Below are 144,179 nucleotides of genomic sequence, written 5' to 3'. Positions count from 1 at the left end.
TACAATCTACTAACTTATACCTTACTTCACAAAAGCAATAATGAGACCTTAACAAAATCATACCAAAGAAACCAAAACCCCCCAAATCCTTTGTTTGGAGCATCTGAGCCCTAAGAGCAGGGAAAGAAGAAAAAAGTTACATTTGAGATCTGTACAGACCATCATGAACCTATAAGTTTTGTTTATACAAAAGTGAAAAAGGGACAACACATGCCATAGTATAGAGTCTGAAGAAGACTAAAGAGTATCATCTTTTCCTCAGGGGCTCCATGCAAAAGCACACTCGAACAGAGTCACTAGCATTCTCTAAAGCCTTTCTGCTGTATCCAGGAAGGATGCAGGCATTTAAAGCAGGACTGAAGTTGGAACCAAGGCCCTGAGACCAAAACTGGGATCCAAATAAGACTCATCAGCTGTTGCCTAATCTTGAAGTTGCTTAAATTCACTCAGTATATATATCTGTTTGATTCAGTGCTTTCTCTGCCATTGCCAGCCTAGATATGATCAGGATCCAGAAAAAACATGTTCCACTTGCTTAAAACCTCTGAGTAACTGAATGCAACAGACATTCAGAGAGACATTTAACACATATTCATGGAACCGGACTTTCTAGAGGCAGCAGTTGTAAGCCATCAAGTTTATTTTTTTAAATACCCAGAGGTGGGAGCACCCCTTTTTATGGAAGATCTTACAGCATTTACCCAGGAATTGAGAAATGCAAATTCAACAGCTTAAGGACATATTTTGAGCAGACTCAAATTCTACCTTTGGAGCTGTTGGCTAATATGGAGGCTATCATGCAGAAAAGATCAGTTGTGATACAGCAATTCACAGCAGAGGGTGTGTTTCTAAATGGTAGCAATACAGACCACTTGTCAACCAGATGGGGTATTCTGGGTTCTGGTGTTTGCTCCTGAGGCTGGAATAGGGAGAAAAATCAAGAATCATCACTGTGAGGTATGTGTCCTAAACAGGAGGTACAGAAACAGGTTTTTTCTTGGCCTTTCTGGATCAATGAATTTTGAATGCTTTTCTGGATGGTGTCACAACTTCCATAGTATGGGCAGGGTGTAATTTAAAGGCATCTTTTGGGAAGTAAGAAATAAGCATTTCCTGCCCTTGGTTATATGGGACTCCTGAATCTCAGTAAGTGCCCCTGCCACATCCCATCACATCTCAATGTGGAACAACATGCAGGTCTGCACCATCACCATCATGGCACCCTGGGAGAATGAAACTGAAGTACACTGCCTGAAGTTGAAGCCTCAGTGTGTTATGGCCAAGTCCCTGATGTGATCTTCAAGAGACTAAGACTGCAATATTCACTTCAGGGTCCACTTGCCTGCATCCAGATTTGCCCCTCAAGCCAATGACAGTGACCCCAGCTCTTCCAAGTCCTCAGATTGTTGGTCCTCAAGCTGCCAGTCTATTAAGAGAAGCAGATGGCTGTTGCACTATCAGCAAATGTGTAATCAAAGTAATACACTGAACTTTGAGAGTCTCCCATGAAAAGGATTCTAGACCAGGCATCCAAAGTTTGAAGGACACACCTTTTGACGCTGTAAGTCAGATTCGTTCCTTCAGCAGAGAATCAAGATTCCTAACATGTCCTTCTGGCCCTCTGTAGAAAGTCCCCTGTACAGGCCTCTTGCAGATGTTTTTTTGTTCATCCTCTCTCCCCATGCTCAGCACAGCTAACACCAGCACTTAGCACAGGATGTGGGATCCAGTCTAGGGGCATGGTGCCTAATTTTTAAACAGCCTTTAGTAGGGCTAGTCCTTAGGCTCTGAACTGGACAAATTGCTCAACTCTTATGAAAGTACAAGTGTGTTCAAAGACATTCTTTAAATAACAGTCTGTGAATAAATTCTATGCTCTTCTTTTTTAGGCTTAACTTGGTAGTGTCTACAGTACTCTGAGGCTTCTCGTATAAAAAGCACTGCAAATCTTGCTATTTCAGGTCAGTTAGTCAGGAACCTATCTAATACTTAAACTAAGGGAACCATGTTCTCACAGGATGTTTAACTGAAATCTATTTAAAAATTTAAGTTAAACCAATGCAACTTTCTTCTGCAGGCAAAGCTCAGGGCGTGCTGCCCTGCATTTATTCTGCATATGCAGACTCCTCCAAAGAGAGCACAGGGCACAAGTTCCCAGGTTTGAGAACAGTCCATTCCATATAATCCTGAATTAACTTGCAAAAAGGCCAGCCTGTATTGGTTAATGCCATTCTGGCTATGGGTTTAGTACACACTGTTCCCTCTAATACTCTCATTGCTCTACATTCTTAGTCCACTCGAGCACTCTGCATACTCACTTTTGGTGCAACATTCATATTTCACCTATCATGCAGAATTCCTCATGCCATCACTAGCAGAGCTACCAGGAGATCTAGAGACATTACAGCCCTTATACATAGATCTAAAGAAAGGGAGCTTGGTTTATTGCTCTGTCCCTAGCAAAATCTTTCCGCTCAAAGCCAGTACATGCCAGAGAGCACGAGCAAAGTTGACTATCTTTATTTCTTATAGCTGCTTAAAACCAAAGAGTAGGGTTGCTATATGAGGAGGGAAGTGAACTAAGGTAGATACAGCAAAGGTGGCCTGTCTCTTCTATGTGTCACCAGTTATCTATGCTTCCATGAGCTGAAACCCAAATTTTAAGAAAGATGAATATTTAGAAATGAAAAATCTGGTCAGTTTTTAACTGAAACCTAACTTGTGTTTCATGTGTGGAATTAGGAGACTTTCATAAAACCTCTTGTCTGGCCTTGGATGATTCTGAGGTATTTTTGTTGGGCCCCTAACTCTATAAACTAGCCACTACTAGCAACTTCCTTCTGTGAGAGGCTCTGTTCAAACTACAGCAAAACTCAAAGGTTAAGTCCAAAATAAACAGTTCTTGTAAAAGTAAATTGATAAATAGCTCCCCTGTAATCATATAATTAGTGGTACAATGCGTTAACCGCTTTTGTGAAAGCAATTTAAATGCTCACCATTCACATTGTCAAAAATATCATTGACCCAGTTGCTTAAAAACAATTGATGAAATGAATGTTGGTCTTTACTGTGGTTATTAATGCTGGGGCAGATCTTGCTGTGTGCAGACAGCAGCAGATCCTTCATTGGTACGTATCCACACTGTGTTTTTTTATTCTTTCTTAAGAAAATTTGGAGGTTGGGGCAGGGTGGCAATGATCCACTTCTGGCCTACTCACTTATCCCCGGTCATTGGATCCACTAGCCAAACTTCCTACATAGAGAGCATCAGTAGCTGTTAGGAAAAATTGTACCTCAACAAATTCAAAACCTTTGATGTCTAAAGCTTTAGCAATACAATCATACTTCATAGAACATGAAATGCCCACAGTCGAGTGATTGACTCCCTAAAGGCTTTCACATCAGAGAACACCTGAAAAAATTATAGGGATAGACTCTTACGTTTGAAAACCAAGTAAAACCCAGGGGAACGAAAGGGATTTTAAGGAAATTTTCCACCCCTCATTGGGAAATAGAGATCAAGATGATTAGAGCTAAGTATGATTAGGTCTAAATGAATGTTGGAATTCAGTCAACAGAAGCAAATACCCTCATTGTAACTTTATCCAAGATCATCACCAAGACTGCAAATTTTCTGCAGTCTGCAAAATGTTTTATCCTTATAAAAGGTCTAGTCCTTATGTGTGAAAAGAGTTTTCCACTTGCCTGCTGTTAAGCTGGTAATTATAGAATAACATTTCTCAATACGTACAACATTCCTTAGGATATGGACTGACTTCGGTGGGCAACTCTCCGAAGAGAGGCTGAGCTGCTATTATTAAAAATTAAAGCTCTAACTCTTGCGCTTGCGAAAGGTGCCTGCAAAAAATTGAGCAATGGATTCAGAAGGGTCTGCCTGCAACTTAGACTCTTAGGCATGCACTAAATCCACCAATTACAAGAGGTGCTAATGTCAGTACTGCTCCCTATTTCACTACTGACGCATGTACAAAGGAAAAAGTACGCTAGTAGGAATCCTTACCCCAGTGTTTCTGAGAGTAAGCAGAAAAAAATGGCATGTAATAAGGATAAACTAGAGTATACATATGCTAAGGTGTTTGACTTTAAAAGCTCATGGAAAGCAATGGGTTTGATTGATTTAATTTTGAAAGTGAGCTCAGCTTTTAAAAGACTGAATAGCACTGTTACAGAAAGATGTAATGATTTTACAATAACAGCAGATACCCAAATAGCAACAAACCACTGCACACAAAATGCCTGACTTGTTAGTAAACAGCTGTGCAGCCCATGCCTATTATTCTAAATTTTCAATTTTCAATTCCTTGCCGCCTGGGCTTGAAAGAAGATTCTTTACTAATAAACTAACAAACCTACCTAAATATATTATCTTCCATTCAAATGTCATTTAACAGTAGTTTGACCCAGATGAGCTGCTCCCAAGCTTTTATATCAGCACACCTAGTTTCAGGACCATAACCCCACTTCTGGCTGATGACCTCCCATGAATGCTACAGCTCCCCTGTCTGGGAAACACTAACCTTGATTGTAGGACTCACAGGAGAATGAGCAGAAATGTCACCACCTTCAGAAACAAATGTATAGAACACTATGAGTTCTCAGTATAAATACAGACACAATCAATCACATACACAGGTACACAAATGTCCATTCAGGCAAGCTATAAACTAATGAAGATATTTTTCCTACACCCTGGACAAAGAAAAAGGAAAAAAGAGAAGCTTATATTGCTACAGATATTTCTATTTTTAAATACTCAGGAAGAACTTTGATACTTCAGTAACGGGCCAGTTCCTAGATGGACAAATAATTGTGCAAAGAATCATATCCAGGGCAACAGCATCAGGGTTTGACGTCTACATAAAACAGTATTCTGGCACACGCAGCTCCTATGATAGACTTGGAAGCAGACAAACCATTTTCAAGGAAATAGCAAGCCAAAGCTACTAAATAATAGACATGGTGCTGAAGCCAGTCATTCAGTCCCCACTAGTTCAAATGTTCTTCCATACTGACAGGGCTTGGAACCCAAGTCGTACCGAAGAACACCATTTAGCATCAGTGACGAAAATAATGAAAATTAAGACTGGAGCTGTAAAAGCAAATGGAAAAATGTGATATAGGATCAGGGTTGCCATGTGCTGTTTGTTGTGGAAAATACCTAGAAAATGACTTTGTCTATAAAATGGACAACTTTTACCAGAAAGATGTAATAGAATAAAATAGCCCTAGATCAACAGGAACCACTGAGAAGGCCGGAATTTGGATTCTAGGAATTCAACCCTCCGATGAGTTCCATTCTACAATTATTCTTGTTCAGAACAACTCCTTTTCTACAAGTCCATACTATTAAAAAGAACAATCACTTCAAAAGACCGTCACCTGATTGCTGGTTGTTAGCTCCCCTCATGGATGGTATAGTGCAAACACAGTAATTTCTGCCCAGCCTAGAGAAATGCAGCTTAGCACAGATCTAGGAACAGATGCTAAAGGCAAAACCAACATACTGTTACATCAAGCAGGTAATATTTCTGCTTGTTTACTTTCCACTCCTTTTCTCACTTTGAGTGCGTACTTCCTTTTAGAAAAGTGGAATCCAGATCTACTCAATGTTCGTGTTTTTGTACTTTTAACAGAAAACAAAAGTTAAATCCTTCCATGACACAGCTGCGTAGAACAGAGTAGAAGAAAACTTCAGCGTGTTGGGGGAGGCATGGGGGGAAGGGGAGGCAATAGACTTTCATTGCACTGTTCCGGACATGCAGGAAGAAAGACAAGATGCAAGGGATGTGGTTTATTTTGGCTGCAGCTTTATTAACTCAACTCCTCTGGGAACTACCATCAATAACTTGTACAGTACAGGTCGTCATTCTTTCCGTAATCATTCCCACCTGCTGGAGAGCTGCAGTTGGCCTCCTTTCTCCCGTCACTCCTCCCCTCCCCCCCCACCTCCACAGCTGGTCACCAGCTCGCTACTGACCACCGTATCCCCTAAAAAAGGGTAAAGGGGCTGGAAGAGGCAATTGTCTCCTCGCTGTTACAGACTTTAGCAATTCCTACTCCCCCTCAGCTTCTTACCTTTCTCTAAGTCCTCCTCCAGTTCCAGTTTATCAGACGTTCAGATCTTCATGGAACAAATACCTGTATTGCACATCTCCCTTATGGAGGAGACAGCAAGTAGCTTGGCTGAGCTTCTCCACCCCTCGGCCCTGTTTCCCAGAGAGTTAACAGTTCACGTTTATCAAAGTCTGTGTATACAGACTCAGTAAAGTGCCTCAAATAGAAATAAATGCCATTCATCCAGAATGCTGATTATCATGACGTTTAAGATTACTGTAACAAAGTTTGCTTAGATCAATACTTGAAAATACTATTTTAAATAGCAAAGGAAGTGTTTTTTTTACACTGGCCAGAGAAAGTGAGAAGCAGAGAGCAATCTAATTTCCATGGGTTTTATATATGCATCAGATGATCTGTTGACCTCACATTCTCAACTTTGTTCTTTAGCTCTAAGAATGGGCATGATACCAGCAAAGAGAGAGAACCGAGGGCTTAGAATGAGAGGGACAATGTGTTTCACAAGAGCCAGGACTGTATGGTCGTGGGGATGTGCCTGTTGACTATCTGCACACACAATCAATCCCTTGTGTTGCTCACACATGAAGTTTATATGAAATGTGTGTCTGCATGTACACCTGCTCCCCACCTTCGCTGGCAGGAAGATCGGCCCTATGTGTGCAAATCATGTGTGGAGGAACGAAGGATAAACAAATGCAGCAAGAATTACACTCCCATCAAAAGTCTGTCCTTTAAGAAAATAGCAAATACACAATCAAAAGCACGCACAGAAAAGGTTTTCTGATACAATGCCAGCCATTTATCAGGTAAAAGGCACAAAAGGGTCTCTGGAAAATTCCATCTGGTATTCCAATGGTATGACCACGGCATCTTAAAAAGCAATCAGTTTATTTTTATACTTCTGTTCCTTTAAGATTTTTTAATTTGTTTTGGCAATGTATCTACATTTTCTATGAATTATCAGTGAATGTAGGAAAGGCTTTCTAGGATCTTCAGTGCAACAAACGTGTTTGGAAATACTTATACTTCTTAAGCCATTAAAATGCAGTTGTATGCAGTAGCTATGCTATCACTGCCATGTCATTTTAGATCATTATCTCCCTTCTACAAACAACAGCTAATGCAGACCCACTGACCCTTCCCCCTTCTGAACTAATTCTCTTTTCTCCTCTCTTATTGCTTCAGTAACCAAATTAAAATAATTAAAAGCTACACCAGTTGTAGATGCAATGTAAGACCAGAAATGGGTCTGTTCCCATTGACTTCAGAGAAAATGGGTCATCAGTATGCATGATGCTGGCTCCAGGAATACAAAATTAGGAGGACTTTGTATTTCTGTTTTCGTATTTATTTTTTCACACCCAATTAATAAGTAAAGTCAACTGCATAAAGGAAAAATGTGTACATCAAAATGGAACACATTTTCATCTGGCTTTTATATTTTCTAAATTAATTCCCTTGAAAATGAAGTATATAATTGAAACAGAAATTATATATTTATTGCTCATAAAAATCTATCATGCACAAGATGTTGAATGTTGAACTACTTAAATTTGTTCCTTTGCATTTTTCACAAGAAGTTCCATTATGGGAACTGATGGATCTTTTCTGGAATCAGGGACATTTGTCTCCGTTCCCGAATGCAGAATAATGGAAATATGGTATTCTATCATTTTGCTGCGCTTGGTCCAGGTCCATTCAATTTTTTTCCTAATGTTTTGGAAACATACAGACATGAAAACCAATGTCTGCCTGGCCCAGCAGGAGATAGTAAAATACTTCACAAACACCAGATGGGATTTTAACAATGTTTGTAAAATATAAAATGCTCGAAGCATTCTCTGCAAACCTAAACCTGAACATTACAAGCCTTTTTTTCACCTAGTGAATTCCTTTACATTTTCTGTTAGAAGACTGACACTAACAGACTTCTGATGTTTAAAAGGAAACCCAAAAATCAACCTCTTTGGAAACTAATATTGATACATATGATAAAATACTTGTGCAATGTCATCAATGTAATTCCTATGTAATCATTATAATGTGACTACATGGTCTCAATGCTGGGAAAAAACGTAATGATATTTTTTGTTTCATTCTTCTATTAAATAACTAAGTCATTTGTGGGTTTTAAGATATTGTATTATGTTTAAGTTTCTAACCATCAGATAACATTTTAAAAGTAAAAAAGCAGCCTGCCTATCCATCATCATATTGAAAGAAATAATAATGAGTCCCTACTCCTCCAGGATTAGGAATGCTGCTGAATGGAAAATCTTAAGAAATCTACTTTTGCCACAAGATACAAAATGATTTAAGCTGAAACTGGGGGAGATGAGCCAGCTGCACTGAATTTCTTATTGAAAAAGGGAAATATTTCAAGAGTATTGAGAAGAGTTATTTAGATGATTTTCTAACTAATTTTCTGTTTGATCAGTTTTCCTTTCAAAGCTTTAATCTCAAAATGTAAGGCAGTAATAGCTGAAATAATACACCTTAAAAATGGAATTATATATTTAGAAACAATCAAAAGAACAATTCATGTCAAAGCAATAGTTAAGTTCACAACCATTCTGAAATTTCAACACATTGCCCTGACAAGGGATAGACGGAATCATCAAAAACTTGAAAGTTTTCCCAGGAAGGAAAATAATTTTAAACTGTATGAAACAATGAAGTTAACTTACATGCAATATAATATAAATCTCTAGAAGGAAACCCTGCCTACATACAACCAGCCTTGTAGCCTACTTGTTCTCTTAAATCCAAACAGTATTTGAATTAACTGAATATTTTAAAGTATATTGTACAGAAGTATTCTTATTTCCCTTACTAAACATTTCTGCTTATAGGGTACCTGCACTTTCCCAAACAAAGGATACACAACTCTCATATAATTTGACAATTTTCTGCCTCCATCAGCCAAAGCAGTTATTCCAAGGCTAGATCTGTAGCTAGCATTAATAGGCATAGGTGTGTGCTTTCCTGATCCAGGAGCCCTGGTCTCCCTAACTCGGTAAGCTGCAAAAAGTCAAACTTCAGGGTTTCCTTTTGACAGCAGTCTCTCGCGTTCCCAGCAGCACAGTGATCTGGGTTTAACAAAAGGACTCTCTTCTCGGCATGCACTGCAGTTGGAGCCGCCGCACTCCCAGGGGAAGTGACAGCCAGTGACTCCGGAGAGCCCGGAGTTCCTCCTTCTCGCTTCCTGGCTGAATGCTGTGATGCGAATGGGACAGTAGCACAGGCATTGCTCTAGAAGGCAAGGTCAGGTGGTGCAAAAGTTAGGGCCACTGAGGTCAAATACGAGGTTGACTTTGGATGGGGGAGGCATTCCAAACTCCTGCAACCCAGCAGAACTCAAGTGGGAGAAGAGGGCCCTCTTACCCACGCTGGGGGCACTTCTGCATGGGCCTGGGGGCAACTTCAAGGGCAATCAGGGTCACACCGAAGGAATTTTAGGCAGCACCAGATGTAGGTAATGGTGAAAAATAGCTTTTTTGGCTGCTTCTTCAGGAATTAGGTACCTTATTTCAATGCAGTTTCAGCAATCTTCAACTTCAGCTTAGGGAGCTAAGTGGTAGTGCTTAGTTTAGAAAGATTTAATTCCAGAAATGCCTACTGCCATCTGAAGGTACTTAGTAGAGTGCGGCAGTCTAGATATTTTTGCATCAGGTTTACCAGATTCCCTCAGTTGCGATTTATACTTATCATTTAATTTTAAAGAGGTGTCAAAGGAATTGTGGCCCCCTAGAATATGCCCCTTTTAGTTGTGACTTTTGGATGACTTTATGCACAAAAGTGCAGGGTGTTGACTGAAGTAAAGCCACAAATTAGTTATGCATGGTCATCTTTAAATCAGAAGAGTATTAAATGCCTTTAAGTTTCCCTATCCCTTTGCATTGTAGGCCAGATTTTCATAAGGTGAAGCCTGATAGCCATATATTTTATGAGCCTAACTTTTGCACCAGCAAGCGCCGCAATTGCATCCTCAAATATAGTTTTATTTCGAGAAAACAGACGGATATTTGGGTGACTGAGGGACCAGTGAGGTCTTACCGAATTCAGTGTGAACCTTTCCACCAACTTCAGTGGGATTCATGTTAACAGTAGAATCATATTTTTATTAAGAAATGAAAGATTTCTGTAGATAGTTACATAAAACAGCAAAAGGATGGAGTCAGATATGTCACGAGCTCCGGCTTGCTTTGTGAAAATCCCACACTGAAGGTCATCCAAGAAAGAATTATTTCAGGAGAGCCAGTGCTGGTATAATCTTTTTGTTATGCTTTTTGTAAAGTTGCTTGTTCTATTAATTTAGTAGCAGATATTACTACAGCTACTGAAATGCTATGAATAATTAATTGATTATTTTTATTCTCTTCTCCTGTGGTGTATTATTGCATTTCCGGAGGGTTTTATGTGAAGTGCAGTTTGTGCTTTTTGGTTAAATATTTTTAAAACAGTAACACTGTCAGGATAAAGAAAAGCCAAAATAAATTCTACTCATGAAAATTTTATTTTGGTTAAGTAATGTATATGCATCGCCTACACATTTGGCTGCATCCATTTACAGACAAAATCTGCCTTCATAGAAATTTATGTGCAGAAACAAGGGACAAACTTTAAAAGCTGGAACACTTCAGTAGAGATCTTTTTACAAGGGTCCTATAATTTGAGTTACTCAGTTCCACATGTGGCACCCCCTTGAAACCTACAGCAATTGTGAGTGTACAGTCACAGAAGAATTGGGTCCTATATATTCCTTAGTGAGAAAGATATAAACAGTCAGTGTCCTGGGGGAAATCACAGAATAAAACCTATCTCACTATGCAGTTGTATACTTAAATACTCCTCTGTAAAACTGTGGTCTTTCAGTATTTTTATTTCCCAGTGATCTCATAGATTTTGTACCAATTTTATTCAGTTTACAAGTTAAAATATGCTTGTTCTTCCTTTTGTAAATGCCAACCCTCCAAACTAGGCCTGAAGTGTAAGTCAAGATAGGTTTTCTCAAGTTTATACTCATCAACATCACCAGTAAAAGATGCTCCACAGCTGGCGCTCCATTAGAAATGCTATTGTGCAAGACTGACGGTAAACCAAATCACTCTTACTAAATTTCTTGGCTCTCCAGAAAGAGAAAAGCAGCTAAAACATACCAGCAAGGGCTATGCCACCTTTGGAAGAGCTATAAGCACCCTGTGCTCCAGCTCCTGTCTGCCTGCTGCTCACATGTGACTGTTGAAAGACAGGCTGCAGGCTGCTTACTAAGGCCTGCCTGGTGGTGCATGAGTTTGTATTTGGGCCTCCACTGGCTTGCTTTCTGTTTGTTTTTATGCCTCAGGGTTCCTTACCCTGTGCTTGAGTGCCTTCATGAACCCTGAAGGAGCCCATAACTATAGACCATGAGTCCTGTGGCCCTGTGGGTTACATGAGAACTACCGTCTAGGGACTACACTCATCCCTAGATTCAGCAGAGTAAGCTGGCAAAGCTCAGCACACAGTGGAAGCAAACAATAGGAGGAAAAATGTATCATTTTTAGTGGGCACCTTCACTTTATTCACAGTAATTGTCCTTAGAGTTGCCTACAAGGTGAGGAGTAGTCTCTGAATTTCAGTGGGAAATGAGAAGCTGTATCTCCCTTCGCCCCCTTTGAAAATGGCTATCTGTATGCTAGTTTTGATGCTGCAAGAAAAAAAAAGTCAAATTGAGAGAAATTTTTTTTCCAATTTCTTTTTGGCCATAGAACAAAACTGTCAATTACTTGTGCTTGTGTGTCTTTGCGTCCAGATGCTGCTTTTCAAGTAACACATCCTACCCAAGCTCCACATTATGTCTCCATCCACGTCTAGTGCCTTCAACTGCACTATGTTCTCATTCCTGTCTTCCCTTTCTCATCCAAGAGAGAGTCTATGAGGCTGCATGGGTCCTGAATTATATTGCTTTTAATGGACCCAAATGCTAACTGCCCTTTCTGCGTTTCAAAATTTACATCTGGAAACAATAATAAAGCCACTTTGCCTATAAGTAACTTTATCCATGCTACTTACAACTTAAAGAACATTTTCTTTGTATTTCTATTTAAATAATTCGACAGAGATCTCTCAGACACTGGCTGATTCTCCTTGTCTTGGCTAAAGGGTGCAGTGCACCCTTTCAACCTCCAAATGTGATCTTTCTGTCTCTTCTGAAAAAAAAAGTTTCCCTTTGAAGTTACTGAGGCAAGCCAGTGGTGTTGGTTCCCCCGCGTGCTTCCATAAAACCTATTATTCGTAAATTGGAACACCTACTTGGTGACTGTGAAGGCACAAGCTACAGGCTGGGATTCAGTACATTTCAGCAAACATTCTCCCATGTTATTATTACAGCAGACAAACATAATGTGCAGAAGAAATTATTTTAAAAGAATTTATGCTTGTAAAGCAGATACACCTAATATAAAATGAAGTTAGAAAAAAAAAACAGATTTCATAGAGTATACACTGTATTTTAATGAACAGTGCATGCTTCTCCCAGGATTTTTTAGGCAACATATGGAAGATTTTTTTCTCTTGCATTTTGTGATAGGATCAAATAGGCTAAAACTCAGATAGAACTGAGAGTAGGGTAATCGTATTCATATTTTTACATCACTTCTTGAAAATCCAGGCGTTTATACCAGCAGCATAATCTGTTCTCCAGTATATTGAAAATGTGCTAGAAAATAAAAAGCCTAATAAATCTAATGGCTAAAACCGTGCCCCTTTTTTGGTTTCAGAAAGCAATTTCTGTTTAGCAATGGCCTTGATTCTTCAAGTGCATCTGTGCTGTGCAGTACTATCTAATGCAGCCACTTGACTATTCACACTATTTGAGCTAGCTCAGCTTTGCATTTGTCCTGAAAGATGTATCCGCTCTCTCAAACCCAGCTCGGGTATATCAATATAGATATACAGAGGCATGTAAACACCCCTGTTCCGTGTCATGATATAGCCCTTGTGAGTCAAAATTTCCACTGACTTAAATTAAAATTAGCAAAATAGAGTATGAACTGAAAGATTGGCCCCTACAGCTATAGAGTTAAGATAACTGTGGAAGGGAATGAGTCCCTGAATTTACATTTGGCTCTATGTGAACTGACCCCTCTACCGTTCATAACTACATTCTAGCTCAATTAATAGATTTTTTTTGTGACAGAAAAACCGCGTCTTGAAACCTCACCCCTCAAATCCCAATATTGTCCATCATGTGTCTCAAAGCCAGGTATAAAGGATAGAGAAGTTCCTAATGTGAGGATGCTTTCAAAGCAGGTTTTTTCTCCATTCATTTGCCTGCATAGAGTTGAGAGTGGTAAATGGTGTCTACCAACAGTGCCTTAATGGGTTGAATGCAAGTGAATTGTGCACAGCTATCTAATAAATGCTATTTATATGGGGTGCTTCTAAAGTAATCACATAAAAGCAGCGAGTTCTAAAAATCTCCAGTTTATTAAACCTATATATGTATCATACAAATTCTAACTATATTTGCATTCTGTTGTCCTGGCAACATCTGGGTGACTGCTGAAACACTGAAGACGCAGATGGTTCACAAACCTGAGGGAATATTGTCCTTTTTCTGTGTACTACTACTATCAATCCCATTTAAGTATCAAAAGGATAAAAAAATTACAGATGTGCTATTATAACTACAATTATTTTAAGTAAATGTACATCATGCTACAAAGCAAATCTAAGCACGATTGTGACAAGTGTTACAACAGCATCTGGAAAGAATGGCAATATCAGCTACACACCTTCCTTCACTCTTTTGATAGGCTCAATTAGGGGCACATTCCAGCACTACCATTCACCCCTTGGACTACATTGTAGGTTCAGCATTTTCAGCAAGTATCACTGAACAAAACAACCTGTAAAACATACACTGACTTCGAAGCCAGTTTTGCCAATGACATTTTCAATGCCAGTTCCTCCTGGTAAAATAGAGGGGCAACTTGTAAAAAGAATCACATGAATCTTCTCCAGGTTATCTCTGTAGCTTCTGATTATGATTTTTTTTCTATTTCCTGAAAAACTGTCTAGTACGTCAAGGGTATTTTGACCAGGGAGGACTAACTGGGGATACCGTGTCCTCATCAGGACTATCATCGTAGAACTACCAAGGTGTTTTTTAACCTTCCTCCTATCTACTTACATTGTACCTGGGTTCATCACTGCTAACATGTGACTGATTTGGTCACCCTGTTTCTTAAGAATTTCAGACTGTTCCTTCAGAATTGCCCTTTGTATATTGGGCTTTAGTAATTCCAAAAAAAGCCCATCTTGAAATATGTCTCATATTAATTCTGGTATCATGTTTGTAAAGGCAGTTTTCCAGAAGATTAGTAGAAAAAGCATAGGTCTTTTTTTGACAGTTACCCTTAACTGAAATGACAACACAGGCCCAAACAAACCTTTCATCTGGCATGTTCATGGCAGGATGATGGGAATCTGTTGCAGCAAGTTGATCTCACCACTTTTTCACATATAATTCAAACTCATCAGATATAAAAAACAAACTCCATATCCATCCATGGGCTAAAGAACTGAGAAAATCACACTGGACACTGGAGTGAGGGAAGGGAAGGAAGTATTCACAAAGGCTAAATTTAACCTTCAAAGACCAGACTTGCTAGGCTACTTTCATTGTTGATAGAAAGAGATAAGCTGTACTGGGGGGGGAAATCAAGAATGCCTATATTATGGCTTCTACTCTGAACCATCTTCTAAAGAAGCCTCTCCCTTGTGAATATTGTACATTTCCCTGCTTTCCTCTGGCACTGTAAATTTGTCTTTCATATAACCTATGTACTGCTGTTCAGTACTTTGGGGAAGGATGGAGAGTTCCCATTCATCCACTCTCTCCCCCATGCAGTGAATGGTTGTGTCAAGCAGCTTTGTGGTAACCGTTGGTCACAACACTGAGAGGGTGTTAAAAACATTCCCTTACTTTCATATAGCCTTTGCAGCCTTCCCTCATTGTACAGGCATGTCAGAGACTATCACCCAAGGCCTCAGTCTAAGAGATGGTGTCCAGGATTCCTTCTGAAATGAGCTGTATGTCGTTTTCCACAGCTTTATTAATAGCTATTAGTTGGTACAAGGGACATGCAGCCATTTTCCTTAATGCCTGAGGAGGTCCCTAATCTGCAGCCTTGTACTCTGCACCTGTATTACACCTCTCCTCTTGCAAAGGCTTGCTGGTATGCAAAGGGTGAAAGGGCAGAAAGTGGATCCAGGCCCCTCTCTTTACACAGGTAGAATGCCATTTTCTACCCTGGAATATAAAAAGCCTTTCAAGATGAACATGAGGTTAAAGGCTATATTATACAAACTCTTTTTCATAAGTTTAACCTTTCTCTCACATTTAGGACAGAAACATAGAACAATGTATGCTGGAAGGACTTACAGAGGTTATCTGGTTCAACCTCCAGCCCAAGGACCAACTTCAGATCAGGTTGATCAAGGTCTCATCCAGTTGAGATCTGAAAAGAAATCAAAGGATCTTGAAATAAATCATGCCCCAGAGTCTGGGGACGGCTAAAAAGAAGTGAGATGGAATATTAGTTTTCTGTTGAGTTTTACACAGGAGCTAGGATTGATTAGACTGCATCCTCCTTTCTCCATTCCCCCCATCTCTTTTAATACCTGAAATCACAGAAAGCAAAAACTTGTTTCTGCCTATTATTTTCTTTTCCAGTCTGTCTGATGCTCTTTCACCACAAAACTATTATTACTTCAGAGTGTCTGGGCACTTCAGACGCAAGTTTTATAATGCTGTTGTATTTTAAAGGTTAGATTGAATCTACTTTAATAGCCACTTGATTATATTTTTGCCTCAAAGTGTAATTGTTTAAAATAAGCTGCAACTCGTGTCTTCTCAATTCTATTATCTGGAGCGGCTGCTGACTGTCCCGGAGAAGGGCTCAGAGCAACACCAGCAGCCAGCAGAGGGAGCCCACGCTTTTAGCTTGGTCTTGTCTCCCTGAAATCGGTGAGCAATGCAAAAAGGCAACATCAAGCGTACAGCTTCCGTACAGATAACCTCAAGTGTTGATAAGAGATGGCAGCCAAGTTACTTTTTAATTCAAGCCGAAGTATCTATCTCTTGGGTGTGCGTGCTTTTGGCAAAACAATAAATAAAATCCCCACCTTCCAGTAATGAGCAGTAAAAAACCTATTTGGTGTGAATACACAAATGAATGGGAATCGATTCAACCTCTTCACAGATGAACTTGTAGATACGGTTGGAATCTTTTAATTAACCCTTGGCCTCATATGCCTTTTTGTCTGTCGCTACTTTTTTGAAAGTCTTCATCTACTGCTTCATCTTCTTCAGTTCAACCACGGCTTTAGACTCCAGCCTTGCAAACAAATATATGCACTTTGTCCATATGAAGAGTCCCAAAGAAGTTGTGCAATGTACAAGAAATACATTTATAATATATACCTGTGACTTTTCCAAAGAGTAGTTTGTCCTTTCAACATCTTGCTGAAATCTAATTGTTTGGGTTTTTTGTTTGTTTTTTTTTTTTCAAATAGCTCTGTTATAACTCATGTTAATTACTCTTTGTGTAAAAGCATTAATAAAAGGTACCATATTTTTCATGTGTTATGGGTATGTTTTTACAGACATTTCTCTGAACAGTTGCAATTCACCTGAACACAATTCCAGACTTGTCAGGTTTTACTCTGGCGAGGTACTGAGATAGAAATAGGAAGAACAGCCTTGAATGCTAAATGCAATGGAACTACCACAAAAGCCTCTATTATTTGGACAGACCACAGTAAATAATAAGCCATATTTGAGAAACATCTATGTACCTGATAATATATCTTCTTTGTATCTATCAACCCACAGCAATAGTAAGAGATGAAATAACTCAGTCTCACCAGATGACTCCGAACTTCTACACCTCAAAATCATTTAATGATAAAATTAACTTAATGTTGAATTTAATGCTGTCTCTCAGATACATATTCTCAAAACATACAAAGTAAGAGTTCTTACTGTATGGAAAAAGGTTCTCTTAAAAAATGCAGTGGGAAAAACTTTGCTGATATACTGCTGGACAACTGTAACACTGGAGGAAATTCTAAACATTAAAGCTCCAAAGTAAAATATCCCATAAATAATCTTCTTTGATCACCACAGTAAATCTGAATTTAGGATTTCAGAACAGCTTACTTAGTCTGACTTTTCAAACTGTTTTTAAGATGTTCTCCATTTGTAATTAAGTTGTGCAAAATTAGGACAGCAAAAACTACTAGTGTCTCAAAATTAGCAGTTACATTTTGAAAATGTAAATAAATAGCAATACTGCATTCTGAAGATTTCTGGGCACAAATGAGCATTACTGAAAAGAGTATCTGGCTTCACTCAAATTCACCTGTGAATAATATGCTCCTGCCCTAAAATGTTAAAAACAATGCTAATCTATACGCACATACATATACAAAACATAATGCATAATCTGACAACTTATCCTAAAACTCTGACACTGTATGGAAGGGGCAGATTTTGCTCTCTGTTACGAATGGGTCAAGCTGCAAGTTGTGGAGAGGACAGAAGTCTGAAGCAAAATAAGAGGACAGCTGAATTCTGCATAGCCAACCACGAGCAACATGGCACCCTTATGAAGTCTTCTTCTCTCCCCAAATCATTTCAGTTGTGTTAAGTTCCCATGTTCACAGAAATACCCCCTAAAATCATCAGCCAACAGACCTGACACTTGTGATTTCTTTCCATAATAACATTTTCTAAAATTCTGCATTAATCATTATTATTCTTAATATTAATTGCATTAAGTGCGTATTTGTTCTACAGATTAAGATGTGTTCCCTGAAAAGGAAAACCTATAATGGAAATGAAAGTGAAAAAGTACAAATACATTGCTTTTGACTTTGTGCTTTTGAAATCCATTCCAAGTGGTCGAACTTAAAAGGAATTATTTTTCAATACAATGCATTGCTTTCGCCTTTTGTCATTTTCTTTCTCTTTGTATATTTTAAATTCCATCTGTTTTTACCATAGTTCACAGAAATATTTCTGAGAAAAATTAAACTTGACCAAATGCTGCTTTCTATACCACTGCCGCTTCTGACAGATTCCAAGTGGCATTAGACCAAAATGATTAGTACTGATTTACTTTCAACCTTCTGTTTCACCTATCTAAGGGGCTCATATACTGAGCCAAATGCAGACCAAAAAATGCACATAAACAGAATGTACTAAGCCTGGGCTTTTCATATTAGTCTTTGTTTGCCAAAGTTTCCTCTTTCCTGCATATAACTTCTCAGGGCTCTGCTCTACTGTAGCAGCAATTCTAATCATAATCAATGCAAGGATACCTTTGCATAGCAACCTTGATTTAACTATCCACAGATACATAAAATAATTAATATAGGTGCTTTGAACCACCTTCTGGAGGAGTCTATTAATCAGCTTCAGAGAGATGCCTGGGAGATTAAATTTGGGTGGTATGAACACTCTCTCCTCATCTCCTACTGTCTCCATTAATTACTAAAGAAAGGTAGCCAAACCCTCAGAGGCCTGAGTTATTAACAGAAATAAATATATTGGCTTCTGTGGTCCAGGTCTATAAATTTGAACTTCTTTCAGACACTCTTTTAAAAAGACAGTCCTGCAGCAACCATGTGTTTGGAAATTTCAGTGCTAATGACAGCAATTGGAGGGATATTCAAACCATCCAGCATGGGCAACTGTATTAGCCTTGTAAGAGGCTCTAAGGTTCCCTGTGTGAACTCAATGGACAGAGATAAAAAGTTCTCTCAGCTTGAAGCCAGGGGCCAGCAAGTGCCTTCTGCAGGTACCTCTTTGTCTTCAGTGATGACAGATGAAGCTAAACGATGCAACACCCTGCTCCCCACTTTTGTAAAGATGTTACGTGTCATGGGTCTATGCTGGCACTCTGTTAAGGTGGGATTTATAAATATAAAACTCTTTCAAATAAGTTGCTTGCCTCAAAGGCAAACACATCCCAAAATAAACGTGTCTGCCCTAAAGTCAGCTAACCAGCCTTGCCAAGGAAGAGAAGAGCAACCCAATGCATGTTATAAACATGTTAATGTTATATAAGGCCCTGATTCTGACATTCAGTCCAGAAATATATCTCTATATCTTTCAAAAACATTTAACGCAAATACATAGCAATTCACAGAGTATTAACACTATCAGGGGCAATGTCTGTAGAAGAGCGAGCATACAAACTTTGTGTATTTCAACTGGCTGAGTTAATTGCAGGTACCAAGACTTCTTGCCTTTCTCTTGCAAGTTTTTTGTGGGCCACCTTCCCTCCTCTTCTCTGTAAAGACCTCCCTGTCATTCCCCTGCTCTAAACCTCCTATTAGTTCTGAGTGTCCTCATTCTCTTTTTTCAAACACAAGGGCTCCTCCAGCTCACCCACTCTCATCTTCCTATAAACATCTGTGCTGCAATCATTCTTCCTCCCTTTGCTCCATGCTGCCCTGCATAAGGCTCCTTCTACCTTCAGTTCCTTGGCAGCTGTAGGCACACAATCCCACTTTTCCTTCGTGCTGGTTGCTCTGTCCGAATTCTTGACCAGTTCCCTTCCTCCACCTACAGCAGGGGCCCTGCATGATTGCCAGCCATGCAGAAGAAATAGCCTTTCTTGTACATCCATGTAAGCATTCTACATGACCTGTGTCACTGGCAGGCTCTGGTGGAGGCTTTGTGCATATGTTGAAGGTCACAGATCTGTATTTTGCTCCTTCCCTCCCTTTGTGTCATTTTGTATTACTGCAAATGGGACTGCATCAACAGAGGTGGGTAACGTATCCTGCCAGTTTATCACCATGGCACAAAGTGAGGATGAAGCATGTGAGCCACAGAAACATGGACACTTCAACAGCTGTTCTGATTAAGTACGTATTAAACAGCTTTGTTGATTAATTTTGCACTGGGCAATATGCAAAAAGCTTTAAAAAACATCTTGAAAAATGAAGTTCTATAAGATCTGTTTCCTGTTTGATTTTTCCAAAGACCTAGTCAAGAATAGGAAAAGCACTGCTATCAAGATGATAGAGATGTTTGAAATCTTTTGGTCTTACTCACTAATGAAAAATTCTTGACTTCCCTCTCTGCAAAGAAATCTGCTTTTTCTGTGCTTACACCTCAGAAGTCAAATACACAGAGACAGAAATAAAAACGCAGACCCCTCCCCCCTTCTAGAGAGGAATTTACAGGAAAACAAGGTATTACACCACATCTAAAGCCTTCCGACAATTTGTCACGATTAGGTGTTTCTTTCTTAGATACATTTCTTCCTTTTGCATGGCAGCTGATCCTAAAATGACTAAAACTATTACAACCACCACAAAAAAAAATAAAAAGAAGAAAAAAAAACATTATTGTGACCTCCTTCAAACAACTACAAAACAATGTAATTGCTCATTATACAGTATCATGCAAACACACTTCAAAAACCACAGGAACCCCAGAGTGTTTGCCACACAGACACAGTGAGAGAAGGAAGGATGAAAGAATTGGACAGAATTTCTGTATGAGCTGCTAAATTAAGAAATGACTCTATGCATGCACGTGGTATGTATCAACTCTTGTCTTTTACCCAGAGAAGAATGCAGATCACCACAGCACGTAGAGGACACAGCAATACATCATGCATCTCCACACGCACACATATTCAAAGGTTTTATGTTTTACAAGTGTTAAGGAAAAAAAAAACCTGCAATCCTCTATGAACTGGAGTTAACTTCCTCACAGATGTGGAGGTATTGACTTCCCATGGGAGGGCTGAACTTTTGTTGCAATAAGTGAACAATATTTTGGAGACCTTCCTCAAAGTCCCACTGACAAGCACCACAGAATGCAGCACTCTGGACTTACTACTGTGCTATAATGCAAAGTAATGCATTTTTATATGTTTGGCTCTGACACCTGCTATTATATGGAACAGGTAGCTATTTGTTACTTTTGTGGGGTGAGAAAGCAGAGTCCCAAGACTGTGCAATTCAGGAAACAGTCAAAGGGATTCATCCATCACAACACATCCTTCCAAAATTCACATCCTTCTTTCAGTCCTTTCTGAGAAACATTTGAGCCCACTTGCCATTTGGGTTCAAACCTACTATGTGTTTTTCTGTGCATGTAAAAACAGGACGAATCAGTTCAGAGACCTGTTCCAATGATTTACTGACTATCAGAAGGCACAGTGAAGACCACAATATAAACACCTGATTAGAGGAAGGCTACGGTCGATTTGACCTGCCTTGCTGCCACACTCCCATGTGGCTCAGTTCTTCAGAAACTGTATCGTAGCTGTTGATAGGATTCTCTAGGGCTAAAAGTGAGACAAGCTTTGAATGGGCAGTTAGATATAGCTTGAGAAAAAAGACTGATTAGCCAAAAAGAGAGCTCTTGTCTGTTTTCAAATATTAGTTGTTCTCATAAAAGGTATTACTCCTCATCTAATGCCTTACCATTCTTCATGTACCTTTAGACATAGCTTACATGTTCTCGTCTTTCTTCTTTTGGCTTTACGTGAGACATACAAGACAAGGTAACAGACCAGTAAATGTTAGAGTTGAAAAGCATCATTTAAAGCATTGTTTAAAGCACATAGTTCCTATGTTGGTGAAATATCCACTTAATGCTTTTGCAGCCTGGCTGTAATTCCCTAAACGATGTCACACCCACCTCAACTCAAAATAATAGAAGGTTCTCTTCATATAGCTTATTTCCACATCTTCACTCCAACACATGGATTTTATTTCCTAAGCAGAGAATTACTGTAATGATCAGCTTTCATTCTCTCCAAACAAACATTCAGTAAATCTGCATCCTATTTATTTACATTTTTCCCTTGTTTCTTTTCCCAAATGCCTAGCTATTAAAATGTGCCTGGGTAATTCTGACTTTTCCACTAATGTTGCAAGCTTTACTATCAGATATTTTCAGACTAAAAATAATGTTCATGTCAGCATTTGCTTCAAAATTATATGGATAAGTCAACTGTCACTGTATGAATTGTAACAGTAATAATAATACTGTTTTTCTATTTTTGTCCCTTCTTCCCATCAGCAACTTGACTATTGAAGAATATTTCAGGTGAATCCAAGTAAATCTTACCTGTCAAATGTTTCATCTTGGTCCTACCATCACACTAACTATGGAACTGTTGAGGGAAGAGTGCAGCTAGGTGGCAGTGTGCCAAACAAAAGAATCAATATAAAAAGACGCTTTCTAAAGATGCATGACATGACATGCCTTAAATAGCATGAAAACCTGAACAAAAACAACTTGATGTCACATAATCCATAATATTATTGTGATTGACAAGCTGTAGCCATGTGGTAAATTGAGCCAGGGTAATTAAAACTCCTGTATTTCTTTCTGGTTCTAGGAGTGACTCTGCCCTAACCATCCGAATTTCAGGTACCAGCATTTATCACTATGTAAAACAGAAATGGTGCTATCTGCCTTGGTCTGAAGAACATTGCATGGCTTAATGAAGTGATGTAAATACGTGTGTTAGCTTAAGATCCTCAGTGAAACATGACAGATACATGATGCAAATGAATGTGAATGTATACCGATAGGTAAATAAGGAATCAAAGGAACATGAACACAGTATATAAATAGCCTTCTGCTGTATGTATAAAAACCCTATATAGTGATAAATCTTAAAAGACATGCACCATTCTCCAGGGCTAGCTAGAATAAAAGGACAAATCAGGTGTCCTGCAAAGAGGAAAGGATCCTTCTGCACAGATCACTGGCCAGTTGCAGTACTGCTCTACAGTAGCACAGCCTGAGGGCTAGCGGAGCTTCATACCTGCCTAATGAACCCTTTCAACGTAATGGCTTCAACACATCCAACGAAGAATTTCTTCTCCCAATGGGCAGAAAAAGAAATCCCACCCTGCACAAGAGCTTTATTTTCTCCGCAGCCTAACCACACGGTTGTACTGCCTTCTAGGAACTCCCCCTTCATCCATAGACAGGAAAGGGAAAAACAAGCTACATTCAACTGTAAACCACCTTGTCCTTTGCTGCTGTGCTTCTTACTTTGGCTCTGTATTGGACTTGCCTTAATATTGAAGCACTAGCTGCTACCTTTGCTAGTGCAGGATCTGTTAACATTTCTGCTTTAAACTCCATTTTGGCTGGACAACTGATCATTTCAGGATTAAGCCTAAATTTCCACTGTTAAACTTTAGCCACTTTAGCCACACTCTTTTTTAACATCAATTCATCCAGTTTAAGCTTACAAAACAGAAATAGCAGTGAATATTTTGGATACCCTATTTTCTTTTCACAGTCCTATATTTTAAAATCAGATTTCACATAAAGTCTAAAATCTGTCATGCTGTAAGTAACGATCTAAAAGATGTATGTTAAATATGTTATGTGCTGTGCATTCTTGATATATGAATTAGTATGCTTTTTGTGTGCTAACAATATATAACACAACATATCATTTTGCTTATTCGTACGTAACATTCCATAAAGATATCTTTTATACTGATAAACCTTAGGCTGAAGGGTCATCACATTATATATCATGTTCAGAAGACAGGGTTTTTTGCCAGGAAGAGATTCAAGAGAGCACTCTGCTGAGATCCCTAAGGGGTTTGTTTACTACGTTGATGAAAGCCGAAGACCACTGATGGCTATACCATGGATGTCACTCCAAGTGACCAGGACATTATGCTGAGATGACAGAACCTGCAGGAAATCTTACAGTCCCAATGGCCTTTTGGAACAGTAACAGCACCTCCCAGAGACGTTCCCAAACTGACAGATGTTTTTCCTTTTCTCTTTATGGAGAACCAGAGACCCATGAGAAACATGAAAAGGAAATAACTGTACAGCCTAATTTAAACATACAAAGGTAGGAATTATCCACATCCATTCCTATCAAATCCTTCTTTTAATCTTCAAGCTACTCTTCTTTCAAAAAATCTTTAAGTGAAATTGAATAGAAGTACATTAAATATTTCAAAGAAAGTCACTAGCTGAACAAAGGTATTAAGGCAAAATAAACAACATTCAAAGGAGGATTTTTACAGTTAAATCCTCACTACTAATTAATCTATGTCTGTCTAACTTCAGATATCTTGCGCAAGCTGATAAATCCTCAACAGAAAATGAACAAACAGTATACACTTTGCTTTCTAGAACAAACAAAACATGTGTGCAATAGCCTCAGGTTATACAAATACTATTTCATTACAGTTATGAAAAATATTTACTTATTTGTTAACTACAACTATTCTAATGTCTTTTGGCAGTGCACATTAAGGACTCAAATATCATACAGTACAGATGCCTAATAGAAACTATTTCAGCCTAGAAGAAAGTATTCATAATTTATCAAACCATTAGCATGTACCTATTCAGCACAGCACGAAACTTCTTAAAAACCATGAAATTCAGTGACGAAAGTATTGCTGCTTTGCAGTGATATTAGACTTGGCTAAGAAACAGTCAGAGGTTTCGGGAGAACAGGTCTCCTGGACAGATATCATGGTACATAATGAAAACTCTGCTTCCTGCAGAATTTTTGTCCTCAGGCATTTCTTCCGGACAATCTATGCTTTCAGCCTTTGTTTTTATTAGCTTAGGATAAGGTGATGCTTGGGGAAAAGCTTCCCAGCAGCCCCATAGGCCTAGATTTACAAAACATTCTGGCCTAACCAGCCAGACAGCAGATTCCTTTTTTATTATTTTAAATAAAGCACTTGAGCTCCAGTACAAGATCCTTCTGCAGCTCGGATTACATCGAATGATGGTCCAGAGGTGGGAACAGGGATTATAAACTGGGTAGAATATAACAGCATGTATTTTGCCGGCCTTTTCATTAGGGCTCTCATTTCAGACTTAATTGTAGATTCAAAGACAGTGTAGCAGAAAACTTTTAAATAATGCTCTCCAATGCATACCGAGTAGCCTGACCAACAATTTAGTCACCAGTCTAAACAGGAATTGGGCTGGGACTGGGTTATTAACCTGGTAGCTAGTCTCAAGTCTGGAGCTTGTGGTCAACTTTGTTTGCACTGAAAACTGATTTGGAGGAAAGAAAAGGTTTAAAAAAATTGCCATCCTCACCTTTCCGCCACCAATGGCTGTGGCACACTCACTCACAGAAGAGTAGCGCGAAGGCCACTTTCCGCGCAACCTGAGGAGTGGAAACCTCTGCAAGAAGCTGGGTGAGGGACAGCTCAAGCGCCTTCAACGGCAGCCTCGCTGCAAAGTCAGTTTCCCTTGGCAGCCGGTCTCCTTTAGAAAACTGCTGCCTGTCGGCAAGCCTGCGACTTAACCGAGTGGGAGCCGAGGGAAGCGAGTGGATCCCCATCTCTGAACAGGACCATCGCTCAGGCTGCAGCTGGGACCGCTCACCGACGAGCGGGTTTCCCCACCGTAATTAAGACCTGGGTTAGACCTCCCTTCCAGCCCAGAGGCGCACCCAAGCCTTTGTCCCACCACCCCAGAGACCCCCCCCCCGCTAGCCCCACTGCCTCAGGACCATACCCCCGCCTCCCCAACCGTAAGCCCCCCCCCCCCCCCCCCCACTCCGCGCCAACCGACGCTTTGATTTCAAATGTAATTGGGGGGGCTAGGAGCGGGGGGGGGGGGGGCGGGGGAGAAGGTTCTGCCGCGCGACACCGCCGCACGCGCTGCCCAACCGCCCCTCCCGCCGCCTTCCAGAAACGTCCGCCGCGCGCCCCCCTGCCCTGAGGGGAGATCACCGCCCCGGGAGGCGATCAGCGCCCTGAGGCGAGCCCCGAGGCGCGGCGGCCGCGGGCGCGGCGGGCGGGCGGGCGGGGAGGCGGGGGGGGGGGGGGGGGTATTCACCCCCGCCTCCCCGCCGCCCGCCGGGCCCGCGGCCGCCCCCGCCCGCCCGCTCGTACGGCGGCGCGGGCAGGGCCCGCCGCGCTACGGCGGGCAAGGCTGGGGCGGCGTCAGCGGGCGCGCGGTGCCGGCTCCAGGGCTTTAAAGCAGCGTGTAAGCTGAGATGCTACCACAGACAGCGGCGCGGCGGCGGCGGCCGCAGCAGCAGCTCCCCGAGCCCAGACGGGCGCCCGCCTTTCGCCCCCGCCGCGCCGCGGGGCATGAGAGCGGCCGCCCCGCAGCTCTAGGTACCCGCCGGGCCCCATGGCGACGTCCCGCGCTGCCCGCGCCCTCCTCCTGCTCCTCCTCTTCTGCCTGCCGGGGCTGCGGCGTGGGGCGCGGGGCGGCGGGCAGCGCCCGCGGGGCTGCCCGGCGCCGTGCCGCTGCGAGCAGGAGGGCATGCTCCTCCGCGCCGACTGCTCCGACCTGGGGCTCACGGCCGTGCCCGCCAACCTCAGCGTCTTCACCTCCTACCTGTAAGTGTGGGCAGCCCGCGCGGGCGGGCCGGGGAGGGGGCACAGGCGGCCGCCCCCGCGCCGGCAGCGGCGGGGCGGCCCCGCGGGAGGGCCCGGGCCGGCCCCCGGCGGTGACAGGAGGCGCGCGGGGTCGGTGCGTTGCCGCGCCGCTGCCTGTAGAAAACACCCGACATCAAATAAGTTTCTAATCGCTTTTTAATCAGCGGGCGGGTTGCAAAGCGTTTATAGGTATCTCGCTATCTCGGTGCCCGGTCCGGCGCCTGGAGGATCGCTGTGTGATGTGCCGTTCAGAGGGTAATTAAAAGCGATTGCAACAGCAGAAACTCGATTCGATCTGCAGGGACGTTATCTTCACCTTTGCTTCCCGGGACAGGGCTTTGAACTGCGGTTGCTGCTGATTTAATCTTTAACAGATCTCCCCTCGGGTTGAGGAAAGGCAATAAATAAAGCGAGCTCCCAGGAGGCGGGCAGCGCTCGGAGACCGGTACGGTGCCCGGGCGGCCCCGCGCTGCCGCCGCGGCGGGCAGGTGCCTGTGCCCGGAGCCGGGCCCGGGCCGGCGCACCCGACCCCGCCGGAGCCCTCCCTCTGCCTCGAAGTACCCGCCTTACCGGGCATCCCCGCCGGGCCGGGCTCCGGTGCTTGGAAACTCCTCTGCATCTCGGGCGAGCTGAATTACAGCGTGTAGGGACAGGGACGGCGAGAACGGAGAAACTTTGTATTAACAAAAAAAACACCCAAAACTGTGGGGAAACTTTTTCTTTGTTTCTTCGTTTCCTTCTTTTTGGCAGAAGGGTCATCGTTTAGCTTCTCTTGGTTTTGTGTGTTGAAAGTGTTGGTGCACTAAAAGTGTTATTTTAGTGCCCTCCTTACTGATTTCATACAGTTCTTTGTGGTTGCGTGTCCACTAGCTTGTTAATTTAATGCTTGTCCTCCATATCCAGCATACAGTATGTCTGTTTCTGAATGTGTTTGTCCATCTGTATATTTTGACATGCTGTTGACATGCTTGCTACTATGGTTACTGTAAAGATGCTTTCACAGTGTTGTGTGTCTGGGGTATTAAAGTAATAATTCTGAACTCACTTTTCTGTTAATACCATACTTCAAAGGACATAAAACATGTTACAGCTGAGAAAGTAGATGACACTAAACTAGAAATGGCCTTTCTAAGAGAAGTACAAACATGACAACATAGGCAAGGTGGAAATGAAGTGCAACCAATAAAATCTAAGTACTAAGTATACATTAGGAGAAAGCTTAGTTTAGTGAAAATAGCATTAGTTTAGAAAGAGGATGTGCAGCTGAAAGACTTTTCTAAATATTATGCATGTAAATACTGTTCTGAAATTTATCTTAATAAGATCAGTTTTAGCTTATTTTATCATAAACATTTCAAAGTCAAAGCTGTTAGTAATGTTAAGAGGCAGGAGTCAGCGTTACTAAATGACCACTTACAGTAGAGCAAAACTTTGGCTATATGTAATAAAGATACAATCTTTAAGACACATACAAAGTCTGCCACTGGTTTCAAAAGTAGCGAGTCAGGATTTTGGGTATACACAAGACACAATGTTGTCTGGTGCTTTGGAAAGTCATAAGCAGAAGGATAGGTAATGAAGGTATAAAGGCATACTTAAGCTGTACATATCCTGTGTCAATAAGTAGATGCCCTAAATTCTTGGTTGCTTGGAGGAGTGCTAAAACTGGAAAAACTTTAGAGAACCCACTGTTTGACTGTTTTATGAAGAAAAAGAGAACATAAATATGCATGATGATGTCAAAATACCACTGCTGTGGTCTTCTGCTGTTGAAAAGATATATACCTCCAGTAACCTGCTTCTCGGTAGGATTGTGATCTGGTCCGCACTTTTGTTTTTAAGTCCCCCTTCAGCAGGGGAATGTCGTTCTCCGGTCAAGAATTCTCTGCTGTTCAGTAGTGTACACTCTGAAGTAAAAAACCACCACTGTGGGACAGGCAGACTTTTAAATGGCCAAGGCTGCATACAGGCAGTATAACAGTATAAAAGACATGCAGTATAACAGTATAAAAGACTGGTTCATACACATAGGCAGCTACATTTACCCTTTTCCAACTTTACCAGGCTGTTATCCTTGGATTGATTAATTGTTGCCTAATTATGCAGAGTTGTAGCTCCTGCCTGCCTTCCGTAAAGAACTGTCAAGTCTCATTGTCTGTAGATGGTTAAGCAATGGCAAATTTTAAAACATGCCTGCTTGTTACAGAGGTGTTTTCCTCCCTGAGCTTGGTAGTGGCCAACCAGATGCTCCTTGATTTTTTTTTTTCTATTTTTTTCCCCAGAAAAACAGAAATGCTTTTTGCGCTGTGACAGTTTTTACTTCAGATCAAAGCAGGAGGTGTAAAACTATGTACTCACATTAACTCTCTTTCCGGCAAAAAAAACATCTTCTCTGGTCAATTCTGTTCTTGCACAGTAGACATATCTGACCAAAAACTATCTATGGTACTACCTTGTGTTAAGTTTGGGCTTTTAAAGTTTTTTTTTCTAAATTTCTGTCATTTTTATCTTATCTGGACACTCGCATAGAGAAAAAAAAGGTAAACGTTTTCTTCGTGTGCACTGGAAATTGTGTGAAAAGTTGAAATGCTGAGGTCATTGAGGTTTGTTTTATGTTGGGACAAATGTGTACAGAGCATGATATATTATGGTGACTGAATTATGCATGTTTTTTATGATGGTGCTCTTGCAGCAGAGCTAAATGTAGTCTACAGATGGACCTGCTACACATTTCTCCATTCTCGCTTATGTTCCCAGGCAGCAGTTCTTGCCTCCCATCAAAAATCTTTTTATTTATGATTATGTGTCTGCTGCCATGAACTGTTAGACTTTTTAAGAGCAGACAAGGAGAATCCAGGAGTTTTTTTCCATTCCTTTTTCTTCATTTACTTTTAGGCTAAATAATGTACTCAATGTATTTAATGCAATTCCTGTTGACATAAATGAGAATTCCATGTGCTGATGAAGGGCAGCACTGAGTCTCTGTTTCAAATTAGGAACATGTCACTTTCCTATCAGTACACCATGAAAAGAAGAAGCCAGGATCTACAGGTCTTTTGCACATGCTACCCTCATTAATTCTCGAACCAAGCCTGCGAGTTAGTGAAATATTGTTACCCTTTACTGAGATGTGGAAAACTGAGGCAAAGAAGGGCTTGCTCAAAGTTAGAGGTAAAGTTTATGACAAAGCCAGTAATTAAAGACAGAATGCCTTATCCTAACTCTATTCTTTAACCACAGGCTCGCTCTACTTCTCCTAAATAATTACTCATTAAAAATAGTGTAAAATCTGGCAACTCCGGTTCAAGAATATTTAGTATGATGAGTATAAAAAAAAATCTGGTTTCATATCTCATGTGATGACCATATAGAAGATAGCTCTTAAAGATTTTGAGGGTCTCTGTTATGTGCCTGGATAGCACAGAAAAGTAAATTTATTATAAATGCCAGGGCTGTCTAACAGTTCAGATGCTGTGTTCTTTGTGATCAAAAACTCTCAGTGATAAACTTAGTGGAATATTTTAAGTGGAATATTAAGCAGAATGTTTTCATAATGTTACCGTCTTAGATTGACATAGACATGCATACATACATGTATAAATATTGCAGCATACGGCATGTTGCCTTTTACATTATAGTTTACTTAATGAGTTATTTTAGATACATGTTATTTACATTTAAAAAGTTTCATTTTGAGTACATTGTAAATATGCATAGTAACATTGGGAAATTCGGATTCATATAATTTTTAATTCTTCATAGAAATAAGAAAAAAATATTTTTCAAAACTATGGTAACATTGATTGTATTACAGTGAAACCTATGAAGAAGAAATCAGTGCATATTATAAGGTTCCTAACATATTAGTCTTCAAATAAATTTTGGCCTTCTGCTTCATTCATTGCCATAATATTGTATTTGTTGATAAGTACTCCTGTAGAGCACAGTCAGAACTCTATAGGGTATCTGAAAGTGTTTAAGACTACTAAACAGAAAAAAAATTGACAAAGAATTTGGGAGAAAAAAATTATTTACTTTTTGAAGGTTAAAAAGTATATTCCCAGAAATTAACTACACTTCTGAAATAAGCAAGATAGTTGTTTCTGCGTCAGGAATACCCCAAAACATTAAGACCAACCTTTTGGGGTAAGTTTGCACTACTTTAGTTATTCTGATCTCACAGTGCAAACTCAAGTCTTGTCTGCGTCTTCATCTAAGGTATCTTGGGAATGACCATAGTTTATCAAAGAGATCAAACAGCAAGGTATCTTCTTATGAAGAAGTAAGCTTTATAAAGTGTCTTACAACTTCCAGATCCCTTGACAAGATTTAGGTGTTAGGTAGTTAGTGAAATGTCTGCCTTTTCTTAGAAAGTACTTCTTTACATAGCTACAAACTTTATAAACCATTTTTGTGCCTTTCTAGTTGAAATAAATTAAATGATTGCCATGTGGTTTCAGTTAATAATCTGAGTCTTGTCCCAGTTGAGGATGAAGGTGAATCCAGGTTCTGGATTTAGAATTTAGTGTTAAATCTCCCTTTTGAAAAGAAAACAGAGCATTTCCTCTCTACTCATGGCAACAGTAGGTATGCAAAGGTAAAATGTACGCATAGATAAATTAGATGTAGGTAAAAACTGAAGAAGTAACAAACTATGTAAAGTTTGTGTTTGCCAGTTTTCAAGGGATTTGCTTTAAATTTCAAAACATAATGTGTCAACTCAAAGTTAGTTTCTTTGTGAAAAATTTGGATTAAAAATGTATTTAAGAAGAGAATGTCACTCTTCCCACTTGAGAATACAGTGCTAAAAATAACTCTTTACACTGCTTCCTAAAGAGCCTTGTGCTGCTCAGGAGGGAGGAAAAAGGCACTCACACACTACCTCTCTCCTCTGTAACATTTGCTCTGTGGAAATGCTCTGTAAAGTGACAGGGAAAAGGAAGCTGTCTTTAAGCTGGTAGAATAGAAGGAGCTGGCAGGGTGAAGGCACCTTGAATTTGGTTTGGTATCTGAAGTGCATAGGACAATTGGCCGGGCAGAGGGAGCCTGACTCCAGCTGAGAACGCGTGCACTGGGCTGACCTTCCCAGTCAGCATGCCAGCGGAGATTAGACTTTCCTCAAGTGCTCCCTTGTTTACCCAGTCTTTTCTCTGATGTCATATGTCTTTCAAATGCTTAAAATTGCTACCAAGTTTGCAGCAGTCCAGATTGCTTTCTTTTATTCCGTTTGTTGGCCAAGATAATATTTCATCTGCATGCACCACTTTCTTAATTCTCTGTTGGTTATTTAAATGGTCTTGATTAATACAATTTATGGTATTTTCCCTGACTTCCTTCCTTGAACTGTCCAGCAGGTCTGATTCTTTTCCCAGTAAAAATCATGGTAAATAAGGTGTGGTTCCTTTGGCTCCAAGTAAACTGACTGAGGGCAGAACATGATGTGATGTTTTTGACATACCAAAACAGCTTTAGACTTCAGTTAGAAGAAAATACTCTAACATCTTTAAAAAGAATGAGATGTGATCAAAGCATGCTTACGCCTCAGAGATTTAGCAATTCGTGTGGCAAATCCTTATGCTACATCCTCTGTACTGTTTGCTGAGAAGACCTGAGAAACTTCTGTACAATTTTACTGATCAGATGTGAGAAATCTAATGCCTGAAGAATTATAAAAGAAATAAATGTAGTTGGGGAGTGGTAGGGCCTGAAATGATGTTACTGTTACTTGTTGAAGGAGTGCTACCCTCTTCTCTCTTTTGGAATCAAGGTTTAAATGAAAAATGCACAAAATTAAGACAATGAACAGCTTTGACTATATATGACAGTAACTCATGGTACCCCTGTTTTTGGTCCCAAGAAGCATGCTTTTTTCCTAAAAGCCTATGGACAACAGCTTGGAATTTTTGAATTAGCGACCTTGGAATGAGTATTAAAGCAGCAGCACCCACAGAGAAATACCATCCTGGAGTGTCTTTGCCATTTAGGTGAAAAAGACCCACGTAAGCTGCTGCTCAGAAAGGTGCGATCACTCAAGCTGAGAGAGCACAAGCCAGCTAGTACTACACTAGGCACTAGCAATACCTGGAACTCCAAGGAGGAATGAAATGGGATAGCAGTGCAGATCCCCAGGAGCTGGTACAGTATGTCCCCAGCTTGATAAGGCCAGTGCATTCTGTATCACCTTCCAGTTTTATTATTTTGCTATATGTTTTACTAAGTTTTAGTGATGAGCTTTGGGTTTTGGGGGCAGTGGCCACAGCGCTAAGGTCCATTGCAGAAAGGACAAGTTGTATTTTCATGGCTAGACACTGCTGCAAAAAATAATTATTCTGAAGCGCAGTGTTATCCAACAGTGATAATTATAATAATCAGCCACTCCCAAATTAAGATTTTATTGGTAACAAATGGGCTCTTAGTTTGGGCCCAATTTTATGATTTCGCTCCAGTCCTGCAAATACTTATCCAGATACTTAACTTTAGTCTCAGGAATGGTTCCACTGAAATCATATGTGCAAATGTTTGTTGGACCAAGGCCTTGAAGAATTCTAAAACAATTATCCCCTTCCCCAAATATCAACTCATTTGTGTGGAATAGTTTCACTAAGGTCTTCTGCTACACTGTGTCATTACACAGCCTAAAGCATTACGTATATCATAAATTGTTTAAAAGCCTTTCTTTCAAGATTTTTCAAAATCATACGTAAAATGAATATTTAGTTTAGTTTAATCCAGAACACACTGTCTTTCAACAGTATTAACTTATGTAATGCAATTAAGTAATTTAAGGACATGCTTTTGATAAAAAATTGCTAAAACTTTTTACATTATGGTACAAAAGTGTAGTCTTTTTGTGCAGGAGAAATGATATTGTGCATGTGGAGTTGTGTGTGTATAGATAGGCTTTGGGCAAATTAAAAAAAGTATCAGCCTAAAGCAGTACAAACAACTATAGCTCCCACCACACAAAATCTCTCCCCTCTTTTGCAGACACTTGAATAAATGCTTTCTTTTTTATTGAGAGTAACCATGCTTAATAATGTTACCAAACATAAGCATTAAGTACTTAAGTAATGCAGAAGTATTTGCTGGATTGGGACTTAAGTTCTATAATGATTGTGTATAAAAGTAACCCTTTAAGTCTTATGACTTTTTTTGTGCTTGTGTCATACAACTTTTCCCATGAAAAGTCTACAATAATTTGATGCTGGTATTTATGAAGGGGAGGCAGGAGGTAGAAAAGTAAAGCTGGTGATTAGTACTACTACTTCTCTATTTTCTTCAGGTTTTTGGTTGTTAGTTCCTTTACCAAACACTTCAGTCTGCTTTGCTTGAGGATGGAATTGTTACAGCACTGGTATTACACAGAAATAAAACTTTCCTAGCCCTTGTTTCTGCAGAAGTAGGCATCTTACAATGCCAGTTATACCATGTCTTCTGGATCCTGTGATAATATAAATGCTAGTCTAAGTGAATGAGAGAACAGATGTGAGATGATGTCAGCATTAAGGGAAGTGTAACTGCACTGATTTGGCATTCACTGAGTTTGTAAATGAGTCTCTGTGTACCCTGACAGGAGAAGTAGGTCATAGCTGGCAAAGGAAGCAAGTAAGATAAGACAAAGCGCTCTCTCACCCATTACTGAAAGTTACCTGTTCTGAACCACCTTGATGAGTAATTTGCCTTTGGGTCTTTTATCCTTGATCAGTTTGGCATGGAGGCTGCCTCAGAAATTAGATCTTTCTCCTGTTGGTCTCGCACATGATGAGGTTGCAGTTATGTTTGTGGTGGGGGGCAGACCAAGTTGTCCAGTGTCCAGAAATGAGATTCATCCTTATGAAAGCATAGAAATCAATGTTTCTTAAACACCCTGATTCACAGAGATTGCCATTTTGGAAGCATGAGGAAGGGGCAGGAACTGCTTCTGGGAATAGGGAGTATGATCAGATAGCTATAGCTGGGATCTAGGTAGCGAGGCCTTTGAGTTCCACTCTTGGATGCAGTAGTTTACAAATTTAAGCAAATCATGCAACTTTTCTGTAGTCTTACTCTATATATATGGTGGCTGGGACAACTACCTACATCTGAGTTTGACTAATTTGGTAGTGGCTGATAAATGATGGAGATCTGTAGATTAAAAACACTTAATGAGGTGCTAATTATGAGTATGACATGGTAAAATAAGGTGAAATCCCGAAGGATTTTCTTCTCTTCTTAAGGATGTATGTCTGCCTTTCGGTTTTGCTCATGGCTGTCTATGTGGGCTGAACTCTGTGACATAGAAGAGTCTTATTGGAACAAGTAAAGTCTATGCAGGCGTCTGAAAGCAATATTTGACCTGCTGACAAGAAAATAGAGGTTCCATATGCTTAGTGCAATATGGAAGTATTGCCTGCGCTCATGCTGAAGTTGTGCAAAGACAAGGATTTGGAAGAGGGCCAAAAGAAGTGCAGATTCAACCTTGCGACCTGACAAGGGTCTCAGGGAGTAAATTCCAGTCCTACAGTGTCCCTGCAGAAAGCCTCACTATATTGACTTTAACCTGCAACAGGCACACACAATTATAGGAAGATTAACAGAGAAGCAAAAAGTGCATTGTGAAGAAAGAGACGGCAGGTAGCTTGGGAATCCATCTGTATTGGTGCTATAGAGTAGTGAAATGTGGCTCTCATCAGGCAGCTCAACCAATTTTAAACCCTTGGGAGAAGTGGCAGTAATGCAAATCACAGTTTACATTTGTGCCATGTGTCTGCAATAAGACTTTGTAGGGTACAGTTACTTTGGCATAGTTATTATCAGAAACGTTTGTGACTGACTGGCTCTAGTGGAGATAACACCTAAGTATATAGTTGTGATGGGGTGAAGAGTAAGGGTTTGCAGTACTGCTGCTGGGTGTTTTTAAAAATTAAGTGTGGGGCACTGTGGAAGAGTAATTGGGAGCAGAATAAGGGGTTCACGTGGTGTTATTTAGGCCTAGCACTGAAAAGGGACAATATGAAAGCTCATGATCTGAGAATAGCATCTGGGAAGGCTGTAAGTTCCTCAGCATATGGAGGCTTCACATTGCCTCTTACCTGTTGCCTCTACATATGTGGAGTAGTGTGAACTGCCAAGTGCCAGAACTTTACTTCTTTCTGGCCAAGACAGAAGATGTGAAAAGAAAGGGCAGGACAAGCATCTTGGAACATCCTATCTGTCTGAAGGCCAGAAACACTACAGGACATAGCTGAACACATTCTTGAAATCTTGAAGTACATGTTTTTAGAATAAAACAAATGCTTACTGAATACTGATGAGGCAAAAAACTTTCCTCTGGAATAGAAAAAAACCGTTGTGTAGAAACAGATATACGTGGAAGAATATTGTAGCAGAAGTATTTCTTAGGTTATTTGGATGGAATATTTAAAATAAATCATGATAGGGAATGGAGAAAAAAGACCCAGTGCCAGATTCATCTCTGCATGTCATTCCATGTGTGTAATTTAATAGACTTATGCCAAGAAAGACTTCAGGTAGTTTTTGCTCTGCTTATACTAATGAAACTAACTTAATTGCGTGGAATTGGTACTGCTAAAATAAATTCAATTTGAAAAGTTTGAAGATTTTGGAAAAGCATTAATTGATATAATTAAAATGAAGCATTCACTGCAGTTTTAATGTGCCAACTCTTGACAGAAAAGCTTCTGATATGTCATTACTGTGCACGGTGTCTGTCTTTCTGAAATAAATAAAAGTCAAATTTTTTTTTAGAAAAAAAGATTTTAAGCATACAGCCAAGTGATCATTATTGCCTTGTTTGTGTCAGGTTGTAGACTCTGGCAGGAGAGTTGTGTTCTGTTGTGTCAGGGAGTTTTGGTCAACTGTACAGACTTTCCAGCAGTTTGAGGAAGGAGGGATTTTCTTTCATTTTTCAGTCTTTTTGTTGTCATTGTTGATAGCGTTCAGTGAAAAGAGCAACAAATTTTTTTTGAGGATGCTTACACAGTGCTGTGACACATTCATTCCATTTATCATAGACATAAAGAACCATCACACCAAATAGAGTTATCAAAATCACATTTCTGTACATATTGGTGCCTCAGCTGTTCTGCCTTCAATGGCTGTCTCCGGTCAATCTGTGAAGAATCCCATAAACCTGAAGCCAGATGTGGTCTGTTTTCTACATTTATCATCAATCATGGATACAGCATCTTGCAGTCATGTAGCTCTATGTTCCTGCCTGTCTGACCATAGAGCAGTGCTGTAAGAGCATCAGATTTCACAAGGAATTTGTAATATCCAGATTCACTGGATGGTATTATTTACAGTGTTGTATCTCTGTGTGGGAAGTATATAGGGAAATGCGGCATGCTGTCAACATGCAGCTAGTTTAATCTCTTCTGATAAGGGTTTGTGAAAACTATTATGAGCCAATTTGGTTCCCAATGAAGCTAGAACTGAAACTCCTTTTAATGATAGGGATTGAGCTGCTGGTATGTCACAGTTAGTTTTATTGTAGAGGGTTCTGTTGGGTCACGGTGAGTCTAATCTAAGGGAAATTACTCACTCTTTATCCAAATATCACCATATGTTGAGTACACAAACAGATTTGTTTTTCATATGTGGTGAATGAATAATTACCTAAGTACACAATGATAGTAATTAATTGTAAATGACATTCATTAGTGGTTTTGATTATCTCAGCATGGAGAGCTTCCATTAAAGTGTTCACAGCTTTTATAAGGCAGTATTAAGGGGGTTGTTCAATAAATATGTACTGATCAAGATTAGACCAAATGAAAATAACCACCCTGTGTATCATCATGTAACAATATGAATTTGGTAAATGGATGGATGTCCTAGCCACAGGAGAATAATAACAGAAAGACATAAAGGAAAAAAAAATACACCTTAGCAGCAAAGCATTATGTCTATATTTTTTCAGTCAGTAATATCACTACTAGCATTAAAGATAAATGAAATACATGTCTACCTGTAACAGAGTGAAACAAAATCAGACGTGAAATAAGCCTTCTGTTGTTCTTTATCTGTAAAATGGTGGTGTTTATCAGAAACAATTCCAGCAATTAAAACATTTGGTAACCTAACATTTGTTAGCAGGTTTAGACATTAATCTGAGTGTTCCTCTGTGCTATCAGTCAAGTCTGTTCACAATGAAATGCCTTGGACCAGTACTAGCCAATGTGACTCTTTAGAAGATGGGTCTAAAAAGTGGACAAAGCAACTAGTATATTTGTATGCTGTTTAACTCATGGAGCAACTCCTGGCTTATTAGGCAAACTGAGGTCTTCAGTGTGACGGGCAAACGCCTGAGTCAGTCCACTTGGGTGCAATTAGAGCAGGCCTGTTGCTACTGCAGTGACCTTGGGTGCACTTTGGGAACACATAGTTCAAGACCAGGTAAGCTGACCTGAAAGAAGCAGCCCAGGGGTGCACCAGGTGGGAAGGATGACACAGAACAAAGGGAGCTCGAAATTTTTCTTTATGCATTATGGCGCCATTATTGATGAAGATGAAATATGAGGTGGAATTTCTCAGTAGTTACAGTATGAGAAGGAGGCTTTGAAGTTGCATACTAAGATGATTGTACAGTGCTGCCTCAGAGCATATAATTCTTGAGTAAGTGTTTTAATGATGTAATATGTGTATGTTTGTCACTTCTAGTTAAAAAAGACAGTTTCTGAATATTTTGTCATGTGTCAGGGCAAGTATAAAGAAATAACTGTGCACAGAGATTGATCTCAGTGCACAGGGTTTTAAATGTGGAGAAAGAAACCCCAACAACATTCAGATATCTGTCTTTCCTTTTATGTCATCATCCATCAGAACAGATAATGCAGCTTGTGTAAAATCAGGAGTTTTATTTCCTATGAATATTTTTTTATTTCTTTCATATTCGTAATAATCTTGTTGACAGGGTTGTCTCTGACTGCCAGATTTAGTAAAAATACATAATTAAATGTTCTGATAGGCAAGAAGATGGTTATGTTTACTGCTGGCATGAGATCATAAAGTAATTTAAAAATTGTTGTAAAGCACTCAGAACAGATTGCATTAACATAATATATAGAGTATTAACATATTAACATAAGACACAATATTGATGGATAAAAATTCAAACTAGACAAATGAAAGTACACGTTAGACCATGGAATAATGTCTTCAAACATATGACATGAAATAGACCTGCAATTTTCTCTGAATAAATAAATAAATAAATAACACTTAAGCTTCCCACTGTAGAGAAACAAGTTTGAGATGTCACCCTGTAAGTATATACCTAAGGCTGAGTGATATTAAAATGAATAAAAGGTTGATTTTAATACCAGTTCTGTACCTCATGCTACTATTTCAGTATTTCACAAAGCGCGTGATGCAGTTGACTTTGAAAGATACTAATTAAGAAGAATGCGGTAAGGGATAGTTTATGCTGCTTCTAAAATCCAGGCCTGGCAGAGGTGGCTAGAGGTACCTTTTGCCATTTTAAAATATTTTCCTTTGTAGGTTACTTAGGACAGCAACACAGCTCACAAAGAAAGTAGAAAAGGCCTAAGGCTGCTTCTTAGAAAAGCAGTCAGCTCATAGATATCCTGGGAACTGTTCCACTAGTCAGAACTGTCAAGCAGAGAATGTAAAATGTCTTTCTCTGGCTTCTGAAGAGGTTTGCCGTATACCGTTGCCTCGTCCTGAGAGGGCTACTTAGAGGCAAGTGAGCCCCATTCAGACTGATCCACAGCTGGGTCAGTGAAGCACTGTTACCCAGTTCTGTTAAAAATTATGAAGATTTGTCAGAGCTATCAATTTAGTTCAGTAGTTGAAATCATTGGCTTTTCTTGGATCTTAAAAAACTGATAGCTGTGTTCTTAAACTTTCACATGTAGAAGACCTGATGATTTAACTACAAGCTTTGCTAGTTCTAGGTAAAGGTCTCTGGTAAAATGATTGGATTTATTATACGTGTTATGTTTTCTGGAGACATAAACAAATGCAGGCTAATGCCAATATGTACATCTTCAGGCTAAAGATTTCAGCTGCAGTGCTTCTGTATAGTGCAGAACCTCTGTACACTCATTAAGTCTTACCCTTAAAGAGTAAAATATATTAAGATATAGAAATCAGTGTATTTTTTCTCAGTATCTAAATCTTTCATTCTGTCAAAGTGGAAATACTTTTGACGTTCTGTTATACATTAAATATTTCCTTGGATACCAAGGTATCCTATATTCATGGGAGTTTGGCGGTTATATACTTTTGGATACAGCTGCAGACCTAGCTGGTTTGTGTTTGGAAGGAAAGACAGATCATGGTGTGACATCAGGCAATATCAGCTGTGGGGACTATTACCTCCATATCATCTACTCAGTGCCTGCTCCCTTCCTAGTAAGTCTGTGTTTGCTATCTGCATCTCTAAGTGCCTATACAGCTTTTAAGACCTCTATCGTTACCATCTTTAAGCTATTAAAGTAGGAAAGAGATGCCTTACACCGGAAAACAAAGCTTTTTCAAGCTTCTCAGCTTACTATTCCAGATCTAGGAAGAGGTTTTTCAGAAGATTTTTCTAGCTATTGAGTCTGAATTATGTCTCTCACTTTTTAAGACATTAACTGATAAGATAAAGAAGATTATTTCCTTTCTAAGTCGCAGTTGGTAACATACATACAGATATTGTGTGTGCCTGTATACAGGCTGGGAAAGAGGTTCTGGCAAATATTTGGGCCTTAGAATATTTATTTTTACATTAATTTTTATATGCTATATCATTTAAATCTACCTGGAAGTCACTTTGGAAGTCTGCAAACCTATACAACTACAATGATTAACAGCAAGAGTATGACGGCAAGTGTACAGGCAGCAGAGAATAGGACAGCTGTCTAAATTTGATCGTCAGATCACTGACTAGATTTGTCATGTTCCTAGGTCCGTCCTCTTCATGGAAGTAGTTACTGTCAAATAAATCTGAAAATTGCGTGGTCTTGTTATCACAGTGAACTGTGTAAGCTCTGATAAAATAGAATCAAATTATTGAAGAGTCTACAAATTATAAAGCAGTTAAAAAGGGGAAAATCAGAGTTGAATTATTAGGCAACTTGTATTCTGAAGGGCAAAATAAGAGATTGCAAAATGGATCAGACCAAGGTGATTAAATCTGTATCTCATTCTAACAGCAACCATGCCTAGCTGCTTTGGAAGATATTTAACTGCTACCTTATAAGTGGAAACAAATCCCTGTGTTCCATGGTATTTTAATATACTTGTGAATACTCTTATTCCTGAGAGCACACTGACCCTTTCTAAGTGCTGTCAAAATACTGATTTCAGCTGCCTCAAGACAACAGTTTTCACAGATACAAATAGAGTGCTTTTTAAAGCATTAAATATTGATAGCTTTATTATTACAGGAATCTCTTTATTATGAAGAGATACATGTATAGTCTAACCCTTGTATTCATCTTCTCTCTAAACAAAACAGTTGTCCTGGTTTCGGCTGGGATAGAGTTAATTTTCTTCTTAGGAGCTGGTACAGTGCTGTGTTTTGGGCTTAGTGTGAGAATAATGTTGATAACACTCTGATGTTTTAGTTGTTGCTAAGTAGCGCTTATCCTAAGTTAAGGATTTTTCAGTTTCCCATGCTCTGCCAGCAAGCAGGTGTACAAGAAGCTGGGAGGGAGCATAGCCAGGACAGCTGACCCAAACTAGCCAAAGGGATATTCCATACCATAGAATGTCATGCTCAGTATATAAACGGGGGGAGTTGGCCGGGAGGGGTGGATTGCTGCTCGGGCATCGGTCAGTGGGTGGCGAGCAATTGCATTGTGCATCACTTGTCTTTTCTTGGGTTTTATTTAATTTTTTTCTTTTTTTTTTAATATTCCTTTTCATTACTATTATTATTATATTATTATTGTTATTATTATATTTTATTTTACTTTAGTTATTAAACCGTTCTTATCTCAACCCACGAGTTTTACTTTTTTTTCCGATTCTCCTCCCCATCCCACTGGGAGGAGGGAGCAATGAGCGAGCGGCTGCGTGGTGCTTAGCTTCTGGCTGGGATTAAACCATGACAACAGTCTTAGTCTTTTTTTTTGTATGCTCTTATGATAAGTTTTTTTAAATTCCTTTAAATTAGAGTTCTCGAGTTCAGTGAATACAAAATTTCTTTTTTTTTCCCAATTCTTTGCCTACCAAAATAAAAAAATACAGAGTAATCAAAAATCAGTGCCATTGCAGAAGCCAACTTTGAGAGCCAATTTTGTTCTTTGCTATAATTACTGTGCCTGGAAGGACAACAGAATGAGGATGTAGCGGGCATGTTGGGTTCGGTCCAAAGATTGTACTTGAGGGTAAGTCATGAAATCTTGTAACATTGGTGGTTTAGTGAAAAAGATAAGAGGGCAGGAAAAGCTTGATTTATGTGCTTTATTTTCTGATATGTCTTATCTATACACTTTCTGTTCTGGACCTGTCAGCACAGAATCTCCTCATACAAAAGTATAAGAAACCAAAATAGACTTTTTCTCCAAGCTGTGAAAGGTAACAGATTTAGGACTTGCTAGATCTATGAGAAAAAACAATTTCAGAGAGGTAGACCACCAAAAGTGAACTTCCAAGGTGCTGGCATGTGTGCTGACTCCTGACACTCCCAGCTCAAGCACAATTGCTGATTTCACTTAGCAGGGCAGGGTACTGGGAAAAGAACTTGCTTTCTGCAGCTGAATTCCCTGAGTAGGAGCTGCTTGTCTTTGCTAGTTAAGTTTCTGAATTCACAGAATTGGAAGAAGATAGTGCTCAGAATTTTCTGGAAGATTGGAGTTGGAATAGGAAATTCAGGAAAAATGTGCTTCCATATTAAGAGTCTCTCTGCAACAGAGACGGTTTAAGATGTTCATGTTGGCTTTCCCCCCCTAGAAGCCAGTTGTTCCCACCCTCCTGCTCTAGGCTTCGTCTCTTTCGGCTGTGCTGACTTCAGCTGTTTGTTGGGCCGTGCTCCTAAGCAAATCTGTGAAATAATCCAGTTTAAAAAGAAACGCATTTCTGGTCTTTGAAAAATATATATCTCATTTCACTGATCTGTTTTAGAATGTATCTACAGAAACAGCCGAACAAGCGCAGCTGAAGGGACAGGGACAACTGATTGGGAGTTCAGCGAGCAGCTGAAGGGGAGTGGAAAACTTTTCAAGTACCCTTGTACCATTGCAGTTTCCAACGCAAAAATGAACATACAGAAAACCACAGAGATGGGATTTTCTTATCTTTGATTTAGTTGTAGTCATGTGCTCATTAGCAAAAGACTTTTGCCTTGATTAATTGGATATAGTTGATAAACATAGCATTTTGTAAAAATTCCATTGGAGGTGCTTGTAATAGGCACAATATAAATTCTTCAGACTATTTCAGATGAGTCTAGAATTCAGCAAAACTGAGCAGGTAAACATTCTCAGAGAACGTGAGTTCATTTACAGTGGTTCAATTTAGTAGTCAACTGAGAGAAAATTTTTCACCCAGACATAGCTCTATAAAAACAATCACACAGAGCAGTTCTTGAATTTGTGAGTCAAATAACTATGAAATTTATACACCAAATAATTTCAAAATAATGACTGCATAAAAAACTTTTCCAAAATTGGAAAAAAATATGCCCTCCGCTCCATATCGAAGTACCTACAGGTAAAACGTTTTGTCTGCTTAGTGGCAAATTTCACCCAAGATATATGTATCCTATAGACCACACGAGACCATGTTTAAGAGAGGGAAAGAAGACTCATCAGATATGAGCTTACAGTTGAAAATGCCACCTTACTCTGAAATACCTATGAAATACATCATCCGGAGCAGAACTTCAACAAATTATTAGCAACAAGAGTCTAATAATTATTATTAACACTATGGAGAGCACTATGGCTTGTGTGTATATACTTGATGTCTTTCTACAATAATAATTTCATTCCTTTAGACACTGTGACACTATTACAATGCAGTAACAGAAAAAAAAGCATTGTAAGAAGTGATTGCAGCAGCCAATTTCAAATATATTTGCTGGTTTTACCTTATTCCATATGCGGAAAGGGAATATTCTCTTCTGCCTCCCAGCTGCCATTGCTTGCTTGGAAAATCAAGCCAAATTCTGCGTCCCCAACCAATACTCAAGAAGCAAAACAGATAAAAATATGGTAGTCACATTTAATAGGTTATCATCTCATATATCACTTTACAAAAAAACTCCCGAAAGGTAGACGACATGTTTGTGTTTCTAAAAAACTTAAACCATTCTCCAATTTTATGTTTCACTTTTCTAAAATTCAGGAAGGTAAGAAATGGTACACTTGGGGCACTAAAGAAAATGTACCTTTATAACTATGAATCATCTTATTGTGTGTCTGTTACAGTAGCCAGAGACTGCACTTTACATGAGACATACAACATGACAATGTTGATCAGAACTCTTTTTTGTTACAAAGATTTGTATTTTAACATTTTCAAGCCAGTTCTGTATTTCTTGATTACCAAGTAGCAAATCCCCAAATAAGTTTTATAATCACATTCTATATATATACTATATATACATAACATTATAAGGAATTATATTAAATGTATAACAAGATAAGTAGAATTGTGTTTTAAAACCTTGCTTCTCCTACATAGTGTTTAAGGCAAAGGAAACTGTTATATATACTTCTGTAAAAAGTGTTTCTTAAAATTGACTTTATTTGTTTTACAGTTTAGAAAACTCTGCAGGTAGCCTTAAGAGCCTGTTCAATTCATTATCATTAAATCAACAACCAGAGCTTCTTTCTGCCATTCCCTGGCAGGATTAATGGATTTTGGCATGATTTGTGCATTTAACAGTGAAAGCTCTTGCTGGGTAAGCTAGGAAGCTTGACTAATTCTCAGTTGTGCTAACTTCATAAACCTATTTTAAGGTTTTAACTTTGGCTAAAGATTAAAGGTAATGACTTCATGCTGCTACCTTTTAATATATGATACTCTAATACGATTATGGTTAATAAGTGTAAATAAAATATCAACTATATATTGTATGATACACATGTGAAAATAGGTATGTAATGGATATTTTACGACATCCTGTAAACTGTCATTTTTGTGGTTTAAAATGAGATTCCACGAAACAATTGATGTATTAATATTCAAACACCTGCATATTTTAAAATGCTTGAAATATTAAATGATACACAGAATTAGTGAACTCCATAACAGGAACAGATCATTTGTATTTCAAAACAACTTACACTTGAATCAGAAAAGTGAACAATTATGATTTGATTTGATTTAAAGCTGGCTTGCTCAGCAAAGCCATTTTAACCGGTAAAGCATTCCAGTTACTATCGGGTTTTTCACCTTTCCAGACAACCCTAGAATCAGTATTCAGAAAAGCCTAAAGAAAGGAGAAAAGAGAGGAAAAAATATTTTCAGCCTGTCTGACAAGACTACATAAAAAGCTCGTGATCAAAGGGTCTTAAATACACGTTACTGGTGTGACAAACAACATTTTTGTCCCTTTATTAGATTTATTTTTCTTCTGAAAACTGCAGTGGCCAGTGTATAGTTTGTGAAAGAAAGCTGGCAGGGTTGTATTCTTTGATTCCTAATTAACACCTTCAGTCTCAAAAGAGAACTAACAGAAATACCATAAAATGTTGCAGCTGCATTGTTATTCCGCTTGGTTGGTTTGTTAAAAGTCGGCTGGGCATTGGCAGCTGCAATAAAGGAAAAGCTCAATGGATGTTTTGTATTGTGCCCACTGAAGTGAAAGAAGGCAACCATTTTATTTTCAAATGGGCAGCTGCATAGTGATGTTTAAATGGAGCTAAATGTGAGATTTACTGTTAATTTATAGTAATTGGTTATAAATAAAGTAGCAGTATAGCTTGGCTTTTATCTGTTAAAGCCATAGAACACAAATTGAAGGGAAATGAGTTATGAAGGGTAAAAAGTGAATAGTAAAATACTAGAGTGATAGAAAATGCTGCTTGAAGCAGTTACTTAGAAGGAGTAATGGTATTCAGTATTCAGTTTTGCAATGTAATGCAGCAGCCACCTTGGAAGCAACTAGCCAAGCCATTCTTTAGATCCTGCTTTGAGAAGTAAAGGTAGACATTGCTTTGTCCCACTATAATGAAAACCAAAATTTTAATGCTGGGATCAGAACCAAATGCAATTCTGCCTGGAGAGCATAGGTTTGTATTTTGGGTAGTAGAATAAAGGAGGCATTTAACTCTGGTCAGATAAATCTCACTCACATTCAAAAAATGCAATTAGGGAAATATGTAAATCTAGATGTTTCATCAAATGCTAGCTAAGGGGTTACCAGTTCTTTCCTTGCACAATGACTGAACTAAAGAACTTCAGTGTCTGTGTAAGAACCATTGTCCCAGCCCCAGAGCCCGTTGGAAACAGAGTCCAGACTGGCCGTGGGAAATACCTACATATTTGACACAGGCCCCATTTCTGAGAGAAAAGGGGGTGGAATAGAAAGTATGGAGATTTTACTGTTGCATTCTAATCAGCCATGATCTGCCTAATTTGCTTTGATCAGGAAGATAAACTAATTTTCCTATAGGCTGGATAAAAGTAATTAGCAATCCAATGCTTTCATGTTTTTGAAAAGGGTAAAGAAAAGAAGAGCAGAAATTGTAATGGTGGGAGCAAAGTACCCCTTTTCGGCTCATCTGAAAGCATTGTTAGTTGAAAATAGGATGGTGCCATAGGAGAGAGGCCCTGATTAAGGTGGTTTTATGGGCTGGGATGTCATTGTACACCATGATCTATAATGCTACGCAGCTAAACGTTTCTGAAGATTGATTTCACATGAGTTTTAGTATATTTAGGTTCTGTTCTCTTTTATGGAAAAAACATATCCCATGTAAACAGTATGTCTGCCATTCTCTGAGGATGCTGTTTGATTTCCCAAGGCATTTTGGTATCTTTCTCCACAATTGCGTTAGAATAATTCAATGTTTAATTGAAGTCTGGATCTGCTGCTACCATAAGGCTTCAAGATGAGGGTTTCTAAGGCCACATAGTGAAATCAAAAACACCATAGCCATAGCCAAAGCCAAATTACTGGATATCCCCATCTCCTGATTCTGTTAGGTAACAACTGTGCGGTTCTGTGGGCCCAAACTGTGACCGTTAGCCTGACACATGTGCTATGGTGTAGTATGCCTCAGTTAAGTTTTCTGGGAGCTGTTACTCCTCCTTGGCTTTGGCCATTCCATTTAAGTATAAATCAAGATGCCTTGAAAGATACTAAGTTTCACAATAAAACCCTTAATATGCAGACATAATGAAATATCAGGACACAGAACTGCCATCTTTACCCAGGCAAACAGTACTCATTTGGATAATCTTACTGAAGTCCATAGGCTGCAGAATCCCCCATTTTTAATCCCTGTCCTTAAAATGAGGATCATTTTGGAAATATTTATTAGCTATCTTAACTAGTATTAAACTAAGAAGCTTTCAAAGAATATGTCTTCCTGTAATTTTTTATGTTTGACTGCTGCTGATCAGCAGTCTGGTGCTCTGTCAGTAACACGCCTGTTATCATAAACAAACAGATCTCTAAATTGTCCATCACACATGACGCAGAAGAAATTACTGGACTGCATTGTTCAGCTTTTAGCTATCTCACTTTCACAAACTTGATTTACAAGGGTATAGAAGGTATTTCGGGGGGGCATGAGGGGCCTAAAACACCCATTCCTTGTGGAGGCCAGACAGACCTTCCATAAGCATTAGGGCCTCACATTTATACATACTTCTGTGCTATGCAATAATAATGCAAGGAAGAATCATGTAACCTTAGGCTGTACTAAGTGAAAGTTAAGGATTACGTCTTCCCCCAGGTTTCCCCATCTTTTGTATGAATTGAGTAGTTCAGGAGGCAGTTACAGCCAGCCTGCTTAATAATTCTGTCCACCTACCTCTTTGGATTTTGAAAGCTGTATTTAAAAAATCAGATAAGCATAAGGACTCTATTTATCATTTGTGTTACATTTGTATTGCAGTCCACAGCCATAATTGGGATTGTGGATCCACTGTGTTAGGAACAGTTAAAATACAGAGGCAGGCTCTATAAAAGCTTTTGTAGGAAAAAAAGCAGCTATTTGTGATGAATGGGAAAAACATTTTATGGTGTGGATAGAGAAACAGGGCATATGTTCTATCTCAAAGACGCTCCTATTAAAAAAATAATATCCTTTAAAGACTGAGTTTGGAAAATTAATTTCCCCTGCCAGCAAGATGCATTGAATAGTATTTGGGGGAAAAAAACTATGTTCCCGTATGATAGCACTCTTAAACTGAAGTAGGTAACAGATTTTTCAGTTGTCTTTCTGTGTCCTAAAGTATGTTGGCATTGTGAACATCTGCAGTATTTGTATTCCAACCCACGTGATGTCAGCTGCAAAAGCTATGTTAGTTCGAATGTGAGAACATGGTCACAAGAATAAAAATTGATGGAAGAGGTATAAAGAAAAGTAGAAGCATTCATTGAAATACCACTGAGAGTTGTGGTTAGCCTGGGAATATTTATTGGTTTTGCTTAAGGAGGCAGCACCACCTCATAGATAAGGCATTGATCTGAGATTCAGACCTATATTTTCTTCCATTTCCTTATTGCATTGCTTAGTGCCACAGCAAAATTAGTTCGTCTCCCACTCTACAGTCTCCTCAACTCCTAAATAGTAGTTAACTCTTTCTTTATGTTACTCTTTGAAAAGTATTGCATAATTGAATATCGCTGTACAAAAAAAAAGCCAGCAAGCACATAATTACTTCAGCCCAGAAAATTCTCTCCCCACCCTCTGCCAATACACATCCTTCTTGGGTATGGGTGGGCAGAAGTTGCTCCCCTGGCACTCCCAAGTGAAGACATAGCAATTCTGTCTCAGACCTTTGAATTACATCACATTTTCTGTAGGATGTGAGCTAGAGTGCAGATTCCTGCAGCTGTTATTCACAAACCTGAGGAAGGATAGGGGATTGCCTTTGTCACTCTTTGCGAGTTGCACAGAAATTAGTATTGTAAATCCTTAGAGTTTTTCAAAATGAAAACCATGAGGAAATCAGAGGATCTGTGACTCTTACAGGAGGAAGATGCTGACCCTAATTATGAAAGTTGTCCTTCTTCCGTAGTGTTCTGTTCATTACAAAGCTGAGGGTTTTTAAAAAAACATTCTCATGGTAATATGGAAATACACAACTCTCAAAATGGTGCAGAAAAATAGTTTTACAAGGAATACTTCACACTTTTGTGATATCACTCGTTTCTAGTCCCAAAGGATTCAACACACATATGACATCACAACTACGTAGAATTTTTAAGAAGATATGTGTGAGCTCTGCCCATGTTCTGAGCCATCTGGAAACCATCAGCAAAGCACTAAGCCTGACCTTACCTGAGCACTAACCTTACCAAAAAGGATGGTTTTTATCTAGAGACACCTAAGAATCTGCATGAGAGAGAAACCTGCTCCATCTCATTGACCTAGAGGAGTCTGATTGTAAGATAGAAACTCACATGAAGCTGGGCTCCCTAAGCTCTACTTTCATGTAACACATCCTGAGTTACAGAGAAGAAAGATTTCAAAAGTCTTTAAGTGTTGTTACAGCCTAACCTGCATTCACTTTTGATAGGGTTTTACTGATTTTTATTAAATCGTCCTTACTAAGTATTCTGTATTTCTAGGAGGACCTACCTATTTATATTTTTATAAAAGAAAGCCCAACAATCAAGTCACAAGTCTTAACATATACTGATGAAAGTAAAGACAACTTCTCACTTTCCCACATAAAGAAAACTAGTTTCTTTCATTAAAAGAAAAGCTTGAGTAAGCAATCAGGCATTACAGTACACTCAAGTTGTATTGGTGCAGAGACGGAATAAAGGAAGCAGATGTCTTCATCTAACTTCCTTGCACCACCACTAGTATAAATATTGTGCATACATTTTATCTTGTAATTTAGTTGCTCCTGAAGTCAACTGAACTGGTATTCAGCTCCAGATTCACATGCTGATCTAAAATGCAGCTGTCTAGAGTAAGCAGTGTCTCACTCTTCTAACAGACAGTGTAATCCTAGTTGTTGGAGAGCATTGACCAAAAAAAAGTCGCTTATCTGGAGATGAGATAAATCTTTCTAGATTTAACTGACTACACTAGGAGCCCAGAAGCCTGTTTCACATGCAGACAGCTAACTTAGGACTGTTAGGAGCTGAATCCCAGTCTCAGAGGTCAATGCAATTGCCTAAGCATAGGTATCTAGTGCCCTCAATTTGCCTTAGAGTATCTTAGCTGGCCTTCAGTTGTCCCTTCAAAAGGCAATGGGTTGTGTCATAGGTCATAATGTTATATTTGCCAGGCCCCTGTGGATGTCTCAGGTAACAGAGGATGTTTTGAATTACTCTAGATGCCTACGTTTAGTAAACTAAATTGAGTCTCTATTCTTTAATGCAGCTGGAGCTTCATTTAGATGCTCACACATACCTGCCTTATGCCATTTAAGGTACTCCGGGTTATCTGAGGTGTCTCCATGGGGTACATAACATATGGCCTCTACAGGAAGTGCATCGCCTAATGTGTGGACAGTGTTGGTTGGAAGCCAGGCAGGATACCCGAAGTCATCTCAAGAAGAGACCCACAAATACAAAAATCTGGCCTAGTTTGCTTTTAATCAACCAAAAGCCATGGCATAGTTCTCCTAGAAGTCTTCAAGACACATGGAGAATTGCAGTATTATTAACACAGTAACTTGGGGTGGGGAGAGGAGGCAGGTTTAGAGTAGAAAAACCCTTCTGTTTAAACTTGTGTGATAAGCTTCATTAGTTTTACAGTGAGTTGGTCTGAGCGTGGATGATCTGTTATGCCATATCCAAGCTGCAGAGAGTTTTCACATTTAAGTTATGAGATCTCTTCCATTGGTAGCAAAAAATGGGTGGGACATGGCCACATAGGTGGGCAATAAGGCAAACTAAAGAAGCAGATGCAAGGTGTGGCCTTCAGCCATAGTTCATGTGATTTCACATCTATAAATCCTTGACTAAGCTTCTCCCTTTCAATAGTACCAGAGGGAAGGATAATCTCTGTGTATCCTTATGAGGGATGTCGAGTGAACTTCACTGATCCCCGTGCTGGGTGTTCTTGGCGTTCACAGTAAATTGTCCAGTATGGTGAAAACAATGTCCATATATGGAAAAATTGTCCATATATGTTCAAACAATGAGATCTATCTGGATTGGGGGAAATTTGACAGGGATCTGATTTTTTTTTTTTTTTAATATGAGAAAATTTGCCTAGCATTGCATCACTGGCACCTCAAAATTTGCCTGGAGTCTCCAGTGTGTGGTCTTGTTCTGTTTTTCTTCTTTTCTATGATGCATAAACATTTTGACCTGATTATTTCAATAATAATAACAATGAAATGGCTTGTGCCCTTCAAAATAGCTCATACCTTGGCTTTGGTATAACTTACTGGATGCAAAATGCAAAAAAAAAATTAGAAAGGAGAGAACACAAACATTATTAGGATGTAAGAACAGCGTAAAAAAAGAGTTTGTGTGTAAGGGGCAAAGGTTCTGAGGGTTTAAAGTCTGTCCATTTGCTTTATTTGGAGAAAGGTAAATTAATACAGTATTGCCCTAAAATACAAACACAAGGCAGTATGTAACATTATAAATTATTAAGCCTTGTAAATGTATAAAGTTTTTATAAAATATCATAAAGTAAAAATGTTGAATAATGATTTTTATAAAGTTCTTGCCTTTACTTTCAATATAAAACAAACAAGTCTTCTGACATCTGATTAAGGGAAATTTTAGACTGTTTCATTAGATAAAGCAATCAGGTTGTGCTTTAATCAGTTTTGTTGTTGAATTAGAAGAAACATACCTTCCACTCTTAAAATAGTAATGTAATTGTAAAGTTGTCAGTCTAGGGCTCCTATTTGAACTGATTACACTTGATAAAAATAACAAGCCATGACAAATAGCGGGGCTAGGTTTCAGTAATTCACTGAAGAATGTCTCTACCAAGTCTTTGTGGCAAAATGTCTTGTTTGCAGGACAAATGCAGAGTTGAAATAACAACCCATGAATACCACTGGTGAAATGGCTATGTACACAAGGTGAATGCTAAAGTTTTCCCTTCTGAATGGACCTTTTAATCCAGGCATTATCTAGGCTCTGAAAAAGTCTTCAGTGGCCTTAGGTACAGATTAATGGGAAAAGCTGAGACTCAGAGTTGGGCTATTTGCAGAAACAGTTTTCAAGATTTACTGATGGTTGACAAATGCCATTTAAGCTTTCAAAGCCATCAATATGCTATTGAAAGGGATTTAGAGGGAAATCCTCCCACTATAGAAGATGAGGACTTTGAAGGATCTCGGTGGAAGCCCTTGGTCTCCCCACCCCTTCAAACCTTTCACTGGCATCCTTCAGCATATAGAGCCCTGAAACGCGTGGCTATGGGAAAGGGGGGGGAGGTCCTTTTCAAAGGCATTTGTATATAACTGAATGTGCCAATCTGCTTTTGTTCAGGCATGAGAACTGAATAGAAGTGTTTCCAGAAAAAGTCTCTTGTGCTCATGGTCAGCTTTTCAATAGGCTTTCTGCTAATAGATTTTTAATATGGGAGCTGGAAATGGCGAAATACAAGTTTGAAAATTTTATTGAATTGAAAAATTGCCCAGAAGAGGCTCTCTGCCCTATAGCATTTGTTAATGATGCTACCATTTCCTTCTTTAACACTGGCTTTTAAAGAAAAGTAACCTCATACATTATACATGTGACAAGACAAATCACCTGAGCTTTGAGTTTAATTATTTAAAATAATGCCCTGTCTTTTTTCCACAGACATTTTAAAACCTGTTTCTATGTTCTTGCTTTTCTCTGGTTATTTAAAAGCTCATTTTCAAACCACATGCCTTTATTAAAAAATGTCCATTTTGGGATTAGGTTAGAAAAAAAGACACCTTAGATGATCATGTTTTTGTTAAAGGGGTTTTAATTTAAGATCAGGATGGCTTGAAGTCCTCGTTTTTTCCTGTGCTGTGCTGAATCTGCAGGATTCAAGACAAAAATTCTGAAGAGCTTAATTAAACTTCACAAATGAAAAAGTGGCAGAACCCGCTGGACAGTTCTGGAGAAAGGATCTCTCTGAATTCTCTGGTGGATCATGCAAGGATAAACTGGGGCTTTATTCAGGTTTGTGTTTTTCAGTTAGAACAAATGCCCACAAAACCCCCTTTGCAGTCCTTTTAATAGCAACAATATTAACGCATGTAGAGCTGTGCAGTGCTGTCTTCTTCAGTCTGCCATAAGTACGTGAAAGCTGAGATCCAAATGCCAAGACCATGACTGAGAGGGGCATCCTTCACCTCTCTAATCTTCACACCGCTCCCACGTGGGACGGGACAACGAAGCCAGCATGTGGGCTGAGGTGGTCTCTTTATACCCTGTGTGTGGTGTGAAGAACACCAGTCTGCATCCCACCAACTCCAAACCCCTCAGGAAGGGAAGGCAAGGCTGACTGGATTCTGCAGAGTGTGGAAAATAGGATAACACCTCTCAGCAGAAGACCTGCTTCTGCTTAGTGAGTGCCTCGACTTTATTTCTGTCCTATATTTCATTTCTACCTGCTCCAGTTTCAAGCTGGCATCTGTTTTGTCACCATTTGGGGGAGGAGTGCAGCAATAGCAGTATGTGGCAGGTACTGTCTTGTGCACTCTTGTGCAAGGGGAGACTAGCGGTCATCAGCAGTTGCTGTCATGTAGGAGGTGGGTATTGCTGTGTTCATTTGTGCTACTTGTTCATTGCAAGGCAAATTAAGCCTTTAAGAGACCTCCCAAAGTGTTACAGAGTCTAAGCCTTCTAGTTCCAAAATGTTGATTCATCTTTGGCCAGAGAGAACCATCACAATGCAGATTATTCTGAGTAATCCTGGTTTCCTGATGGAGCTGACTGGAAAGCTGAACTTCATGTGAAAGAAAAATTGAGCAAAGGCTATGGAAAAGAGAGGGTGAGGAAGGAAAAATGAGCAGAATCAGCACATCACTTTGGAAGCAGAACACGCGGAATTAAAAGTTAAGTACTCAAATAACTGGAGCAGACATGACAACCAAACAGAAAAGAAAGAAAAGCTTTAACGGTGAACAATACGGAAATAAAAGAAACTGAAATAAACCACTTCCTTAGATTTTGAACCTCCTCACTTGGAAAAAAGGTATAAGGATGATTTCGTCAGCAGAAAATGTCACACTTTTCTCTCCTTAGTGACCCAAACCAACAGCATCCTGCCTTTAACTCAACAGATTTTAGAAATGATAAAAGGGCTGGAAAACATATGTAGAAATCTTCCCAGTGAACCCAGCGGTACAACATTCACTACTCCAGGCAAAGCGATGTGCTGTTGCATGATTTCCACAACTGTGAAATACTGCCTATTGGTTAGAACCTGGCATTAGGCACTCATAGGCCTGGGATGACGTCCTCCTCCCATGGGAGTCAATGGGAGTTTTGCTACCAGCATCAGTGGAGCCAGGTGTTTACCCCCAGGCACTATTCCAGTGCTGACATTGACTTGCTGTGTTATAAGTTTTAAGACATGTAAATAATAGGATGACTGATTCTTTCCAGCATTTTTATAGCATTTGGAATAGCTAAGGAAAAGAGATCTTGGAAAGTTCATTTCATGTGCAAAAAAAGCAGAGCAGACAGGTGCAGTATAGGGGACACAGTTCACATGCACACAGGTGCAATAGAGTTGGCAGCAACAGTTTACATTTGTTAAAGGTTTGTTTTGGCTACTGATGTTTTATAATATTGCTCAATATTGTCTCCAGGAAGACCCAAACCTGGTATTTGAAACCTGAAACTGAGACACAGCAGTGGATTTGACTGAACAGCACCAGTTAATTGCTTGCCCTGAAGAGATTTTCTGTTGATCGTTGTAACAATCACAAGAAGTGGTGGGTCACTGGCCTCAAAATGAGGTTGCCAAACAGTGGACTATGTAAACACTGTGAATAAAAGAAGGAAACAGGGATCATTTATTCTGGATCAGAGTCTGCTGCCTCTACTCATACTAAATATTAGCTTATCCTCTGAACAGCCCAGCTGATCTCAGTAGAAATAGTCCTGAAGTATTTTGCCTCCACGTATTAATTGTACAGCTCTGATCCCAGTAATTTAAGTTATTGGAAAGCGAAATAATTTTTCGAAAGAGAAGACACTTATACTAGAAGGAGCACAGCCCTTTTCCCTGAAAATTGTGCTGCTATAACCACATGAAAAATACATGCCAGTCCAATCCAACACGTGAGATCTCTACCGGAGATTTCTCCTTGGTAGGGTAAGTTAGCGCATCTCGACCCTGCTCCTTGACCTGAATTGTTTAAAGCTAGCTCAGGTATTTCAGTACTCTGCCTATCTGAAGGGCAGCTGTTCAGTTACAAGCAAACAAAATGTGTGGAGACCAGGTATACGTGATGTCAGTATAAGATTAAGGACCTGGTGTTTATGTGTATTCAGACTATTTTATACCAGCCCATATGAAAGTATCTCATGATGAAAGTGAATTTTGAACACTTAAGCAAAAAAAAATTTACCTGATGGAGAAATATAGTGTTTTTAAGTGCATTATCTTTGTAAGAATCAAGCTATACATATTTCCTGGCACTCACTATTGCAGAAGTTTGGGTGTTCAATCTGCCAGTGAAAAATTTGACAGCTCTGTCATTCCTCTGAGCTCCGTAGGAGGTGTTGGAAGAGGCTGTAAGTCAGCCAGGAGCTGGCAGATCTGGAGGCCCATTGTATTTCAGCGAACAATCTCTGTCAGACATAAAGGGAAGAAGTGCGTATAAAAAAAAAATCCATAACTTAGTATATCTGAAGAAGATTTACAATATTTACGTCCTAGGTATAGGATCATCCTGCATTACTTTAAGCCAACAATGCCAACTGAAAAAAACAGTTCTGCTTCACCTTCCTTATTGGTTTCTCCTCTATACTTGAGCTTGTGGTGGCACAAACAGCAATGCAATGAACCAGCTCAGGGAACTGATTTGGATTAAAACCATTTTTTTTTCCTGCTGGATTTGTTTTAATTTGGACCAGTTTCCAAGTCAGGTTCAACAGCATCCTCAAAAGGAATGGGCAGTGGTGGGGGGTGGAGGCATAGATCAGGAGTAATTCTTTCGGTAGCAATGTTGGATGAAACTGAGTGTGCAGGTAATAAGACATCAGTTGGGTTGTCCATGCAATAAAGAGAAGATTCTGTAAAGAATTATTTCAGCTAAGCAACAACACAAAAATGATCAAATTAGTAATTCAGAGTAGAACTCTAGTAGTTATGATATATAGTAGTATCATTTTCTCTGCTGAAACTCTTCAATTACTCCTCAACACAAGGTACGACTACACTATAATAAAAGCAGAACTGACAGTGCTGTGTTAAAACAAGTCCAGTCATTCGGGAGTGTTGATCTGCTTGAGGGAAGGAAGGCTCTACAGAGGGATCTGGACAGGCTGGATCGATGGGCTGAGGCCAATGGTATGGGGTTCAACAAGGCTAAGTGCTGCGTCCTGCACTTGGGTTACAACAACCCCATGCAACGCTACAGGCTTGGGGAAGAGTGGCTGGAAAGCTGCCCAGCAGAAAAGGACCGGGGGTGTTGGTCAGTAGCTGGCTGAATATGAGTCGGCAGTGTGCCCAGGTGGCCAAGAAGACCAATAGCATCCTGGCTGGTAGCACAAATCATGTGGCCAGCAGAGCTAGGGAAGTGATTGTCCCCCTGTACTCAGTACTGGTGAGGCTACACCTTGAGTACTGTGTTCAGTTTTGAGCCCCTCACTACAAGAAAGACATTGAGGTGCTGGAGCATGTCCAAAGAAGGGCAATGAAGCTGGTGAAGGGTCTAGAGAACAAGTCCTATGAGGAGCAGCTGAGGGAACTGGGGTCATTTAGCCTGGAGAAAAGGAGGCTCAGGGGAGACCTTATCGCCCTCTACAACTACCTGAAAGGAGGTTGTAGGGAGGTGGGTGTTGGTCTCTTCTCCCAAGTAACAAGCGACAGGACGAGAGGAAATGGCCTCAAGTTGCACCAGGGGAGGTTTAGATTAGATATTAGGAAAAATTTTCTCACCAAAAGGGTTGTCAAGCATTGGAACAGGCTGCCCAGGGAAGTGGTCGAGTCACCATCCCTGGAGGCATTTAAAAGACATGTAGATGTGGCGCTTAGGGACATGGTTTAGTGGTGGACTTGGCAGTGCTAGGTTAATGGTTGGACTTGATAATCTTAAAGGTCTTTTCCAACCTAAATGATTCTATGATTCTATGATTCAGCACCAATGCACAGGAAAATGGGAACCTATAGAATCAGAGTAGTGAAGAAGCTAACCAGAATTTTACTGAAAACTCCTCTGAGATAAAAAGATCAGTTGGGTTCAAAGAGGTGGACTCATCTTAGCTGAATGACGGTTTTGCCATTTCCTTTTCCAAGCCAGAATTTCACCCAATCTAGAGTATGTGTATTTTGCAGTGAACCAGTTTGTGAATACGAAGTTTATATATACAACTGCTATATTACATCACACAAAGTAGCATTTTACAGAGACCCTGTATTGTGAAATTAGTACAGTCATAGCAGCATCCTGCTGTACCTGGGATAATTAGCCTTTCTGAGGGCACCTAACATGGTAATGTAACTTCCAGCTCTGGACCCAGCTCACTGATCTGTACCTTGGGGACCTTTGCACTGTGCAATGTAGGATATATATTTCCTGCTCTAAATGCAGGTGTGTTGTGCAGAGATTTCCAGATACTCAGACTTACACCATCACTGTTAGAATGTGTTTATAGCAGATGCTCTCAAAGCTGTTTGCTTTTTAATTCTTCAAATGCTGTGGAATTGAGGCAAATTAAGATGAGCAAAATAAGTAACTTAGTGTATCTTGTTATGAATGAAATCAGGCTAATCCTGATTCGTTTCCATCCTCAGCAGCCTCACTGAAGTAATATTGGATATTTTGGTGAAGATGAGTTTTAAAATTGGTTTGTGTAACATATAATCTATGCTGTGCATAACTTCCAGTTGGGTATTCAGCCCATTTGGCTGTGTGGCCCATAATACTTGATTTAGGAAAGTTGTACTTTATGACTTTAGGGTTGTATTTTGAGTCTTTGTCTACACTCAGCTATATTTTGAATTAGTTTCTGCTGTAGTCAAGGTGTAGTACGCTAATAAGCAAACTATGCTATGCTTTTTGTAGATGCTCTCCTCTCATATAAATAACTAATTTAGGAACAACTTCATTGAATTCAGAGGGTGAAATTATAGACCTGGAATTAGAAGGAAATTGGACCACCAGTTTCTAAAATGGATGAATGTGTCCATTCATTCAGAAAAAAAAGGGTATTTTCCTATATTTTTGTCATTTTTGTAACAAATAGTTGTAAAAATAAGCAACTTCTAGAGTTGCAGAAAATAGTCTGAAACTAAGACAGACCAAAGGCTTTTTTTCCCAGGCTTGGTCACTTCTAATAAATAACTTTTCTCAATTTAACTGTACTGTTCTTCATCAAAAATAAGATAAACAGTACCTGATAAACAAACAGGTAATGACGAAAAACAGAACAAACATTCTAGTAGTTGTCTTCATAAATTACAATAAAAACTGATATATTTTCCTGTTATGTATTGTTTCAGTATTTGAACAAGGTGAATCATGTATGCAGTACTCATATAATCTATTTGAATTAGTGCAGCAGAAACAAGTAATAACTCACGAAGTAAAATAATACTAATACAATCTGTAGGCATGGGAGGAAGAGGAATCCCATTAAGTCCTCTTTTAATTGCTCCTGCTGGCTTCTGTGTTATAAAATATTCCTTTAGCTATTTAAGCTTTAAAATATGTGAGTTAAGTACAGTAAGTGATTGACATGTTGGAATGTTTTTATAACTTACCCTGCTAATTATTACTTAGCAAACTGAGTCTTCAGCACCAAATGAACAGCCATGAATCAGCTTTGAAAGTAAACGGATAATTTCATCTAGGGAGCATCGTGAATTTGATATTCAAAAAAAGCAGAGAGCCAGAATCTTCGTACCTAAAATGAAATGTCAGGTACTTGTCAGATTAATTCAGCACTGTGTGTGTTTAATCTGATCTTTGATCTTTACTTTCTTTTTGACCCTAATTGTTTGCTCTGCCCTGCTCCCTCTGCTGGAGTCTTGGATAAACTGAATGGCAAAATTGTTTCCTGAAAAGATTAATCATGCACGTACTGTTTGCTTTACAAATGTTCTGCAGTCTAGATTTAAGTAAGTCTTTGGTGCCTGTTTATATGACAGAATTGCCTACTATGTTCAGGAATAATGCATGCTGTTTAAAATGACTGTGTTACAGAGCTTCTGCAATAATAAGCCAAATTTTGCTGTCTGTGACATTAGAGGAACCCACTGACAGGTGTTGGGAGTGCAGAATTTTGGCCAAAGCATTTTGTTAGTTTGTGTTGAATCCAGACGTGGCCTATAAGGCTGGTTTTCTGGAATCTGATGTTTAATATTCACCCAATGCGTTATGGGTCAATACATAACAGCAGAGAAGAGATATCTACAGGGCCCTCCTGACCTTGCTGGATCCCCTTTGAGGCTTCCCTAAGTTCAAGGCACCTGATCCTTCCCATAGATATCTATTTGCAGTTGCAGTGGTTATATCTTCTGTAAGCAAAATGCGCTGCTGGACCAAGCACCACTGGTGTGCCAAGGAAGGGAAGGCCAGTGCGAGGGGGACAGTGGGAGTACTGTCCATTTACTGGCATGAAGCTCTTTGTGAGGTGCACAGGCACACATACTCTTGCTGCAGGGTCTATTCTCATGCGACCACACAATGTCATTTGCTTTTTGCAGGGTGTGTTTTAATACAAAGGTGTTGGGTCTCTGGAAACAATGAACTTCAATGTCAAGTAACAGAAATTTTCTGTAAAAAGTGAGCGACAAGCAATCCTGTTTTAGCCTTGCATTACTTCTGTGTTAATTTTTAAAAGTATAGAATGGGATCAGTTGCTGATAATTTGCTATTACAAATAATATTACATGGGATAATGAATTTTTAAATATTTAATCTTAGCATTTGTCATTATCAATGTGCAGAAGGGCAGAAATATCCATGCTCTTGCCACTTGTTATTTACTGTGAATACCTTGATAGAGAGATTGCCTACTCAGTGTAATGTCTATTATAACTCTCTCTCTTTAATGCTTTTTCCTGCAGATCTACCACTTTTTTCCCAGATTTTTCCAAATACAAAGATGTACTGCTTCAAATGTGAATCATTTAGTGGAAATATTCACATCTTAATCATAGTTTACTGCAGAGTTCTTCAAAGAACCACAGTTTGAAGTTTGAAGCTAGCTGTGAGAAATGCTATGATTTAATTGTCAGGAAGCGCTTACAATGCTTATTTATGCATGCTCATACTCTGCCCTGTGCTGCTCTGCATGGGTGTATTAAACACGCAAATACATGACTACCAATTTTCATGTTGATTTTGGAAGATAATGTAATCTAGGACCATTAAAATGAAAATACGGTCATTGTTTTCTGAGGCTATTGACAGCTTATGCATCACCATTTGGAAAACTGGTGTAAATGCCATGGGGTGGACAGTGTGATCTAATGAAAAGGGCACTGGACAAATCATCATCAGTGTTTGGTTCCTCCATGGTGTATAACCTGCTGTTTGACTGTGAGCATGTCGCTTCACCATTAGGTGTCTTAGTTTCCCTTCTGTAAAATAATGGTAATTATTATTCTATTTATTTATTGAGACCCTTGAATGAAAACATGCTATAGGAATTTATTTGTAAGAAATAGGAACTACTGCTACTACCGTGTTGGCAAATAAATTTATCTACTTTAAGTAGCTGTAGCAGATGAAGTTATTTTTAATATCCATAGTGAAGCATTTGCATTAGTAGATGGCGTGCACTTAACAGCTCACATATTCTTCCATCGTACAGTGGAGCTAGTGAAGTATTCTGCCAACAGCAGAAACAAGAGTGCTAAAAAGATAGGCATAGCAAGGGAAGAGCAGTAGTAATTCTCACCCCTTTTCATTATTTTGTATTACTACATATAAGATAGTGTAAAATTTTGCTTTAGAGCAAAAGGATTAAGGAAATTGTCTTAGTTTAGGAGCTGTTCTCAGCCAGTAAGAACTCAGGGAGTGCATTCAGTCTATTGTCAGTATTTTTATGCAAGTGCTTTATCTTTCAAAGACTTCCATAAAAATAATCATTAATACATCTGGTTGGGCTAAGGCAGGCCTAGAGAAATCATAATTAATAATCCTAATAATAAGTCTTGATCATTTTCTAAAAATCAAACAGGTTGCAACTGTTAAGAAAAAGATAGGCTACAAAATTCATTGTCTTTAATATTGTATTTGCCCTGCAATGGGTAGACAAGTTTGTACCATTCAGTATAATACAAGTTTAGCCTAGTAGTAGATTATCAGGTTGGTGAAAGCCAATAGAAGCCTTGCATATATCCCAAGACAGATTTTTGTTCTCCTTTAAAAGACGTAAATATAATGTGGAAAACTGATCTTCCAAGATGAATAGTCACTGAAACATCTCCTGTAATAACAGCTAATAACAGGTTAGTCACTTAGCCTACAGTCTCATCTATTATATGTTAAGAACTAGTTCACTTAACTTGTTTTACTGGCTTTTGGGAATTCATTGTGAACTACTCAGTTTTGAGATGGTAACTGGATATTTTTTCATCATGTATATGCATGGACAACAAAACGGGGGGGAAAAAAAGACCTGTTGTATTTGCCTTCTTGGACTCTGTTTTGCAAATGCTCAGAATTTGCCCATATAGTCACCAAGAAAAAACAGATAGATACATGGTACAGTTTGCAATATTTTCCATTCTTCAAAGATTTCATCACAGATAGGATTCCTTTTGCAAGTCACCAGAGACACAGCGTGGTGATTGATTGGCATAGGATATAATTAAGATATCATTATAGTGAGCCGTGTTGCCAATGCAGTCATTGAAGCAAAACTTTTTATCTTTCGAAAAGATAAAAGTTCCATTTGCTGGTATGTTGCTTTCATAGTCTCCATTTGGAAACAGGCTGCAGGAATGCTGATGGGAGAACAGACGATGTGTTCATCTGACTGTTCACCTTTCCAGTACAGTACGTCAGCTCATGGTGCAGGTAGTTTTCATAAAGGTAGATCTGGTACTATTGCTGTTTACATTAGGAGCATTTTAAAAGTCAGAGTATACTCTAACAATGCCGCTCCTACTGACATTGGTGGATTTTGCGTGTGCTTTGGTGGTGGGATATAGGAGTCGTTCTGTGTGCTGGTTTTGGCTGGGGTAGAGTTAATCTTCTTCATAGTAGCTTGTATGGGGCTATGTTTTGGATTTGTGCTGGAAACAAGTGTTGATAATTCAGGGATGTTTTAGTTACTGCTGAGCAGTGCTTATACAGAGTCAGCGCCTTTTCTGCTTCTCACACCACCCCACCAGCGAGGAGGCTGGGGGTGCACAAGAAGTTGGGAGGGACACAGCCGGGACAGCTGACCCCAACTGACCAAAGGGATATTCCATACCATATGACGTCATGCTCAGCATATAAAGCTGGGGGAAGAAGAAGGAAGGGGGGGACGTTCGGAGTGATGGCGTTCGTCTTCCCAAGTAACTGTTACGCCTGATGGAGCCCTGCTTTCCTGGAGATGGCTGAACACCTGCCTGCCGATGGGAAGTGGTGAATGAATTCCTTGTTTTGCTTTGCTTGCGTGCATGGCTTTTGCTTTGCCTATTAAACTGTCTTTATCTCAACCCACAAGTTTTCTCACTTTTACTCTTCCAATTCTCTCCCCCACCCCACTGCGGGGGAGTGAGCGAGTGGCTGTGTGGTGCTTAGTTGCCGGCTGGGGTTAAACCATGACATTCTGTTACACTAACTTATTTAAAGATTTTCAATATTGTAATAATTGTAAGTTTTTCATCACTGTAGCTTCTAAGAGTCTACCAAGTTTGACAAGAAATGTTTGCAATTTCAGCTGGTTTGGTTCTGAGTGTACATGCACAGGCACACAAAGGAAATTGGGGACTGGATCTGATATAAAATCAGAACCATTCCACCGAGGATAGTTAAAGATCTAGTACCTTGATTTTAATGTTTTTCAGCTTTACACTACAAATCTTGATGTGCAAGCCATCTTTCATCCCCTTCTCTTTTCTAGAGAGAGCAAATTGCTGATTTTGAACAGGCTAGCACTGAAAGGAGAAATAAGAAAACCCATTTGATGCACTTTTTGGAAAGAAACCATTGCAGGTGCAGGACATAAGACATACCCATTACAATTGTTACTGTTTTTCATAGTAATAATATGTAAGCCTACATTTACCAACTAGCTCTTTCTGGCTGTTAGCTGTGCTTGATCTAGCTAATACCTATAAATCTCATCCTAGCTATGTCTTCTTGGCAATATGGTCCAAAGGCTGGCAAGTTTGCTGAGAACCTCCTTTATTTGTCTCTGGAGCACTGTGAGGAATTTCTGCTCGGCAGCCCAAACTTTGCAGTATTGCTCACATGAGACCCAGTGACTGATTGCATTGCATTAACTCTTTTTGTTTGTCTCACTTCTCCAAACATCCCCCCAGGAGTAGCTCTGGGTCATGGGACTTCTCTCGTAAGTCCCTTTTAGTTACTTCAGTGAACAAAAAGTGGATTAAATGCATCCATGGTGATTCTGACCCAAAAGAGTATCCTGAATCTAAAAACTGTAAGCACGGATGAACTACTGCTTTGCCAGTGTAAGTGATGTGAGGTTTTTAGGGAGAAATAACGTCGCCTATTTAGCCAACTGGTACAGTTGGAAGAAGTAGAGGTTTTTGATTTTTGTGCCTGAAAGTTTCTTCGTTTTTCCAGCTGTATCAGCTAGCCTAATCAAAGATATGACCTCTCTCTACAGTAGTCTCCCTTATATTCTTAAACCCTTATAGCTGCAACAATAACACATTGCCAACATAGACTGGAATGGCCTGTGTATTAGTTACTAGTGGTGTTAAAAACTAGTTTGGAAAGATGTTATTGAGCAAATTTGGAAGCAATTTCTGTTACCTCCACCATCCCTGGAGGTATTTAAAGGACGTGTACGCGTGGCATTTAGGAACATGGTTTAGTGGTGGACTTGGTAGTGTTAGGTTAACGGTTGGACTCGATGATCTTAAGGGTCTTTTCCAACCTAAATGATTCTATGATTCTATGAAATATGCATAGGTAATATTTAGTAGTTCTGTTGCACAAAAACTTCTTTGTACTTTATGTTCCAAGAAAAGAATAATCTGGAAAAAAAGGAACCTATCTAACAGAATGAGATTATTTAACTGGTAGGTTTAAAAAGAGCTAGCAATTGCTGCAGTGTAGACTGGGAAAAAGAAGAGGTTCTTCTCCATCATATGATGTGGAGCATATACTTTACCACATGAGCAGAGTCCAAAAAGGAGACTAGGACATTGGGGTTCACTGTTGGTAAATCCACCTCTGAGGTCTAAAGATGTTTTTGAGAAAAGTGCATGTAGCGTTGATTTTCTCATTGTGCATCAAAGCATATAATGAAAGCCACCTTCTCTCATTCTGATCCTCTTAAGGTATTAGGGTCTGGTCTGTAGATTGCTTGTGACTGGTGTCATCATGGGGTCCTGTGGGTGATACAAGCAGACAAGTACTGCCTACTACTAATAGAAATTAATATGCTAGAAAAACAGGCTTCAGGTTTCCCTGCTCAGCCAGAGCACTGGTTAATACTGGTTTTGTAGAATGCCCTAAATATGTGTCTATCTGAACATGAATCACTCCCATTTTCCACCAAGGCTGGCTTTTTGAGTCTAAAATGTGATTTGCTATGTTTACAAAAACCCATTAAGATGTGTTGAAAATCTCATGATCAAAATGATATTGTTAAAATATTGGATTTATCTTAGTATTCAGTAGTATATGATTCACTACCTGGATGAGTTTTTCTTTTGCCAAATAAATCCATGTTTTTGTTCCTTTGCCAGAGTAAATCCTTTGAGCCTTTATCAAAGTGAAAGGGTAATAACCTGCTAAACAGTATGAAAGAATTAGATGATAAAGTATTACAGGAAAGAATGAATTTAATAAGTACACAGTTCTCAAATTATACCTTGATTTTGAAGTGAATGCAGAGACCTTACCCAACAGTGATTTGATAATTGTTGTAAAGTATTAACACATTTCCTTTATTTCAAAATCTCTATGTGAAGCATGTTTTTAAATTATACATTTTAAAATTCAGCAAAAGATCAAACATCAAAATTAACTATGCTGACTAAAAGCATATATTCTGTAATGTGAAACAGACTGTGAGTAATAAGAACTAGAAGGAATAGGAATAGGATGTCTACCCACCAAAGTACAGATAACTTATTTACCTTGTAAGCTCTCAACAGCTGGAAGAAATAAAGTTATCTAAATACTACCCAAAGTAGCTGGAAACTATAAGTGCTGCTGCAAATATATATATGTTTAAATAGTGGGGACTTTTAAATTATCACATAAAGTTTGCATAAAATATGCAGGTCTGATATTTTTATTTTAACAGTCTGTAGGAATTTTGATATAGTTGTGTAAGTCATATCTTCCACATGGAATTTTATTATGCAGTCTGTTTACAGTTTTTATACTTAATGCAAAGCAATTATAATGATACTGTGGGGCATGGGGAAGACAATGGAAAACAATGAAAAACATGTTCAGAATAAAAAGGTATTATATGAAATTTAGTCTAAAACATAGCTTGAATGAGCTCTGACAGAGCTGATATGGCTGGTTGTTTCCTGTGCCAGGAACTACCATGGAACCCCACCAGGAAGTGTGCTACAGAGCAGGATCACATTACACCCTTGTTTTATGGTTCATTTCACTTATTTAATGCAATTTGAGAACCTGCAAAAAAAGAGCACTCTAAAAAGGGGATGTTTATTATTTGAAAATATGTCATTTCTTTGACTCAAATAAGTTGGCTTTTGGGGACACCTGATGTGGCTAATGTAAGGCAAGGCAAATCAGTATGACCATGCAGCAGGTTGTACAGCAAAAGCAAAATGTTTCCATATTCATGAAATGTAAAGAATGATGCAGATGATAGTTTATATCTGTACACTTTTGCCTCTCTACTTCAGTAAACCAAGTGTGCTATGGTGCTACAACAACAACAAAAATTGTAGTAGTTTTCCTTTACTACTCCAAGTAAATTTTAATACAGTACAGCGGTTTATTAAAATTATGTAGACTAAAAGGATTGTTTAGTGTTCCAGCTGATTTATAGAGCGTGATAAAACATTCCAAAATCTTTGGAAATAAGGAACATGCTACAGCCTGTATTTGGGTTGACAAAGCTGTGTTCATACAAAACAAGAATGTCTAATGTGCTGACTAGATAATGATTCATCAATTCTGGCAGAGGAACTAATTTTTGTTAATGTAGTACTTAAAAATGTGTGGAATGAACAGCTGGATACCACAGTTGTGGCATGCCATATTAAGTCTCTCTCTGTTTTCCCCTACAGTGATCTCAGTATGAACAACATTACTAAGCTGCCCTCAAACCCCGTGCACAATCTCCGCTTCCTGGAAGAGCTGTAAGTATCATTGTATCCTTGATGGGCATAGTCAGCACTAGACACATTCCTGTGTTTGTCTCTCATACTTACTGTGGGAACCAGATAAAACGGTGCAGGAAAGCTGTCAGCCTGACACTTTTGGCACATGCGGAAACACTTAGTTGAAAAAAAACCAATTGCATGTGATTCTGGAAATGAACTTATAAAAGAGTTACCGTGAGGCTACAACTTCTCTAAGCAGAGACAGAGCCAAACAAATTAAAATTTTTAAACAAGGGCTGTTTAAAAGAGCTGGATTGCTTTTTGGAAATAGTTAAGCAGCAGGATATTAAAAGTTTGAATACTGGCTCATGTTTATTAAAATCGCAAGTAAAGCTATAATCAAAACCAAAACCTACTGCCTCGTTCTGCCTGTGTCAAGGACAATTGAGTCCACATTTCATAGTATCAAGGCTTCTTGTCCTAATCACTTTTAATTACTGTTTCCTTACTCTTAAATTTAGCATCCCTGAAGGCTGACTGTAAAATGCAGAATCCTGCAAAAAGCTTAGTTACGCTATCTAGTACGTTCACTGAGGGGAAAAACTACACTGTGAAAACTAGCTAATCAAGCACAACATCAAAAGAGGAATGCTGGTTTGAAGTGATGGTGACTAACCAAAAGTGAAAAGTATTGTGCATTCATGAGACCTGGATTTGGCAGTGACCCTAGTTATAATGGCCCAGGCTTAAAAGAAAATTTAGGTTCCTGAGCAGTGATGGAGACTCTGTAACTGATGCACCATAGATCTTGTGGGAAAAAGCTGGCACCTTCATTTGCATGAGTACCTCTAAAAGTTGATTGAAAGAGTTGTCTAGGCATCCAGCCTCTTATGAAACATGGTTTATAAGTTTTTAAAAGTGAAAGCCTCCTTTTTTTATAGCACATTTAGCTGCTAACACACCATAAAACCCACGTAAGATATTCAAAGTCATGGTGCTGCCCTTCTTGGAAAGGCACGGTCTATTTTAAGCTATGAAATGTGTACAGTCCTCTGCAGTTTAGGTGGGTATTGCACTGACAACTTTTGGTGTCCTTGCTAACGCTCATTTGAATTTTGCCACCTGGTCTTTCCAGCTGGCATCTATGAAAAAAAAAAAAGAAATTAAAACCATTTTGTAATGCTAGCTTTGAACAATACCCTATTTGCAAGCAGATTTTCTTTTCCTGTCTTATTTTTATTACTGGCAGCATTTGTATTTAGAAAGCATTATTTCTTTTAATTCTCTCTCTTCTTTTACTTACTTCTTTTCTTTGGTTATCATTGTCTGTATTGCTGTTGGTGCAACTTTCAAATAACATACAGATATGGACGTAACAAGGAGAGATGTCACACGCCAAGGGTTAACAGTATCAAGCGCGTATGAAGTGAATCATGCCACAAAGACCCTGCTTGTGGATTTCTGCATCATATTCGTGTTTGTTTGTCCAATCTCCTGTCAACTGTAATAACCCTACTAAAAACTTGCAACCCAATGATTTCTCTCCAGCCATTAAAGAGAAGAAGAAAAACAAAAGTTTGGGCTTTTCCTGGAAGGAAATTCTAATACATTAAGCCAAGTTACCTTCACTCTTTCATTTTACGGTCCAAAGTTAGATGACTGAAATAGTGAGACTTATGTCACTGCTTGAGAAACTGTTCAGCAGTCTACTTCATCTTCCTGATCAAGACCTTTGAAAGTGTTCTTACCTTATTCTTGTGTTGGGCCTACTTTTTCCACCGGAAGTATTAAACTGTTATCCTTATAACCCTCTGTTCCAAATAAAGTAATTCCAGTCCTTCATTGCTAGTAGTACCAGAAAAATATTTCTTTCTTTACTGTGTTTTGTTTTACATATACACAGTCGGCTCTTCCATTCGTTTCACCCAAGCCAGTCATTTCCATTTCTCATTAATTGTGATGCTGTTTTGTGAAACCCTTCCAGTTTGTATTCACTTTTCAAATAAACATAGAAAACTGAAGCCTTTGAAGAGGTGAGGCAACTGATTACCTCTTCTTAATGCAGATTCCAACCCTTTGTGCTGAGAGAGTCTTTGGTGTTCAGAGGCATGTAATACAATTCAGTCTAGTATTACATAGAAAAAAGTATAGACAATAGAAAGGGAATTGGATATTCAATTTTGAAATAGGGGGTAACAGCCATTGTAGTTCCCATGCTCCCCTGTGTTCATTTCTGAGCAGTGATTGTACATACGAAAATTATTTTGCCCATCCAGGCATTGCCACATGATTGTTATTCCCAGCTTACCTGGGAATTCTCTGTTTTGTTTATGTGACTTAGTTAAAGGAGACTATTGCAAAATATAACTTGGCCCATAATGCAGACATTGTAAAAATAAGATTTACAAGATCTTTATACCAAAGCAATGTTTCCATGAAATTAAAATGCATCTTAGAAATGTCTATATGCTCTTTGAAATATAACAAGAGCAGGAGCTTAAAATGCATTTTTTAGGGTTTTTTAGTGTTGAAAAAAGTGTTACTAATCCCTTTATTAGAGGTCTGGTTCAAAAATCTGATAAAAGCTAACCATTGATCCACTGAGTTTTAGCTTAGATGTTATGTCCTAGATGTGTGGTTTGGCAATGCTGGTAAGTCATTACCCCAAAAGAACTGAGATTTTATTAAGACAGTTAAACCAATTGTTTTGACTCCAAAGCAAGGATGTATGAGCCAGGTCTGTTCAGCCAGTTCTGACCTTCTAGGCTGAATCTGATCCACTCTTCCAGCCAAGGTTAGACACCTCTGCAAGCAGCATTCTTGCAATCCTGATGATCATGCCTGGTATTTATCCATAACCAAAGTCTTTGATCACCGAAGTACAACATATTGAAACTATGCTGTATTTTTGAGGTGCATGTTCCTCTAAAAATTTTGGAAAACATTGTGGTACTTTGAAAACTGAACTATTCTAGCTCCTAAAAAGTTTAGTTTTGAGCAAGATCTTTTAGTTGTGAAAATGATGGGCCTTTCAGGCCTAATTTTCTCTTAAAGTGCATATGATGGAACTCCCACCAAGAAAGAAATATGCTTCGGCTGCTTGATTATCAGCAAGTTGCTCTGCATGAACTTGTACAACACCATTAAGTCAAATTTGTCATTATAAATTCAAAATAACTGCAGATATTTATCAGTATGATTGAGTCCAGGACTTGGTCTCATGGAGTATTTCTAGACATATGTCATTCTACAGTATGTGTAGAATGCCCATATTAGTAGAGCAGTAGGTTAGAGGAATGCATGAAAAAAAGGGTTTTTAAAAAGTGTAAAGAATTACCTAGGGTGGGACTCTTAAGAGTTTAAGAGGCAACTACATCTGAGTGTAGACATATCATTTTGTGATAAGTAACACTTCAAAGCAGTGCCTGAAACTGTTTTATTTTATAAATTAATGTCTCTATGAAGAGTGTGGAAGAAAGCCAATAATAATTTAAAACTATTTGAATCAGACCTAACTACAAATATCTCCAACTAGATATATCTCCACACACACATACATATGCATGTGCGTAAATATATGCACACACACCCACGCATGCACATATATAAGGCTTTTATTGTAATTTTAAACACAGGAACATTCCACAGATAAGCAAAACTCCAAGTGATTTTTAGTACATTGCTTTTTTTCAGCAACTTACTTAAAATAGATGTTTTAGTAAAACAGCAACAGAGGACTGTTCTATTACAATTATTTTGCCTTCAGAGTAAGACAGTTCCAAATAACTTCCATTTCACAAAATCAAGCAATGAAGCCACCTTAAATTAATTGCAACCTACATACAGGTGCAAGAAAGTTTACTGACATCCATGTTATTTTTTAAAATAAACTTGAAAGGAATTAAATATATGTACAGAGTTTTTCAGATTGATCATGGTATTATTACAGCAGTTACTCCAGCAGAAGTGCCTTTAAAAGTGCATTTTACTACAATACTGAAGTGCAGAATTACAGATACAAATACAAAACAGACGTATTATGTGACTCTCACCATGATTTGTGTGGAAATCCCTTTACACTGCAGAAGTGGTCAAGAGGCCACTGTATACATGAAAATGAAGTCCTAAATTACCATGCACAATCCATTACCATCTGTTCTTATTTATTGTTTTCCCTTTACTTCTCTCTCTGTTTGCTCTTTCTTCCTACAAAGAGGTTTTCAAAGCTGTTAATGGGAATTAGGTGTTCTTTTCCCCACTGACTTTGAGCAGTGGGACTGAGCTCTGGTCATTTACATCTTTGAAAACTGAGAGCATTAGCTCCTGGGGTCTTGTACAGTCTTTATTTTTGTGCTGGTGCAGGCACATTGTGGCTAGCACTGAAAACTGATTCTGTACTTTTTACTATTATGTAAGCTAGTAGAAAACATGAAAGTGCTGCAGCCGTAGTCCAAAATGTTTTGGAGAAAGTGGGGGAATCTTGTAATTTACTTCAACAATCTTTGGACAAGGTGCTTAAATACTAAAATCTTTCCCAAAGATTAATCTGCATAGATTTAAAAACCTCCAAGGCAAAAAAGTAAAAATACCTGCAACAGACATGCACAACAAAAGTAAAAATAGAGTATCGTCTAGTGGTCTCAAACTGTCCACACATGCTTCCTTCCGATGTCACTTAAATACCAGTTTTACAGTTCTTGCACAGCAGGTTGTAGTGAAGCTGTTTGTGGTGGAAATTGGCTTGTGCTACCTCCGTCAGCTGAAGTTTCAAGACTTTTCACTGCTAAATGACTTACGATCCTATAGGTAATTTCAGAGCTGTGTACAATCTAACACATAAGTTGTGAATTCGATTTCTTTACATGAACTGTGAATTTGGTTTCTTCACTTCATACATGCATGCATGTAGAGATGATCTGTTCAGACTATGCCACTGTGTTCCGTACATGGTGTTTGTCAGTGAGAGGTACCTGTCACCAGCCAGGCAAGTGGCCCACGGCACGTTGTAAATTCTGTTGCCGTAAGACAGACTTTGCTGATAACTCAGGGCTGTGGCTCCCCAACTTTGCTTTAATACAGCCAAGGAGGCACTTAAAGTCCTGACAGAGGGAAGTGCACTGGTCATCTTGAAATTAACCATATGTCGGCAAAAACAGTGAGAAGATGTTTGTCTAGTTAATCAGTTGGAAGCAATTACAGTAGTTTTCTCCCCTAGTTTTTGCATACATAGTTAGTTTGATTTACTAGAAAAGAACAAACCCAAACACAGAATTTTTCTACCGTATGAGATAACAACTTGTAACCTTTACATTCACAAAACAAGGGCCCTGATGTTCTGGAGCTGTCACTGCCTTTGTTGCTGTCCCTTTGATGCCACCAAAGCGAGTAACAACAAAGAACTCTCCCATGTGGATGTGTCAGCCTGACACCCTCCAAACTGCCCTTTTTGCTGTCTTATCAAGAATGACAAGATGAGGAACAAAAAAAAGAGAAACAACAGAGCAAATGCCTTACTAAATCAGAGCTACTTGCATTGCTTGTTGAATAGCTTGTGCTGACAGACAATTATTCTGGAAATGCTGATGCAAATTGCACGGAGCAACCTTGACACTGAAGTGCTGTGCATCTGTGGTGTAAAGGGGCAGAAGGGGAGAAGATGGGGGAAGGAAGAAGATAAAAGAGAAGTGAAAAGAGTAAGATATGCATGCAAGTGGAAACAATAAATGTTCTAGGTTGATATCCAAGAAACTTTGTCAGTGCTGCTGCATTGCTCTTACTGAGCGTGTGTTGAAGTTCATTTTTGGCTTGTAGCTTGTAAAAGCTTTCTGGAACTTGTAATTTATTATCCAGCAATATTCGTTAGGAACTAGTTTAGAATATCAAAAAAAGTCATAGGAAGAGCTTTTTGTGTTTTGCGATCAATACAGATAGTGAAATTATGCTTAATTAAACTAAGGTGAAACGATGCTTTATTAAACGTGCTATATATCTGTAGGTCCTGAGGCAGGATTTTAATTTAAGTCTTACACATTCTGTGTGTACTACAGTAGCAAGTACGCAGAAATAATTTCCTTTTTTGTCAGTGGAAGTTCAGCCTGTTTATAGACTGATTGATTTCAGTGCAGTGAACACTTCTGATACCTACACTGTTCAATTTTCCACTTGCTTAGGATCATGGGTAATGAATTCAGTCAATATCACATTTATATCTAATAGGTTCACAAGCACAGTAAAACCAACTTCTCTCTAAGTTGTTTTTTTTAATTTCCAAACAGGAGTAACAGTAATTTCTCCAGTAATTCTTTGGTGTTGCTTCATTGTACCACTCAGAAAACGGTAGTAACCTTGAAACTTGCATCTACACAATCTGTGTCCTTTGCCTATCACTCAGGAATGACAAAACAGCTAACACATTTTTCATTGTTATAGTTTCATCATGGTGTGTTGTACTGCAGTACACTTCAGCCAGTTCCTGTTATTAATGATTATTATTATTAGTTCTTACTCTTTCTGGTGATACTGGCACTACTGGGATAAAACCAAAACCAGCATCAGAAGTGTAAATGACACTTCGAAGACCCAGCCTAGGAAATGTGATGTATATGATCCACCATTTCTTGCCCCATCTTGCTGTAACATTTAAACACTGAGAAAGGAATTTTAATAAATTTAAGATTGTTCTGGGAGTAGTGATTTGGTGACAGCATTCTTCAAACACAGAAGTAAAGTTATGTCTCTTATTGGTTGTATCCTTGGGATCCACCGCTGGGAATCGGCGTGGGATTTCCTGGCTGCTGTTGGAGTACCTCCCAACAGTTGGCCTTGCAGCAATCAGAAGGCATGTACCTGGCTGCCTGTTTAGCAGAAGGGCCCTGTTGGAGCCCTGTGGAAGGGCGCTGCCTTCTGCAGCGCTGAGAGCAAAACAGCTTGTTCTCAGCGCTGGCCGTGGACAGCTTCACAAAAGGAGAGATCAGTTGTCTTTAGCAGTTATTGGATCACACTCATGCCAGGTCCAGAAAGAGTCTCTGCCTTTTATAAGTGAAGAAAGAAATAGTACATTTTAGACCATATCCTTAACTGACAAAAATCTATGATCTGTTTTATCAAAGCCAGCTCAAGACCAAATACACACTGATTTCATTCCAACTGCTTGAGGTCAGTTGGAGTTATTCCAGTTTACACCCTATGAGAATTTGGCACATGCATTTTAAAAGGCAATTAGGCCCTAGAGCAAGAGCAGGCTGTATTATATTTGAATTTCCAACTAAACTGTAAGTAGCAATAAATATAATATACAGCACAATTACGACTTGCACACTCCCCTCCCCTTTTTTAAGGAAAGGAGAATATCTTTACATTTTCTTCTTTGATCTCTCTGAGCATCAGGTTATTTTAACGTATCATTTGACCCACATTTCTTTTTATATTACTATAATGATTACGGTTTTAATTAACATGACAGATTGAAATATAAAAAAATAATTAAAATACAGAGTAACATTTAAGTTCCTAGTCTAACAAAGTAATTCCTCAAAAACATTTTGAAATATATATGTTGATATCATCCATTAAATAACTAATAATTAACACAGTAATTAATCACCCATTAATTCGTACATTTCTATTGCATTGGCCCAAGAATAATCACTAAAAAATACCAAATTAAACTCTTATCTCAAAATTTTAGTTGACTTTGGGTAAGTGCTTGATGAGTATCCATATTGTCAAAGTTTTTTGATGTAAGAAGCAAGAACATTTTATGTTACCTATTTATAGTTGTATATGTAAGCTGAAGAAAATTATGGTCATAGAAATATATAAATTATATATTGGCAAATATTTATATAGTTGGACTAAACATATGTGTAGTTGTGTGCTTGTGTATCTTTGATTAAGTTTGACAGGAAACAAAATCGAAGCAAAAGATTCAAGATTGGTAATTCTTCCTTGAACAGAGGCAATTTTTTATATCCAGAACAAGTTGTTTTAGAAAAAGATTTGGAAATTTATGTTTTCCTGTTATACTTCCATGTTGTTGCTCCACAAACAGCCATTTCGTTTATTAGAAATGGAGATAAGAGTTTTAGGATTGGAACTAGCGCTATTGGTACAACTCCTCAGAGAAGAGTAAATTAGTGGCAAATACGATACTGAGGTAGGATGCAAATGAGAGTCTTATTTCTACTTGTGTCAGCACAAATATTTCCACATACATCAATGAGACTAAGATTTCACCACGGATCTTTATCAGTTATTCAGAACAATTATGGCAGTTGGAGAGGTGGATCAGGCTTTTAAGAAAGAAGTTTCAAATTACAAAAGAGAATTTCTTATCTGTACACAAGGCATAAAAGACCCAATCCACGATTACATGAATTTTAATGGAATTTTCTACATAGCATACGAGTGTTTTAGCACCAAATTCAGGAAGGTTAGTAGCACATAGCAGTAGAACTGTCCCAAATGTTGGGGTTTTTCACTGTCTCAGGCCTTCTGTACTTTCAATTTCTATTCACAAAAGCAAAGATTTTTTTCACCAGTCTCTCCGTTCTTCTGTGTAACTCCGCTTCAGTTTTCTGTCTGGAGAGTTTGTTAGTTGTAGTATATAATTTAGCAAATCATAGAATCATAGAATGGTTTGGGTTAGAAGGGACCTTAAAGATCATCTAGTTCCAGCCCCCCTGCCATGGGCAGGGACACCTTCCACTAGATCAGGTTGCTCAAAGCCCCATCCAGCCTGGCCTTGAACACTGCCAGGGAGGGGGCAACCACAACTTCTCTGGGCAACCTGTTCCAGTGTCTCACCACTCTCACAGTGAAGAACTTCTTCCTTACATCTAATCTAAATCTACCCTCTTTCAGCTTAAAACCATTACCCTTCATCCTATCACTACACTCCCTGATAAAGAGTCCCTCCTCATCTTTCCTGTAGGCCCCCTTAAGTACTGGAAGGCTGCTATGAGGTCTCCCCAGAGCCTTCTCTTCTCCAGGCTGAACAACCCCAACTCTCTCAGCCTGTCCTCATAGGGGAGGTGCTCCAGTGCTCTGATCATCTTTGTGGCCCTCCTCTGGACCCGCTCCAACAGGTCCATGTCTTTCTTATGCTGGGGGCCCCAGAGCTGAATGCAGTACTCCAGGTGGGGTCTCACGAGAGCGGAGTAGAGGGGGAAAATCACCTCCCTCAACCTGCTGGCCACGCTTCTTTTGATGCAGCCCAGGATGCGACTGGCTTTCTGGGCTGCGAGCGCACATTGCTGGCTCACACTCAGTTTTTCATCCACTAATACCCCCAAGTCCTTCTCCACAGGGCTGCTCTCAATCCACTCATCACCCAGCCTGTATTTGTGCTTGGGATTGCCCTGACCCATGTGCAGGACCTTGCACTTGGCCTTGTTGAACTTCATGAGGTTCGCACGGGCCCACCACTCAAGCCTGTCAAGGTCCCTCTGGATGGCATCCCTTCCCTCCAGCGTGTCGACTGTACCACACAGCTTGGTGCCACTGGCAAACTTGCTGAGGGTGCACTCAATCCCACTGTCCATGTCGCCGACAAAGATGTTAAACAGCACCGGTCCCAATACTGACCCCTGAGGAACACCACTCGTCACTGGTCTCCACTTGGACATCGAGCCGTTGACCACAACTCTTTGAGTGTGACCATCCAGCCAGTTCCTTATCCACCGAGTGGTCCATCCATCAAATCCATGTCTCTCCAATTTAGAGACAAGGATGTCATGCAGGACAGTGTCAAATGCTTTGCACAAGTCCAGATAGCTCCTGAGCTTGGAGGAGGTGATCCTTGAATATTAACCAGCTTTCTTGGGCCCCTCTTCCCTCCAGGGCTGTATCCCATGGTACTCTATCAAGAAGATCCCTGAAGAGCCCAAAGCCTGCTCTCCTGAAGTCCAGGGTAGCGAGCTTGCTGTGTGCCCTCCTCGCTGCCCTAAGGATCTTGCACTCCACCATTTCAAGGTCACTGCAGCCAAGGCTGCCCTTGAGCTTCACATTCCCCACCAGCCCCGCCTTGTTGGTGAGAACAAGGTCCAGCACCTCTCCTCGTTGGCTCCTCTGTCACTTGGAGAAGGAAGTTGTCATCAACGCATTCCAGGAACCTCCTGGATTGCTTATGCCCTGCTGTGTTGTCCCTCCAACAGATGTCGGGGTGGTTGAAGTCCCTCATGAGGACCAGGGCTTGTGAACATGAGGCTGCTCCTATCTGTCTATAGAGGGCCTCATCTGCTCAGTCTTCCTGGTCAAGTGGCCTGTAGCAGACCCCCACTATCATGTCATCTGTCCCTGCCCTCCCTTTAATCCTGACCCATAGGCTCTCAGTTGGCTCCTCATCCATCCACAGGTGGAGCTCCATGCACTCCAGCTGGTCCTTGGCATAGAGGGCAACACCCCCTCCTCGTCTCCCCTGCCTGTCCTTCCTAAAGAGCCTGTACCCTTCCATTCCAACACTCCAGTCATAGGAGTCATCCCACGATGTCTCCATGGTGCCAGTAAGATCATAGCCCTGCAGGTGTGCGCACGTCTCTAACTCCTCTTGTTTATTCCCCATGCTACGTGTGTTTGCATAGAGGCATTTAAGTTGGGCCCCCCATGAAGCTGACTTACTGGCTGGAATTCCTTTGTGCTGCTCATCAGGTGCTCTCCTGCTGACCTGTGATCCTTCTCCAGGCTCTGGACATCTATTGCTGGCACTGGTATCAAACTGGTAGGAGTGGGATGGATTGAGGTTCCCCTCCCCTGGCAACTTCAGTTTAAAGCCCTCTTCACCAGTTTGGCAACCCTCTGACCGAAGATGCTCTTCCCCTTCTCTGACAGACAGACCCCGTCAGCCCCCAGTAGACCAGGTTTCTCAAAGCAAGTCCCATGGTCTAAGTAGCCGAACCCTTGGCTGTGGCACCAGTCCCGTAAGCATTTGTTGATTTGCCAGATTCGACTGGCCCTTTCAGACCCCTTCCCTTTGACCCGGAGGATTGAGGAAAAAACTACCTGTGCTCCAGAGTCCCTTACCGCCGCTCCCAGGAGTCCATAATTCTTCTTGATCCTCCTCAGACTGCTCCCGGCTGTGTCACTGGTGCCCACATGAAACAACAGTGGCGCAAAATAGTCAGTGGACTGTACGAGGCTTGGTGGTCTCTCGGTGACATCCCTGATAGGAGCACCCAGTAAGCAGCACACCTCTCTAGAGAGCACGTCACGTCAGCAGATGGGTGCCTCCGTACCTCTCAGAGGAGAGTTGCCTACTACTATCACCCATCACCTTTTCTTAGTTGCGCTGGTTGTTATACGGGGAGCAGATCGGGCTGCCTTACTCAGCTCTAGCACCTCTCCTGATGTGATGGGTCTTTCCTCTTCAATCTGCAGAGCAGTGAAGCGGTTCTGCAGGGCACCTCAGGCTTCAGGGGAAGTCCCTTCCTCCTGCAGGTCCTTGCCATTGCAAGCTTCCATTCTTCTGCGTTATTGGTCCCCTTCCGCTCCGTGTGTGCTGGTGGGGGAGTTTTTGGCTGTTTGGCCATGGACTGTGGGTCCACTGCAGACTGCACTTGGAACCAGCTATGTAACCCCTTCTCAGCCTCCCTGATGTTATGCAGCCTTCTCACCGCCTCCTGCAGCTCAGCCACCTGGTGCAGGAGGCCCTCCCCCTGGGCACACCTTTTGCAGGCAGGCCTGCTGCCTGTCCCTGCCCCAGGAGAAAGGTGTAGGCACTTCCTGCAGCCTGAGGTCTGCACTGCAGCCTCTCCCTTCAGCAGCTCCGTCCGGGTGGAGGCACCGGCCACCGCTGGGGTAGGTGGTGCAGACCCCCCGGCCGGTGCTGCAGCCTTTGCTCTCAGACGAGTGCCCACCGTTCTGCCTTGAGGGTCGGGTAGGATGAGCACCCTTGACCTGCGCAGATGGCCACAGAACGGTGCCCGGTTGCTGGGTTGTGTGTACTTCAAGCCTCTCCACTTGGCCAGTGGAATGTCCCTGCTTCGAAGAGGTGCCCTCCTGTGCGAACTGAGGAATGAAACATCTGTTTTCCAAGAAAACAGGCAAATATAAAACGGACTGAATTGTGACATTATTGATGTTAACCTACTCATCTTTAAACATGCATACATGTATATATAACCAAATTCATGACAGCATTCTCTTAGCATGTGCAGTTTTTGCTCTCATTCCATAAATAAAATCAGCAAACCAGTTAGTGAACAGAAGTAAAATACAGAGTCAAAGGGACATCAAGACAAGACAGTAGTTCACAGAATTATTTTTGTAGAAATCCGTCAGTATCTTTGCACAGTTGAAGGATGATTTCAGATTGCATTCACAATTACATTCTGTATAGGATATTGCAGTACATGTGGACTGATTATAATGCAACACAAGTGATGCAATGATATATAACCTAATCTGTATTAAGGGACATGCATTGGCACTAGTCTAGAAACATTGAATCAATCTGGTATTGCTCTTATAGTTTGCTGGCATAATAAGAGTCCAATATATTTATCATAGATTTGAGTGTAATGAAGTTCTACTTAACTGTATCTGTTCTGAAATAGAATTACAACAAATTTCACTGGATTGTCACTTCTTAATAGTGGAGCTTGTCTCCTTTCACACTGCTTATTCCTGTCATATGTTGAGCCACATCAAGATCCAGAGTGCCGTCTATTCTCCTACATTTCAGCACCTTGCAAGATTTGATCGGTAACTTGTTCCAGAAAATTCCATTGTGCTAATCCTGTTAGAACACTCATGAATATTAATTAATGTAAACGTGTGCTTTTTCCCAAGGAGACTATTATCTTCCTTTCTTATCCTTCCTATAGGTTTGATACTACTAGATTTTGAAATACACTTTACAGGTGCTTGTTCAGCATTTGCTGGACTAGATCTTACTCAAGCAAAGAAGAAAAGCAGCCATTACCCATATCATACTGTCACTGTCTGCTGCAGACAATGAGGAGTAGCTGGGTTAGATTTACCACAGCTTCTTCCCACAGTTAGTGGAGAGGTGCTTTCTTTATTAAATGCCACAGCTTGTTAGCTGTAGAGAGAAGAGTTTTTAGTGTTTCAAGTTCACCTTCTATCCCAGCAGGTAATGAGGAGATGCTTGATACCAGGCAAGGGTTGTCCTGATGCAGAAAACTTCCACGCACAAAGCAGTTTTGAGTTGGCGAAGAAAAATTTTTATACTAGAAATGTAAAGGAAATAGTTGACTGTGCTCAGTCACAACTTCATGTTTATTTGCTTCTTTCTGAGGAATGAAGGTTTTCTTTTCAGACACAAGCAACAATTGAAGGAAAAGTTTCTGATCATTTTCAGAGCTTTCTGTGGGTGTCTCATTAGTTGTGTTGTCTTTGGGAATGTTCTCCTGACTTGGTAACCACCATTTCTCAGAACTATGACACTGCAGGAGAGGTCAGAATACACCAAAGGGGTAAACAGATGGGGAACACTCAAAGGAGAGCCCAGACACACCTTTTCTTAGGTCTGACCATAGCCCATGAACCTGACCTGCAGCACTGCAGCTATTCCAACAGTGAGCAGAGATTGCCAGCTGGGCTGAACTGCATTGAAAGATATTTTATAGATCGTTGCCATTTGAAAGGATGGAGGCAACATGCTTTTCTCTAAGCTCATTTTACATCTTTTAGAAAGAAACATGCAGTGGTATAAAAACTTAGCCTATGCTTAAGCGAAAAGTATCCTAGTATCTTGACTCCAACAGTGGCAAGTAGCAGGTACTGAGGGAAGCAGGTGGTAACACTTCCCCATAAACTTTTCCAGCCTCCATTAATTTGCAAAATTATATGAAGCAGTGTAAGTAAAATCTGGTTCTAAAATAATATAGCTCCAAAAATATGATCCAAAGTCAGTAATGCTGTGTGCTTTTGATTGCTTTTTCATTAAAGAGATGTGATACATTTGAGCGTGAATGTATTTAATGAGATATTTCTAAAATAATGTCAGAAATGCTGGAAATAAAAGAAATAACTTTTTAAATTGAAATTCGAAGTTGTTCAAACAATAGAAGCCAGCCATTTGGTTATGTAAGTGCTATAAACAAGCTAGTTCATTCCTGCTCTTGGAAATCGTTAACTAAATGCTGAACTATAGAGACAGATAGTTTGTCCATCCTCATCTGTTCAGGGAAAGCGATATTTACCCATTCAGACTAAAATCACTACCCAAAGTCCATCCAAAGTTCAGTAAAATACTGGGCAGCTTCCCTCAAATAATTCAGGGTAATAGAAAACAAAATCCCTGAAGTGGAGAAGAGTAAACGCTGATAGATACTTGATAGGTACTGTAGTGTCAACAAGGGGATTAATTTTCCCCTGTGCCAAGACTGAGAATAGAAACACAGTAAAAGCAGGAAGAACCCGCAAGGAAGGCATTAAAAATGGTCAGGAACAAATAAGCCAAACTTAATGAGCTTTGCGGCATACCTTAAAGAACTGGCGTGCTAACTTTCATCCAAGAATATTGAAAGAATTAGACAATGATACCAATGAATCATTTTTGCTGATTTTTACCAAATACCACAATGCTGGGGAATTCCAGAGGGCTGGGAAGATGCTACTGTTGTGCCAGTGTTCAGAAGTGGTCTCATGGAGCGTCTTGGGAATAGACGTGGTTTGCCTGAAGTCGGTTCCACAGAAAATCATGAAAAGGGCGTCATAAGAGAGAATTTAATATGGTAACTGAAGGTCAGACAACATCATTACATAGAAAATAATTGTTGCCAGTTGTCTACCTTTTCTGACATTGTCAGTTTGCTTGGTGAGAGAACTACACAGACATACATGTATTTTGACATTTCTGATACATTTGATGTAGCCCTCTACTGAAATATGTAGGGCTATACATGATGAGCGTGATCTTCTCCTGCATAAGCAGAGGAGTATCGTGTAAGATAGTATTAATCACTGTCTGCAAAACTAGTGAGAGCTCTTTCCAAACTGAAAAATATTCAAAGCAGAACTTCAAGAATGACCTGAGGTTTGAAAAACTCTTAAGGAGTAAATGCAGAAGCTGTCTCTACCAAAAAGATTAACATGTGATTTTATCAGCCTAAAATGTTTGTACAAGACGTATTTAGTAATTGAGAAGTTGTGATCTAAAAGGAAAAGAAGCAGAATATAAAACAAGGGTTGGAATCTGAAATGAAACAAAACAAAAGAAAAGCGGAAAAAATTACATCTCAGTTTAACAGTGCGGGTAACTGTCACTCAGAACAACTCAGGAACATGGCTCAGCATCCCTTGCTTACAACTGTCTGTTTGTTGGCTTCAGATATTCCTCTAAAAGGTGTTGGAGCTGTGGCCATGCGGAGGGGTCAGGCTCTTAGAGTGGTATATTATGGGTGGCCAGATGATCCAAATGGACCTTACAGTCAGAATGACAACAGTTTAATCTGGCAAATCTTCAATGTTTGACAGAAAACCTGGCCACAAAAGGAAACAGGGAAAAAAGTTACATGGAAAAGTTTTAGCCATCAGAGACCAGCTCAAATACAGCCCAATGCAGTACAGTCTTACTAAAACCATCCTGAATGTCAGGGAGACATGTAGCATGTACATGTATAGGTGTGTCTCTGTGCTTAGGTGTTTCTTTCTAAATATATCAGATATACATTACAGGTGCCATAAAAATGTCTTAAAATTATGACAGTCCATTTTCAAAAAATGCCAAACATGAAGGCTTACCACAGAAAGCCACGATGATGCTCTGAAGCTGGGAAAAGTGAGTATTACACATTGAAACAAAACTTTAAAGCTGCGTAGTGTCCCAATTAAATTGCCGCAGTCCTGCATTTGCAACAGGGAGGAGCATGCCTGGTAATTGCCAGAGCCCTTCTCCAGCCGTGCTTAAACAGGTCTGATTTTCTCAGCTAGCCCATTTTATGAAGAGTATTCCAGTTCAAATAGGCGGTATGGACATGTAGTGTGTTTGGCAGTTTGCATTGCGACAATTATGAAAATTGCTGCAACACAGCCGCTCTTAAGAAGGGATGGTGGCCTGAAAGAGCACCAGCTTGAGTCTTTAGACATGTGGGTTTAGTTCTCTGCTCTTTATCAGGCTTTCCATATGAGTCTCAAAGCAGTAACTTAAAGCCAAAAGTGAAAACCTCAATACCTGTACCTACTTTTTTTCCAGTAAAGTTTTGCAGACTCCTCACTTTCTGGTTCATGCCAGGCTCATGTCCAGACTCATGTCCAGTCATGTCATTAAAATAACAGAGCAAAAGGGTGCTGTGGAGGTGAAGCAGTCTTTAGTCTTTCCAAAAAATCATATCGTAACCTGAGATGAGCATTAGATAGGTCCTGAGCCTCTACTAGTCAGTGATGCACAAATAGCACTTGCTTTCAGGGCCCCAGTCTGGTGTGCCTAGCACACACCTGCTTGATCCAGCAACAGCCCAAAAGTCATTGCCATGTTCGTTCAGAATGAAAGCTGAAGCTGGAGAAGCCCCTCACACATCTGAAAAAAAATAGGCTCAGCCAGTGAGTGCCTCACCTTGGAGTAAGTGACCCAGGTTTGATTCACTCATCTGCCTGCAGGAATTCAGGTGCATGTGCCCAGTTCTCAGATGTCTGAACATCAGACTCCAGTGTACTCCAAAGTGAGAGACAAGCTCAGCAGCTCTGTCTGAAGCTGAGCGCCTCTGCAGAGCACAACTGAATTCATTGAACAGAGAAAGGAAGAGCCACTTGCTTGGAGTTACAGGTCACATCGCTCAGCAGGTGTGTGTGTAGAGGGAAGAGCCTTTTCCACAAATTGGAGATGCCTGCAAAGTCTTTGGAGCAGGAATCTAGAATCATGTTTTCTTTCTTTAAGGCCCAATTTTTATTTTTATTTTCTGTATGAAAGAGGTGTCTAAAGAGAAGGTGTGCTCAGGACCCTGTAGTTAGCTTGGGGCAACTAAACTCCAAAGGAAAACAACGTTTAAGGGCCAGTCAGTGCTGGATCTTTGGGACTGCAGTCATAAGCACCTGGCCTTTTCCATGAACAGTATTGGCAACTCTGGTGCCTACTTCAGTGCTGTAGGTTCCTCTCTGGCAGCTTGGTACCTAAGGCATTTTCTGGATCTAGTCCTGTGGTCTTTCCTAAGGGGCCAGAGGTCAAATCAAATGTCAACTCTGTTATCACATCAGCTGGTCTATGGTAACTGCAATTTTGGTGTGCAATATCCTCGCTGATGGGAAATATCACTTCCACTTGGCTTAACTTGGTATGCAAATAGAAGAAGGTTACATCATATCAACCCGCATTTGTTGCCAGCTAAGAGCAGACACTATGGCTCTACTGACACAAAGTAACTTGACTGGGAATCTGACCCCTACCAGTCAGTTTTCCAGCTGGGGTGCAGGTATCGTAGCACATGCATGCTGAGCTGAGATGTCAGGAGGCTAAATGCAAGGTGCTCTGGAGTTGCGCTGATGGGGAACATGGAAATGCCGTTATTTCACATCAAATACACAATCTCTTTCCTAGGCACAAACCTTACAGAATGCAGTCTTTTTTTATCAGAGTTAACATGCTTTACAGAGGTATTTGTTGTATTTACCTAGGTCTGTAAAATACTTTCAGGTGTTCTGAGAAGAAAGATGCAATAGAAGTAGGGAAAAAAGCCTTACAAATTTTATCAAATACACCTTATGCCAATCTATTACACGTCTACTCACAGGGAAAACTGTGATTCCACCAGTACAGCAGTTTTATGTGTAGTTACTTTTAAATGAACTGTGGTCATTACTATGTGGATATATTTTGATATTAGTGCAAATGAGTTAAATGTTCACAGATCTCATACATGCACAATTCCAAAAGTGCATGCCTGTAAATCCAATGATGCTAATTGTTGTCAGTATATCTCTAATTTAGTTGCTGAGATTGCTCTAATCCTTAAAAAGAACAATATGAAGAATTCGATGTGCATTCTAAACCTTAAGCTCAATTGCAATGAAATTGCATTTTGTCTCTGCAGTCCAGCTGTCAGTTAATCAACTGTATAGTTAAGGAATTTTTTTTTTGCTTTTAAAAGTGTATTAATGACAAAACAAGGCTCTTAAACTACTGCCTCTGGCATCAGTCCCTCAAACATAGCTGTGTTGCACTTTTTAACAACCAAATTAATTCCACATGAAGAGAAAAAGTATTCACTTTTTTTCTTTTCCTTTTTCAAACTTTGCAGACGTCTTGCAGGAAATGGCTTGACATACATTCCTAAGGGAGCATTTGCCGGCCTTTTCAGTCTTAAAGTGCTGTAAGTAAACTGTGTGTTGTTTGATATATTTCTGATTTCCTAAATGCTCCAGGGAACTAATTAACCAGTGAAGTTTTGATCAAGTAAATTACATATTTTGATCAGCTCATTTTGAACAATTCAACTGAAGATACATATGAAGATCATTAAATCTTTGTTTTTTCATATAGAAGATATCCTAAACACAAAGGTTGGAAAACATTAATGGCATTCTAAAAACAACTTGCTCATCAAGTAGATGTCTCTGTACAATATCAAAGGTAAAAATTGATTCGGTTAATAGTTTCTTTAATCGTCTCAAAAGTTCTGATTTCAAGTCTAAAAATCTTAGTGAACTTTTCATGATCACACAAAACTGAGGGTAAATTGCCTTCTCCTTTTCTTGAGAGCCAGGGGGAAAAACATTATTGTGGAACACCATGTCATTTAAAATGCAGTTTGTGTTTCATATCTTGTTCTTTGCGATGTAATTACTGTAAGATAAATTATAAAAAATATGACAAAACCCTGTATTATTTAGAGTAATAAGACAGTATATATAGTTACTAAAATTATTAGCAGGCCACATCTCACAATATTTATACTAGAGGGGATCTTTGCCTATGTAAAGTTCACAGAAACTGTATTATTAGCAAGAACGCCAACCTCCTAGGCAGCGTCAAGCCAAGCCAGATGCTACTGTAAGAGTATACAAAGCTCTACTGAAAAAATACATAAGTGGGAAAGAAGTATGAAGAGCTTCCCACTCCATCTACTCCTAAGTTGGCCAGCTGCAGCTCTTGTTGGCCTAAGGAGATTTAGGCCTGCCAAAAATGATTTCATTTACAGTGTCCCATCGAGTATGCCTCATTTTGAAGGCAGCATGCACTACTTCAGTTTTACCCACGTAGAATCCTTTTATATGTGTAGGAGTTGGTCCAAACAAGGATATTAGGTGGTGTGAATGAAACTGTATTCAAAGGGAGGAAAGGATTCTTTTGGAATGAAAAGTGATTTTTCAATCTTTGCAAGCTAAATGATGTGATATTTCAGAAAAAAGATTTGTCAGGTCATTGCTAGCAACCTTCTGTTTGAGAAAATTGATTTCATTGGGAAAAAGTCAGCAGTTTTTACAGAGATAAAATTTTATTCAAACCAAATCATAAACTCCCCATACAATTGAAAGTTCTGTTTGCCATAGTAGCATTTTCCTGAGTAAGGATTTCAAGAGTCAATCTTTCACAGCTTTCTCAGAGTAAGAAACTGAAGCACTTCAGAAGGAAAACAAAACCAGTACATGAGGATGACAATTTCAGAATCACTGGAGGCAATTAGGAGCTCAAGCCCTATTGAAAGCAAACCGGATTTATTCTTTTAACTTCCTCAGCTGCTTTGAAAATCCTGCTCAAAGCTGATGTGTAGCTGTTAACAAAGCTAATATGCTACAGGTATTTGTTTGCTTTGAAGAGAACTGGCATTTGACAGGGGCAGGGGAACGGAGTATTTGTGTAGCTTTCCTTTGTTTGTAATCTTGAAGTAGAACCAGTACAAAGGTGGTAAGCTTTGAAGAAAATTTACAATAGAAAGAAATTATCTTTACTGTGTTGATTCTGGGTTTTGTGCTACTCAAAATGTAGGATGCTGCAGAATAACCAACTACGCCAGGTTCCTACTGAAGCACTCCAGAACTTGCGCAGCCTGCAGTCTCTGTGAGTATACTTGATAAATCAACTTGTAACCTTGCATGAGCAATAATATATGATTACCTATTAATCACCTGTTAATATCACTTAGTAATGTGCTGAATCAACTTTTTCTTTTAGCTCTCTTTGAGCTGCTTTTCAAGAGAATTGTACTCTCAATTAAACATCAAAAGTGACTGATTTCATTCCAGTAATTTCATGACACCGGCAGCTTCTTTGCAGCATTGTAAACTGGTTCACCATCTGAGAAGACACTCCTTGCCCTGCAATGCTTTCTGTCTGTCAAGAAGAATATCATCCCTTGAGCACTGGCTTGTTAAGATTCTTTACCAGGGAAAAGAAAGAATCCTAAATGACTCCCTTGTTTTTTTTCATTTGGCATAATTTTTTTCTTTTCAAGCAGTGTGGAAAACACTATTAACTCATGAAACAAAGTGTACTAGAGGATGCTTAATTATATTCTGTGCTTCAGGCAGGTCTCCATATTTATAGTTCTTGACTGTGCCATGCTGACTCAGTCCACGAGCTTCAGTTTTAACAGAACTCTTGCCAGAACTGCTAGACCAGGAGTGAGGATTGGCTGCTTCGTGGTATGAATGAAATTATTTTGATGTGCTTCTGCCCCATAACATAAGGATGGTTGTACCAGGTCATGCTAAAAGCTGACGTAGACCAGTATCCAGTCTTCAACAGCAGATGCCAAAGGAAAACTAGAAGGTCTGGCAAAGAATATAATAATATTCCTTTGGTAAACTCTCCCAGCTGCCGGAGGTTTATACTCAGGGACTCACTGAGCCTATTGTGGCTTCTTTGAATTTAATAGCTCTTAAAGAATTTTCTTCTATGAGTTTGTACGATTGCTTTTTGAGCCAACGTAACACTCATGATTTTTTGTGGCAGCATATCTGCTGATCGGCTAGCCCTGTGTAGCATGGTGAAGTACCTCCTGTTACTTACTTGGAACTTCCCACCACATTTGATGTCCCCTAAGTGCAACATCAAGGGAAAGTGGAAACAGCAGTGCCTTATTGATGTACACCAGATTTTATAGACATCTGTTGTATCTCCATTAGTCATGTTTTTCAGATGTAGGCTGTTAGGATTGTTTCTCATGTGGGAGCTATTCCCCTCCTCTGGTCATCCTTGTCACTCTTACCGAACTTTTTTTCAGTTCTCATAGATTTGATTTGAAATGAGTCAAGGAGGGATCAGACCTGCACAGCATGTTTAAAGTGTTTGCACACCATGGATTTATAAAGGGGAATTATGGATGCTTTTTTGTTCTCTTTCCTACTAACTCCCCAAACTTTGTTTTGCTTAATTTTTTTAATCTTTACTGAACACTGAGCTGTTATTTTCATACTTATTACAACTGCAGGACCTCTTTCTAGCATGTTAGTAGCTACTCAAGAATTTGTCATGTAAGGTTTGAATTGCCTTTTCCCTAAGTGCCTCACTTGACACCTATCCATACCGAAATTCATCTGCCGTGTTCTTGTTCAGTCAATTGAGTATCATGAGTTCCTTCTGCTGCACTTGCAGTTCACATTTTGCAACCGCAAGGCCACTCTTGCTGTCTCAATGCAGGACACAGTAAATAGAGTATGTTTCTGAATTATCCACAGAATTCCATTGTCACCTGATAAAAAAAAAAAAATTACTAAATTTTCTAGAGGATCTACTGATTTAGAATGTGCAGTGTAAAATGTCTAGATGATTGAAGACAGGCAGGCAGGTTCTTTGGACAGAGGAAAATGTGAACTGACTCTTCTCTGTGCTTTAGTTGACTACTTTGTATTTTGACAGAATTATTTTGAAATAAAATTCTTTTCCTAAAAAGTTCCAAGATCCAAATGTGGAAGTCAATCTGGAAGTTCAAATAACTACCACAAAAAATGTTGCTACAGTGTGCACTGATCACCAACATCACTGGTAAAAGCCTAACAATGACAAGGATAGAGTGAGCACCTGTACCAAGCCATCCAGTCTGGTTAGAGTTAACATGCATTAGTTGAGAAATGCACTGTGTTGAACATGCTCTTCTTTTTTTGTGTATAAAAAAGTTCCACCAGAAGGTTAACATCTTTTGCATACATTCAATTCAGCCAAAATCTGAAGAACAGAATTAATGAAATTAATTGATTTTCAGCAAAATTATGTCATCTGTGTATAACTTACCACTACACAGACACACATTATACTGTATTAGCTCCCAGGTTCTTATGTCCGTCTTGAACAACATTTACCTCCTTAGTTAACAAAGCATTCGTTACGGTTTCTAAAGGTGAAACAGCCCTAAGAATTAATTATCTTATAATTGTTATTTGGTCAGTGCCTTTTTTCTTTATTGACTAGACACAGACTGAAATATCTCAGCCATATACTTTTGAGGTTACAGTTCTTTCCTTTGATCTTTGAAAAAGTCATGAGAAAATGCTGGTCTAGTGACTATATTAGATTTTCTTTCTGCTAAACAAACAAAAAAAATCTTGCTGAGATCACATCACTCTATACACATTCTGGACCAAAACATGATAAGCCAAGCAAACAAGAGTTCCTTTGTTGCTATGAAAGAGACTGTTGAATTTTCAGCTCAGTTTCTAAACAAAATGACAGTCTCACTGAGGCTTTGTTGCAAGTATTTTTTTTCCTTGGGTGAAAAAGTTGAAGAAGTAAACCAAACATAGTTTGTGCAGTCTATGTAAAGGACCGATATTTTGTGACAGAATTAAAATAGAGGGAGAATAGGAGTGGTTAGTGGAAACCTTTAGACAGCTGTGTAGCAGACCCAAGATGGAATGATACGGATTTGTACAGAAAAGCTACTATCACCTGAAAGACGATCACCAGCAAAAGAGACCTCTTTAAGGAAAAGAAAACTATTATTCTTTTGTTTGCTTAAACGGGGTTGTGCCTGTCAGATAAAGGTGTGCACAGATTCAATTTCTTGTTTCATATAGTCTAGGAATTTTCTGTTCACAAGGTGATTCTTGCATTGGTTTCTGATTTACAATAGGAATTATTTCTTGAAACCTTTGAAATAGCAGGAGTCTTTTCAAGAGTGTAATTAAGAGGTTAAAAGCCTTCACAAAGGCAATTCCTATAAGATAGCAACTTCTTGTATTTATTATGTTTAACTATGCAGGTGGCATGATTTCTGAAAGCCTCATTAACCCTTTGCTTTAGGTTAGTATAGACGCGAAAACTGAAAACTGGTGACAGGACTCAAATCTCTGCCTTTTGTGGTTTTACTCAAGAAAGGCAGTCAAGTAGAGGGGCAAGCCATACTAACTGCCTTGCTACCTTAATCAATGTGAAGAGAATTATGTTAAAATCATTGTTATATAAGTATACATATATAATTGTGTGTATGTACATGCACAATATATGGTGCACACACAAGTTTTCCATGTTCACTCGTAATGCAAATTCATCACACATTTTTGCACAAAAAGGTATTTCTGGATGATATGCTTTCCTTATTATCCAGTTCCAGGCTCAAAAATGACAGTATAGGTATCAGTATTGATAGGCACATATTAATCGTGGCCTGCGGCACACAGAACAAGAACTGATGTATTGCAGGAACAAGCAACAATTTCTTCCAGTTTCATGTCCAAGTTGTAATATTGCTGGCATGCAGAATGGCATGACAAGTTTTAGTGATAAATATTCATAAAGTTCCTAAGGCTTGACCTACCTCTAGAATAGATCGGTCTTCTTCAGACAGCAGGTATTATTCAATAAATACTATAAAATGAGAAATGGACACAAAAAATTAACCAAAAAAGCCTAAGATTTGTGAATTTCATCTTCAACAGCAAAAATCTATGAGAAAACCTTTATACTGTTGCCTCAAAACAAACAAACAATATGGTTTTTTCTGTCACTGAAGCAAAAAATTAAACAATACTAAAATCTTCTCTAATTTTATAAAAGTCTTTTGTAGTTCAATAGTCAACAAGAGTGACGTGCTACTTTTTGATTAATAAATGAGTTCAGCTACCAGAGCTTGGACAATGATTGTGTAGGACTCCAGTTCCCTTTGTGGCAGGAGAATTTAAGGAAGTAAACAGAACATGTCGATTTTTATATGTGGTTCTGATCTCCAAGTTCAGCAGAAGGATATCTTCAGCTTATTATATGAGCTATAGTTTTCCTCTGAAATCCAATGTGAATACAAATTATCTGGATTACTACTCCTAACAATTCAAATGGCATTTATTTCTGTTAAGCCAAAAAGAGGAAAACATGTTCGCCGGTACCATGATTGAAAGGGAGGAACACACAGTCACTGATGTGTCACAACTTAGATCTTGGCAGCGGGGTTTGAAGTATCACTTGAATGCTGTCTTCCCTGTTACTCACCTTGAGCAAATGTATTTCTTTAGAACCGACTATAAGCAGATGGTCTCTAGATTTTATGTTTCCCACAGCATCAATATCCCCATTCTACTTTTAAATCAAGAAGCCTTTTAGTGATTTTGAATATAGCTGTATAGTCCAAAAACCTTTTACATATGTATATTGATTTGTTTTTCAAATATGATTATTAACAGCTTGTTTTCTGTCCAGCTTTTTTCATTTAATGTATGTATTTGTTTAAATAGGTATCTTTTTTTCTCTAGTGTAATTGTCTTGTCATTTCTAATGACATCCCTCATGTACCAGAATTGCCATATAATTTAAGTATTTTTGAACAAGAAGGGATTGGTAAAACAGGCAATGACATATCAATAATTTTATTTTTTCCCTGACATGTTAACACAAATTTTATATTATTAGCAACTGATAAGTTGCAGATCTCCATTTGTGAATGTTGCTAAATAAAGGAGGAAAGCGTAGTTGGCATTGCTGATGGAAAAGCAAAGCTTCTGCTATTCTTTTATTGGGACTATTGTAATACAACCCTTTGCAGTGAATACTACAGATGCAACTTCACTCCCTGTTTGTTTTCTTGTTTAGACATCATTGTTAATGAGCAGCTTTTACTGCTGCATTGTCAGACACAGAAATAGTCAAAATCAAGAACAGATCGGGTGCTATCTCACTGCCCATGCCAAACCAGTCATGAAGGACATTTAAAAGCAAGCATTATTTACTGTATCACCTGCTTTCATTCCTGTAAAATTTAAGAGGACTTTTACTTTAATAGTAGAAAATAGGGCAGAATACAACATAGCCCATCTTCCAAAGAGCTGGAAACAGTTGATAAAGGGAAAAAATAAACCATCTTTTCTCCCTTGACAACCTGCAAAGTTGGAATTTAGTGAAGCAAATTAATTTGACTTTACAAGTAACAAGAAAATATTATCAATGAAATTTGTTTTAAATTTCCTAACAGAATTTGTAAATTGCTTAGATTTTATTTTTAAGACATTTTGGTATTTGTGGAGCACCTGATGGTGACACTGAATTCTATGTAAAAGATTATCTAGAAATCATCTTGGATGTTCTTAATAATTGCCTGGCTGGAACAGGTCAGCAAATGGATTTTTCATCTTCTCGCTACTCCTCCAAATATTTGTCATTTCAAGAGAAGTTTCCATTCTTAATGTGAACAAAGAATTGAAGACTTTGAGGGCACAGAGTTCTGAAATGCCTTCAGTTCAGACTTGAAATTAAAAAGCCTTTTTTTTTTAGAAATGTTAACTTCAAACAATTTTTTTCTGGTTTGATGCTTCTGTTAATAATCCTGATTTTTAGTTAAAAGACAGAACAACTTTGATGAAATCACATTCTCCCAAGAGAACTGTTTTCATGAAAAGACAGGAGCTTTACTTGTGGTCTTCCATGCACACCCCATGATAATGAAGCCTACAGAAGGCATTATCCTTCTTAGGAAACCTGGTACCTCAGCAGGTACCCACAAACTCCCTGAGGAGGAATTTCCCACAGTTTAAATCAAGGTTGTGTGTACCCATGCAGGTGTCTGTACACATACGCAAAGATGTCTCAAAACTCACCGTTGCAGTCTCCTCATTTTATTGCATGTCTTAACCATCCGGGCTACTAGAGCCCTGGGGCACACTAGATAACACAAGAGTGACTGAAACATGGCGCACTAGTACAATATCAGACCACCCCTCTCAGTCACAGACACTTTTCTGGCTTGATAAGCAGCTGAGAGGAAGATAGAGGTGCAAGGTTCCCTAAAATGCATGTGCCACTATTTTTTGGGAGTGCAGTCCCTAACTCAACCAGCTGAAGGGCCATTTGCTTTCAAAGTGGGGTGCAAACAGGCTGAACTATATCAGCAATTCCAGGCCACTGCGTGATGTTTTCTTTCATCCAGTAGAAGCTACTAGGCATCTGACTCTTTTCTGTCTTCTGAGTAATCTCAAAAGAGGGGTTTTTTAATCACATTTGTAAGGGACAGACAAATTTCTTAACCTCAGAACTGCTAGCCAGGAATCATCCTGCATGGCTGAAGCCCACCAGGATGTACACCACATGTGGGTGGAGGACCAGAAGCCGGTGTTGGAGTGGTTAGCAGTACAGGGGCTCACACTAGATTTCCGAGGAGATCCTCCTGGGCACCATACAGTGACAGACTGTGGCTACAGCCAGCCTAGCAAAGCAAACAGTGCTTCAGAGTGCTCCCAGGCACTGGCCATGACCGTCTGTCCTGCTGCACTTTTAACAGAGTCCTTGGCACACTTTTGACCCGTGCCAACTAACATTTGCCTGAACTGTTCCTGGGGGCCATCTGGCAGTTCATGTGCCCCTGGGACCGTCCCCAATAGGCACTCTGCATACAGCCACCTCTCTTGGGAGGCTAGGAGAGGTCACTAGCCTAACGCGGACAACTCCGAGCCAGTTGGCTACAGGACCTGGGAGCGTTCCCAGCCACACCAAATGTGCCGGTCTAGCTGTGGACTCCTGATCTGAGTCTGCAGCCAGATTCCTAGGATAACCCAACAACTCCTGCTGGCCCCCACTTTTTCCCACCTGTGGGGATGGAGGGCACCCAGTATCAGAGCCAATCTTTGTATAAATATAGCATTGCAATTGGCTGTTTGTGCTTTATGCAATGTGCTAGCATCCTGGCGCACCGTCTTGAATGCAGGTTTACCAAAACACCTGAGCAGCATGTTTGGATATGAAGAGAAACACTAGGGATTGAAACTCCCAGAGTTGCAGAGACCTCCTCATGTAAAACTGAGCAGTGGGACAGAAACAAACGCTCCTAAACTGTGACTTCTGACTTTTCTTTTTTGGTCTTGCTGTTGCCATGCCAGGTTCTTTGTATCAGTCCTGTAGAAGCCCATACAAGGGCAGAGCTGAAAGTGAGCTGTGGGAACTGCTGTGCTGATGTGTTGTAATTAAGCTTTTACAATAGTCCTAGCATTTTCCCCTGTGGACTGAAGGGGATATCCTGCGTAAAGGGCCATGTTTGAAAAACATGGCTCACAATAGCCAGCTATATTTTCATTACATCCACTTTTCAGAGCCAGTTTCGATGTCACTTGCTATTAGTTCAATGAAGCTTTAGTCAAACTCCTGTGAACAAACCCTTGAAAGGGTCTGTGTCACCACACGCTAGCAAAGGTGGTGGGGCTGCAGGTGACCCCCTCCTGCCCGTTATACCCTCCCCAGACAGGCCCTGTCCCCAACCCCTGTCCATCATTGCCCCATGCCTTGTGGCGAGGCTTGGCTGTGGCTCCCTGCATAACAGAGCCAGGTCAGAAGAGGAAGGTGGTAGGAGAGGGAGGAGCGCACCCCTTCTGTAATCCACCATGCCCAAAATCAGTCCTCGTGTCCTCTCACTTCTCTGCCTCCCCTACCTGTTATGTATAGCCCCTTTTCATTTGGTTTTACCTCTCCTATTTTAAACTTAAATGTCAGAAGAAACATTTTGTCCTTGACTTCTTTATGTCTTTGTGGCTCTCCTCTTATCCCATCCCTTCATTGTATTCAGGCCTTCACCCATTGCAAGAGGCAATCCATGTAACAGATATTTATTTCAGAGGGGAGAATGACCTGGGAGAAATCTCCTTCCCGATCCCATATCTAGCATTTGATTTAACCCTGAATGAATGAGCAAGACACTCCAACAAGACATTAAAGAATTTCTTGATCACAAGGTACATCCAGGTTGTAGCTGCGCTTGTTCTTGAGAGAAGACTCAGAAAATGGAAAAAAATATATATTCCCTTAGAAACCTACCAGTGGTGTAAAACTAAGTATCCAGTCATATTGAATTGATCAAAAAATGCAAATCAAATCTTTTTCAAACATCTACCTTCACCTATTTTAAAGTAACAATAAATTAGTCCTGTTTACAATTCTATATGAATAATATCTTTTCATAATTTATGCACATGGTCATAGCATTCACAGTATGTCACAGGAAACACCAGTGGGATACAGTCCACATAGCTCAAGCATTTGCTTTGAAAGGTTTGGACATTTTAAGTGAGCTCATGGTGAATTTCATACTGGCTGCTTTATTTACATGCTGCCTATCAGCAGAGATCAAGCATTTCTGTTTCCCTAAATTGGCTCTCTCTGGAATATAATAGCAGCTTTCAAACTCACCACATGTTATCTATATATTTTCAATTATAAATAGAGTCATGTTTGTGAGTTAATGGGTTTAGTTCTGGAAGTGCCAAAACTTTGATCAACACATATAAAACAATTGGCTGAAAACAGCGATTTTGATCAATGCTTTATACATCAGTGTGCATTACTACAGTACGACAGGAAACATAACCACTGCTGAAACCTTTTAATATCTGAAAGAGGGAAAACAGTACTTGGAAATTTTAAAAAGATGAGATAACAAAAGAGCACTTGAGGCAGTACTTCTTACGAGCACTTGCAGGATATGTAATCCAGTTATAGGACCTGCAGCACAAATCATTGTAGCTTTTTGATTTCTTCCAAGCTTTATTTAAACAATAATTCAACTACCTAGAATTTAATTTATATTACAGCAGTCCTGTTGTTCTTTCTGTGTTGTGTATTTTGTTTACATAGCCAGTGGTGGGTTTCTATTTGGAAACTTCAGCTATAAAAAAAATCAGCTCCTTGATTTGCTACCAAATATTGGTAAGATAAAAATCCTGGTCTCACTGATGACAGCAGAAATATTGCCATTTCAGCCACAGGATCACATACAAACAACCGACTGTTGGCTTCGCCATGCAGCCAGGCATCCTGTGAGTAACTCCTGTGGAGTCAACGGGGACGTCAGAGCTGCACAGGCAGGCTTCATATTGAACAAGAAGTTAACTGTAATACAGTAAAACATTTAGTTTGAATAAAGCCTTCATTCTTTAATCAGTGTAACTGTCAAACTAAGGCAACTGTAACTTCTTAGTTTACATACCAGCATCACCCGGGGAAGAAATTTACTTCTGACTGAACACAAAGAAACCTCATCTACTCATTCAAATTATACCTTATTTGAAAACACAGACATAGCGTGGTTGTTGCCTGGGGAATGGGGGAGGTACAGCATGAGTATTTCTAAACATTTCCAGCCTCACCCATTTGTTGACAGACCCTTGAGTTATTTTGGAAGCTCTGTCTCTGCTGCCTGCCATGTCAGTTATTATATTGAAAATTTAATTGTACAAGGGCTTTGACACTGAACTTTATAAATTTGTTCCAACTGACCTTGTCTCAGTTATTTGCCAGCCTGGCACAGAGCCTTAGCAGTCATTATTTGTTCTCATGCAGTAGGTAGGAGCAGCGTGGAGCAGCAGATAGAATGGACCTGACATTTTACATGACTGTAAGTGAGGAAGCAGCTTTAAATAAAGAGATTAGTATGGCCGCCACAAAGAGTATTGCATTTCTCTCAAACAGACTAAATTTAAGTTGTACAGAATTACTTCTTTGTACCCTGGGTGTGGCTGTTTGTTCTGTAGTGTTTTCAAACATCTATTTAAATTTATTTCTATTTCACCATTCACTTAATTACTCCTCTGTACAGACATCTTCAAGAAAAGTTTTAGAGTGTGGCTTTCATGTTCTGAACAAGGTACAAGTTACTACAACACATTAAAAGCAGAAAAAGTATATCGGAGTACAGATCACCATCTGGATGTTTCATGAAGTTTCAGAAATCTGAAGCACACTTTTAAATCTTTCCCTGAAAACATCACAATGGGAAAGCAAAACAGAACAAAAGCAAAAGCCAATGAATATATGACATAATATTTCTAGCGCCACATCTGCAAAAGGTTCAGTAGATTTAATCCTTATTTACACAAGTGTGAGAGCAAGATATCACCTGCAGACTGAAGAGGTACGATGTGCGGTTGAGCTCCCTCTGTTGGCTCTGCAGCAACTGAAGTGTATTTAATAACTTATTTTTCAAAATAAATACATCGCATTAGCAACACTAATCTCTATTTAAAAAACATTTTGCTCCACTACTAAAAAATGTGAACTTCAGTGCTCATTAGAATCATTGGAATAAACAATATCTAAGAAAAGGTAAAACAAGAGGAGAGACTCAGAAGTGAATTTTATTTTTGGCTCGTAGAATGGATGTCTAGCGTATGGAAACCCAAATCATCTTGCAGCTCAGTGATTTATAGGTTCTGAAAGCGAATGGCTGAGTTTCTTACACTTTTTTATTCCATACTTTCAAATAATTGGGAAAGGAAACAAATTCATACCCAATCTGTAGAGAGGCTCTGCTCAAAAATGATCAGTGTGTGCTCTCAGTGAGTTGATGGCTCCAAAGGAGAGCTGTCTACGGAGAGCCAGCTGACAAGGAGACTTGTAAACACGATGTGAGGTCTCACGGGTGAGGCTGCAAGCAAGATGGAAATGTAGAATCTCCAGGAAATGAAAAATGGATCTGGCAACCGTGTCCATCCTTTGGGGTTGTGTTCTTGGTGATAACTTCTGATAGCCATTGTGTAAGTCCACTGTTCTTTTCTCAGAGTCAATTTTCTCTATTTCTTTTTCTCCTAGACGTCTGGATGCCAACCACATCAACTATGTGCCCCCCAACTGCTTCAATGGCTTGGTCTCCCTCAGACACCTGTGGCTAGACGATAATTCTTTGACAGAAATTCCTGTCCAAGCTTTTAGAAGTTTACCAGCACTTCAGGCAATGACATTGGCACTGAATAAAATTCATTACATACCAGACTATGCTTTTGGAAACCTCTCTAGTTTGGTAGTTCTGTAAGTTTTATTGATTGCTTTTTAGACACAATCTCAGCTTCTTTGCAGGGCTTTGACCTCTTTGTGATAAATTACTTGAAGATGCAATGTTTAATTTAGATGTTGCTTGAGACAACCTTTAATGAATAAATATTCCCCTAGTCCCTCCCCAGTTGGCAAATGATAGGTAAATAGGTATATACACGGGTTAATTAAACGTCTGTTTTGATCTTACAGTCCTAATATTAAATTGATATCTTGGGGCTATAAATCTGCAGTTTCCTTTCTACATTTGCACTGGGCTTAGTGATATTCCTTTACCAAGAGGTCAATTTTGTTTGTTGCAGAAAATGTTCTTTTTGAAATATAAATTAAGTTTTCTGGATTGTATATGTACTACAAACCAAAATTTTAAAAAATTATCTTGGAGAAACAGTTTTTTTACATCTTCCTACAGTTAAACTAGCATTTACTCAATTACTTGTTTTGATCTAGCTTAAAAGTTTCCATCTCCAATAAAGAACTATGTAAGGGAATTAAAAAATCACCCTATCTGGTCAGCCAAACAAACAGGAAGAGATGAATTGTGTGCCCTCTAAGACTCTAAGGCTGAATGAGGGAAGATTAGAAACAGGAAATGAACTGAAACCTTTCTGGGTGACTTGGAAAGAATGCTGCCCAGTAGAAAAAGTATGCATTTCTCTTCATAGAAAGTATATGTAGTTTTGTATTTTGTGATGTTTGCATACCAGTTCAACTAAATGAAACGTGTAGCTCACACCAAAATCTGGAAGGTATACTGTGGAGCGCAGTTTCAGCTTTTTATCTTCTGGGAATGTACCAAGTGGAAAAAATTCTAGACTGGCTGGAGAAACTGAGGTGGAGAAGTTATTTCAGGATACTTTGGAAAATGTTAGCATTATTAAAGAGAGAATAATATATTCAAGCTTTACAAGCTGTCTGAAACCATAGTCTGTAAGACACTTAGCATATTTTAGCATATTCTAACCCCAGTGTAAGCATGGAACCTGGCACATGCCAGGGTTCTTTATTGACAGTTATAGTCACCATGTCTGCCTAGTGCTTAATATATTCATATAAGCATATAGGGCACCAAAAAGGGGGGGAGGGGGGGTTAACAGCTGCTTGTGCCACAAAGTCTTTGCCTTCTTTTTTTACATTAAGTATCAATCCCATTCAAGTTAAGGAGAGGATGGACTTGTCATTTGACTGAGCTTCTAGACTTATCTCAGTAAAGCTAAAGACAAGACAGTGTCTTGAACGTTGTTCTCTAGCTCCCTACCAGAAATACAGTGATAAGAGGACAATTAAGAAATGCAGGAGAAAATTATTTCTTTTCATGCCCTGATTGCTTCTGCTCAGTTAGGTTTCCTTAATTTAGATCTGCCTTGCTTATTTCTAATCTTCTGGGCTTCATATTGATTAAAAATTGAATCATTCCTCATGATCTACAACAGCTGATATTTTTGGCTCGTCAAAATCTTTGTGTGTGGTTCTGCTTTCTTTTGTTTGCTACTCCGTACAGTCTGGCAAATTTTCAACTCAGTGCAAAAATGCATGGTCAATTGGAGCAGGTTCGAAGCTCTATCATTAAAGATCCAAACATAATTGGAATTTGGAGACGCACTCTTCATGCTAACTAAAGCATTAAAGGTCAGTGTAGTCATTAAAAAAAAAAGTTGATTAGGTTTCTTCCTAGGAAAGGAAAAACCCACAGAACATTTGCATTTTGCCATCAGAATCCCTGCCTTTTATGGAGAGGTAGACTCAATTTCTGTAGGTTCTGCAGAACATTCAGAGAGCCTCTGATCTTTAACATTATTTTCAGAGCAGAATGAAGCATTGAAGGGAAAGTGCCTGGCAGCCCCTCATTCACAGCCCTTCTTTTCTTTTAAAGTGCTACTTGTGTAGTTTCCCTCCACTATAGGGGTAGAGTGTCAAGAACAAAATAAAAGGAAAAATCTGCTGGGAAAAAGGCATCCTTTTTAAAAAACAACTTGAAGTGGCTCCAAGTTGTATCTACTCACATTAATGAGCTTCACACAGAGTGGTTTTTTTCTATGTCGGTCTAAAAGACTTAGAAATAGGCAGCACTCTGAGCCTTCATGCGGGGGGGGTTGGTTGAAATATATAACAAAATTACTTTCAATTGCTAAATATTTTAGAAAGTAGTTGTTGATTTTTATAGTTTCAAAGGAAGGCAACTTACAGCACTTTTAAGATTGGTTAGTTTACTCATCTCAGTGAAGCCAGGACTTTTTCGTCCTATGGCTTTGTCTTCTTTCATTCTGCAAGCCTAATGCCCCTTTCCTGTCTGCTCTATTATCCATCTCCTCACCTGCTCCTGTTCTGTGCCATACCTTCTAACAGCCTTTGAATATACCTCTTCCAAATATATACCTCAGACCCCACACACAGTTTTTAAGACAACATGTTAATTAACCACCACTGAGAATATGTCTGCAATTTCCCAGTATATTCGATATGCAAACCCCAAGCTGGAACTCCAGGATATTCCCTTTTTAAACAATCTAGGTGGTTTTAAAACAAATCCCTTCTATGAAACCAAATGGAAGCTTGTGTGGGTGGGGAGATAACGGGAGAAAGCGGGGAGGGCGGTAGAGGTGCCTCCTATACATGCTCTTGCAAAAGCATGACTTGCATATAATCAGTGCATGCCTGAAAATAAGTTTCTTTTGATTTAACCATCAAAATGTTTTGCTTAAGTCCACTGTGTTCAGTGTGCTTTCCTGACTGTGTGCTTAATGTTCCCCTGCAGACATCTCCATAACAATAGAATCTACTCCCTGGGAAAGAAATGCTTTGATGGGCTCCACAGCCTAGAGACTTTGTGAGTTGACCTCTTATTTGTTTCCTTTTTTTTAGAGTGTTTTCATTAATATTCTGAAAGAATAAAAATAGCCTAAAAGCCAAATGTGGTTTTTGGCTTGCCTAATTGCTACAGGATCTAAGTGATGGTTTACAATGACTTTATGTAGCAAATCCTATTTTTGACTATAAAATTAGTTTGCCTTTTTAATAAGCATTGTCAAATCATAAATTGTTTGAAGGACAGTTGAAAACTGTACTGAGCATTGAAAAAGAAGTGGCTATTCATGAACAGTTATGTTTGCCTAGTCTAGTACTATTTATTTGTCTTGTTTCATCAATAAAGCTAATAGCTAGATTGGGAAATTGTCACAATGAAAAGCTTTAATATTAAGAAACTGTCTCACCATAGAGGAGGGTTATAAAATTAGATGGTTTTATTTTTTTTATTCCTGGAAAAAGCAAAAGTGCCAGGTAGCCAAATTATGCATGTGTTTTACAAGGGGGGAAGAGGAATGTTTCAGTTGTATCCAAGCTTTTGTCTTTAAAGAGCTCTGATAATGAATAGCACTGGTAAAGATTGAAATTTCCTCAAGTTTTCACCGTAGTTCTGTTCAGACCAATTGAAATTTTCTTGAGTTTTCTAACAAAAAATAATTCTACAGAAGAACGCCAAACAGGAACGCAGTGCTGATGGTTAGCGTAAAGTATTTCGCTACAGAGTTTGTCGAATAAAGATGTTGTCTGCTAGAGTAGCCCACAGACCCCAAAAATGCTACAGGGACAGTAAAAACTTGCATGTCCTTCCCCTGGCACCTGCCACAGTCAGCTGCATCATTTTCAGAGATTTTAGATATTTCACCCAACCAGGACAGAGGCTAAAAGGCCTGTTATGAGGAACAAATAGACAAAGTTTCAAACACGAATAATGCTGGTCTAAAGGTGACTATTTGCTTTCTCATCCACAGAACTATGTACTGCCCACTTTCATGTTTCATTAAGATCAGAAAGCAAGAAGCTTTGAGCTTTTTTTTTTAATCACTAGTTTTGATTACATTGATCCCTTGCCACTGAATTGCAATTTTACAATTTTGACTTTTATCCGGCTGTGAGTTGAGAGGAAGTCCCTTAGTGTAGCACTGGAAAGGGGGACGGGAAAGGGAGAAGGAAAATGCAATTGTTTGTTTTGTTTTTTTAAGTGAGATTCACATGGCACTTGGTCAAAAATGGGGAAAAACAGAACAATGGAATAAGTAATTGCAAACCCAGTCCCAGCCACCTGGCATGAGAGAGATGAAAACATAGAGGACAGTCAGGAACCTGGGAATAAGTGTAGGTGCAGCCACTTCACTGCAATAGGAGAATGTAGCACTTGCCTCAAGCACGGTAATTGCATGCTGTATGGAACGATTTCCAGATAGTTTCAAGATAATCTAAAGAGATCTTGGTGTAAATGATGGACGACAGCTTTAAGATCATTTGTTTGCATCGATGCATAGGTCTGGAAATCACATATCACTGGAGGGCAAAACCAAACCATACATGCCTGTAATCTCTTTTTGTCAATAAGCAGGAGAGAGATTTACAAGCAGGAAGGAAAGCCTTGTTGAGTTCAGACAGCAGTTTCCTGCCTGCATTACTTCAGCCTGATACTATTTCAATTTCAATCTATTGTAAACTGTGATTTGTGTTTTGCCTCTTCAAAAAGGCTTTTGCTCAAGTTTTTCAGACTATATTCTTCACAGAGCAGTGCCAGAGAGCATCACAATAAACTGGCATATCTCAATTTTAGTTTCAGGTGTCTCCTGAATGCTAAAGGATGCACATGTCATGCTGAGGGCAGAAGTAGGCTTATAGTCCATTCAGCCTGCCAGAATAAAGTCTAATTACCACTACAGCATGAGCAGTTCTTAAAGCAGAGGTCACTACCCTAGCTAAACTACTGTTTTGACAATTTGTGTGGTTAGAAACATTCTCTGTATGAATATTGACAAATCTTAAAATTAACAATACAGTTAAAGGTAACGTTGAACTTACTGTATGTTTTCCCACTTTTAGCCAGAGAAAGATTCCCCCCGATCATTTTTACCCTCCAAACTCCAGTATCTCTTATTTTTACCACTTAACTGTTGGGAAAAATCTTTTCAGAGATTTTTTCATCAGAAAAAAAAAAAAAAGAAAGACTAATACAACTAGACAGTGAGTCAGAGCCAAATGAAACCTTTATAGTGAGATGTATTAGCCATGTAAAATGCAGCTCACCACACAAAGTTGTTGAATATTCTGTTTAAAAGATTTTTTTTCCTGTTAATACTTTCAAGTAATGAAAAGGATGGGCAATTTACAAAACAGAAAATCCCTTAGTAGTATCTGAATCCACTTATGTTTTCTTTATTGCAGAATAGCTAAGATATAACTAAAAATAGGATGCTGATAAAAAATAGGAGTGATAATGTGCCCTAAATAGAGTTTGTTGGAAAAAATCCATACGCTTTTGAGTATTTCCTGGCTTTTGGCTGTATGTATTTATTCAATGCATGGAAGATGATATTTCATTACAGATGCCAACAATTCTATGTTATCCATTTTGCAGTGCATAACCTAAATAATAAAATCTATTTTCACACAGAGATTTAAATTACAACAGTCTGGACGAGTTCCCCACTGCTATCAGGACACTAACAAACCTAAAAGAACTGTAAGTACAGAGCTCATATTAGGAAGGAGGATGTTTTGTCTAGTGTGTGATTATTTTTTTTAATGCTGGTGATTTTATCAGTAATTCTTAAAAACTGATATCCTAGGAAAAACTAATAAACATGCCAACATGCATAAAAGATCATTTTCAACATTCAGTTTAGAGCATTCAAGTTCTGACAACTTTTACTTTTATACTGCATTGTGCAGTGGGTTTTTTCCAGGAACTTCATCCTTGGAATACAGTAAATAATAAATACAATTAATTCACTTTGAGTCCCAAACACAACAGTTGGATTTTGCAAACAATCCAATGTATCACAGTCTTCTAGTCTAAGAAAAAGAAGGCGTGGCACCCTTATTAGTCCATTAGTTTTAAATGTCTTTACCTTCTTCCCTCCCTCCCTCCATTAAATTAAAGCAGTTTCTTTTCAATATAAATAGTCCTTTGTAATGCTGTAAATAAAACAGTTCTGGATGCACAGACATAGTTTGCATTTAAAAAAATCAACAATGAAAAGAAACCAGCCAAGTTTATTGTAAGAAACAGCTGAATTATAAAAAAATGAATGAAATTATATTCACACATCATACACACAATGTACACATCAATGCATATGTTCAGAATTCTTTCCATTTGAATTATTTACCATGTTACTGGTACCATCAGCGTAGATTTTTGAAAAAAATAGGTAATCATATACTACGTGGACACGGTTGTACCCCTGCTACGTCACAAACTGATCTTAAACCCACTTTAAGTAGCTACCTGGGATTTTTTCCAAAGCAGGGATCCCCAGGCAGTGTTGACTCCAGCTCAGCACCTCCAGTGTTGGCAGAGTGCGGCTCTGGAGGAGGGAGTGGCACTATGAGTTTCTCAGCCCAACTGTTCTCAGCTGCTGTTATGTCATCTGTCGGCTAAAATAATTGGTATGAAATCCAGTGGCCTCGAAGGATTGCCTTTTTGCTGATCTCCGGAGTCAGTACCCAAACATGGATAACCCAGGTTTGCAGTAAATGCACCTTGCCCAGTCCAGCAAAGTGCCTGATGTACTTGAGAATACTTACTGGCCCCCGTAAGACTTCACCTCTAAGTATCAAACTTATTGTTTCAGATAAGATCCTAGGTACAAGAAATCTTTGGAGTGTGAAATTGCAACCTGACATCCCAAATCCAGCACAGACCACGAGGCCATGTGCTTCAGTGCTTTGTTTGGGCCCTGGAAGCTGATGTTCTAGGCACGAGGTGTCTCCCACGAGGTTGTGCATGCCCTGCTGTTCTCACCCAAGTGAGAGCCCAGGTCCACAGAGGTTCAGCTCATTGCAGGGCCACCTTAGGTGCTGCTGGGTGGGACCTCATTTCTCTCTCAGAATTTGTGCCTGGGCTGAAAACACAGACTATGGCTTTTTGTCTACAGCTTGGAGGCATCCAAGGCAGCCAGTCAGAGCTGGAGATCTGCTGCCAAGTGGCCAGCGAGTCAGGGCCATATCTGTTTGATGCCACAGGGACACCATTGTCCCAGATGCTCTGCACTTCAAGATCTCAGCTGTAGGAGTAGTTATCTCTCCAAAGTAAGTGGGTATAGCTGTTACCCAAAGTTAGTGCATACGTAATGTTTTCCAGACTGGATTTTGAAGATACCTATAGAAGCATTTTTCGCAGTGTGGCCTTAATATAGTCTTTTTACCCAGGGGTGCAGATAGATTTTACTGCTCTTTTGCTCAGTATGTGAACTAACAGGCTATAAAGTGCCTTCAGTTCAGACAGGCTGTATCGCTTGGGTACAGTGCCCCAGGACACAGGCTGCAGCCGTGAGCACACTCTTCTGACCAGCTCAGAAGTCCTTCAGGCTCTTCTATGCATAAATGCACTGGAGTCTGCTCTTGGCTGATGGTGGGGCTGCTCCCTCACTCTAACTTAAGTTAGAATGGTGATGACTACGCCCTGGGAAGTAGTCATGCCATTTTCTTAGCTTTTCTGCCATGCAAGGAATCCCATTCAATACAGCCACAAAAACAGTCTGTTTACTGGTTCTAGATTAAATGAGATCCTCATATTGCTTAGAGTCTGCATCTGCATGGATGCAGGGTTTTTTGCATGCAAAAGAACTAGGGTTTTAGAGCCTTGTTCTGTAGCTCATCAGCAGTAGCACAATGCCTAAACAAGTAAAACCAATAATGTGGGACCTGTTCAAGTAATGGCCAAGTGTGCTTGCATCAATGAACAATTTGAGGCTTTCTAAATGCATAAATTTAAGCTGGGAAGCCTTTTTCATACCTGACTGAACTAATGGGAGTTTCCCACACAAATCATCATTGTTCTTTTGAAATCTTAGTTGTTTCTTTTGTTTTTCACAATGGAGAATTACTCACATGAATAAAATCCAGTAATTAATGATGAAACAAAGATTTGGCCCTCTATCCAGCAGGCATAACTACATTGGATAGTTTGTTCATGTCCACTTTTAAAATATTTCAACAAAAAGGTGGTTGTGGGAGGCTCAACATATTACAATATAATGTAAAAAATCATTTACTTGATAAACTTGTGCAATCCATTATTATCCTAGCAAAAGAAATAGTTGCAGTGTAACAAGCACAGGGAAAAATATATATACTGTTTTATTGTTATTTAATTATTCATATTTAACTATTAATGTTATTAGTTCATATGTGTGTGTGTATATTTGCATTATATCTATATACATACACACATAGATCCGTAGATACATCACATATAGCTACAAAGCAGTTTCCTACTGAGGGCATCTGAATTTTAAAATGCCATTTTGCAGTTTACTTCATCTGAATGGTTTTGTTCATTTAGAAAAGTGCAGAATTCCACTTTTTCATTGCTTTTCTTTTCTTTTACTTTTTTCAGTTCTGTCTTATTCCAGAAATCAAGGACATACCTTTACATAGACACTTTTCTTATCACAAACAAAAGAAATTGTTGTGCATTGTGAATACAGATTGTGCCTTCACTTTTTTTTTCTTACTGTGTAAACCATTTTTCCTTTTGTAGGGGATTTCATAGCAATAACATCAAGTCTATACCTGAGCGTGCATTTGTGGGTAATCCATCACTTATTACAATGTAAGTGATAAGAGTCTTTTCAATGACTCTTCTTATTAGAGAATGTGGAACTAAGTATCGTTTTTGTGGCTAATTGTCAAATAGCTCTTCTTGTGAGCATGCTGTTTAGCACATCATTATACAAGCGAACAAGCTCATATCTTTCCAACTTTGTGGAAAGAATGGCAGTTTGCATGCCCTGTTTAAGGGAAGCGAGTAGTGGTCTCTGGCCTTTGACCTTTTATTTGAACTATTTATTCTAAGTAAGTCTCTTAGCATTACTGGCAATGTAGAAGCTAGCAAAAATTACTCTTGATGGATTCCAGTCTGAGTTCCCATTGTCTTACATGAGAATGCATTTAATGGGCAAACCTCAAAATAAGAAATTGTAAAATAAATGTAAGAAAAATAGTGACTCATCTTGAGCAATATTATTCTATGAACAAAAGCAGCATGAATTAAAAAGTGCAAGGGAACGTCTTCTGAGTAGGTGAAGTTCTGACTTCTTCACCTGATATCCTTAAATTTGTCTCAGGTCATAACAAAGTTCTTCATATTTGGATTTCTATCTTTGCAAACCTGGGAGGAAGAGGGAATATTTTGTTGACTGGCTTCTGGCTTTAAAACCGAGAAAACAATGACCACTTCAATATTGAAAATGTGAAATGTGGTTGATGGATACAGATTAGTGGGCGAGAAAAGCCCAGAGGTACACCTCTGCTACAATTAGAGGTGCACAGTCTGTGATTCATCACAGAAAGTTTACTCATTTGCTTATAGTATAATCATGCAATATATTTAGAATCTTTTAAAATATTTTTCATAAAATGTCTTTTTATCCTCTTTTTGCAGACATTTTTATGATAATCCTATCCAGCTTGTGGGAAAATCTGCTTTTCAGCACTTACCAGAACTCAGAACTCTGTATGTGTTTACCTTTTTATTTTAATTGTCTTTATATATTGCAATATTAGAGCTGTCCCACATTTCCCTCACCACAATTATATTGAAATGATGTTTTTAAATTCTAGGACTTTAAATGGTGCTTCACAGATAACAGAGTTTCCTGATCTGACAGGGACTACAAGTCTGGAGAGTTTGTAAGTGCTAGAGAAGTATTTTTGCTTTGTTTTATTTTTTTGGATACTGACTTATTCTAAAGAATGTCCTAAAAAAATACATTTGTTTTGCAATCTTTAAAAAGTAACCTTTTTTTCTTTTTTTTTTTTTTTAATAAATACTTTTAACAGGACACTCACAGGAGCACAGATCACCTCGCTCCCCAAATCAGCTTGTGACCAGTTATCTAATCTCCAAGTGCTGTACGTTTCAGTAAGATTATTAACATTACGTTAATGCAAAAGATTAATGGACAAATGAAATCGTTATGATTTCAAAATTACCCAATTACTGCTATTTCTGTGTATCACATTACTTCTTAGGAATTCAGCTCAGGGAGCAGGCCCCCGTGTTACTCAAAAGGTTCACAATCCACTTATCAGTCAGGATTTCCCATACGTTGCTGAAAAAGATAATTACTTTGCATAGTTTTAGGAAAGGGTAAAATGGTAAAATTTTGTTTAAAAACCAGCAGAACTACCTTATTTTCATTCATTCTGTCTCTCCTACAGTAGTCTGGTTTTTTTTTCCTCACTGAGGCAGATAATTCAGTGAAGTGAATGGAAAATATAACTAAGGAGTGTAGTTTTGAGTCCTTGTTATGTTCCTCTTTTAGTTTCTTTTCCAACCAGACATAAGTAGCTGACTGAAATTTTAATAGACTATTCCTTGTCATAGTTGGGGCATAGTTTTTATACAAATATCCAATATTATTTTAGCTTGGAAATTTCCTTCGAGTTTGCTTAATCACTAACGAAAGTAATCATTGTGTCCGCTTCTTTGAGAATGAGCCAACAGCACTTTCCTCTATGTATTACATCACTAGGAATGTATTTGGTATTAGTTCTTTAGCCAACATTGAAATAGCACTAATTATAACACATTATTTGAATACCAGCATGGATGTCATGAACCTTTCCAGAAAAAATTAAGTTTTAATTGATGGACTCAATATAATCATTTCCAGAATGATAAAAGACAGGAACAGAGTCTGTTGCCAGAAGAAAGTCTGCACACAGACTTAAGTTTAAATATGTCCTGTATTATTCAAAAACAATAAATAATCTCAAAACAGGAGACAAATAAATACTATAGTAATTAGTAACTTGTACAGTTCATAGTAGAGTAGCACTGTCCATTGCAAATTCCCATTTTTTATTTTTGAGTATCACCCTGTATTATTAGATCTGATATTTAAAAGGGTGGGGAACCAATTTAACAGCAATTTCATGTACTCAGAGTTGCTCTTTCCCCATTCCCATCAGATTGGAACAAGCCTGCCAAGCCCACATTTAGGTTTGCACATTAGTTTTGCTTGTGCCATGAAGTATAACAGTGCGCTGAACCCCACAAGTTACTTGGAGACTGCTTGAAGGGGCTTCGTGGCTCAGATACGTGCACAAACACAACAAGTGCAAACACTGCTTTGAAAGACAATTTGTGCATCCTACCTAGCCACCAATACTTCCAAATGTAGATTAATGTACATGGACGTTTCCTGGGTGTCTGCGCACCTGCAGTAAAGGTGTATGTGAGAACACGGTCCCAGCAGTCCTCGAGAGACTACCCTTAGCACAGTTGGGTATGCACCTCAACGCAGGAACCAAAACCACTTGCCCTCTGCTGGTGCCAAGAGCCTCATGTATTAACGAAGTAGCAAAAAATCCTTAAAAATGAACAAGTACAATATTTCCTGGAGCTCTAATAGAAACCGAGGGGAGAAGGGTTTCGGTTTTGGTTTTGGTTTTTTTTCCGTGTATGAAGAGGGAGTGTCAGTATGGACAAAATTCAAGCTGATAACATACTTTTAAGGAGACCTAAGTCACAAATCTGTGCATGACAGAATAGCCACAGTCCACCAGACATACCAAACATCTTTTACCTTGGCCTAAAAGCCTCCAGCTCACTTGAATTCTCCTCTGTCACATCTGTTTTGGACCACAGAGTACCTATGAAAAATAAAAAAACAGAGGCCATAATCTTCCCTGTTGTAACAAAAAATATACATATATTGATGGTAGCCTTTGTGCATAGTAAAAGCAGAGTAGAATACCTTAAAAACACACACGGTCATTACTTGCACCACTTCCACATATCAAATACGGAATAGTCTAAATGCCCCTGTTGGAATAGTAACAGTGGAAATAAAATTTTACCAAGGAAGTAAATGGGTGGAGATGAACCGGTTTTAAAGAATTTGACACAGGAGTGAAAAGAGATTACTGTTTTACATGATAATATTGGATAACTCTGGAAAAGGACATTTGTCGTAATTATAGGCATAAGCTTTTTTTCTATATTCTTTTCACTAGCAAATTTTCCATTCAGTTTTCCCTGAGCAACATGTATATATAGGATGAGACTGTTGGGGGCGGGGGGGAGGGGGTGGGTGTTTGGTTCCTTCTTTTTTTTTCCCTCCAATTTCTGCAAATTGCCTGGGCTTGGTTTTGATTAGTTATATTATACTATAAATCAGTCCAGATGTTTCAGTTATTCTGTAATTTGTTGAGTTTTGGCTCAAGTCTTTTTAAGTTTTTTTTCCCCCATGTAGTAATTGATTTCAAAGTTAGTTCCAATATTTTTTTTAACCATTTCCCTCAGTTATAAGATATAACAGTCCAAGGATCAGAGGCAATAGTGCTTAATTAAAAGTGTAGAATGGAAAGCTGATTACAGTCCATTGTGATTATTACCAGAAAAATACAGGATCTTCTCTGAAAAAATAGGAGTATATATATTTAGTAGATTATTTTAAATTGTTTAAATATTTGTCAGAATTTAAACACGATGAATATGAAGTCTGTGATGTAAATCCAATATTCCCTATGAGCAGATGGCCAATATCATATCTGTAAAACACTCAGCAGAAGTCTACACTTCAGGCAGGAAATCTTCAGACAATGCAAGGAATTTGCAAACATAGGATATGGAGTTAATACATCTTGCCTTCTCCCCTCCTCTCTCCTCCTCAGTTAGAAATCAAAATCTGACAGATGAGAGATGATAAGTGAGTTCGCACATTTCAATTCTTCTGTGAGTGTGGATAAAAACAAGTTATTTTAAATTGAGCATGAAGGTAGACAATGAAAGATCTTTTTCTTTTAACGTTACTTTGATGTTAATCTTTTCTTTTCTTGTGTATTACAGGGATCTGTCTTATAACCTGCTGGAAGATTTACCCTGTTTTACTGCGTGTAAAAAACTCCAAAAAATGTAAGCGTCAAACTACCCTAAAAAGCCTAAAAAGAAGCATCTGTATACAAATGTGTTTGAGCATCATTAACTTGGTTATTGCTGACCGATTTGACATATGCCAAATACATACCCTTACACTATATTGAAGTGGATCATAAACACAATCTAAAACACCCTGAAGTGTCCTCCAAGTACCTTTGAAACTGAGGAGATTCTTATTGCTGTTTCAGTGACTTGCATCACAATGAAATCAGTGAAATCAAAGCAGACACGTTTCGGCAGCTGGCTGCTCTTCGGTCTCTGTGAGTACAGCCCTAACAGCCATTCACTCAGGTTCTGAAAAACGTGGGGTATATACTGTCTGCTTGCTATATGCCCCAAAACGTCCTTGTTTCTGTTTTTCTTCACTTTGATCTTTCACCCATTAGGTCATAACTGTGAAAGGAGAACAAACATTGTGAAGTTTAGCATCTGCAGCAATGAATTCAAAGATGTAAACTTGTAGCTATAAAAGCTATTACTTCTAAATGTTTATGATGGAGGTGGAGAGAGATACTGAGCCAGAGCTGGTATCTGTTGGCAGGTTCACATAATAATCAGCTCTGGGGAGCATGAAATCTTTTTATAGAGAACAGTGTCTTAAGAAATAGAGTCCAGACATGTGCAGGTTCCTAGTTTTCACACAGACGCATGTGCTAGCAGAGTAATTTTGTCAAGAAATTACTCACGGTTGTAAGTTTTTGCAGGATCAAACCCATAATTTTTTTTAAGAGTTGCTTTCAGTCTTTTTGATTTTTCAGAGGCGGTGAAGATTGAGATTAGGAAGTTAAGCCTATTGACAATGGATTTGCTGTTCGTAGTCATGTCATGAGGACCTCTTAGAAGTAGTCCATATACCCCACCCTTCTTTCTGCCACCTTAGGAAACTGTGACGCAGACTGAAGAAAACTGCCTTAGACTGTAGAAGGCAATAAGACTTTTTAAGAAAGTTGTCAGTTTAATAACTAACACCATTAACTGACTAAAATAATTTGAAAATGGAAAAAAGATTTTGCACTGTAAGATATGCAGAAGCTTATTGAAAATATTTGCATGTAATTAATACCTTTTTTATATTTAGGCCTCCTAATCAAGTGTATGAAAACTTCCATATTCACTCAGTGGGTATGTAATTTTCCACTCACTTTTCTTGTAGGGATTTAGCTTGGAACAAAATTAAAATTATTCACCCCAATGCCTTCTCCTCTTTACCATCTCTGATCAAACTGTAAGTATTTGTATATCTTTTACATTCAAATTTTCACATTTTCCTTGCAAGAGCATACAAAGATTTAATAACTTGGTGCCCCAGCAGAAATTGACGCTTTCTCCATTCTAATCTTCTGGTCTGTTGAATCCATATCTAAATGCCTGCTTTCTTGTACTTCACCAATTCCCATAGGTATTATGGCAAAGCTGCATATAACGCTGTGTAATCAGAGTGATTTGGAGTCCATGAAGAATATCAGTGCATCTGCCTTTCTTCATTCAATTTGTTAGCAGTTTAGTCTCTTGTAGCAGTGGGGAATATTTCCTGTTAGTTGTGTTTCAGGGACTAACAATTGGATTAAAAATTAAAGAAACATTTTCCAGTACGCATCTTTATTTCATCGTTCCTCATTTGATGGAATAGGTTTTCTTCTTTAGTAAGTTCAGTCAGAGTAGTTAGTGGTCAAAACATCAGCAGCCAATTTTGCAGGCCTTGTTCACAAGCACTTCTCAGTCCTTACTAACATTTTCCTACTTCCCACTGTCATTGTAATGCCTCTTTAAGGTGAATCCCTGAGGCACTGCGTGTATGGGGAAGACAAGAAAAAAAATTCCTCTGGAGTCATCCTTCTGCATGGTTGTCACAAAGATACACTGCTGGGCATTTGCTCACAGATAATCCAGTAGCTGCTGGGAAACGTAAATTTGGAAAAGGGTATTCATTTCTGTTGATGTGCAAAGACTCCCCTCTGAGTGGTGCACTGAAAAATGTCCATAAAGACAATATTGTCTATGACATCCCTTTTGGGGCCCTCCTCAGAACTTTCCTACTTCGTGAGGTGAGCAATAAATTGTAGCTTTGGTCAATAGCATAGAACAGTCAGAGAAGGTTAAAGAAAAAAGCCCTTTAACACACACACAGTAACACAGTGTACCAGTGTTTCCTGAAATGCTTGTCTCTAACCCTGGTCTGACTGAAGTCAGTGGTCATTTGTACCATTGCAGTAGGGCCAGAATTTCACCTTTGGTATTTAATTATGTTGTGAGCAAGAGGACACACACTAAACCAGATAGGTAGAAGACCAGTCCATCGACATACCTTATTTTATGTCTAGCCCTTAGATTTCAGTAGATAGTCCAAGAGACAGGAAATTTGCTCTTCAGCCTTGGGCATAAAAGCATTTCAGCAGCATCAGACTCCCCTTCTTCCTCCTTCTTGACTGTTGACGATCTTAAGTATTGCAGTGTAGATAATTGTGAAGAGGACTGAAAAGGTTCTTAGAATGAATGGAAGAGAGAGGGAGAAATAGAGAACAGAATACCTCTGGACTTCCCCTCTTTGTTTACTTTACCATATCTTCCTTGATCACTGTCACTTTTTCATTCACCTGTTTTACTTTCCCCAAGTTATGTATCCGTGTTCATCTGTGCTGTCTTCTCTCATCTCCTCAGACAAACCTCAGCACAGAACTGTCACCTTCATCTGCTCCAGCCCAGACCCATCCTACCCTGAAACACACATTTTCCCCGTACACCTGACCTGCTCCCTGTGGAGCTTTCAGGGCAGCTGTGCCCTCTAGTATCCCACTGAATCTTTTAAACTGTGGGAAGCTGTTCTGGTAATGGCTCCCTTTAATTCAAACAATCTAATGACCAGATTTTAAATTCATTTGCTAGTCTCAAAACTGGCACTATGAATGTTTGGAGTCAAAATTTGGCAACAAACTTGGCTAACTGCTAGATATTAGTGTTAGCTTTCTGCTAGACACATAGGTGCATACTCCTGAGTGGTACTGCAGCTTTGCTCTGCTGACTGGGGCCTCTGTTTAACGTAGTCATTTTTGATTGAGTTAGAAAAGTCTAACCTGTTTTTCCAACGTGACACTTCTAGTGCTGAAGAAAAAAAATGAAAACCCGTAAGCTGATTTTTATTTGCTGTTATGCAGGGATGTGTCATCCAACCTTTTGTCCTCTTTTCCTGTGACGGGGCTACATGGTTTAACTCATTTAAAATTAACAGGAAATCATGCCCTACAAAGTTTGATATCATCTGAAAATTTTCCAGAACTCAAGTGAGTATATCATTAAAACTAATAAGCCACATTTGTGTTCATGTGCAATGGAAGGTGTGTCAGTGTGTAACGCATGTTACTTCGTATTGTCAGTCTTTGATCAGTGCTATTAAAACTAAAGCAAATATGATAAAAATGATAGACTTCTTTTATCATGCTCACTTTTAACTGAAGAAACTATGAAGGGTTTTGAAATATTAACCCCAGTACTTGCTTAATACGAGCCACATCTGCTTCCTGGTGGTATGTTTCAAAAGCTGTTAAAACAATATTGCTAGCAGCTTAGTGATATGTCCTTCTTCTACTGGATTGTGCTTACAGAACTTCCATTATGTTTAATGAGAACACAGCAAATATCAAGGGAAGAATATACTCCTGAAGTTCCAAAATATTTGACCTCTTTTGTTTGAACATGTTTTTTCTGTAATCTTTTGATTAAGATTCAGGTAATACTTTGCCATTATTACTAAAACATTTTGATGCTAGTAATTTTCTGCTGGATGCTCTGTGATACAGGAAGGAAATGTTCTCTAGAGATCATTTGCAGCTCTGCCAGTCACTGGATGACCATAGAGAAATCACAGTAAAGAGAGTTTTGCCTCTGACTTCAGGGTATTTGGGAGTGTCCCCTAACTCTCGCTTGATTTTTATATTTTAATTAGAGGATGCCAAGAGCAACATGTATTTTTTCCATGTTTTACTGTAAAAGGTTTGATATCATAAAATTTGAAACAATTAAACAGTGTGCACATAGTTACAGAATCACAGAATGGTTGAGGTTGGAAGGGACCTCTGGAGGTCATCTTGTCCAACCTCCCCTGCTCAAGCAGGGTCACGTGGAGCTGGTTGCCCAGGATGGTGTCCAGACAACTTTGGAATATCTCCAAGGATAGAGACTCCATCTTATGTCTTCACTAGATTTGCCTTTTACACTGGAAAAGTCCCATGAGTCTTAGCAGGCAGACAACTCAAGGAGACGTTACTACTAATGAAAAGGACTGGAGTGTTTGGAGTTATCAATAAGGGAGTCATGAGTAGAAGTGTGGAGCTGATTAAACCTCTGCATACAGCACTGGAGGGATCCACACTAGAACAATTCTATGATGACATGTTAATATAAACTGAGAGAAGAGCTGCAAAAAATGGTTCCAAGGTTAGGAAACAATGCCTTAAAATCTTAATAAACCCAATATTTGTACTTTGTCACAGAGGAGATTGGGCAGTGACTTCATCACAGTCTATGAAACTACTTTATAACATAAACATTCGAAGTACTAGAGGCCTTACGCCTCTCTTACACTAGAGACCTTGAGATGGGTCTCAGAGGTCAAGAAGCAAGTACCATATGAAATCATGAATGGTTGAGGCTGAGCTTCTGCCATAGTTTTTCTTCTCTCACTGACTTTGCCAACATGTTGAGGCAGGTGACAATTCTAAAATACCTGAAGGTTCTTTAAAAGAATGTAACACAAGAAAATGGATTACTCCAACCTAGCAAATATATAGTGATGTATATACCATGGCCTAGAGGCATAAGAGGTGCTGTAGTAGTCCTAGAATAATCTACTATTCAACTGAATTATGTACAACTAAGATTTTTTAGTTCTTTTGTCAAAATTGTACTTTATATGATTTTTCCACCAGTAAAATTACGTACATTGCTCATGTGCAACGACAGTGTATTTAGTCTGGCTAAGTAGTTAACAAGGATGTGTCAGGCAATAGCTTAAGTCTTAAAAAAAGGTATAAAAAGTATGATTAATATATCTAGAGTTAATTAACATCTGTAAGAACAAGTTATATCCAGTCAGGAGAGAATGGGGTAAAATCCTGACCTGGAGTCTGCAGGACTTTTACCATAAATCAAAATGAGGCCAGGACTTCACACAGGATCACTGCACAGACAATGCATGAAGCACCAAACTTGAACAGAGATCTAAAACAAAATGAAATTTCACCCTTTGTAATTGTTGGAACTAGACACTGGTTACAACATTAAAGACAAATTCCTGTATAAAAGCTTCCTGCTCATCTAAATGGGTCATTGCTGTTCAATACACAGACACATCAAAGAGCTGAGCATCCTCTGCCCCACCTTCAGCAATGGCACGAGAACGCTCTACAGAGCTCAGCCCAGCCTGTTATGGCAAGCTTTGAGGAAGTAAAGTCAGGCTGCCAGCCACTCCTTCCTTCTTTATCTGATGCTTTGATTCAGCGCTGTAAAGAACTCAGTGATTTGCTCCATTCGTCATAACTGTGCCTTTCCGTTCACCATCAACCACACACCTTTGTGAGGTGGAAAACGACCTTGTGTTCTCTGCTGCTTAATCTAAAAACAGAAAAAAGAGGCATTCCTTGCTGCAGGAAAAAAATTATCAAGGATACAGATATCATCAGTAAGATAAGCAGTATATAAAAATAAATTCAGCCAATGTTTCTAAAAGAGTTTAATTTGACAAAGTCCAAATCTAATCACCCACATCAAATAAGCACCAGCCATAAAAAGGACTGCTTCCAGCACTGTATGGCTGAGAGTTGCTTCCTTTTTTTTGTTTTTTTGTTAAATGTAGCTTTTGCAAGAAAGAAATTCCTCTGTCACCAAGAAGAGCTGATACTAATTTCTCTCCATTGCAAAGTATGTTTCGTCCTCTCTGTTCTGGGTCCCAGTCATTCTGTGCAGTTACGCTTTGCACACAGATTCAGAAACATTTGCCAATTTGAGGCCTGTATGTACAGCCTACTAACCCAGGGGAAAAAAACCCAAAACTGTTCAGATTTAAGAAAGGATGCTAGAAAGACCTACAGAGAGGATAAGAAATGGGAGTCTTGGTCTTTAAAGATAATTTAAAAGCAGTGGGGTTTTTTGGCATCGAAGTAGTGGACCCGTAGAATGTGAGAGGTCCACATTTCCAGTGTATGACAGGCCAGCAGGCTGGTAGAAGTGCAACAGCATCTGGAAATCTGTCATTATTAAACACAGAGAGCTGTTTGAATAACCAGAGAATACATTTCTGTTAGTTCCTTGAGCCTGAAATATCCACTAGCTGTTCGTTTCCCCAGCTGTCTCAATGTCTTCCAAAAGGTCTGAAGCCACAAGTTGCAGTGATCACCTTGCAGAACTGTCAGTGTTTCTTTTGATAAGTTTTTGTTGTTGTTGTTTGTGGGGATTTTTTTCAGAAAAGGGACATTTCTAGTTAGGGATTGGGATTGTTTTTAGCCCGAGTGACTAGCTATGGGTTAGTCTAGTAATCTATGGATTTAATAATAGTTTATTTAAGAAGGGCTTCTGAGAAATGTGTTCAAAAATGTTTAATCAAGATAATCTTATTTTAAAAGATGGCATGCACAGAAATGAGTTAGAAATTAAATATTTAAATCTGCTGGCATGAGGTTGCTTGATAGTTAGATCTTGGTTATCTTGAACTTTTATTGGAGTACCTTAAAAATACCTTATGTAGCTTTTTGGTTTGGGTACAAGGGTACAGATTATTGTTACTAATTCCCAACAGAAATGTAAGTATATAGAATCTAAATGCCCCCAAATGCACTAATTTAAAAATCACTCTGGAGCTTAGGGTTCCATTTGTTCCTCTTCGTACCAAGCTTTTGGCTAGCGCACAAGTTTAAGTCCTGTTGGCACTGGGCCTGATTCAGACTGATTTCTTTGCAGATTTCCCAGGTTAGAGGTTGCTTGGAACGCTCATTATGTTAATTTACATGATTAACCTGTTGAAAGTAATCTGATAGGAGGATCTAGTTCTATTTTATTCCTTTTAAGTTAAGTCAGAATAACTTCTAATCACCTCTTTATCTTTGAATTTTTTGGTTTATTGGGCTTTTGGAATTAAGGTGAGTTGTTAGGGTTTAGTATGTACTATTGGTGAACTGTGCAAATTAAATACCTCCGCGTTCAAAGCATAAAATATATCTAAGGAATAGAAGAAGTAGTCTACAGAACTTGAATGTATGTAGTTCTTCCATGCTACCCCAGAATTTGCACATGCCCAAAGGAATTAAATTCAAAACATACTGGAAATGAGCAATTTTCTGACAAAAGAAACCCTCAAAATCATTGAAACTCACTGACCTATACTCAGTTATGTGTTAGGAATACCAATGATCTTAAAAGAGTTAGTTAGGAATGAGCACCCAGTGTCCTGCAATGACTGTGCTCATTTCTAAGACAATTAATAAAGTAAAACCTTTTCCTCAGTGACATCTGTTTTCGTACACAGTGCCTTTCTGATTCATTCACCTTTTGGTTTAGAACACTGCTTTCTTGATCTGTGCACAAAAGACAATCTCCTTTTTGCCATCTTAATGTGAAAAGAGTTGGATGTGGAAAGAGGTGGATAAAGTTTGAATTCCAAAAGATCTCATTCTCCCAAAACTGGAGAAATTCCATATGGGAAGTGATGTTTTGATTTTGCCTGCAGTTGTGATCTTTGGATCTGCTTTTTTAAAAGAAACCATTAACAAAGTAACATGGAGAAACTGTTGAGTTACACTGTAAAATCATTCAAAATCATAAAATAGAAATACAGCTCTAAGAGTAACATTCAGCGGCAAGGCACATATCTCCCACTTTCGTATCTCCTATGAAAATGCGTAAGTAAATTTCATTGTGCCTTCACTAAAATCAGCCTAGAAATCATCTGCATTTCTGATGTTGAATTTTATTTGTGAGTCCTCATTTTGTATTATCATGACTGATTTTTACCCATAGATATTTTTACTTTCAGTCATGGTTATTTAAACAAGTTCCTTTGTGCTAACAGTAGAGGAGCAGTACAATCCAGTAACTGGTGCTAAACCAGTATTGTGGCATGCTTCCTTATTCTTCTACAGGGTCATGGAAATGCCTTATGCTTATCAGTGCTGTGCCTTTGGAGCTTGTGAGAGCCACTACAAAATCTCCAGCCAATGGAACAAAGATGAGAATAGCAGCATTGACGATCTTCACAGGAAGGATGCTGGATTGTTACAAATTCAAGGTAATCGTCATCTTTCGGCTTTTAAATCTACCTGAAGGCTGTGAGCAGCCTGTGATGTTAAACAAATCCAATAGTCTCTTACAGTCACAGAGGCAGCCTCTCCCTCTCTCTTGCCTGATAATATGTTATTCAAGCATTCCTATGCTTAGCAAACTCATTTTTTCAGAGTTCAAAAATCTCACTCGCTCATCTTTCCGTCCAAATAATAACTATAATAATGTGGGAAGTGAAATCTTCCCTTTATGTGAGAGTCAGGGAAGTAGTGCTAGTATGTAATCCCATACAGGAGCAGGCCAGCAAAGAACTACTTTCTTGCCAGCCTTGGAAGTAGCAACGCATCCTTGGCTCTCCTGCTGTCCACATGCTTCAGGATGAGTCACAGAGCTTATGTGGCTACTTTGGCATAGCTGCCGGTATTTTTTCCCGGCACTTCCTGGAGAGTGCATCTGCTCTCCAGGACAGAAGACTACTGTATTTTTCTTCCCCTTCAGCACAAGGTGTGTTACTTGACCAGGTACCTGTTACCTGTTATGTAGGTGCACACATACATGTTATACCATCCTGCTGCTTTCTGTGCTATCTCCGCTCCTGCAAACCAGTAAGTCTCAGAGTTCAGGGCTAGCCCCAGCAAGAATAGAGCCAAGAATACGTGGTAGAGCGATGACATAAGAAACACAGAAAAACTTGGGTTAATTCTTAATAGCCTGGCACAACAGCAGAATTCATATTTTAAACTCCTTCCTAGGCAGTCGTCACACTGCAAATTGGGTAACAGAGAATGTACATGTAAGTGATTATTTTCAGAGAAGTGATGGTGCCAACTTTTTAAATAATCCTGAGTACAGTAATTCAAAACCAAGTAGGCATACGTCTGCTTCTGCTCAGAGTTTGGCAGGCAGAGGGACAAGACCAGGCCTTAAATACCACAGACATTTTTGCAATTTGTACTCAAAGGAGTTTTCCTGAAAATTGCAGTATCAAATCTGGGTATTTTCTCCCCCACAGATGAGCGTGACTTTGAAGATTTTTTTCTTGACTTTGAAGAAGATTTGAAAGCTCATCATTCAGTGCAATGCTCACCTTCTCCAGGTACGAAACTGCCAGACAGATAGGAATCCAAGCACAGTATTACCAGATATTCTAGATGCAGAACTCTGAATCTGATACTAGGACAGTAACATGATGTTTTGCAATAATTTGGTGAGATTAATACAAATACATTACACAATAATATAAATTTTTGCATTGAAGTCCAGAAAACTATTCGGCTACTAAACTCATCTATGAGCGTAACAAAAGTTTTACCCAGTCCTCAAGCAGATCCTCAGCCTGGGCCCCTTTTCACAGGAATTGATCCCCTTATCAAGGGAATGAGAGAGCAAAGACTCTGTTCTACCAAGACACAGATGATAAAGGGGAACAGAATCTTTTGAAAAGCTAAAGTAATTCTTCTGAACCTCACTGAGTTATTCTACACTTGAGCTTCTTGAACAACACACAGTTTAATTTAATGTCTAGGAAATACCAAACACTACTGTATTGATGTACACAGTCCATCACAAAGGGCCCCCAGCACTGTCATTTTCTTTATAGAATAGTGCATCCCTGGCTTCGCAGTGTGGCAGAAAGGAAAAAGAAATACATTGATTGAATTGCAAAGCTACAGGCCACCAATTCCACTGAAAGTTTCCTTTAAGGCAGGGAAAGGAACATGTCTCTGGAAGGTCGCTTCTAGCTTTAACAGCTGTGGTCATAAGTTTTGCTTGCTTGATTCAGCAAACATTTTCCCTAGCCATTCTTTCATTGTGAAACATGAACAAAAAACCCCAAGTGACAACTAGTACTTCAACATTCATTCCGAGCCAAGATTCTTGTTTGTAACAGCAAATAATAATAAATTTTTAAAAGTTATGTAAAGAGGAATAGAAAAGGCAGGAAGCAAAGAATTTAGAACCATTTGACCATCACATATTCTCCTATGGCCTAAATATAACTACTGAGATCACCAAAATGTCGCTGTCTTCAAGGTAAGTTATCACCAGACTCAAGGAAATTTAGCTTCCGTGCTGATCTTTCAAATGGTATCTTAGAAAAACTTGCAAACTGACACAATAGATGCTTATGCCTACTTGATGGCAACAGCTGTAGTCATATGGAGCGCATCTCAGCTGCGGGGTTTGTGTCTTCATGGAGAAGCACAGACCACTGTGAAGGACTTGCTTTGAGAGAGCATAGCTGGCTTGTACCAAGATAAATAATGTTTCTCAGATTGTAGAGCATTCAGCTTCAACTGCACAGCATATGCACCTCAATTCGATGAGAATACACAGCAGGCTTCAATCATAATGACCTGACTTCAGCCACAGGTCATCAGAAGCCCCTCCAAAAAGGCAGCACTTCCAAATGCAAAGACAGCCTCAATTTTCTTGGACTGTGTGACATCACGTTATAAGGTAGCCAAAGTGCATCTGTCCATATCCATTACATCACACTTCACCAGGACTCATTAGCATCCTGTCCTAGTTTAGTGAGAGGTATCTTTTTCAGCTTTTTTCACACACTGACAAACATCACAGCATTTCTTGAAACTACAGACTGGACATTCGCATTGCACTTGTACTGCTAGGCACAAAAAGAAACCCATAGACTATTTGGGTTGAGGGACAAAGGCTCATGTGCACCAGTAATCCAACATGCAATGTGCATTTAGCAGCATGTTATCAAGGTCTCAGATTACTCCAAAGGAAGAGCAAATTTCCAGCTCCCCTTTTGGACTGAAATTCACTGCTTGGCTGTGCTGAGAACCTGCAAAAAGCATGAAATTTAATGTCTTAGAAAGTACAAAATTATTTTTTAGTTTACATGGGTTTCCCTTGCCCTTTTTATTTTGTCATTTCAGGTCCCTTCAAACCATGTGACCATCTGTTTGGTAGCTGGCTGATCAGAATTGGAGTGTGGACCATAGTGGGTTTGACCTTTATTTGCAATGCACTGGTGTCTGCTACAGTGTTCAGATCTCCATTGTATATGTCCTCCATAAAACTTTTGATTGGTTTAATAGCTATTGTAAATGCCTTGATGGGTCTGGCCAGCGGAGTACTGGCTAGCGTGGATGCCTCAACTTTTGGTAGCTTTGCTCAGTACGGAGCATGGTGGGAAAGTGGAACTGGTTGCCAAATAACTGGCCTTCTCTCTATATTTGCTTCAGAGGCTTCCATTTTCCTCCTTACCCTAGCTGCACTTGAGCGTGCATTCTCTGTAAAGCACGCTACAAAGTTTGAAACAAAATCCTCCATTGCTAGTGTAAAAATTGCCATTTTCTTTTGCTTTATGGTGGCACTAATCATTGCAGTGATACCACTCCTCACTGGGAGTGAGTATGGGGTTTCTCCGCTTTGTTTACCACTACCATTTGGAGAACCCACTGCTATGGGCTACATGGTAGCACTGGTATTGCTGAACTCCCTTTGTTTTCTGGTAATGACTATTGCTTATACAAAGCTCTACTGTAGTTTAGAGAAGGGAGAACTAGACAACATTTGGGATTGCTCTATGGTCAAACATATAGCCTTGCTACTTTTTACTAATTGCATTCTTTATTGCCCTGTGGCCTTCTTATCTTTTTCCTCCTTACTAAACCTCACTTTTATCAGCCCAGAAGTGATTAAGTCAATACTGCTAGTGATTGTCCCACTGCCTGCATGTCTAAACCCACTCCTTTATATACTTTTCAATCCACACTTTAAGGAGGACTTGGGAAGTCTGCGAAAGCAAACTTTGTTATGGAGGAGATCAAAACATGCTAGTCTGATCTCTGTGAATTCAGAAGACATAGAAAAACAATCTTGTGACTCAACACAAGCATTGGTAACCTTCACAAGTGCCAGCATATCATATGATATGCCTACCAGCAATTCACTAATGCCATCATCTTATCAGATGACAGAAAGCTGCAATCTTTCATCAGTCGCATTTGTTCCATGTCGCTAGTTTCAGTGGCAGTACAGAAAATATCTATGTTTACAAAATTTTTAATCCCGAAAGTAAGTATGGATGTGTGCATACAAGCTAGGGAGTGCCTCTGAATTACTGTTACACACATCAGAAAGCAGACAATGACAAAACTTGCAGCAGGCTGAAAATCTAATACTTGAGCCTTCTCAGCCTGCTTCCGAAATGCTGGGATGAAGAGAGAAACTGAAAGCTGCTGCAGTTCGTGCAGTTGTATCAGCTGCTCTCTTTTAAAGTAGCACTACTCAGAAAGGGCATCAGTTGGTCAAGAGCAAAAATAGCACGTTAAATTGGTAAGCTTTTTTTTCAAAGCATCACCTGATACAGTTTGTTTTCAGAGGTTGGAGTTTTTTTTCCTGTTTATTGTAATTTGGTTTTAATAATAGCTTTTCAGTGCCATGATTGTTTTTATAAGCATCTGTGTATGGCCCTCATTCAGCAAGGTATCTAAAAGGAAGAGTAGTCCTGTTCAAGTCCTAAAGGTTCCTGCAGAATAGACTTTGATGAAGTTCCATGTTTGATAAAGCTGATTTAATAGTTTAACTGGCATTGAGTTTGGTTTTTAGAAGTCATCTGACTTGACAAAGCATTTTTAATTGTCAGCTAAACCTACAAAATTAACATGGTGTGGAAGAAGTTAATCAAGATCCTGTTAAGCGCTTAAAATGTAATTGTAAATGGCAAGCCATTGTCACATGGATATTTTTCTAGTGAGGTTCTGCACAGTTTGGTCCTGAATTGCTACCATGCCAGTAGAATTACTCTCAGAATTACTGCTGATGAAATTGGAAGATGACTCATAGAATTTGAGGGTGGAAAATACTACATAGAAAGTCATCAATACAAAAAGACTGGCATGCTGAGGGCAACTAAAGGACACAAAAGGCACTCACATAGAAACATTCATTTAAGGTAATTTGTCTAGGAACAAAAACTGTAGTCCTACTCATGGCATAATCTCTATCCTGTGAAACAGTCATTCTAGAAAGTTTCTAGTTCATGGTCACTAGTCAGTTGAAGATTTAGAGGCCATTGTGTCCTTCTACCTAAGGATAACCAATATCCTTAGCCAAGGCAATATCAAGTAGGAGTGAAGAGGTTGTGTGATCTGTGTTCGTAGCGCTGATGCGAGCACTACTGGGATATTTCAAACAGTTCTTGCATTCACATGCTGTAAAGAACATTGTGAAATTGAAAAGGATATGAATATCATAAATTTAAAGCAGCTTAAGAAAGAAGTGATTTGATCGCAGTTTATAAGCAGCTGCTTCTGGGAAACAAGTTTGAGAGCGGAGGACTACTCATGCAAGAGGAGAAGCATCTGGTAAGATCAACTAGAAGTTGACATTAAGGATATGCAGCATAGAAATAAAGGTGCAAATTGTTGACAGTGATGGTCATTAGCTAGTGGAACTATCTGTTCACAAAAAATCTCTAAATTCAAATTGGATATATTGCCAAAAAAGGTATTGGAGCAGCTATTGGAATTCAGGGACTTCTGATGGCTTTAGTTTAGGAAAAGGTTAGATTAGATTAACACGGAGTTCCTCTCTGGCTTTAAATCTGTTGATACTTTGCTGAATCAAGGCATGTATGTTTACACATGAGAAGCATCCCAGTTAGAGAGAATAGACTTGAGGTCTTTGCCAAGGCTACTGTTAAAATATCTCAGATAACAGAGCCACCTTTGCTTCCCTAGAATATCAGTCTTTGACCTTGGCCAAGCCATCAGGGGATATTCCAGTATTCTTTTCTCAGAGCTGGCACCTTTTGCTCGAGTGAGCTGATCATTTAAGACACGAAAATGCACAAATTTACTTTTTTTTGTTGTTTAAAATAGCTCCCTGAGGAGTAACATTTAATAGCCCAGTACTCACTGCTCAGTTAATGGCCACTCAACCTCCAGGTGAATGAGACTAATTTTTTAACATTACCAAGGTTAGGCTAGCCCAGTAATTAAGGTAATCAGTTACAGATGATCTCTGTTGTTCATCTATTACTGTATATAAAACTTTCTGGGACTCAAAGGACGGATTTTCACAATGAAGAATTTGTTGCCAACAATGGATATGCCTTGATTTTCTTGTCCATTCACACTGGCATATTTTTAGTTTTGCAGTTACAGATGGCATCAGTTGACTTTGGCTGACATGTTCATCCTTCAGGAAAAAAAAATGAACTGATGCCGAAATTATGTATGCTAAAGTCAGCTGAGTACTTATCTTAATCCTTTATCTCCTGTGGCTTTTGAAGCAGTGCAGCATACAGCTGGAGAACGATGCCTGAAACCGCTTTGGATTAAACAGAGGATCAGTCAACCATTGCACAATACCTATTACCGTGTTTACTTAGCTTTAATTTAACTGGGGTCCATCTGTGCCGCACTGCTTAATGTCAGTGAAATTCCTTTCAGCTCGCTATATTTAAGAAGTTTGTAAAGTGCTTTGAGAAGCAAATTAATGTTATAATTCTAAAGACTAGTGAAAGAAAGCTTCTTTTATCAGAACTTTTTTAGCTTGCAGAAAGTCCTAAAGGCTTTGTGTCTTATTTTTATAAGCATGTTTGAAATATTTTGATCAGATATTTTAAACTTGAAATTGTTAAAATTCATTTAATAGATTTTTAAAGTAAAATGTGTAAATATAGAACTGTATTTATTATTACAGTGAAATGCAACCGCAGTAAAGGACGTGAGATTAAGCCCTGTACAGTTTCATATTGATATTTGCTATATTTTCTGCTCATATATATTACTAAATTCATTATCTGTAAATAATATAATGTAAATGTGTAGTGATTGTAAATAGGTGACATGCTTTCTTTTCTATCAGTGTTCCAAACATATGTAAGTTGTAATAAAATGTGACTACACAGTAAAGAGCATTTAATCAGGACCTAACACCTCACAAAATGGCATGCATCCTCAATTAATCCTTCCCAAGTTATTGTAATACTTACATTAACCTCCCTAGATGTCCAAAATTCTTGATGAAGTATAAATTACAGATTGCATGCTCTCATTAGGTGCCCAGGGAGCAAAAAAAAAAAAGAAGAATGTTTAATTTCAACACAGACTAAGTCTTTTACCAAAACTTCACTCACAGGCCCTTATGAACAGATCCTGCTCCCCGTGCACGCTGTCCGTATCTCAGTGACGACCTCTCACAATTGCCACGTGCGAGACTGGCACCTCCGACCGTGTGACAAGGGCGTGCATCAGGTCAGGCGATGAACGTGCATGAGTTACCAGCAGGCTTCAGACCATACTGCACCACATGAGAGATGAGGTTCTGCTGCGCTAGGCTGCTGCTTCCAGTGAGACAGCAAATTCTCCCACATGCTTCCTTATTTCCTCTCCAATCCCTTATTTGGCAGACGAAGCGGGTCAGGGGATTACCAAACAGCTGGCAACGTTCATCTGATACACGGCAGAGAGGCAGTAGCACCATCACGTATGAAATGCATAGGATGCAGATGCTAAGGGCAAATGAAAGGCGGGGCTTAGAACATGGGACTTGGCAAGAGTCAGGTTGCTCAGGCTCCACTAGAAGTTACAGCTCAGCTGAATTAAAGACAGGCAGCAGCTATGCACGGTCATGTCATCATCCAGGCACCAAGGAAGGGTGAGACAGTGGATGCATTCCTGTTAGGAGGGACTGCAGCACAGGACAGTTACATGGGCTTGGTTTTTCAGAGATTGTGATTGTAGGTCATTTCTGTGAAGTACCTGAAAGAAAGAGGTAAAATACCAATGAAGTAAAAACTCTGAGAAAGCAATTGTTTAGTCAGGAATTCACTCCCTATGGTAAGTAACAAATTACAAAGGTTAAGAAAAAGAAAGTAAAATGATCCTAGATGTAAATTGGTTTTAGCAGGGAGTGTGCAGGTTCTCAGCGTACATAAGGAGGCTAGAGTGGATGGGGTCATTTCAGCCAGAAGGGCCAGTGGAGAAAAAGTAATTTTGGTGGGTGAGTTTCAGAATAGTCTTATTGAGGTGGGACAGAACCAACAGTGAATGGGGATGAGAAAGCCATTAATTATCTTTAGGAGGAAAAAACCAGAAGCATGTCAAAGATAGCATATGGGGGTGCATAAGCCAGGGAGGCGAGAGGGCTTCAAGAGACAGGATGCAAACAGGGGCAGAGTTTTACGGGATATTAAGAAGGGTGGTGGAGTTTTGTGAGGGCTGAAGAGCTCAAAGTGGATACAAAAGGATGGAAGTAGTGTGATGGCTGAGGAGATTGAAATGGTAAGAAAACAGGCAGTGAAGATGCTTTCACGTGCGCTTATTTGCACCAGACAGTGTAAGCAATATTAGAGCTGGGGGCCATAAGGGAGAAGAGTGAAATTGTGTTATTTGAGGAGGGAAATACTACGGCTTGAACATAGAAGGGAAAGAGAATAACTACAAAGGAAGAATGGGCTGGTTAGTGAAAGCCTCAGCGCAGAAGGGAAAAAGAGACATCAAGGTTATACATTTTGGTACATGGAAGAAAGATTTTTATTAATTTATGTACCAAATAGTGAGCAGTAGCACCTGTGGTCACAACTTTGGTGTTCTGGGCAATGTACTATCACACATAAGTACAGGTGACCTCTCCCTTAAAGCACTCATGCCACAGACAGGTAGTGTTATCTGCAATAACAGCTGAAGGAGAGTTTACTGCAGGCTCATGCGATGAGTTATTTACGTAGAGCAGACAGCATGCCACCTGCTCACTACTCTGGCACACTAGATACATTACTGAGTTTTATCTGGGAACTCAGTCCTCAGGGAAGTTGCAGGTACGAATGGCCAAGGAAAAAGAGCCAGTCAGAGATACAAGTGAAAGCCATAAAGAAGATGGGATCACCTGCAAGAAAAATGGATGGGGATAAAGGCCAAGCCTTAGCAGACACCAGCAGAGAAGCAGAGAATGATGCTGCAGGAGAAATGCTGCATCAGCTGGGCATGCGGCTTCAGACCTCGTTCCCAAAACGGAGGAGAACAGCCCTGGGTAATCTGGTGGTCATACTTGATCTCGAATTGAGACCAACCACTTGCACAGTCCTTGCTGTTGCTGCTGCTCCATGTTTGGTTTCTGCCTTAGTGGCCTGCATATACTAGACAGAAAGAAAGCTGCTGCCGCACAAAGTATCAAACTATCTCCTATCCATATCGTCTGTAATAGGAGTTTCAGCTTTACAGTATCGGGCACCATTTTTTTCCTCTGACTGTTGTATGAAACACTGGAACAATAATCTCATAATCAGACATTTCTCTCTCATCAGTTTAGGTTGCTGTATGAAAGTTAAGGTCTTGCTGAAAACCTCCTTACTCAACCACATAAGAAAGGCTCAAATAATTAAAAATGTTTGTAGCAAAATTAATGCTCTTCCTTCAGGAAAGCACTGGAAGACAAGGAAGTGGAGACAGAAGAGTAAGAACATGAATACAAGACAGCTAACAATAAAAGACCAGAACTAGGATCACAGCAGCAGCAACAGTGTTAGAAAAGCGTTTCCAGATCCATGAGGCACAGTAATTGTGCAGATGCTCAGGTGCTGCGGGAGAACACAGCTCAAACTTCAGCAGAGGTGCACTGCTTCCACCAGCAAAGGATGGACCAGCATCTCAACCAGCCACAATAAGCACCTCATGTTCTCTTTCAACAACATGTGCCAACCAAGGGACAAATCTGTCATTCTGCAACAATGTTATTGTAAAAAATAATGTAGGTATTATTGTATATTATCTAAACTAATCCTAGGAAAATAATTCAAATCTTTATCTGTCTTTGCTTGAACAGAGTCCCAGCTACATGAGATTAGAAATTTTAAAGAAAAATGCAAATTTACCCATGCTAATAAATAAAGTAGAAGGAATTCCATGTGTTACACCTAACACTTGCAAGCATACTGGAAAGAAAAGGCAGTATCAACATTAAGAACATCTTGTTCACATAATGAGAATCACAGACTTGTGCTCCAGGGACTCTGGAGACATAGGAAATATGAGTATGTTCCCTCCATAAAACAATTTGTTGTGGCATTGTCAAAATTATCTAAGGATCCGATCTCAGTCATCGGAAAAAACAAACATTAAGAGTATTCCTCTTGAGAGCTGGCCCACAGCCAGGATTTCTAAAAAACTCAGTCACAGACAAAGAATCCACTCAAAATCCCTATTTAATCTTTTCACAGGTGGCATCATTTTCCACTTGTCAAGCAAAAAATATGCTTCATTAACAAGGGAAAAAACTGTCCATCTGTGAATCTAAAGACTTCCACTAAGTATTATGCAGCATGTACCAAGAGTCTTCTCCAACTGGCCTTGAAAGTCTCAGGACTCCAAAACTAATACTTGAAGGAAGTTTCAAACATCTCCTTTTTCGTCTGGTGTCATTCTTGATATGTAATCACTGTTTTGACAGGTGTCTGCAGTTATTAATTTGGTTTCATGCATAACAACAGCTTCTCAGGACTATCTGTAGATGTCACTGCAGTTATTATCAGCATTTCCAGTGTATGAACTGACCTTTTCCTGGAGGAAGGAGCTCTCCTGGCCTTCTAAGAAAAAAGTAATTGGGAAGATTGTTCTACTAGAAACAGAGGTTTCGTCTCCTGTAGGAAGAACCACAGCCTTCTGTGAAATCCTCCTAGGCCTCTTTTCTGCTTAACTGTGAAAATGAACTCCAGAAAGTTTTGTGTGGCCAGGAAATGAATTCTAGGATATGAAATCAGTCTTAAGTCTGCAACGTTAACAAATGCCTCAGCACTTCTCTCCCTGAACTTCGTCATCAGTCAGCAAACAAAAGAGGAGCCAAGATCATTGTTTCAGGGAAGTACATAGAAGAGATGATTGATGAGAATGTGTCTAAACCATGGCAAACTAGCCAAGTGGAAGAGCCAGCCATCAGCATCTTAATTCGTGAAGCGGGAAAATAGTTCCCTGACTTAATTGAATGCCCTACTGTGAATGCAAAGTATGAGGCGTTTTGCTCTACTTGATATATACTTGTCCCAGTATACAGACAATCCTCCATATTGTTGGATTTTCCCGTGGGGTTTGGGGTTTTTTTTTGTAGGTTTGGGCAACTGGTGATATTCTGGAGTTCGTGAGATTTCAGCATATTCCTTAATACTAACGTGTAACTGCATACAAATTTTATACACAGATTTCTCTGAGCTGACTATTCCTCAAGGAAAGTGGCCATTGCTTGCCACTAGGGTAGCCATAGTTCTACACATTTGTTCTTTTGTTGGGTGATGACATGGTATATTTGATACTTGTTAAATTCAGTGTGATAGATGAGCAAGGTGGAAAGCCCATTTGTAGAACTGAATGAGACAGAAAGCCGTTTCCTTAAAAATGGGGTTTATATACTTACCTCAAGTTTCACCTACAGCTGCTTGAAAATTGTAGGAAGCTTGAAGAAAACAATAAAACATCAAATTTTCCACTGGACTTGTATCCGTTTTGCAAAAAAATTTAACACCAGCCCACATCTATCTCCAGTCTGTGGAATATAGAGAGGCTTGAAATGCTCCAGCTGCCAGAATGGTCATCGCCTATGTTCACACTTGAAGATCTAAAATCCATCATACTAGGTCCTACCTCAAAATACAAGACAATACAGCAAGTGACCTACCCTGCCAGAAAGCATCTCAGTTCACAACTTTCAGGAACAGTCTTGAATCCAGCAATTTTCATTCTGACCCAATTTGCTAACAATATTTTAAAAGGCAAAAACAGGACTATGTTCATGAGTGTCCATTTAATGTCATTCAACTTCAGTATGAATTTCTTAAGGCCAGGGCCTAGTTCTCCCCACCTTGGGCAGGGTTTAGGCACTTCGTTTACAGTGTAGTCTAACTCCAGCAACAACTGAAGTCAATCAGAGTTTCCTGTTGGAGAACAGGAATCCCCATATGCCTGTGCAGAAACTCCCGTTCATATTTTAAAATGCCCCGATATGGTGAAATACCTTGACTGTGTAAGCCCAGTGAGGAGGGGACATCCTCAGAGAGCAAGGATACCTTTTTGGCTCTATCCCATTCGTTTACTGCACACTCCAAAATGCTGTCGCCTTGAAGGCGGCTGTGGACAATTTCTCTGTTCAGCCACAGATTCACCCAAACGCTCCCTTACCTTCTTGTTCGTACAAAACCTGCTTCTCTGGGTGATGCTGGTACTTGCTCACTGCCATCTCTACCTGCTTCTCTGTCCCACTCCTCTCATGCTTCTGGCTAAGTAATACCCAAGATGTGCCTCTGGCACATCAGTTTAGATTCCAGAAAGCTTTGCAGTTTTGGGGACATGCGCTCTTGCTTGCATTTATCCCGGTGAAGGGGACTCTTTATCACCTCCTAGTTTCAAGTGGCTTTCTTCCCAAACTACAGAATAACGATATGAATTACTAGAGCTGTTGATGGTATAGGCTATAAGTCTTGCTGTCCTGCGCACATGGAAACAGTACCGTCATCAAGTCAGAATAGGCTGATGCAGAGGCAGTGACAGGAATTACCCAATCATACATTGCACTAATATACAACAACTGCAGTCACAGGCCAGTCAATTGAAATTTTTTCACCTGCTTTTGTGGGCAAGTTTGCCACAAAACTTGCAAAACTACCTGCAAAGCCAGTCTAAAACCATTTCAGGGAGCCATGTACTCTGAGGAGATGAAGACCTTTTTCATTCCGTATTCATTTTAAGAATTTTAATTTTGCCTATGCACAGCATGACAACTATTTAACTACGTCTCTCTGCCACCCTGTTTTTGAAGAATAAGGTGTAAAATCAGTTATAACGTCTTAAATTTTCTCATTCTTCTAGCAAAGACCATTACAGCTGCGAAAACCATCAATAGGAAAATGAAGTGAGCAAGTAGGGGTCTGCATGGATGCACAGCACAGGGCCAAATCTCACACAAACATGGAGTCCCCTGCACGGGTTAAACACCCCCCATCTTGAAATAATCTGCAAACTGCATGACTAGAGAAAGCAAAGAATCAATCTACAGGGAGGGGTCGTGGAGCACAATGGTGGTAAACTGATCCTAACTGGCTGGTTAAAAGTGTTATTTGGGAAATAACTCCAGTATGCAAAACTGATTGAAAGGAAGACAGGTTATCAGGACCAGGGCCTAACTCACATAATAGGGTAACTGCAACTAACACATCATTTCTATCCTTTGTGAGGAGTTATTTCTCTCTTATTGGAGGAGTACACTAGGAAAGAGAGCCATCCAATGCCTACGTTGTGAAATCAAGCACTTCAAAAGCAGAGGGAGTCAGATGACTCAGTTCTCACTGAGCTGATCTGGAAATAACAGCAGTCTTGAAGACCTTACCAAGGAACAAAGATCTGACACCAAAACTTCCTCAGCCGTGTGCTATGACCGGGCCCTTCTCTTGCTTACTTTAACCAGAGCATTTTCAGACAAAGACGTCGAGGGAACTATAACATCAGGCTGTGCAGATGTGGTATGAGGGGAATATCTGGAGGAAACCTCAGCAATGATGCCTATGCCAAAAAAGCAATGGTGCTTCCTGTTGAGGAGGAGAGCAAAGAGGTCTGCATTAAATTGATCCTACTCCCGAAAGGGCCAAGTGTGAATATGGGAGCAGATCTCAGGTATGTCACAGAAGTACATGGTTTATCTACCTGAAAATTGGCAGACTTGAGTGATGTAATACACAGCTTTATTCTCTAGGCATCTGTCCTCCATAACTACCATTTCCCAAAAGAAAAGAGTGGCCCTCCTAGCATGCCATTTTTTGATGTAGTGCATGGTAATTTCACTGCTCGTCATCACCTGGACACGTAAGCGTTCACTGTGAGATTTGTCAGCCTTGTATTTTGAACAGCCTGAAAGTCTAACATGGACACAAAGCTTGTGCTCCCCTGGAGACCCAGTCCTGCTCAACCTGGCCACTCAAGTGGGCTTCTCCATCCAGAGGGGTGTATCCTCTTCTGGAGGACGTAGGGAGCTAAAGACACCAAGCCCTGAGACATTGGGAGAGAGTATGTATCTAAGGGACAATGACATTCTTGCTGAGCTGAAATAAGGCAGTAAAGCACACAGGATGGAAGCATAGCTAGGAACACCTACAGCAGCGTTTGGCATGTGTTCAGTATCACGAAGACAAAGAGTCAATACGCTCTGTGAAAGAAAAATACCATGTCACTCTGGTAGTTGGCAGGGAGGTAAAGTCAGTACGGACTGGAAACTCTGTAAGATCACCATGGGCCAGAAAGGTTGTGCAATTACCTTAGAAAAATGGAGACTACACGTCAGAGAAATATTCTTTTGGAGTAGACCTCTTCAGAGAACATGCCCCGGCTCTGCAGCCCGAGCCCTTGTGTTGGAGGCTTTTGTCTGTGCATTGAGTGGTGCCAAAACATCTGCCCCACGAAATGGCACCTCTGGAACTGGATGCAGCCTCCGTGGCTTCCTGAACAAGCAGCTTTGCAACTGAAAGTCCTGAGCCCTCCTTGCTCTTGGCTTAAAAGTACTGCAAGTGGAGCACTTAACAGAAATTTGCCCATCTCTAAGACAGCAAACACAGAGGGGTTGTGTAGAGGTTGAGAGGGGGAATTTGGAAGAAACACAAGAAAAGATAACCTTTGAAGAAGCTGGAGCAAAAGCATTTAAAAAATCTCATCGTCACCAGGTGCCTCATTCCAAAAAGCAGCGAAGAGAAACTGAAATGGCAGTGGGCAAACTGCGTATGCACCCATGTGCTGGGCACAGGGGAGGACTGTACAGTACCTTTTATTGGTATTGCAAAAGGGGGAAGAAAGATCTCCAGTCTTAAAGACATGTATGTGCATTCACAGTATGAGACTATTTGTGGAGCATCAGTCAAAAAAAGAGGATAAAGATACTCGTGCAGAAACAAAGCATTTCCACGAAAAAAATCATTAAAACCACCTTATACAAGGGTCAGTAGAAAACAAACAAAACAATAATTCATTGTGTTTTACTGGGTTCATCCAGTGTTAAGTTTGGTGAACTGACAAGCTATTCAAAATTCAAATACTTTTTTTCTTCTATTCACTTCACTTAAAGAGGAATTGGTGATACTAACTTGTACAGAACTGAAATACAGGTCAAAGTAAATTACCAGTATTAATTACTTAGTTCTATCCCTGAGTACTGCTTTTCTACCTAAAAGAATTGATAGGCTTTCCCTTGAAAACCATTCTCTCTTCTTTTCCCATACTCTTTACGCTATTCTTTACACACCACTGCTGGTGTACGTAGGCCTTTCCATGTCTTTAAGCACTTCTTCCCTCCTTGGAGGGTTTTACAGCAGTAAGAAATCCATTTTGTGAGCCATCGGTGAACTGTTCTCAGTATCGATCTCTCTCTACTTTTATTATTATCTGTGTTGGGAGAGCACTTTGGAGCTTTGGTCATGGACTAGCATCCCACTGCTCTAAGCAGTGCATAAATACAAAAGGAAAAAGGCCGCTTGGAAGCTCTCAGAGCTAAACTCTGAATGCAAGTAAGCATGAAGAGAAAGGAAAAAAATGAGTAAGAAAGCCCCCAGGCCTTTCCAGTGTGGAATTCAGAGGCTTTGCAAGGACCTTCTGCACTTCAGTGGATTTCAGCAATATTTCCATACCAAATGTTCCTTTTTGCACAGTGGAACTTCTCACGTTTGTAGGCAATGAACTACAGCATCGTCCTAAAACCTGTTGCTTTATGGTAGAGTGAAGCATTTCTTGTCAAATCTGGGACCTCATAAATGATACATTAGGTCTGATTTTTTTTTTTTAAGAAGGTAAATAAGTGACAAACAATAAAGCCATTGTCCACTAAGTACCGTTCTTACACCAAGAGCTGTCACCATAATGACAGCAGCATCATAAAAGTGCTTTGATCTACGAAGGATCAAATATCTTTGTTTCCTATTAACATAACTTTCTTTCCCAATGGAGCACAGAGCATTTCTGATAATGGTACTCTATTAGGATAATTAGAAAAAGATTGTTCAGCTCTGTTTACCCCTTAGAGCTCCCTGGCAAATTTCTCCTTTCGTGTCATTCAGATTTTCTGCCCCAAATACCTCTGTCATAAGGAAAAAATTTAAAAGTTTCACATTTTATGGCTCAGAAGTTTAGGCTGCCAGTGTGATGTTAACCAGCAATTAAAAGATTCTGAAGAAGGACCCAGACTGAAAATTAAGCCATCACCTTTTAAAAAACTAATAATTTTTTTTTATGTGAGCAAGATTTTCGAAAACTACGTCATAGATCTTTTAAAAAGGTAGCAGGAATGTGCCCTGGGTTTATTTGCAAGCGAGGCATGAGAAAGCATTACAGGAAAAGCTTGCCCCAAGGGATTTGCGGGTGTAACGTGACCAGAAGCAGAATTCGTACGACAGATGACAGACGGAGGAAGACACTTGCTAAGAGAGTATTCCCAGACATTCTGTTGGAAACCTAGATTTCTTACTTTGTCTTGCCGTGCGATACTGAGGCTTTTGCCTCTTCCATCAGAGATGTAGATCTGATGTAGGAGGCAGTTAGGGCCAGATGGAGAAAGTCGATCTTGTTTCGCCAGGCACCTAGTGCCACCATGTGCCCAAGTGTGCCTCACTTCCATTGTGAAACACTTATTTCCCTTTTCAGTTTCTGGTTCAGTGAGTCATCCCTCTTCCAGAAGGCTCTGAAGGACAATTTGAGGAAAATCCCTGTGCAGATTTGGGGAATTCTGGCAGAAGGGACGCTCCCAGCCTCTCCCACATTGGTGGTGGTGGAGACAGGCACAAGGCTGGCAGTGGGAGCCCGTAGGCTTCAATGGTTTTCCATCCGAAACACAGCATCCTTGATCAGCAAGATGGTTGCCAGTCATGGCAAAACACTTTTAACTGCAGAAAGGAAATAATAATGAAGAGATCAACTGATAAAACTGATCAAAGGGCTCCAGCATTATAAGAGAAAAGGATCTCATCAGCTACGCTGAGGAAAATTACGCAGGAAAGCCAAAGGCATGGAAAACAGACCCCACCAAGTAGATCTGGGAAAACGGGGACTAGGAAATCACATACCGAGGACTCTCATGTCCGTACAGAAGAATGGTCAGGAAATCAAGGAAAGTAAGTGCACTGGGACTTACTTTTGTTCATATCTATGCATTTAGTATTCTATAAAAAGCACGTGTTCCTGTTTGCTTCAGCTATCTAAAAAGGTAAGCTTTAAACTCAGAGTATTTGGAAGGCTGGAGATGGGACAGGGATGTCCTGAACCTGTTGAAGTGTTACAGTTCCCGATTTCAAATCTTAAGGCAGGTGAGACATTAGAAAGTGTGCTGGAGAAGCCAAGAAAACGGTCAATACTGCAGCCCACTTTGACAGCCCACGTGCGCAACCTAAATACTATAGCCCAGCAAGGATGCAGGTGAGCAAATTACAGCAGGGATGTATGACAAGAGACTTACACTCCTCAAAAGCGAAAATGTCCTAGAACGTACCGCAATCTGCACACATTTGACTGCTCAGTCAAATTGGGATCTTCATTGCCATCACCACCACAGTTTCTATAAGCCATATGGAAAAATTATCACTTTATTAGGAAAGCATCCTCTCTTTCACCCTGCGTAACTGTTTATATACTTGTTCTTTAATCACTACAGTCCTGAGAAGGTTGACATTTCATGCTAGCTCAGGGGACCTGAAGGAAAAGAGATGTAAGCTGCACTGGAGGGCTTCAGTTGGAAGAGCACCCAGGCAGTGCCGGCGGCCCAGCTGCTGCCTCCTGCTGCCTCCAGGAAAAGGTGTCAGGATCCCATCTTTGGCAGTTTGGGCACTCAGGACTTCCAGGATCCCAGCTCCACCCAGCAAAAAGCCAGGAGGCTCCGGTCAGTGTGCTTGGCTCTATGAGCTCCTCTGGCTCTAGAGTACCAGCACATAACCTGACTCGTGCCTCTAGACACAGTGGCTACGTCTGTACTGTGAATTAAACAATCTGGGGATATTCTCTGGCCTCAAAGCATAATCCGGGTCTACATGCTTACACTCCCTCCAATCCCTCTTTCCCTCAAAATAGAGTGGTCTTGTCCATAAAACATACTGGGAACAGTGCCTGGTCTACATTAATTCACCAGACAATACCTGGGACAGATGCTGTATGGGCCAAAACCATGCCAGGGAGCCTGCTAACAGCATGTTGAACTGTTAGCCTGTGCTTGAGTCCGTATCTTGCCCAATCCCATTAATACAACCAATGTTTCTGGAGTTTCTGGTGCAAATCGGATGGTTCAGAAGGATAGGGTCCAGGGTTTAGGCTTAGCATCCTGTCAGTGTGTCCAGCAGACCTGGAAGCACTATATCCCAGGCGACCAGGTGGATTTCTGACTTTGCTTGGAGACTTTCCAGTCCGCTCCATTGTCCAGTTGCCTGCAATTTAGCAAACACAAAAACCAATTTTGGATAAGGCCCAGCAGCCCATCAGCGGGTGCTTTGTGACTGGATCAAGGCTTCTTGACTCCAAGTTTCTATGGATGATTCTCTGTGCAGCCATTTGCCCCAATTATGATTTAGGACTTCCACTACATCAGAAATCACTGTGTACAACACAGGGAGTGAGCTCAGGTCCTGGCGTTGTACCTCCATGTTCTCCACCCATCTACATGTTGGGTGAGAGAAGGCCAGGCTGAAACAGTTTTCATTGCTCCATTTCAACAAACGCTTTTCATAACTTAAAGCCTCTGGATTGCTTAGTAGAATTGGACAGGAAAAAAAGGCAGAAATACATACAAATATAATAATCAAGCCTAACCTTTGATCTAGGTTGATCTGATAAAGCCCTGGCACAGGGCCTTCAAAAACAACTCAACATAGCGCTCTGGAAGGATTATGCCGAACAAGTGATAAAAGCACAGGCTTTGTGTTCATTGGCACCTTACAGACACTGACACACTCACGTGCTGATTTCAGACAAAAACATTGACTTTTTGCCTCCCAGATGAATTCCACCGGTCATTTTCCTATCTCCCATCATGCAATTATAAATCCACTTACATTATTTATGGTGCGATATCTTTCTCTCTCCACACTATTCTCCAGACAATGTATCAGATTATACTGGGGCTTTACAAGCAGAAAACATGTGGAAGCAGGACTTCCTACTTACTGAGTCAAAACTACTCCATTCAGAGTTGGTGCACAAGCGCCACATGCCAGTGTCCCTGGACATTGCTCAGCTGGAGCAAACAGACCCATTATAAAAACAAGGAGCAGCAGTTCTTTGCAGTATAAGCAAGATTGTTGCCCATAATTCAGTCTTTGGCTTTATCCAAGTCTCCCACATTTGGTTTCTGACAATTTAGCAGAAAATATGCCATGGGTTGCTGGCTGAAAAATGTTTTAAGGACAAGAGAGTCCTGTCTCTTTTTTCTGTATCCAGGGAGGGGAGCAAAAAGAAAAGGGGGGGGGGAAAAAGCCTAACCCTTTCTCGGAGAGAATTACTGTCACCAACCCGTGCTTGCTTTTACGATGTTGTCCAACTTCTGCTTAAAGAAAATAGGCATCTACACAATATTCTTCCAGTTAGTGCCTTGTATAGTCAACAATGTTTTTATGATATATTTGTGCTGTAGGGAGCACGGTAACACAGCATGAAAACCTTTGGTTTCAGACCGACAGGGAATGAATGCACCACAAAGACCAACAAAATCCTCTGGATAATAAAAAGCACATTATCTTCTGCAAATAGGCTGAGCCCTCATCAGTGGACAGGGAACGCCGAATGCTGTTGTGAATGACTGTTCCCAGCGTAGCACATGTATCTCAGAGCCCTGGTCTATATACGCTGAAGTTTATCGTAGGTTTCTGAGTCCATACTGAGTGCTCCTCCCAAAGACAGCATAGGCTGTCCTATTGACTGGTGACACCAAAGGCTAGTTTGAGGCATGGATGCTGACCTCTCCAGACTCCTTCTGGAGTAACAGAGAGACACAGGCTCCTCTAAGAGAATCATTCCAGCAGGGAGCCTAACTGCGATTCTTTAATGAGTGCCTCAGAGTACCCAGGCACATCAGAGTCCTCTGCCCACTACCTTCTATTGGAGACTTTGGCTTAGGAGGCAAAGAGGTGTCTGTGCTGTCCACACAGTACCGGAGTATGCATCTGCCACAGAATCTGGTCTTGCTATACACCGTCTCCTCCGTCCATCATCAAACCTTCAGCATACCCTGCACTGGTGTCTTTAGGTATAGCCTCAGCTATCTTGAGACTTTTGTGAATATCATTTTTTAAACCACTGAGTTTGTCCTCTGTGTAGGCAGATTTTTAGTTGATTCTCCCTCAATCACTTTACAGAAACGATGGTATCATACTTGTAATTGCACGGTTTAGAGCCACCGCCCTTTTGAAGGCATGCTTCGGTCTTGTTGGTCTATCTAAGGCCATGTGAGGAATGCACTGCCACTCTTCCCTGCTGTCCCAACAAGAGATTAGACGAAGTTTGGCTTGACTGTACAGAGATCTGAACAGTGCAGGTCTTGGTGGTGACCTTCCTACCAAAATCTATCCAACCACTCCTAGCAGAAAAAGGTGCCTTAACATCTCTTCTAGAAGAGAAAGGAAGTTCACAGAAGGTTTCAGAGGGAGAAGGAAGCCTCAGGAGGGAAAGGTGAAAGCTGATGGGAAAGGCAGATGTGATTACAGGGGGCAGGGGCTGAAAAATATGGGCTATTCCCACATCACATCACCGTAACTAAAACTTCCTCATCCAAGCTTGTAGGAGCAGTTCTGCTGCCTTCCTACTCATGCTGTATTAACTCTGGTCAATACAAGAGAAAACATGGTTGCCTTCGAGACCCGTACTTAGAAGTTCCCCAATGACCTTTCCTCAGCCACACAGTTTTCTCAAACTGACCAGAAAAGGGACTGACCTAACTACCAGGGTCACAAATGAGAGCCAGATTGACAGTTGTCATGAAAACAAAAAGCAGACATAGAAATCGGTGAGGATTATCAAGTCAAAGAGCAAATGTTCCTCACAGATCACCTGTGGCCATCACATGCTGTGGTAGCAGTGAGAAATTAGTTAAAAATCATTCCCTTTTTCAAAGATGCAGAGTTTTCCCCAGCTCAGACTCTTTGAAACAAGTCACTTATACGACAGCATCACTGTATTTTCTATGCTATTTTCTGCCAGATCAGCCCTGCTGTCTGCACTGAACGGCTTCTTCCCGTTTACTCTTTGTCAACATTTTACTGAGCCATGATGCAGTCACTTCTGCCACTACCCCAGGTGCAGCACCGCAAACTTTATGATTGGATTTTATGCTCCTATTAACAGAGAGCAAACAGACACATAGCTGATTCATTGCCAACAATTTTACGAGGTTAAGTTTCAGTTACAAGCCATACTCTGCTTTATTATCTGCTACTCAGGTAGGACAACAACAAATAGTAGTATGCAATAAAAAAGGAAAGTAGCAGTTAACGTCTATATCCTCTTTTATGCCAAATTTTGATCTTGGGCTCCTTGCAAACATTAAGCCACCTTACAGATAAGGATAAGCTAACACCCCTGCTCTGTTCTTCAGAGCAACAGATATCCCCTGGCATGAAATGCTGACCGACTCTGGAAAACAGCCCTTTGCTGCTCTCTTCTCTTTCCTGACCACTCCCTAAAACCAGTGGTAGGATGACCCCCAGTCTCAGGTGAAACGGCAGGACCTGTAAGGACATCTGCTGGTTTTAGTCTAGATTCCTCAGTTAAGATACAGCTCCATCTATTTCTATGCACTGTAACTACCTCAGTAATCTACGTGGAATCTCTAAAGGATTTGAAAGATGCTGAAAAATTTTGAAGTCAATGCTGCTACATCTTTGTTTGTACTCTATCCAAGCTAGTTAGGAGCATCGCCACATCTACAATTACACTCTCATTACGGAATAGAGATATAACTTGTATATCTTGTATGTTAGATAAAGTAGGTAAAGATAGTCAACTAACAGTCTTTTCATTAGATACATAACCCACAAATTTATTATCTTGTAACCAAATACCACCAAGACATAGATGCTTACATTCAACTCACTTAGAAACTATCTTTGAAATCTATCAGAGGCAAAGATCTGTGTCGTGGTTTAACCCCAGCCAGCAACTAAGCACCACGCAGCCGCTCGCTCACTCCTCCCTGCTCCCAGTGGGATGAGGGAGAGAATCAAAAAAAGAAGTAAAACTCGTGGGTTGAGATAAGAATAGTTCAATAACTAAAGTAAAATAAAATATAATGCTAACAATAATAATAATAAAAATATAATAATAATAATAATAATAACAAAAAAAAAAGAAAAAAAGAAATAAAACCCAAGGAAAAAAAACAGTAATGCACAATGCAATTGCTCACCACCCACTGACCAATGCCAGAGCAGCGACCCGCCCCTCCCGGCCAACTCCCCTGCAGTTTATATACTGGGCATGACGTTCCATCGTATGGAATACCCCTTTGGCTAGTTCAGGTCAGCTGTCCGGCTGTGCTCCCTCTCAGCTTCTTGCACACCTGCTTGCTGGCAGAGCATGGGAAACTGAAAAGTCCTTGGCTTAAGATAAGCGCTACTTAGCAACAACTAAAACATCAGTGTGTTATCAACATTATTCTCACACTAAATCCAAAACACAGCACTGTACCAGCTACTAAGAAGAGAATTAACTCTATTCCAGCCAAAACCAGGACAATGTGACATAGCACCTAGCAAAATTATTCAAATTATATCCTTTTGATATTCCCAGCACCAAGGAAATGAATTACATTATTAGCCAGATGCTGAAAGGTAAGCTAGGTTTTAAGAAACAGCTGACAAGGAAACTCCATAAACAGAAATGGGCTTGATTACATGCAGTTTGTTAAAAATTCTGTGTTCCTAAAACAATGTAAATACCATGCATTCTCCCTATCCCGCCAAAATCAGTATCAGTGAAACAGCTTGTGATTTTCTGTGGATACACAAATGGTGTCCTTCAAACCAAAAGGATGGAGTTCAGTTTGTTCCACAACAGTTCAGGAAGCTAATGGCTATCGGGGCGGGGGGGAAGACAAAACCAAAGCACAGAAAGCTATCTAACAGAGACGTGACCAGAATCAGTCAACATAAAACCTGCAAAGGGAAATAGGACTGCAATTGGTTTGACTAGCTGACCATCTCCTGGGAACCTTATATTTGAAATCCGAAGAAATATCACTAGTGGGGAGAAATGACATTATTGATCAGATTGTGTCTCCATGTTCATATGGAAGAAGTCTGCTCGTGATCCTAAAAAGCTGATCAGATGACCGATGCACTCATCCTTCAGCTGAATTGTTCCATGACATAAATTTGGGTGATCAAACTTCCCGTTTATTCACATAAAAGAGAAACTTTGTTGCCCTCTAATTCTGAATGACATTTCATGGGACACGAACTCAAATTACCTGCAGGGAGGAAGGGGCTTAGCCAAGCTCCAACCAGCTTAAGGAGAGATGCAAGTTCATGAGCATTCTGGAGCCCCGGGGACACAAACCCATCCCACAGATGGGCAAGTCGAGAATAAGGTCTTTTCTTCTATCAGACAATTCATTCAAGTCTATCCTATTAAGTACTCTACTTGATAATCTATTTTGATGATTTGCAAAACCTTGAGGTGGTCTTCTTTATGGACCAAAGGAAAAACAAAACCAGGCAATGTCCAAAATTGCTAGAAAAGAGCAGAAGAACTAACAGAGGGCCAGACCAAGTGGTTCTCAAGAACACAGAGAAACCAACTTCTGCAAGGAAGAGATTTTTATTTTGTGATGCTTTTCTTCCTTCGCTGATGATTTACCTGCTTCCAAGGGGCAGCTTTCTGTGATTGCTGCCTGTTTATGCTGCATGTTTCCTATCGCTCCTTCTCACTAGAGGCCAGAGTCTTTGATATTCCTCTCTGCATGAAGGGCTCCTCCATTCTAATCATTGTGTGAGCGAGTATCTCAGAGGGGAGAATTTCTCTAGAGATTTGCAACTTCCAGATTTTGAAGAGTACAACCATGACAGCAACTGCAGTGACAATGAAGAGTTTCTCTATCTTAAGGCCACATCAGGACCATCAGTTGCTTCCTCAAACATGTTACACGTGAATTTCCCTTGATCAAGGAAATTTCAACTCATCTGTACATTGCTATCCATACATTGCTAGGAGAAACGTGCTCATGATCATTATCTCTACTGGGATAATTGCACCTCTGTAACAGTTATCATGGTTTGCAATTCTGAAACAGTCCAGCTCAAGAGTGCTCCAAGTCCCATCACTTCTGCTTGTCTCAGGAAGGCTTCCTTTGATGCTTGCTACATACCTAGAGTTTGGGGCGAGGGGGTGAAGGGGGAGTGTTCAATTTGCTACAGTTAGTAAGCAAAATATAGATGTGGATATAGTCTTTTAAAAGAAAAAAAAAAAAGGATGCTAGGTAGGTCATCAGTTTTCTCAGATAAATACAGATTATGCCATCAGCAACAGGTGGCGTGGAAATTCCAGCAAATTTTGTCTGGCATGGATAGTCTTTCCAGCAGTAAGGGCTGAAGAACAGGCAAAAGTTTCAGACTATTTTGACATCCACTTACAGAGATTTGGCCATTATATTTATCAAATGCTAGAGTAAAAGGTTATCAGCAGCAGATGAAGAAGTGGCAGAATGAGGAAGAAATGACAGCAAGGAAGACCTCTGCTATTTCTCATCGGATTTGTTTCTCACCACGTAGTTGTTGTTCAGACCCTTAGGACTGGAAAACAATGATTAATCTTTCAAAGGATTTTAGTCCCAGGCCCTAGGTGATAATTACAGAGAGTCTTCAAGACTGGGTAAGATTTTTGGTGACGTTTATAGTAAAAGCCTGGAGAAAAAAAAAAAGGAGCTAATGCTTCCTGAATAGACAGAAATGCACCCAGTCTTTCATTATTAACACAACCTCAACCTTGGGTATTGTGGAATTGGTTCCAAGCATCCAGCTGGACACGGTATACATACAGGACAGTACCACAGACCAATGAATGTATAGGGGTTTGAGCCGTATTGTGCTCTTCAGGAAAGCTGGAGGATGTGGAAGTTTTCACTGTCCCTTTTCACTGAGCTCCTCTGAAGATGATGTGAATTTGTAATGTTTGGCGGGATATTGTCACTTTGAGAAGTTAGCTACTCCTTTAAGGAGTAGTAGTTAATGAGCACTGAGGGCAGCACCAGCACAGGTGCCCAAGGAATATGCCTGAAGGATTTTGAGAGCAAGCCAATTCCACACCCGAACCTCACAGATCTGAGGCAGGGTCTCAGCCACCTGCCGTACAGGATCAACAAGCATCCTTAGTCTTCTCAATTCAAGCCATTAAATTTTTGTTTCTGCCCATCACCTGAAGAAAAACTAAAATACATCTTCCATTGAGAGCCACGGTTACCTCCAGAAAGAAGAAAGCTGGGCAGGAAGTCTCTATCAGTCACTGCAATCCCTGTACTGACTATATAAACCAAAGGGTGTGCAGTGGGAGAACACCTCAATAAAAGCACTAAAGAAACTATAAAGTCCATAGCTAGCTCTTAAGCTACTGTATACATTAAGATAAGAAGTATTTACAAACAAAGTTAGTCAAGTGCAAAAGATTACATATGCTCACAGCTCTGTCTCAGCCAG

At 39.7% G+C, this 144,179-nt stretch overlaps 1 protein-coding gene across 1 annotated transcript; it reads left to right on the top strand.

The window, feature by feature from the left end:
* The first annotated feature begins 26,272 nt into the window (after positions 1–26,272).
* LGR5 (leucine rich repeat containing G protein-coupled receptor 5) lies at positions 26,273–122,561 on the top strand. Its single transcript, XM_050897227.1, has 18 exons — positions 26,273–26,484; positions 66,159–66,230; positions 84,389–84,460; positions 86,077–86,148; positions 97,081–97,296; positions 100,076–100,147; positions 102,755–102,823; positions 105,848–105,919; positions 106,751–106,822; positions 106,930–106,998; positions 107,149–107,220; positions 110,165–110,230; positions 110,443–110,514; positions 111,408–111,479; positions 113,407–113,532; positions 118,381–118,526; positions 119,532–119,615; positions 121,426–122,561. The coding sequence occupies exons 1-18, from the start codon at positions 26,273–26,275 to the stop codon at positions 122,514–122,516; spliced, it is 2,727 nt and encodes a 908-aa protein (XP_050753184.1). The 3' UTR covers positions 122,517–122,561.
* The last annotated feature ends 21,618 nt before the right edge of the window (positions 122,562–144,179 follow it).

The sequence above is a fragment of the Gymnogyps californianus genome, chromosome 1, assembly GCF_018139145.2.
Source record: "Gymnogyps californianus isolate 813 chromosome 1, ASM1813914v2, whole genome shotgun sequence".
Taxonomy (NCBI): Eukaryota; Metazoa; Chordata; class Aves; order Accipitriformes; family Cathartidae; genus Gymnogyps; species Gymnogyps californianus.
Note: the sequence above shows the minus strand (reverse complement) of the source record. Positions and strands in the feature narration are given on the sequence as shown.

Excerpts from the sequence above, each read along its gene's own strand:
- LGR5 (XM_050897227.1), top strand. The coding sequence starts at position 26,273 with ATGGCGACGTCCCGCGCTGCCCGCGCCCTCCTCCTGCTCCTCCTCTTC. Across the intron at positions 26,485-66,158 it reads AGCGTCTTCACCTCCTACCT|TGATCTCAGTATGAACAACA; the intron begins GTAAGTGTGGGC and ends TTTCCCCTACAG. Across the intron at positions 86,149-97,080 it reads TTGCGCAGCCTGCAGTCTCT|ACGTCTGGATGCCAACCACA; the intron begins GTGAGTATACTT and ends TTTTTCTCCTAG.